This window comes from Lithobates pipiens, unplaced genomic scaffold (genome assembly GCF_037356315.1).
Source record: "Lithobates pipiens isolate NorthernLeopardFrog02 unplaced genomic scaffold, aLitPip1_a1.2 Scaffold_27, whole genome shotgun sequence".
Taxonomy (NCBI): Eukaryota; Metazoa; Chordata; class Amphibia; order Anura; family Ranidae; genus Lithobates; species Lithobates pipiens.
Genome location: NW_027507788.1, coordinates 39,131,508 through 39,257,316, shown reverse-complemented (window position 1 = coordinate 39,257,316; position 125,809 = coordinate 39,131,508). Strand labels below are relative to the sequence as shown.

The 125,809-nt window shown below is 45.4% G+C and overlaps 1 protein-coding gene and 1 pseudogene across 1 annotated transcript; both read left to right on the top strand.

Moving 5' to 3' along the window:
- Positions 1-4,886: 4,886 nt before the first annotated feature.
- DDX6 (DEAD-box helicase 6) lies at positions 4,887-80,451 on the top strand. The gene is made up of 14 exons (XM_077456852.1): positions 4,887-5,082; positions 15,788-16,257; positions 32,470-32,533; positions 39,953-40,057; positions 40,138-40,267; positions 40,368-40,514; positions 47,819-47,913; positions 52,666-52,788; positions 58,069-58,197; positions 61,016-61,132; positions 70,991-71,054; positions 72,102-72,203; positions 75,682-75,862; positions 76,899-80,451. Exons 2-13 carry the CDS (start codon positions 16,061-16,063, stop codon positions 75,852-75,854), a joined length of 1,446 nt encoding a protein of 481 aa, XP_077312978.1. The 5' UTR covers positions 4,887-5,082; positions 15,788-16,060; the 3' UTR covers positions 75,855-75,862; positions 76,899-80,451.
- On the top strand, positions 28,399-28,514 carry LOC143934738 (5S ribosomal RNA; annotated as a pseudogene).
- Positions 80,452-125,809: the final 45,358 nt, after the last annotated feature.

Here is a 125,809-nt window from a genome sequence, read left to right as displayed (position 1 = left end):
CAGAGTTCTGTGAATGAATGAACTACAAGTACCGATGATTTGTTGGCTTGTAGTTCTCAATGAACTACCATGGCGCTAAGGAGCACTGCGGTAGTTCATTGATTCTTCCTGTCACCGTGAAACTGTCTGCCCATATGATGTATGGTCAGACAGCTCACACTGACAGTCTGCAGGAGACCTGCTTGGCACCAGGGATCTGCTGATCGCTGGTGCAATGCTTTTCATGCTCCTAAAAAAAATAAAAAAAATAATAGTAAATGCACATTTTTTTACCTGCAAAAATTTTTTGCATGTATTCTTTTTTTTTTTTAAGGGGGAACGTATCCTTTAAGCTTTGCTCAACTTCCTTGTTAGTGTATCTGAATCTGCTAGTACATCTAACACTCCCCTCTGCCCAGACTAACAATGCTTGTAGGCTGGTGCCTTCTGTACTCTCCACTTTTGGTGGTGCTCCACCAAAGCAGCAAGGCGGAAGTGGAAGTAAGTCATGAGAAACCTGGTTCATCCATGATTTCCTGTGGTCATCTGGGGAACAGATGTCTGAATGCCCCTCGTGACCAATGCCGCCATCTTGGGTGAGAGCAGAGCCTTTTTTGAAGCCCTGGCTCCCTGATTTAGCACACATTGTGCAAGTGGCTAGTGTGAGGAAAGGCTCTTTGTCTACAGTGCATAGCAGCATGAAGGTGTTCCATAGGAATGAGGAAAGTACTGGGACTATGCTATCTCTTCGCAAGAAGCCTCCCGTTTGGGTGTGGACCAACCAGGCTGCATTCCAGCTCCTTGCTGCAGAAGCTGTCAGTATCATTGCAAGATAGCGTTCCTCTACTGTTTGTAAGTGGCTCTGGTTGGCTGTGCCTACCTACTGAGCTTAATTTTGACTTTCTCAATACATTTTTTCCATTCACCTCAGCCACTGTGTATTCTCTGCCGCTGGCACACCACTCTGCACCCTGCCCACATGGTGTTGTCCAAAGGTGCCCCTGTGCTCCTTAATCCAGAGTGGGGGCACTCTAATACAAGGGGGTGTGTTACTGGCCAGATCACCAGGTGAAAGTAGAAGAAAAAAAGTAAAAGTGATTGGATGCTGTTGTATATTACATTTTTGGTTTTGAGATTGCAACTGCTTTAAAGAGGAAGTAAACCCTGATGAGTTTACTTCCTCTTTGATTCCCTGCAAAGGTAAAGCATAATGGACTACTGTGCATCGCATAATAGTCCATCATGTGTCACTTACCTGACACAGGAGCCAGTGAAGTCACCGCTGTCCCCTGTAGTCCGGAGCATCCATCTTCTCGGTGGGTCTCGCAGCTCCGCCGCTGTCATTCGGCGAAGCCACGATGACGTCACTCCCATGCATGGGGAGCCGACACTCGCGGCATATCGCCGTTGACAGCGGCGTGCTCAGTGCACCTGCGCACCGTTGTCTACGGCGCATGCGCTGTAGACAGCGGTGCCTGTCTTTCGGCAAATATCTCCTAAACCTTGTAGGTTTAGGAGATATTTCTTGGACCTACAGGTAAGCCTTAATCTAGGCTTACCTGTAGGTCAAAGTTGGTTGTAAGGGTTTACAACCACTTTAAAATGTATGTAAACCTAAAAAAAAGCTTTTTTCAAAATAATTTAAATGTGCATGTTGACCTACATAATTAATTTTCTATATTACAGTGCCTTGAAAAAGTATTCATACCCCGTGACATTTTCCACATTTTGTCATGTTACAACCAAAAACGTAAATGTATTTTGTTGGGATTTTTTATGTGATGGACCAACACAAAGTGGCACAAAATTGTGAAGTGGAAGGACCGTTGTCCTGCTGGAAGGTGAACCCCCCCGCCTCAGTCTCAAGCCATTTGCAGACTCTAAGGCTGCTTTCACACTGCAGCGGGAGCGGCGTCGGCGGTAAAGTGCCGCTATTTTTAGCGGCGCTTTACCGTCGTTTTAGGGGCGGTGTGTGGGCGCTAGCGGGGTGGTTTTAACCCCCGCTAGCGGCCGAAAAGGGGTTAAACCCGCCCGCAAAGCGCCGCTGCAGCGGCGCTTTGCCGGCGGTATTGCCGCGGTGTCCCATTGATTTCAATGGGTAGGAGCGGTTTAGGAGCGGTGAATACACCGCTCCTTCACCGCTGCAAAGATGCAGCTGGCAGGACTTTTTTCACCGTCCTGCCAGCGCATCGCTCCAGTGTGAAAGCCCTCCGGCTTTCACACTGGAGTTAAAGGGGCCGTTTTTTTTCAGGCGTTACACAGGCGCTATTTTTAGCGCTGTAACGCCTGAATACCGCCCCAGTGTGAAAGCAGCCTAACAGGTTTTCTTCTAAGAATGCCCTGTATTTGCCTCCATCCATCTTCCCATCAACTCTGACCAGCTTCCCTGTCCCTGCTGAAGAAAAGTATCCCCATAACAAGATGCTGCCACCACCAGATTTCACAATGGGGATGGTGTTTTCAGGGTGATGTGCAGTGTTAGTTTTCTACCACACATAGAGGGTTATTTACTAAAGGAAAATCCACTTTGCATTGCAAGTGCACTTGGAAGTAAAGTCGCTTCAGATCCGAGGGGGACATGCAAGGAAAATAAAAAACAGCATTTTAGCTTGCATATGATTGGATGATAAAATCAGCAGAGCTTCCACTTATTTCAGATCTACCCCTTAGATTTAGAGTGACTGCACTTCCAAGTGCACATGCAGTGCAAAGTGGATTTGCCTTTCGTAAATAACCCCCATTGTGTTTTGCTTTTAGGCCAAAAAGTTACATTTTGGTCTCATCTGACCAGAGCACCTTCTTCCACATGTTTCCTGTGTCCCCCACATGGCTTCTCGCAAACGGGACTTCTTTTAGCAATGGCTTTCTTCTTGCCACTCTTCCAGTTCCCATGGGCCTCTTGGCTGCTTCTCTGAAGAATGCTCTCCTTGTCCGGCCTGTCAGTTTAGGTGGACGGCCATGTCTTGGTAGGTTTGCAGTTGTGTATTCTTCTTCCATTTTTGGAAGATGGATTGAACAGGGCTATGTGAGATGTTCAAAGATTGGTAATTTTTTTTTATAACCTAACCATGCTTTAAACTTCTCTACAACTTTATCCCTGACCTGTCTGGTGTGTTCCTTGGCCTTCATGATGCTTTTTGTTCACTAAAGTTATCTAACAAACCTCCGAGGGCTTCACAGAACAGCTGTATTTATACTGAAATTAAATTGTACACAGGTGGACTCCATTTACTAATTTTGTGACTTCTGCAGGCACTTGGTTCCGATAAATTTTAGTTAGGGGTATCAGAGATAGGGTCCTTTCATGTGGGCGGTCCACCCGGTGGACTCTGCTTTGCTCAGCGGGGGATCGATCCACTGATCCCTGCTGAGCAGGTGATGACATGTACGTGTTCACTTACTGTGCAGAGATGGACCTGTCAGAGCCCTGCTCTCCTCTATGGGGTGATCAGATAAAAATGGACTGCCTGTCTGTTTTTTTTTCCGATGCTGCCCGATCCGTGATGTGTACACGTCACATCACAAACACAGCCGACCCCCCCCACCCTGTACGAACCTGGGGCCCCCCATATAAGACATACTGTGTACCCCGCTGAGGCCTACCTGCCCCACCCTCCGCCACTTGAGAGCTCCCTCTGCCGGGCTCACCCCTCCCCATAATCACACGCACCCTAAACATTCGGACTTCAAACCGTCACCGTATTCTGCTCTTCCTCCGTGTCTGTAATGCCGTGTTTCTCTTCGTATTCTCGCAATTCGGTATCAGTAATGTCTATTTTCGGGCCTCGTGTTTTTTCTTTAGTCGAAGGTCCAAAATGGCTTCCTTCCTCCTTTCTCAGAGTTCTCAGTGTTCCCCCTTAAAGAGGAGCTTCACCTTTAAGAAAAATATTAAAAGCCAGCAGCTACAAATATTGCAGTTGCTGACTTTTAATAAATGGACACTTACCTGTCCCAGGGTCCAGCGATGTCGGCGGCAGATGACAAGCAATCGCTCGTCTCTCTGCTGCCCCCGCCGCCATCCTGTCAGGGAATCGGGAAGTGAAGCATTGCGGCTTCACTGCCTGGTTCCCTACTGCGCATGCGCGAGTCGCACTGCGCATCTCCACTGGTCCCCGCTGTGTCCTGGGAACTGTGTGTTTCCCAGAACACAACGGGGGGGGGGGGGGGGGGGGCATCTGCGGCTAGCTTGTCCCGGAAGTGGGTGCAGATACCTGGATTATCCAGGTAACTGCACCCCCTCCCCCCTGAAAGGTGCCGATTGTGGCACCGGAGGGGGGGAGGGATCAGATGAGCGGAATTTCCACTTCAGGGTGGAGAACCGCTTTAAATCAGAGTTCCAAGAGCATTCCTTATGTCAGAGTCCCCCCTTACAGTGTAAGAGAACTCTACTGATTCAGATATAAAGGGGGAACTCTGTGGACTCTGTTGTAAAGGGGAGCTCTTGTGATTAACTTTATATGATTAGAAATGTTATTTAATCACAAAATATATGTATTGTTTACACTGTAAAAAAAAAACTGCAGTGCTCCGCTAAAGTGTTTCGGAGTTGACGTGACGAAAATGTGGCAACCAAGCGATAATCGCATATCCTGGTCCTTCCAGCCACAAGGGCGCACCGATTCTTGTCACAGGACTCTGGAGGCTGCATGTTATTAGCTGTGTGAGAGAGCCCTCCCTCTATCCCACTGTATACTGATAGAGACTGCAGCAGAGCTCTGCCTTTATTATATGTAGAAGAGGCGGCCTCCTGCGCTCTCCATGACGTCACACGTCTCCCCTCCCCGGGACTATCCCGTGTTGTAAACAAACACACATCTCCGCACAGCGGAAGTGTCTGAGGCCGCATATAGTCCGCGGAGTGATCCGCCCCCTCCCCCTCATACACACACACAGCCCCATTCCCCGGCGGAGGGATTCACACGCGCGGCGTAGGGAGGGTTTAAAGGAGGAAGGAAGCCATTTTGCACCTTCGACTAAAGAAAACGCGAGGCTTGAAAATAGACATTACTGATACCGAATAGCGAGAATACGAAGAGAAACACGGCATTACAGACACGGAAGAAGAGCAGAATACGGCGACGATTTGAAGTCCGAACCTTTAGGGTGCGTGTGGTGATGGGGGAGGGGTGAGCCCGGCGGAGGGAGCTCTCCGGTGGCGGAGGGGGGAGGCGGGTAGGCCTCGGCGGGGTACGCAGTATGTCTTGTGTGGGGGGCCCCGGGTTCGTACAGGGTGGGGGGTCGGCTGTGTTTGTGATGTGACGTGTACTGGGGTCACGGCTACCATTGTGAGGCCTGCTACGTCACGGAGCAATGGAGGCCTCCCGGGGAGGACGGAGGCCTCACACTTCCTAATAGTCCTTAGTATTCTATGGGGAATATCGTACAGGGCCCATGTTGTCGTCTAAGGGTCACCACATGCTGTACAATCTGATCGTACGACTAGCCTTGGAACTGTCCAATCTATAATATGGGGACCAGGATATGTGATCAGACAGGCCCTTCTACTGCATAGTTGGAAGATCCAAAGGAGATTGTACGATCGGATTGTAGTGTGTGTGTGTGTGTGTGTGTGTGGTGAGAATAATGTGCTCTGACACTGTACAACCTCCCCTCCCGGGCTGTACTTTCCTCTGGAGCTGTCGGCACCCCAACAGCTGGTCCAGGGATTTGAGATCTACATTCTTCTGTGTGCAGCGATTCTGGGACAGATCAGAGCAATTGTGATTGGTCAGCAAAGATCGTCACAGTGATCAGTCCTGGAAGTGCTGCAGAGTTATTGTCCCCGCCGTCTGGGTACAGACAGCTCACCATCTCCCCCCTTTGAGGTAAGTACAGTGGGCTCAGTTCACATTGGTGTGATGCAAGAACCCCGAAAATCCATTGCGGGTTCCCGCATCGCGCCTGAATCGCACTGCCCTCTGTAAACCGCTCCGTTTGTCAACTCAAAGATGACATCACCGGGTCACATATCGCAGTGGGAATGGTCAGTTTGGACATGAATTGGATCCCACGGGTCTGGATTCTGGTGCAGACTAAAGAAAGGATCCTTTACGACTTTCCTCCAAATGCTATGCAAAATCAGCCATAAAATGTATATGGCTGAGTTGGCATCACAGACATCGTGTTTGATTTGCAGTGTGACTCACATGTGATCTCATACAGTGCACCTGTGTGAAACGGGCCATAAAGTGGAGTTTCACCAAAAACAGCAGCTGCAGATTTTTAATACATTAGGACACTTACCTGTCCAGGGATCCCGTAATGTCCTCACCCGAAGCTGTTCTGTCCCTCGGCTCCCGAGTGCAGGCGCCGTCATCTTGTGGCTTCACAGCCTGGTTCCCTACTGCGCATGCGTGAGTCGCACTGCGAGTCCTCACTGGTCCCTGCTGTCTTCTGGGGCCTGTCTACCAGAAGACAGTGGGGAGGCTGGAGGAGGGGCTTGACACGCCTGAGATCGCTGCTTAATCTGGCGATTTACCAGAAGTGGGAGCAAATACCTGTATTAGATGGGTATCTGCCACCCCCCCCGAATGGTGCGAAATGTGACACGGGGGGGGGGGGGGGGGATAGACTGGTAAAGCAGAAGATCCATTTTTGGGTGGAACTCTTTTTAATACCATTAGTAAATGTCATTTGTTTACATTTCTTTTACTTCCAAGTTTACAGGCCTAGGCGAATGACGTCATACATCCCAGGAGTCTTCAGTAGGGGAGGAGGGGCGTTCTCAGCTAAGAACACCCTCTCTTGCTTGCCTGGCCTAAGAGTGGTTACATTTCAGTAAGTAAATGCCACATGAATCATCCGCCCTTACTGAAGATGACCTCTGCCAGAAATTGAGTGTTTTTTCAAAGTGATTGCTTTTTAAAAAAAAAAGCATGGGGACATGGATGGGGGAGTTTGCTTTGAAATGCTGCACAGAGAAGACGGGGGGGGGGGGGGGGGGGGGAGAGAATTCCAACTTCCTACACCATCTGCAGGGGGTATACACAGCTTAGTCCTCCGCAGGTAAGTACAGCAGATGTGCAAGGTTTACCATTTCATTTTTTTTCTGAATGTGATTGTAGCCGTATTAGTGCAATTGTGACAGAGAAAATTGAGTACCGTCAGTGATACTTTTTTTATTTGCACTAACATACAATTTTTCAGGACAAGCTTTCGGGTATGTCCCCTTCTTCAAGGTCCAAGCAGTACTGATTTACAAATTTTTAAGCAGAATGTAAAAACAAAACAAAAAAAAAAACACCTCTGAGGGAAAGAAGAGAAAAAAAGACAAAAACAAAAAATCTCACTAACTCTTTTATCTTTATTGCCATTGATTTGTATGTGTTTTTTTTGTTTTTTTCTCTTTCCCTCAGAGGTGTTTTTTAAGCAGAATGTAAAAAAAAAAAAAAAAAAAAAATTTGTAAATCAGTACTGCTTGGACCTTGAAGAAGGGGACATACCCGAAAGCTTGTCCTGAAAAATTGTATGTTAGTGCAAATAAAAAAAGTATCACGGACAGTACTCTATTTTTTTTCTGAAAATACAAACCCACATTTTAAAGTGGAAATTCCCCCTTTTCATCAATATTGACAATTTTTTTTCCCCCATGCTGCTAGCATTAGTAAATAACATTTACGTGTTAAACTTTTTTACAGTTCTTTAGTTACTTTCTGGCCTAGACAAATGCCATACATGGCAGGTGTCTTCAGTAGGGGAGGAGGGGCTTTCTTAGCTAAGCTCACCCTCTTCTGCTTGCATGCTTGAGCTAAGGGTTGGCAGATTTCAGGAAGTAAAGGCAATGCTACATGAATCTGCCCTTACTCAAGATGGCAGAAATGTTAGGGGGAGTTCAAAGTTATTTCTCAAAAAAATAATGCATGGAGACATTGATGGATGTGGGAGTTTGCTTTGAATATTAAAAATTTATGAAATGGTTGTTTTTTTGTTTTTGTTTTTTTGTGCTCAGATGAAGTGTAGTTCTGCTTTAAGTGTTGAAAAACTCTTTAAGACTTTCCACCTGCAAGCCAATATCCTAATGTGCTAGTATACACCACACATACTAGCACATAATGAAAGCATTACTTGAAAGTGATGCCCTCCAGCAGCACTGTCGCTGCTGCAGTGACTCGCATCTTTGCCTGGTCTTCTTGTTTCGGGCACTCAGAGTATCTGATTTGCCAGGCCGTGATGTCAAAGCCACAACACACAGGTATGCCGTTCCTTAAGAGCGCATGCACCAGTGACATCACTGGCTGCTGCTCACAAAAAGATCTAAGAAATGGTGCACGTTTAGGAGCTATTTTACATACAGGTGAGCTATGTTGGCTTACCTGTAGGTAAAAATAAAATTGTCAATTTTACTGATACTTTAAGCATTTGGAGACCAGGCCTTCTGATGCTTTTTGGTTAAAAATCTAATTTTTTTTTTCTAAGAAAATTACTTGGAACCCCCAAACATTTTATATATATTTTAGCAGAGACCCTTGAGAATAAAATAACGGTTGTTGCAGTTTTTTGCAACACTGTTTGCATGGCTTTTTTTTTTTCAAAGAAAACATATGCATGTGCATGTTTATATATGCATGTGCAGCCTACATATGCGTTTCCCTCTGCACGAGGGGATCGGGCGCTTTAAAAACATTTCCATTTTATTTTTTACACAATCCCTATACAATTTTTATCACAAATGTAAACCTCCCTTGTGATGACTTAAAAAAAATTTGTGATAAAGCATAACAGGTCCCCCTTTTATGGTCTATAAGATCCCAGCTGTAAAAAAAAGTTAAAAAAAAAAAATTGCACTTTACATCTGCCCTAAACCAGAAGTGACATTGCTCCTGGCCTCCTAGATCAGAGGTGAGACTATCTGGTCTCTCCTCACCTCTGGCCAGCTGCATGAACTGCTGGATCATTTCCCAGGCTTGCTGGTGAGAATGGTAAGCCCAAACAAACGCCGGTGGGAGTGGCAGTACGACCCCCTCCTGCTTCTAAAAGGCTAATTGGCTTTTAATTAAAGCGGAGGTCCACCCTAAAATCGACCTCCGCTCATCGGAATCCCCCCCCCCCCCTCCGGCGCCACAACCGGCACCTTTCAGGGGGGAGGGGGGTGCAGTTACCTGGATAATCCAGGTAACTGCACCCACTTCCGGGCTAGCTCTCTGCGGAACGGGGCGTATGTTCCGCAGCGCCCGCCCCCTTCAGCAAGTGCCCCGCTGCCTGCTGGGAAACACACAGCTCCCAGAGGCAGCGGGGACCGTCCGGATTGCGCCGCGCGGCTCGCGCATGCGCAGTAGGGAACCGGGAAATGAAGCCGAAAGGCTCCATTTCCTGATTCCCATACCCAAGATGGCGGCGGGACCCGGCAGCCGAGCGAGCGATCGGCTTCGGGTGCTGACATCGCGGGCGCGCTGGACAGGTAAGTGTCACTATTTAAAAGTCAGCAGCTGCAGTATTTGTAGCTGCTGGCTTTTTAAAAAAAAAAAAAACGCGGAGTCCCGGTGGACTCCCGCTTTAAGCAAATCGTCAGCTGAAAATATTAATACTGGGTTTATGGCTGACAGCTGCAGCCATAGCCCTAGTAAACGGATTCAAACCCATAATGTAACTGTAAGGGGATCTTGAAGCGGTTAAAGTGGTTGTAAAGGCACAAGGTTTTTTATGCATGAAGTTAAAAACAACCTGTGTGCAGCAGCCCCTCCAATGCTTACCTGAGCACCCCCTCAATCCAGCAATGCTGGGGACTCGCACTCCTGATTGACATTGGCTCCCGCTGCTGCCAAAAGGCAATCGAGACGTAGGGGTTGAGGACAAGCTGTGGCTCCATGTGAGTTGGGAGTGTGCCTGCTGGGGTGTCCCCACTATGCTGTGGGGGCACCCAACAGGAGGGACAAGCCAGGAGCACTGGTGTGGGACCCGAGTATCCGGGCTGCTCTGTGCAAAAACCACTGTACAGAATTTGTAAGAGTGTGTGTATCTATATCTTATTTTCACGCATTTTTCTTTTTCTAACACCCTAGAGAATAAAATGCAATACTTTGTTACACTGTATTTGCGCAGCGGTCTTGCAAGCGCACTTTTTTTTGGGGGGGGGGGGAAATCCTTTAACTGCTTACTAAACGCCACACGAAGATGTACGTCCCTTTTTTGAAGAGGGATATCTCGGTAATGGCAGCAGCTGCTGCCACAACCGAGGTATCCATCTCTTCAGGCGGTTGTTCAGTAAACGATAATGGTGGTCTGAGGCGGATTCGCTGTGAGATCACCGCTATTGGCAGTGGGAGAGGTGCTCCCGTGCCCTGAGCCATCGGCAGCAGAGGAGGTGATCGGTTCCTGTCCGTGGCTGGGTATGGAGACGAGTGAGGCTATGATGGCCCCCAACAGCCTCCATACCATAGGGTGGAAGCGACGTCAAAATGTCACTTCCTTCCATATGTCTTAAAGGGAATGAGTGGCCTCATCTAGTAGTATTGAATATATAGACATGTATAAACTGTACCATTATCCAAATTTACTTAGAATAAATATATTGCGAGTCTGGACCCCACTCCAGATTCACCAAGGAAGAACAGGCAGATGGACTATCTAAGTACAGGTAGAAGATAAACATCATGAATACAAAACAAATGTAAAATATACAAAATGTATTAATACAAAAACAGGAAGTGATAAAAAATATACACAGATGAATTGGTATTTCAACTAGTTTTGTGGGTTTGCCGCTTCATCAGGAAATACATCTACAAAAATAAGAATACAATAATGCATAGAAATTTCACACAAGAAAATTTTAGAATGTGATACAAAGGGGAAGGGGGGAAGTTTGTACTGGACAGTGATCAGTAACTCAATCACCCAAAAATTGTAGTCTGAGTCTTGAATCAATCTCTAGCTTCAAAGGTGGAAATCAGATGGAGAGATAAAATGAGAGAGATACCGTAAGTTGGATACAAGTACCATAGGGAAATGTATCATACAGGCTTGAAGTGCTAGAACCAGCCATCATGGAGAGTAGCGCCTATCCACACCAAACGTGATCACATAAAGATTAAAAGCAAAATAAGCTTAGCTTACGCTTCTCACATTGCTTTTAATCTTGTGTGATCACATTTTGTCACATCTGTTTTACTTTAAGATGTTAACGTTCTAGATAATTTTTGACCTGCACTATTGGTGTTCTTTGCTTTTTTTTGTTTTTTACACTGTGGGATTGTTCCGAGACATTTTAATGCTCTTGAATTTTTGAACTTTAAGTGTATGCTTTTTTCCTGGTGTTTGGGTTTAGTTTTTTGTATTTTAGTATTTGGCTAGATTAAGGCTTACCTGTAGGTGCCAGAAATATCTCCTAAACCTACAAGGTTTAGGAAATATTTGCAAAAGACAGGCACCGCAGTCTACGGCTCGCATGCCCACTGAGCGTGCTGTTGCTAACAGCAATCATGCCATTAGCAGCGGCTCCCGCACGCATGCGTGGGAGTGACGTCATCATGGCTCCGGCCAAATCGGTCACAATCACGATGCATAGTAGCCCATTATGCTTTACCTTTGCAGGGAAACAAAGGAAGTAAAACCCATCAGGGTTTACTTCCTCTTTAACAAAAAAAGTGTTCACATGGGAAGATAAATGTGCCTCGACTACTAGAACTCCCTCCTCATTGGCTTACCTCTACATACTCCACCCCCTTCAATCCATCATAAATACTGCTGCCAGACTCATCCACATTACCAATTGCTCTGTCTGCTACTGTCAATCCATTCACTGGCCTCTGATCACCCAAAAAATTAAATTCTAAATACTAACTACTTACAAAGCCATCCACAATTTAGCCCCCAGCTATATCGCTGACCTAGTCTCAAAGTACCAACCTAATCATTCTTTGTTCTTCAAGACCTCCTGCTCTCTAGCTCCCTCATCGCCTCCTCTAATGCCAGGACTTTTCCAGAGCCTCTCCAATCCTAGGGAACTCCTTACCCCATCTGTCCTATTATCTTACTCTATTGGCTTTTAGACAATCCCTGAAAACATTCCTTTTCAGAAAAGCCTAGCCTACACACAACTTTATGTTCATTTTCTCCATCTGATCATCCCCCACATCTGTTGCATTTTGTTCCCTTTGACCCTCCCTTCTAGACTGTAAGCTCTAATGAGCAGGACCCGCTGATCCCTCCTGTATGGAGGAATTTTGGAACTGCCTCAATGTTGTAAAGTGCTGCGCAAACATTTGGCGATATTTAAACCCTGTATAATGTCTTTTTATACCAGGCCTTAGTGCTATAACTAGTACGCCATGGTTTGTTGGGTGCAAAACTGCTTTAACATCTAAGATCTTCGTATGAATGTAGGGAAAGTGGCTTCTAAAAGCCTCCTTTGCTTGAAGCAAAGCAAGTACTCAAGTAGTATGAAGTTGGCCATAGGCATGAGTCTTGGCTCTATGCACTGGGCAGGCAGCTCAGCTTCATCTCAGGGAAAAAGTAATGATCTGCAAGTAAAACATAAGATTCCTCACTGAACAGTTGATGGACATGGTTTACAATGGTCTCAATTCTCTGCGCTTTAACACAGGGATGAGGATCCGTAAGCCATGTGCCTGTATTTTTTTAACTTATTGGAATCCACTGGATAGAACTTTTCCTTTTAAGAATAAGGATCGTTCTGGTGTGTTGGCTTTGAACGGAACCTGGGGGAAAAAAATGCTGTATTTGAACGTGGCACATATTTTGAGTTTTTATTGTAGTATTTAGCTAGATCCAAGCCAGACCAATAAAATCTGATCTAATGTGCCGTTTACATTTTTTTTTGTAAATATTTATCGCTTGCACCCAAGCAATGTTCCCTCACTGGAGCTTAGACTTGCTTTTGGTCTTTTGTTACTCTGTTCAGCCAACAGGGTGGGAGAAAAGGACGTATATGTATTTACATACATGAAAGCTAAGGGAACACATGGGCAAAGAAAAGGTTAAGCAAATGTAAACCCTTAACACACAGGCATTCTAAATGGGTGGTGGTTTGGTCACGTTTTACCACTTCCACATAGTTTGGTTCACCATTATATTGGTTTAAGGATTTTGTTTGCATCTTTCTCACCATGTAGACGTTTTATCATATCCTGCATGAAAGCACTTTATTTGGAATATTGTATATATTTTAGCACGTTATCACTTTATTGCTGTTGTATAGCACATTTTTTCCTTTCACTATTTGGATTTTAAGTTTGAAAGCGCAGCGTACATCGAAAATTACCCAATGCGGTGTTTTCAGGCTTTGCTGCTTCTGAAAACGCTCCCATTGGAGTCTATGTGAACCTTTTTAGTATACTTTTCACGTGTTCATTCTTTGTTACATGTCAGTGCTGCTAATCTCTGCAGCCACATGAAATGGTTTAGACAAACCATTTACCACTGAGTACCTACAATGATCAACTTTTTTTATTCCTCTACTACAGTGTGAGCTAGAGTAGGCTTTAATCTTTTAGTGTCTGCTAGTATGGCTAACACTCCCCTCCAGACTGACAATCCCAGACACTGACTGGCCAGATTACCAGGTAAAAGCCTAAAAATGAATGCAGCCACATCTAAGGATTGGTAAGCCTTAAAGGGGAGTTTCCCCTTAAAAAAAAATTAAGTCAGTAGCTAAAAATACTGCAGCTGCTGACTTTTTTAATAATCGGACACTTACCTGCCCCAGGGTCCAGCGATGCGGCGGCATGAAGCCCTGCTTGTCCCCCCCAACCCCCTCCCCGTGTCACTGGCATTGCAACTGCTGTGATTGGCCGCGCAGTCATCCAGGACCTGTCATGTGTCCCAGATGACTGATGGGGGGGGGGGGGGGGAGGAGCTGAACCCTTCCTGCGCCGAGGGGAAGTGGCGTAAGGAGGCAGACTGAGGGACCCCTAGCAACAGGCATTTAGAGGTGAGTTAAAATGCAAAACACTTTTTTTTTTTTTTTTCACCACTTTAATGTACATCGGATGTTTTGGAACCTCTCATGAGCGATTTAACTTGACAGATAGTAACTTTTCAAAATGTCCCTTTTGCCCCATTTACATGCTGCATTTGTGTTTAGGAGTTTGTTTGAAAAAAAGTCAAAGTATTTCCATTAACCACTTGCCGATGGCTGGCCGTCTAACATCCTCAGATTTGTGTGGGGAAATATGAACGACGCCTGCAGCTACAGGCATCATTCAAATATCTGCTTTTTTTTTAGCCTGCGATTCCCTACGCCATAAGAATGATTTCCTGCGCTTTGCTGTAAAAAAAACGAAAAGCTTATAAAATGCTTTCCATTAAAATCCATAAATGTTTTCACACTGGGGCAGTGTGGTGAAAATCCGGCATGCAGCATCTTTGGGGCATGTTTGGAGAGCTAAAAGTACCTCAAACGTTCCTCCATTAAAATCAATGGCAAGTGCTGGAATAGTGCTTTGAAGTCCTCAAAATAGTTTTTGGAGCAGTTTTCACATGTGATTTTATTTTTAAGCACACTGTAAATGCCTTCAATGCACTGCAAAAGTGGATAGTTTTATGGCATTTTTTTTTTACTAGTAATGGCGGCGATCAGCTTTTTTTTTTTTTTGACATGGCAGACACATCAGACATTTTTGGGACCGCTGTCATTTATACAGCAATCTTTGCCATACAAATTCCTGTGTAAATTACACTGGCAGTGAAGGGGTTAACCAGGGGGTGGCAGTGTAGGTTAAGTGTGACCTAGGGGCGTGTTAGTAACTGTGGGGAGCTGGGCTGTGTTAGCGAACACTGATCTGCTCCAATCACAGGGAGCAGAGATCATTGTCACTTGTTGCTAGGTAGAATGGGGAGATGCTGTTTACATTGGTATCTCCCCGTTCAGCCTCCCCGTGAGAACATCACAGGTATCCCCGCAGCTATCGAGTCCGTGGAACCCGCGACCGGACTCATGGGGGTCTTGACCGGCGTGCGCCGCCAGCGGCAATTTCAAATGGACGTACCTGTATGCCAATTTGCCTGCTCGTGCCATTCTGCTGACGTACATAATCATGCACCGGTCAGGAAGTGGTTAATGACCCCTAGAGTCTCCCCTGTTGTCCTAATGAATTGAATGCCATGCAGATCATACAGCATTAGATTCTTCCCCAGTCAATACAGGCTTTGGGAATTGACATGTAGACCCAGAAGTGGCATTTAACACACTGCTTTTGCGTTATCAAGGAGGCGAGCGCACATTTGCTCAGAAAAGTTTGACTTCATATTAAATGGTTGTGTTAAATCTGATTGAAAATTGTATCGTGCATGGCCAGCTTAAGTGTACCCCCAAAAATTTGGTATGTATCCCATTGTAAGATCTGTATAGCACTGCTGCCTCCTGATGGCTAGTCTATCAAACTCATGAACAGGCTCCTCCTACACTTGTCTTGGGCTGTGTTGTAACTGTACAGTCTCCTTTTATTTTGTACAATGCTGCACAAACGGCTCTATAAAAATCCTCTTATAATAATCACATCACTGCTTTGCTGCACATTGTTCTTGCTGGGGGCACTGGCATTAAGAAGGGAAACGGCTTCTTCCAAGGAAGGTGGCTGCTTTCACACACAGAATAAGGTTTGGTAAGTCCGCCATGGGGGGAGAATCGGCTACAGGGAGAACACTGGCAATACTAGTTCCTAGTACTTTGCTCTAGGACTTTTGTTTGACTTCAGGAGTTCAGTCCCTCTGAGCTGGAAAATGTGAAGGGTACAGAGCACTTGTTGGCTGCAAAGGGAAAATACAAAAAAATTAATGTTCAAATTTTTATTTTTTTTTGTTTAGCTGCTTAGTTTTTTTCTGTTTAACAATTTTTTTTTTTTTCTTTTAGGTTGCAATCGTTGAATAAAAGTGAATTTCATCAATGTCCGAGGGCTTTTTTTTTATAAAGTTGAATTTGTGCATCAGAACAAGTGATTTCATAGTTCAAAGACTTTAAGAAGAACAAGCACTTGTTTTAAGTTGCATTTAAGGACTCATTTACTGAGCAAGACATTATCTCTTCATTTGAAGAGTCCTATAAACTATTAGTCTCTGTACTGACTTTCAGAACTTGTGAAGCTGAAAGAAACTTACAAAGGGACACTTAAAAAACAAAAACAAAATGAGCACCACGAGAACAGAGAACCCTGTTTTAATGGGTCTGTCCAGTCAGAATGGGCAGTTGAGGGGCCCAGTGAAACAAAGCCAAGGGCCTGGAAATGGGGGAACACAGACACAGCAAATAAACCAGCTGAAAAATGCCAGCACAATCAATAACGGAAGTCAGCAGCAAGCACAGAGTATGGGCAGTGGTATTAAGTAAGTATGTTGGGTTTTTTCTCCCCTGTGTAGTGGATGTTTAAGTATATATCTATACTGTTCTCAGTGGATATGTCAATTTGCCCACTTCAATTTTTTTTTTTTTTTTTTTTTCCTGTGCCATATTAGCTTTCTTAGTCATTTGTGCCTTATTACTCTTTATTAGCCCACCAGCAGCAGCAGCACATGAACATGCCCCTTGCTTCAAAATGTGGATCAGGTATGGACTCTGCTGCAGATTAGCTGGATCGGCTGATTCCTGGTGCCTTTCAGACTTGGGTCTGGACACAACTAAGCTCATCTGCAGTTATCAATACTGTAGGTCTCCTGTATGGCAACATACAGGTCTAAGACACCCAAGTGTACCTTAGGGGTGTTTCCAAATTGTCTAGGTTTTAATTTGGTGTCTATCATGGTGACCTAACCACCTTGTGATATTCCCCTGCCATCTACCCTTCTACAGAATGACATTTTTCAAATACATTTTAGAATGTCTAATTAAATGAGGGCTTGACAAATTTGCTTGTAATCCAGGAGCCAGCTAAAATTAGGAGTCAACAAGGAGACAAAACACCACCCCCCCCCCCTCCCGCTATGTTCTGCACTTTACCGCTTACTGTGGCAGTCGGTAACGGCAGAGGTGATGCGGACCTGACTTCTCCAAGTCATTGCAGGGCGGAAGTGACGTCAAATCATCACTTCTGCCCATAGCTCTTAAAAGGGAGATTTTATTTTTAGAGTTTTCAAATGCCAATTTTTTTTTTTTTTTATGCGTTTTAGATCTGAGGTCTTTTTGACCCCAGATCTCATATTTAAGGAGGGCCTGTCATGCTTTTTTCTACTACAAGGGATTTTTACATTCCTTGTAATGGGAATAAAAGTGACACAATTCTTTATTATTTTTTCTTAAAAGAACAATGAAAAAAATAAGGAAAAAAATACTTTCTAAACGTGCCCTGTCCCGCCGAGCTCATGTGCAGAAGTGACTGCATACGTGAGTAGTGCCCACATATGAAAGCAGTGTTCAAACCACACATGTGAGGTAGTGCCATGATCAGTAGGGCGAGATCAATAATTCTACCCCTAGACTTCCTCTAACTCAAAACATGCAACCTGTAGAATTTTTTTTAACCGTCACCTATGGAGATTTTAAAGGTTAAGTTTGTTGCCATTCCACAAGCAGACGCAATTTTGAAGCGTGACATGTTGGGTATCAATTTACTCGGCGTAACATTATTTTTCACAATATAAAAAAATTGGTCTAACTTTACGGTCTTATTTTTTTTCATTTAAAGTGTTTTTTCCCCAAAAAAGTGAGCTTGTAAGTCCGCTGCACAAATGCAGTGTAACAAAGTATTGCAGAGACTGCCCTTTTATTCTCTAGGGTGTTAGAATAAAAAAATGTATATGTATGTTTTGGGGGTTCTAAGTAAAGGGAAGGAGATGGGCAGGCAGGGGAAGCATTGGTGGTTGTCTTGTCATACCAACAGCCACCACAAGAGGGTATTTGAGGAGGAACCATAGGACTGCAGAAGGCTGCAAAGCCGCGGCCTCAATTACGACGCAATCGTGCTGGGGGGGGGGGGGGGTCGCACAGGGAATACTGATTGGTGCAGCTCAAACAAGAATAGTAGTCTGGTCATATTGCTGCTGTACAGGATGCAGTAATGTGGTTCTATACTACGCGGTGTGTTCTCTTGGATCTGTGGATTGCAGTTGGCTTTATTTTTGTTCCTCCTGGCTGGGTACCATTAAAGTGAGTGGGATCAGGGTACCAATATATGCTGTGGTGTGCTGCATTCCTAGTGCCCTTCTACACAAGCACCATTGATATCACTTTAGAAATCAGTCACTATAATTCACTTTCTTGTTCATATTTAGGCATGAACTCTTAATGCCTCTTACTTGTATGATCCATGTATGAAATGTTTCATGTTTATTTTGTGATATTTGAATTGTGCACAGTCGCGTTGGGTAGGAGCAGTTTTCTTTTTCCATATAAAAGGTCCCAAAACCATAAACTTGGTGGGAAAAACTCCACAGTGGAAATAGTCACATAAAGGTCCTAAAACGCATGAGAACTTTTCCAGTGGCCTGTGAGATGAACCCCCCCCCCCCCCCCCCCCTAGACATCGGACCACCTCAAAACATCATAAATTGACCATGGGGAGAGGGAAAGGACAGACCCATAGTGCAATACTGTCATACAGCTTTAGTATAAAAGGCACCAATAAGTACTCGCATGAGGAAGAACAAAGTACAGCATGTATTGGCTAAATGCTGTCCGCCCACAAGTACAATGACATGAGCCACTCAAGGTTTGCAAAATATTTAGTTGCAAGAGTAAAGCTGGCAATACACTTTTCTTAAGTTGCCTTTAATCATGTCGTGCAAGAGCCTTGCCCAATTGCATACAAATTGAAGGTGTTTAGGTTTGACCTCAAATATGTGGCTTTGGTAAATCTAATGGAAAATTGGACATTGTATAATGTAGAGCTGCACGATTAATCGTTATCGTGATTTTTTTTTTTCATTTTTCCCCTTGCAATCTTGAAAATTTCCCAATTCTTTCTATGCAGAGAATTCTGTCTGCTCGGCTAAAGCCAACAGCCTTCAAATAGGGGAAAAAAGGGCAGTCTGACAAGAATCTCAACATTCTTTAGCAGTGAAACTTAGTGGTGTTCCACCCCCCCAAAAAACCCCCCCACAAATGTGGCAAAAAAATGGCTGTTACTAGAGGGTCCCTCGTAGGCTGCCTCCTTCAGTGCCTGGGCTCTTGACGTCACTTCCTCTCAGCGCAGGAAGGGCTCAGCTCTGCCCCTCCCTCTTGTCAATCATCTGAGACATCTGACAGGTCCCAGTAGTTTGCGCAATCGCCCCGCTTTAAGTAAAAACATTGTAGCAATTTGTCCTTTAGATCAAAGGAATACAATTTTCTGTGAAATGGAGGGAAGTTAAGCACTTAAACGTTAAACGTTTTTCTGACATTTGTTGGTTTCAACTTCAAGTTAAAATCCTTTTTTGCTAGGAAATTACTTAAAACCCCCATGCATTGTATATATGTTTAGTAAAGACCATAGAGCATAAAATGGTGGCTGCACTTTTGTCACACTGTATTTGTGCAGCAGTTGTTCAAATGCAATATTTTGGGAAAAAATTACTTTTAGTGAATTAAAATGTAAAGTTAGCCCAACTTCTTTTTTTTTGTGTGTGTAATGTAAAATTTTACGCTGCGAGAATCATGATCGAATCGTGATCTTTTCTAAGCAAAAAAATCATGATTCTCATTTTGCCAAGAATTGTGCAGCTCTAGTATTTATGTATGGCCAGCCTAAGTCTTCGTTACCAGCGCTTCTAATATCTCTGGTAAGAGGCTGTTTGGAGCACATTGATCGTGTGATAACTATTCAGCACTTTCTCACCTGTGGATGAACTTTCCACTGAAGTTTTTATTTGTAAGTAATTGTGGTTTTGGGACATTTTATGAATGCATTATATTTTTGATGTCCTGTATTGGGCTATGGTTTTGTGCTTGTGCAATAGATGTGTTTAGTGAAGATAAATGCTGGTCTTTCTGCACATAGTATGAATGAACATTCCATTTTTATTGACCGGTAACTGCTAATTTGCTCTCCTGTAGAAATCAAGTTGCTGTAATGTTCTGACATCAGTGCTATCAAAGATCTGTCTATTAATCCAACAGAATGTGGTGGCTTCATTCCTAGTCTGTGTGGGTTTTTTTTGTTTTTTGTTTTTTTACACACAGATCCATGTCCTGTCAGGGGAGAGTGTTTGTGGGTCCCTAGTATATAGGAACACTGATCGGTCCCCCCCCAAGTTAGAATCACTCCCTATGTAACACATTTAACCCATTGATCACCCCTAGTATTAACTCTTTCCCTGTCAGTGACATTTTATACAGTAATCAATGGCTGTTTATAACAATGATTGCTGTACAAGTGTCCGATCTGTCCGCCACAATGTTGGAGTATGGATAAAAATTGCAGATCACAATCATTGCTAGTAGTAAAAAAAAGCCATAAATCAATAACGCTATAGCTTTTGCGGAAACCAATCAATGTGTGCTGCTTGTGATTTTTTTTTTTCTCCCCCAAAAGTAGAATACATATAGGCCTAAAGTGAGGAATAACTTTTTATTTTTTTTTGTTTATAGTGCAAAAAATAAAAACCGCTGAAGTAATCAAATACCACCAAAAGAGCTGTGTGAAAATGATCAAATTTGGGTACAGTGTTGCATGACTGCAATTGTCATTCAAAATGTTACAGCTCTGAAAATTGGCCTGGGCAGGAAAGGGGTGAAAATGCCTGTTATTAAAGTGGTTAACCGCTTGCCGACTGTCTCATACAGGCAAACTTACCTGTACATTGCCCTTTAAGAGGCGGCGGACTGCAGGTACGCTGCCGGCGGCACGTGTGCGCGGCATGCTCCATGAGTCGGGAGGTGAGGCCCGTGGACTCTATCGCCGCGGGGATACCCCGCAATCGTCTAACGGGAAATGCTAATGTAAACAAGCAGCTCCCTGTTCTGCCTAGTGACAGTCACTGATCTCTGCTCCCTGTGATGGGGAGCAGAGATCAGTGACGTGTTACACGTAGCCACGCCCCCACAGTTGGCAACACTCCAAGAACACACTTAACTGCCCCCTAGTGATTAACCCCTTCACTGCCAGTGTTATTTACACAGGAATCAGTGCATTTGTATAGCACTGATTGCTGTATAAATGACAATGGTCCCAAAAAATGTCCGATGTGTCCGCCATAATGTCGTAGTCGCAATAAAAATCACTGATCGCCAACATTACTAGTAAAAATTTTTTTTATAAGAACGCCATAACTATCCCCTATTTTGTAAGCGCTATAACTTTTATAGTGATGCAGTGCCGAAACACAAAGTGCTCTGGTCAGAAAGGGGCTAAATTCTTCCGGGGCTGACGTGGTTAAGGGTGACTCCACTTTGAAGGGGGGGGGGGGGGGGGAATATAGCACATATAATTGAGACACAAATTTTGTAATTGAATGTTAAAAATTACCTTTTTTGCTTTTCAATCTGCAGCCACTGTAAATTTCTGAGAATGCATTGTAATATGGCTCCCCAGAATAATAATTTCCTGCTTGATTGGCTCCCCAGTTTTCTCAGAGGTCTGCCTAAGGAGTCATATTTCGGGCATCCCCTGCAACAAAAGTGCAATTTTTTGAGAGATTTCAATAGGAACATGTCTAAAGGGATGCAGGACCAGCAGATTTCTTAACCACTTTCAGACTGGACCATTTTGCTGGCTTAAGACCAGACCACTTTTTGCGATTCGGCATTGCGCCACTTTGACAATTGCGCTGTCATGCGAAGTGGCTCCAAAACAAAATTGACGTCCTTTTTTCCCACCAATAGAGCTTTCTTTTGGTGGTATTTGATCACCCCTGCGGTTTTATTTTTTGCGCTATAATCAAAAATAGAGCGACCATTTTGAGAAAAATGCATTTTTTTATTTTTTTTGTTATAATATCCCTCGAAAATATATAAAACATTTTTTCCCTCAGTTTAGGCCGATGCGTATTCTACATATTTTTGGTAAAAATCACAATAAGCGACTACTTGGTTTGGGCAAAAGTTCTAGCGTTTACAAAATAGTGGTTAGTTTTATGGCTTTTATTTTTTTTTTTTTTCTAGTAATGGTGGCAATCAGCGATTTTTTATTTTTTTTTTTTAATTGTGACTGCGACATTATGGCAGACACATCGGACATTTTTGGGACCATTGTCATTTATACAGCAATCGCTGCTATATAAATGCACTGATTCCTGTGTAAATGACCCTGGCAGTGAAGGGGTTAACCAGTGGGGGGCAGTGTAGGGGTTAGTGTTCCTAGGGGTGTTACTAACTGTTGGGGGTTGGGCTTTCATTTAGTGAACACTGATCTCTGCTCAAATTACATGGAGCAGAGATCAGTGTCACTAGTTGCTAGGCAGAGCGGGGCGATGCTATTTACAATGGCATTTCTCTGTTCAGCCGCCCCACGGGTATGCCCACGGCGATCGAATCCGCGGGACGCGCTACTGAACTCGTGGGGGTCCCGACTGGCATGGCAGGGTGCCATTAAAGATTGGACATACCTGTATGCCAATATGCCTGCCCATGCCATTCTGCCAACCTACATCGGTGTGCGCTGGTCGGGAACTGGTTATATGTTCTGCCTAGTCCTCTCCTGAAGGTGGCACGATGACCCTAAGGTATAGAATTAAAGGAGCTCTGTCCGTAAATGTACTTCAGAGAAGGATTTTACATTGAGTCCAAAAAATTTTTCTTTTTTATTTTTTTTTTTTTCTCAGCCATGATGGGTTTTTACAAAAATAATTTGGCAACTTTAATTGCATCCCAGTGTGGGTCAAAATGTGACAGGTTCTCTTCCATTTCCCAGGACCCTCAAACTGAGGAACCTAGGGGTAGGAGAAGACAAATTCCCTCAGGGGACCGTGGTGAGGCTGATCACATCTCTAATGAGGTGTCAAATGTGGGGGAATCGGCTGCTTCAATCTTAAAGTGGATGTAAACCGGACAATTTTTTTGTCATAATGTAGAGTATAAGATTTCCTATCATTTGAGCCCAGTCTTGCCACAGAGTTAATCCAGCTCTGAGCAATCCTTTTATTCAGTGAGAAATCTTGATAGAGAAACTGTCAAATCCTCCCCCTTCCTGTGATGAACAGGTGATTTACATTTCGTGCTCTAGCCCAAGCGACTCTAATTATTCCCTCCCACTCTTTTTTTTTTTTTTTTTTTTTTCTTCTGCTGCTCTGCAAGGATTGGCTGTTTCACACCTCAGCATGATTTGGCATGCTGAAGTCATGTGGGGACTTCTCTGGGTTTTGACTGGATGTTAGTGATCATAGCAGAAGTTCAGTGTAAGAAATACACTGGAGGAAATGCATGTTGGTAGGGGGAGTGTAGAGGTGGGTGGGGAGTCTGCTGACATCACCCACCGAGCCCTGGAAAACAGACCCACCCGCAATCTGCAGTTTTTTGTCTGAGACCCCTTTCACACCAGGGTGTTTTTCAAGCGCTTTAGCGTTAAAAAAGCGCCTGTAAAGCGCTTGAAAGAAGCCTCATCTGCAATCCCAATGTGAAAGCCCAAGTGCTTTAAGAGCCCTTTCACAATGTCAGCGCCTGAAAAACGCTTGTAAAGCGCAGCTTAAACTAGCAGCGCTTTACCAGCGTTTTTCGAGCGCTATTGGGACGCTTTTAACCCCTGCTAGTGGCCAAATAAAGGGTTAAAAGCGCCCACAAAACGCTGCTGCCAATGGTGCTTTTTGGGCGTTTTACAGGCGCTTCCCATTGATTTCAATGGGAAGGGGTGCTTTAGGAGCCTTGTATTCACCACTCCAAAAGCGCTGCAAAGAAGCTGCTTGCAGGACTTTTTTTGACGCCCTGCCAGCGCAGCGCCTCGGTGTGAAAGCACTCGGGCTTTTACATTGGGATTCCAGTTGCAGCTTCTTTCAGGCGCTTTTACAAGTGCTTTTTTTTTTTTTTGACTCTAAAGGGCTTGAAAAACACCCCAGTGTGAAAGGGGTCTCATAGCAGACAGAGGGGAGACATTTGACAGATAAGTATACATGCATGAGGCATGTATATCCCTCTAGATAACCAATATTGCAGTAGTTTAGAAAGGATGAGTGGGTTTCCATCCACTTTAAGATTGGTGCAATTTCTTGCTGAATGCTCCACATTTATGTCCCCTTAACCGAGTGGGTTTGCTAAAGCCTCCAAGCTGTGCATGCCTTTTCCTGTCCATTCGTTGTTTGGAAAAGCTTTGTTTTTTTGGGGTTTTTTGTATGTGCTGCCGAAGCGAGCACTGGAAAAGCTTTTTTGTATCTGGGAGGATCACCCAGATGAGCATTATTTTGATTCCTAAAGTTTTCACACTTTATCCTATGCTGGAGGAAATTCACCAAGTAGGGTGTACCAGCAATTTAATGCTGCTATATCCCCTATGAATAAGACAGAGTTTGACTTGCCCGCTTGACAATGCTCAAATGCTTAGGAATCCAACGGATGGAATTCCTATTTAAAAACTTTTTTTTTTCTCTGCACGATTGTCTCAGCCTGCGCTGACAGTAATTGCTTAATCGTTGAGACCACTTGCCGTCTGTTGTATGATGGCCAGGTGGGGAGGGCGTCATGACATCTCTCCCTTTAAACGGGGAATGCACGTGATTGTGTACACGCATCCCTGTTTACCACGTGATCGGCCACGATGAAGTTGCCGCTGATCACGTGGTTCCGCCCCACTGTACACTGCTCATGCGGGCGTGCTGTGGCGGTGTTTCCCAGAAACACTGCTCGTCACCGACTCTGGTAAACTGCCGTTGGGCGGTGGCTGTTTACTATGTGATAGGCTGTGATCCTTTCACAGCCGATCACTAAATGAACAAACTGCAGTAACAAAATGGTACCGGTTTGCCTCCTCACACCGATCGTGTGAGGAGATTTCGGTAACATATTACCGCCTGCAGTGTACACAACACACATTGCGCCCCCCACCCAAGAAAGGACCTGTCATCACCTGTCAAAGTACCTGCACAGTTCATATGAGTACCTGTCACCAGGCCATCAGTACCCATTTGCAGGCTATGCCTCCTAGAATATAAGTTTGGGTGTTGCTTTCCAAAATGGGGTCATTTTGTAGGTAATTCAACTGTCCTGGTGCTCCTAGACTTTCAAAAATGTGGTGGATAGGAATGATGAGATGTATAAAAAAATGCTCCTAGAACGCCTGAAGGTTCTACTTCAATGTTAGGCCTCTGTATGTGGCCAGGCTGAGAGTCTCATGTGGTATTGCCATACTCGGGAAGAGTAGCAGAATGTATTTTGGGGTGTAGTTTTTGCTTATATACATGCTATGTGTTAGAAATATCTTTTAAATAAACAACTTTGTGTAAAGTTTTTTTTCCAAAAACTTCTGGAAAAAATTGAACCATTCAAAAGACTCATTAGGACTCATAAATTATACGTTGGTGTTTTCTTTCCAAAATGGGGTCATTTTGTGGGCAATTCTATTGTCCTGGTATTCCAGGGACTACAAAATTGTAATAAGTGGTTGAGAAATGAGATGTCATTTATGCTTGTAGATAGGGCTGCAACTAACTATTATTTTCATAATCGATTAGTTGGCCGATTATTGTTTCGATTAATAACCTTTAAAAAAAAAAGTAATTTTGCTGCAATTTGCATTTTTACATATTTTTTTTGGCCAATTTGTTGGGCAGATTAAAAAACACAAATTGTGTTATTACATTTCTGCAGCTTCTCCATTGAAGTCTATTGAACCAAAAAAACAAAATAGCACCATCTTGCGTTAAAAAAAAAGTCCTTGTCTTTTCCAAATACGCAGCAGCTGAAAAAAATCATGGGTGTGAACATGTCCCATAGGAAACCATGTAAATGAACTGTGTTTCTGCAAAAAGCAACAAACACGGAGGTGTGACCCAGGCCTAACATAATGGGGTTTAAAAAAAAAAAAAAAAATTTGTACAAAAAGAGCAAACAACCGCAACTGTAATGCTGCGTACACACGATCGGAATTCCGGCCAGAAAGACTGATGAGAGCTTTTCATTGGAAAATGTGACCGTGTACGCTCCATCAGAATTTAGCTGTCCGAATTTCTGCCAGCCAAAAATGTATAGCATGTTCTCAATTTCCCCGACGGAAAAACTTTCTATCGGTAATTCCGATCGCGTGTAATGCAATTCCGACACGCCAAAAATCATGCATGCTCAGATTCAACTACGAGACAGAAGCTATTGGCTACTGGCTATTGAACTTCCTTTTTCTAGTCCCGTCGTACGTGTTGTACGTCACCGCGTTATAAACTATCGGAATTTGATGTGACCGTGTGTAGGCAAGACCGCTTGAGCCGAATTCCGTTGGAATTCCATCGGGAAAACCATCAGAGCTTTTTCCGACGAGAATTCTGATCGTGTGTACGCGGCATAAGGGGTTAATTTTTTACTATGGGACAGTGAAAGTAATATTTACAGTAGCGATTTGCTCTTTTTGTACTATAAAGGGCCAATTTTAGTTTTTTTTTTAACCCCATTATGTTAGTGGCCGATTACTCGATTATGAAAATAGTAATCGATTATTTTCATAATCAATTAGTTGTCGATTAATCGATTAGTAGTTTCGGCCCTACTTGTAGAACACCTGAAGGTGCTACTTCAATGTTGGTCCTCTGTATGTGGCCAGGCTGTGTAAAAGTCTCACACAGTGGTATCGCCATACTCGAAGTACAGCAGAATGTATTTTGGGGTGTAACTTGTATGCTTATGCTGTGAGAAATAACCTGATGTGACAATTTTGTTAAAAAATAAATGTCTTTTTCCCACAATTCTTTGCAAAATGAAAACTTAAAAAAAAAAAAATCACCATTCTACTTAATACCTTGGAATGTCTACTTTCTAAAAAGGGTCATTTGTGGGGTATTTGTACTTTTCTGACTTGTTAGTGTCTCAAGAAATGAGATGCACCCGATGTACTGAAGGCCTGATCAGATGTGACTCTAACTTTCACAAAGGCCAAATAATACTTGTTTGGGTTTTTACCAAAGATATGTAGCAGTATAAATTTTAATTATAAAATAAACTAATTGGCCAAATTTTATGACCAACATAGGCATTTTTTCACAATGTAACTTTTTTTTCATAGCACTTAAAATGGTTAAGTACCACCAAATGAGAGCTCTATTTGTGTGAAAAAAATGCAGATTTCACATTGGTACAGTGTTGCATGACTGAGTAATTGTTCAAGCTGTGAGAGCACAGAAAGCTGAAAACTTGGTCTGGGCAGGTGTTCAAGTTAATCCTGCTCAGCAGGCCCAGGATCTGGCAGCTATGTTTGCAATAGTTGCTATGAGAGATTCTATCCTTCAGGCCTTGGGCCCTTCGCTAAGCACCATGCAGAAGGTCCTGGCTCGTCTTCCGTTTTGCAGTGAAACAGCCGTTTGGGGATGTTTTGGATAATGCATCTGCCATCAGGTTCAAAAGGTAATCCTCAGGGTTAACCCCAGGGACAAAGGTCTTGGGGGGGGGGGGGGGGGAACATACAAGATACTGAAGCCTCCTTTATGAGGAGGTGCCCCCACTCGCTCAATAGGGGGAATTCTGCAGTTCTCAAGGATCTGCCAGGAAGAGTGTCAAGATGAATGGGGGACTTCCTCAATAGCTCCAAGGTACAAACAAACTGGTGTTCCAAAAGTTCCTGTTTTCTTGGATAAAATGTTCCTAAGGATCCAGAGAAAAGTCTCTCAAGCATTGGACCATCTTTTGGCAAAAATTGGTCATGGTGGCCCCATGTAAGAGCAGAGGCTGGGGTTTGGTAAATCCAAATGGACATTCTGGATCTCAAAAATCTAAATTCAATTCCTGAATATAACCACTTTTTTTTTTTTATTTTTTTTTTTTTTTGCCATGGAGTCAATCCAATCAGTTATCTCCATCCTACAAGAACTTCTGGCATCAATCAAAATCCAAGATCCATACCTCCCCCCCTATGCCTATTTCCTCGCTCACTAGTAATATCTACTTTTCAAGGTGGAAAAATCTTAATTTTCAGTGTGTAGCTCTGCTTTCCTGTCTAGCTACTGCACCTTGAGTGTTTACAAAGGTTCTGGCCCCTCTTCTAGCCAGATTAAGGGCTCAAGGTATAACTAATATGGTTTACCTGGACGATCTGTTCTTGATGGTCCAGTCAGTAGCCCGCTTAGACCAAAGTATGGTCACCACATGCAACTACCTGGAATGTCATCTAGGTCGGATTCTCAGCCTAGGAGAAATCTTCTTTAAAACCACGAAAAGCGTGAAGATACTTGGGACTGATCATAGATGCACCCAGAAAAGGGTATTTTTGCTCCAGGCAAAGATCGGCGCCATAGAAGGAAGTGATTCAGGTGGTTGAAGCAAGATGAATACTTCTTCTTTTCAACTTTGCATGAGGTTGTTGGGAAAGACGTTGGCTTCAATCAAGGCTGTTCTTTATGCTCAGTTTCATTCGAGACTGCTGCAAAACCTTATCCTATCGGCTTGGAACAAAGGGTTCAAGCTCTAGATTCCCAATGTGTAGGACCCCCAAAGCCTACAGCCGTAGCATCCTGAAAGTGCCTGATCTCGTCCGATCTTGGAGGCTAAGCGGGGTCGGGCCTGTTTAGTACCCAGATGGACCACCTGGAAATACCAGGTACTGTAGGCTGGGTACACCGGAACCTCAGTTTATGGTTAATATCCAAAAATCTGCAAAGAGGAAAATCCTTCAGTTACCACGGAAGTGGCCCAGATCAGAAGTGACTTTGCCCATTCTAGAAATTCAGGCAGAGCACTTGGTTCTGAGGGCCTGACCATTCAGTTTACAGTATTGTCCTGCCAGGATTTAATCTGACTATGCCACAGCAATGGCCTATATTTATCACTAAGGGGGGCACAAGAAGTTGTGCACCCTGAGAAAAGTGAATCGTATCCTATCTTGGGCAGAAAAGAATGTACTTTGCCAATCAGTGGTCTTCATTCTAGGAATAGAAAATTTGCAGGCAGGCTACTTGAGTCGCCGGCAGTTGTTACCGGGTGAATGGTTCCTTCACCCCAATATCTTCATGTTAAAGATGGGGCATCCCAGACATCTGTTTGTCTAGGTTCAACAAAGAAATTGACAACTTTGTGTCAAAAACAAAGGATCTGCTAGCATGTGGAACAGATGCCTTGCTATTCCTATGGAATTGGTTCTCGCTGATTTATGCATTGCCTTCTATTCTGCCTGCATCCATGACTTCTTTGCAGGAAGGGAAGTCGTGATTCTTGCCTCCAGTGGGGCCCAGGAAATCTTGGTATGCAGGGATCGTAAAGATGACAATAGGGGACCCATGGACCCTACTACCTTGGCCAGACCTTTCGCAAGGTCTGGTATGCCATCCTACTTTACAAGCACTAAGTTTAACGGTTTGGCTATTGAGACCCACACTGAAGTAATGTGGGCTATTGGGTTCAGTGGTTTCTATCTTGGTTAATGCAAGGGAGCCGGCCTCCATAATTATATATTTATGGAGTCTGGGAAGCGTATGTCTCCTGGTGTGAAAGCAGGAGTTGCACGCCAGGAAATAGGTCAAAGGTGGAATCCTTGACTTTCTGCAGATGGTGAGAAAGCTGGCCCTGAGTGCTTTTTAAGGACAGGTCTCCGCCTTATTGGTATTTCAACGACCACTTGCTTTGTTTTGTTTTCTTTGGCTCGTAACTTCATTCAGGGGGTAACATGGCTTAATCCCTGGTTAGGTCACCCCTGAACCCTTGGGACTTTAGTTTTTGGCAGCATTACAAAACAGCCTTTTTTTGGATCGATATGACATATTCCCTTGGTCCCTTTTTTATTTTTTTATTTTTTTTACAAGGAAATGTTTTCAGTTAAGCATATCTGCTGCAAGAAGAGTATCAGAATTGCCTGCTTTTTCTTGTAAAGAGCCATATTCACAAGAATAAGGTAGTATTGCGCCCTGATCCTAATGTTTTACCGAAGGTAGTATCAGGTTTTTATCTAAACCAGGATCTATTTTTTTTTTTTCCCCCTCCCATAGAACTTTGTTCTATGGAAGAAAAATCACTGTTCTCAATGTGTTGAGCATTCTACTTAACCACTTAAGCCCCTGACCAATTTGCAGCCAAAGGACCAGGCCCCTTTTTGCGATTCGGCACTGCATCGCTTAAACTGACAATTGCGTGGTCGTGCGATGTGGCTCCCAAACAAAATTGGTGTCCTTTTTCCCACAATAGATCTTTCTTTTGGTATTTGATCACCTCTGCGGCTTTTATTTTTTGCACTATAAACAAAAGGTGAAAATTTTAGAATTCTTTACTTTTTGCTATAATATCCCCAAAAATATATGCACTTTTTTTCCCTCAGTTTAGGCTGATACGTATTTTTACATATTTTTGGTATAAAAAAAATCACAATTAGCGATTGGTTTGCACAAATGTTATAGCGTTTACAAAATGGAGGATAGTTTTTTTATAGCATTTTTATAAAAAAAAGTTTTACTAGTAATGGTGGAGATCAGTGTCTGATGTCACTGATAGTCTTTCCCTATAGCGGTGAACAGATGATCAGTGACAGGCTCAGTAGGAAGCATGGGGAGAAGTTTGTTTACACAAACGTTCTTCAGCTCTGTGACCTGATCGGTCCGCTGGTCCCGTGGTCTCGGAGCTCAGCACTGGGTCGTGCGCTCCCGACCCACGGCTTGGCACTTCAAGAGCAACATATAGGTACGTACTTGTGCCCAGCTGTGCCATTTTTGTTTGTATTGCCTGAAGGGCCTAAGAGGAGAGGCAGCATGGAAATCTACTAATCTAAATGGATTCCACAAGTAATCATTCTAGCTTATGGTTTAAAGAGGTAGTTTTTACCCGCTCAAATCAAAAACACTCTCCTAGGGCTGTTAGTGCTTCGTAGACAGTGCCTCACCAAGCCACTATGGCTCAAATCTACAAGGCCGCAACTTGGTCATCCATACATTTATCAGATTCTATCAGGTGGATGTAAAGACATGAGAATATTACCTTTGAGCACCGTGTACTGCAGGCAGCAGTACAAGTCCTCTGATCTCATGGTGCCCTACTTTTGTCTCCCTCACCTCTGTTGGCATTGCTCTGGGGCATCCCACATAGTAATTACTAGGACTGTGTCCTGTGATGTACGATTGAAGAAAATAGGCCTTTTATAACAGCTTGTCTGTAAAATCCTTTTAAGTAAATGATGGGACACAGATCCCTCCCCTCTTTCTAGTATACAAGTTTATTGCTTTGCTACAAAACTGAGATGCTTCCGGTATGGCGGGTTTTATAGGGAGGCATCTTCCTGTTTAGTGTCAGTGTCCAGCACCTGAAGGTGTACTATAACCCACATAGTAATTACTATGGCTCTGTGTCCCATGATGTACTTCAAAAGAAAAGGGTTTTACAGGTAAGCTGTTATAAAAATCCTATATTTTTTATTTTTTTTTCTCACCCTTTTTTTCCTAATGTGTTCATTTGGAATTTGATTGCTTGATATACAAAATTAATTTTCTAACTATAAAATCCATCTAATCTATTGTACACCAGGGGTGCCCAACCGATGGGCCACATTTGGGATGGGGGGGTCAAAGTCCAGATCATAAGTTGTCCAGATCATCCGTGTTGTGGATCGAGCCGTTGGTAGACGAAGCAAGTGGCTGTGGAGGTAGCTGAAGCTGCATGCATCCTCTATAGAGCCAGTCTAGCAACACTTTCTACAGTCTGTTCCCTACAGATGCAGAAAGCGAGGGGAGGTCAGTTGATGAAAATCAGTTTGAGCAATAATCAATCAGCGCAGATCGGCTCTCCTCTACTCGCGTCTGACAGACGTGATTGAGGAAAAGCCGATCAATGGCTTTCTGTTTACACTGTGATTGGACACAGCTGATCACGTGCTAGTCTTCCTCTGACTCTACCTAGATTGGTGTTGCTGTGTCAGATTGACATACCGTAACAACAATCGCCGCGATGCGTGCCCCCGGGGAAGTGTAGCGGCTTGATATCCTGTTGTCATGACTTCCAAACAGGATATCGAAACCACTTTGCTGTTATTTTTGCTATATGGTGGGCGGCAAGTGGTTAAAGATTCATGATCCTTTCATGCACCCGAGGTAAAGGCGCTTTTCCCCTCTCCTTTTTCACCTTCTTTCTCTCTCCATACCCATTTCTTCTGTTTATCATTTACCTTTGTTTCCCCAATGGGAAACCCTTAGTTCCCATCATATATAGATATCAGATTTCCTTTCCATCCTTCGATTATGCTTTTATCTACTGGGAAACCTAAGAACTGGTTGTATGGCGCTACCCCTCGTTTTAAGCTTGTTACTTTAGTCAGCACTATTCTATTAAACCTGTTTGCTCCTTTTGTGCTCCTTTGACGTGTTAGTATCTTGTTTGGTCTTAGTGGATGTCCCTGTACAACCCAAAACTTAGACTTCAAGGGCTGAAGTGGTTGAGGGTATTTTCTGTCATAATTCAAATGTGTTTACATTATACATTGAGCAAAAGATGGTCGTTCTTCTCTAGGTCTGTGTAGTAGTGTTGACTTTTAGTTACTGCATTCAGTGTTAAAAAACATTTTTTTTTTTTTTTTTTTTTTTTCTTGCTTGTAGACCTGGTGACGACTGGAAGAAGACGTTAAAACTCCCTCCAAAAGATCTTCGAATCAAGACTTCGGTGAGACTTTACTTTATATTCAGGATTAGAAAGATCTGGTCACTTTAGTGGGTGGAAAGGCTTTGGCTACCCTGGAAGTTGCTGCCAAGTGTAAACATTGCTTTTATTTTTAGCCTAAATCTGCACTGCAGCTGTGGACAAACAAGTGGTACATTTTACTATCACAAGCTGGCCTTGAGTGGACAGGTCTCTAGCTTATCAGTGTTGTGTCAATGACCACTTCATATTCTTTGGTCGATAAATTTATTCAGGGGTTAACACGGCTTAATCTTCAGTTAAGTAACCCTTGGGACTTGAATTTAGTTTTGTCGGCAGTACAAAACAGCCTTTTTGGAAGATACAACGTATTCCCTTGGTCTATTTTTGACAAGGAAATTATATTTTTTTCGTTCATTGATGGACACAGCTCCAGTAATTTTGACCATAGGGTTATTACGCCACTTTCAGGAGAGGACTAGGCAGAACATGTAATATGAAAACAGAACTTTACAGTTCCGCCCAGGGGGCGGTCCCTCTGGTAATAACCCCTCAGCCTGCTTCCTGCAGCTCAGTTTTTTTCTGCCTAGTGAAGGACCTAGGCTCCCTGCGGCACCTTTGGTCCTGGTATTTTTTTTCCTGGATTTTGCCTTATGCGCAAGATTTTAAGACCCTGTGGTCTGCCATCAACAGCCGGCTGGGTGACAGGCTGGATAATATACATCCTCGTAGTCTCCCCAGCCTGGCCATCAAGTATGTGCAGACCTTGGCTATGCACTGGGTTGCCCACAACATACCCCTCAGGCTCCAGGGGTGGCCGGCGAGCGCAGCACTCCAGGGCACACATGACTGGACTACCAATGTCTGTCAGTGTGCCGTGGCCGGCAGTCACCCCATACTGCTCGGGTGTGGGTCTGTGATGGGATGTCCCCAGCTCATCCAGATGGTAAGTGCAGCTCTCCTTGCCTCGGCAGGATTGAGCAGCTGGACATTACCTGGGAGGTCGATTAGGGGGTCCCTCTTCTTTCCCTGCTGTCCCCATCCCCCCCCCCCCCCCAGGGAATGCTGCATGGCTGGGCTACTGAGCAGTATATACCTGCACCCAGGGGTCCTCCGGGGACTCTGATCGTGAATTGGGGGCTGCGCTGGTTGTCTGAGTGGTCTGTGGGCTCTGCGTGTGCTGCCGCCATTATCTCTGTTCATTGACTGTACAGTTATTTGTCGGCCATTTTCTGAGTCTCTGTGGAAAGCATGGTCTGTGGGCATTTTCCCGGTGATTGTCCTCTACAGGGTGCTCGGCAGCCATTTTGTTGTAGCCTCAGCGCAGTTTTTCTCCAGCGCTGGTCCCTGTACCTCAGAACAGCAGTTTTTTTTTTTTTTTTTTTTTTTTTTCTTCTTCCTTCCTTCCTTCTCTGGACACCTGGGAGCTGACACAGGCACCTGTAACAGCACAGCGCAGCACTCGGTCAGGGTGGTGAGTCCTGCCGTGGGGACCCCTCAGTCTGCAGCAACTAGGATGGTGGGATTGAGCACCTGTCCTAAGTCCCCAAGGGTGGCAGACAGGGTGGGTCAGCATTGCTTCAGAAACTGGTTTCTTCCCAAGAACTCCCTGCAATTGCAACAGGCTCGTCTGCAAGCAGTGCCTTTGGATGCTCTGTCACCGGTCCTTGAAATGTTTGTTGCCAGGGTGGAGGCGGTGTGCTGGGGCTAAACGCTCACCCCTCGTCCTCCAGGGAGAGTTCTGACTCAGGCCCCGCAGTGACTGGAAACCCCTGCTCTGTCAGAGGACGCTGATCATTGAGGATGATTCCCTGTCCGGGTCCGCACGACGAAGCACTAGTTGGCGCACTTATCACAGCTGTGCGTGATACCCTGAAAATTAAGGATATAGCAGGATTCTCTGCTGAAGTAGCGGTCCCTTTGGGTCCCACAAGCCAGCCCGTACACCTAAGGTGTTTCTGTATCTGACTTATAAGTTCATATACAAGGAATGGGGAGGCCTGCAATGGACCTTTTCGGTCCCAAGAAGAATGGTGGGGCGTTACCCCAGTAAAGAGCCTTCTTAAAAAAAAAAAAAAAAATGGTCGGCTCCGCCGTTCGTGGACCCCCCCCCCCCCCCCCCCAGTATCCAGGTTGAAGTAACCATGATCCCGGAATCCTGAGGGGGTTCCTGCATTTAGGGACCCTACCGACAGGAAGGTGGAGGCAGTGGCCTGTTCCTTTTACGGTAGTGGAGTCAGCGATACGACCAGTACTGACCACAGCCTTAGTGTAGCAGACACTGAGTGGGCAAAATTATTGCACAGTGAGTTGGAGAAGCAGCAGGCCTCTCCTGTCTGCATGGAACTGGCAGACCAGTGGGTGCACGGCCTTAAGTACGTCTGACGCAGCCCTGGATACGCTTCCCTTGAGCTCCAGGGCATCAGTGTCAGCAGTGGTGCTGCAGCGCCTGATTTGGCTGAAATGCTGGTCTGCGGACCAGGCATCTAAGAAATCCTTGACTGATCTACCCTTCCTTGGTGAGTGGCTATTTGGAGCCTTGTTGGATGACATTAAGAATGTCACAGGTGGGAAGATTACCTTGTTCCCACAGTCCAGGAAGAGTAAAGAGCCACGTTGCAGGCAAGGGCTCTCATTTTCTGCTCAAGAGGCCTTTTTGTCTGCCTGGGACTTCAGCAAAATGCTCAAAGTCCAACGGGTCGACTACCGAGGGACAGAATCGTCCCTGGATTCGCAAGCCAGCGAGCAAAAGTGCTTCCGCATGAAGGTTTGCCCCACCCGTCACTTGGGTGGGGTCGCCTTTGGGAGTTTGTGGCCCGGTGGGCCTCTCGGCTGCCCGACCAATGGGTTTGCGATCTGATTTCATCAGGCTACAAGAGTTCCTCTTGGCCACCAAACAGATTCTTTTGTTGGGGGCAGTAAAGGACCTGCTAACCCGCGTGGTGATAGTCCCTGTTCCGGAAAACAGAAAGGGTTCAGGGGTTCTACTTCAATCTGTAGTCCCCAAAAAGGAAGGGGGTACGTCCAATCTTGGACCTGAAAGCCCTCAATTCCTTTGTGAAAGTACAGAGGTTCAGAATGGAATCAGTTCACTCAGTAGTTGCTGCACTTCATCAGGGAGACTCCCTGGTGTCTTTGGACATCCAGAACGTGTACTTGCACATATCCATATGCCTCAGGCATCAGGTTTCTTCAATTTGCAGTATGGAAAGACCACTACCAGTTTGTGGCTCTCCCCTTTTTTGGCTTGGCTTCAGCACCCCGAGTCTTCACCAAGGTATTGACTCCAATTTTGGCGTTGTTGCAACAACGCAGGATTGCAATTGTGGGTTACATAGATGATCTCCTCCTGAGAGCAGCTTCCTCCTCAGAATTGGAGGATGTGGCCAGCACCATGCAAACCCTGCAGGAATTTGGGTGGCTGTTGAACCTCAGTCGGTGCTTGTGCTGTCTCAGCGCCTGGAGTACCTATGCTTACTGCTGGACTCTGTGGAAGGGAATTTTTCTCCCTTCAGACAAACTGCAGACTCTCAGCCGCGGTGAAGCTGTTGATGAACCGCAGGTGGTCATCGCTGTGCTTCTACATGCGAGCTCTGGGGCTCATGGTCGCCTCCAAGGCAGTACCGTATGCCAAATTTCACACCAGAGTCTTGCAGAAGGAGATATTGACAAAATGGGACAAATCTTTATCACTGGTTTGACAGTCGGGTGAGCTAGTCAGGGATTCCCTTCTCTGGTGGCACTTCAGTCCGGGAAGTCGTTCCTACCTCTGCATTGGAGAGTGATCACAATGGACGCCAGCCTGACCGGTTGGGGTGGAGTACTGGGAGTACAGTCAACCCAGGGCCTCTGGTCAAGGGAGGAATATAAGTTGCCTATCTGTGCTCGAGCTTCAATCGATCAGGCTATGCCTCTCCACATGGTCAGTGAGACTAAGAGGGTGTCCCATCAGGATCCAGTCAGTCAACACCACTGCAGTGGCATGTTAATCGCCAAGGAGGAACAAGAAGCACGAGGGGTTGCTCACATCCTTCGGTTCGCAGAGCGGCATGTACGGCCCTGTCGTCCATATACATCCCGGGAGTAGAAAACTGGCAGGCGGACTAAGTTGCCAGATGCTGGACCCAGCAGAGTGGTCGTTGCATCCAGCGGTGTTCAGGCTTCTGATCCTGCGGTGGGGCACACCAGATGTAGATCTGGCCTCTCGGCTCAATCGAAAGGAGCAGAGGTTTGTATCCAGGACAAGAGATCCTTTGGGCGGATGGGTCAGATGCGCTGGTGGCTCCATGGGATCAGTACCGACTGATTTATATGCCTTTCCTCTGTGAAAGCTGTTACCACGTCTGCTTCAGAGTGGAGGCTGAGGGGATCTCAGTTATACTGATTGCCCCAGATTGGCCTTGGCGTCTTTGGTACGCCGACCTAGTATGCCTGGTGGCGTACGCTCCCTGGCGGTTACTGATGAGAGGACTTCTCTCTCAAGGTCCAATTCTCGGTCCTGTTTTACCTTACCATCGCTGGCTTTAACGGCATGGCTATTGAAAGCCAGGTGTTAAGGAACCGAGGTCTGTCGGACTCTGTAATCTCCACTACATTGAGGGCACAAATCTTCTCAGAAGATATACCATTGTATGTGGAAGGCTTATATCTCCATGTGTGAGGAGATGGGGTGGCGTCTGCACCTATTCAGTATTCAGGATCCTTCTGTTCCTACAGCGAGGAGTAGACCAGAAACTGGCTTTAAGCACCATCAAGGGACAGATCAGCCTTGGCTGTTTTTTTTCCAATGACCCCTGGCGTCTCACTCTCTGAGCCCTTTTATACAAGGGATCCAGTATGTAGTCCCTCCGGTGGGTCCACCCTTGCCTCCCATGGAATTTGAACCTTGGCGCTTCAGAAACTGCTGTTTGCGAATATCAGAGAAATTCCCTTGTTGACTTTCTCAGAAAGTGGTCTTCCTAGTGGCTATTACATCGGCCATAAGGGTTTCTGAACTGGCGGCCTTGTCTTGCAAGTCGCCCTTTCGGATTATCCACTAGGATAAGGTGGTGTTGCGTCCACAACTTTTTCTACCAAAGGTGGTTTTGGCTTTTCACCTCAATGGAGACATTGTGTTAATATGTGTCCTAAACTGACACATCCTAAGAGGTGGCCCTCTATTCCCTGTACATGGTCCGTGCTTTAAGGGTTTATCTGTCTGCCACAGCTCCCTTCCGGAAGTCAGACTATTCGTTTCGGTAGCTGGTCCAAAAAAAAGATTGGGGGACTCGTCGCCCACCATTTCCAGGTGGATCAGACAGATTGTGGTCCAGGCTTAAGCCTTAAAGGGCCAGGTGCCCCCCTTTCCTTTTTTTATTTTTTACCACAGCCAGTTATTTTTGACTTTCAGCCATTTTCTAGTAGTTTTGCCATTTTTTTTTCAGCACCCTCAGATATTTTTGCTGAGGCTGCCAGGCATTTTCTAGTAGCCTCTGGTTTGCCTCTGGTACTGGGTGCTTATTTCCTTCTAGAACAGCACACTTTATATATATACACACACACACACACACACACACACACACACACACACACACACACACACACACACACACACACACACACACACACACACCTCGTGGATGACACAGGGGAGACCGGACAGCAGCAACACAGCGCAGTACCTGGGGTCCATGGTGGTGAGTCCTGTGGGGGGCCCCTGTCTGTGGCAGCTAGGAGGGTGGATTTTTTGTGACTTGCTTTAGGTCCCCAAGTGGTGACAGGCAAGTGTGGGTCAGCATGGTGTCAGAAGCTGGCACTTCTTCCCCAGACATCCCTGTTATTGCAACTGGTTCCCCTGCACAAACGCCACCCCCCCCCCCCCCCCCCCCCCCAACCATCTTCTGGGGAAAGCTGATTCAGACTCGGGCCCCGCTGTGACAGACGGCCCCTGTTCTGATGTATGAGGATGCAGACCAGGACATTTTGGACAATGAGGATGACTCCGTGTCTGGGTCAGCGCAGGAAAAGGCACTTGTAGGAGCACTTATCACAGCGGTGCAGGATACCCTAAAAATTTAGGATACGGCGGGGGGCATCTACAGAGGTCAGTCTTTTTGGGTCCCACAAGCCGACCCGCATGGCTAAGGAGTTTTCCTTTCCCAACTTTTTTTGGTAAGTTTATGTACAAGGACGGCACAGTGGTGTAGTGGTTAGCACACTCACCTAGCAGTAACAAGGGTCGCTGGTTCAAATCCCAGCCAAGACATGCTTGGAGTTTGCATGTTCTCCCTGTGCCTGCGTGGGTTTCTTCCGGGTACTCTGGTTTCCTCCCACAATCCAAAGACATGCAGGTAGGTTAATTGGCTTCTGTCCAAAACTGACCCTAGTATATGAATGGGGACCTTGGATTGTGGGCTCCTTGAGGGTAGGGACCAATGTGAGTGCAATGTACAGGGATAGGGACAATTGTAGACACTAACTCGGGTAAAGTTAAGTGTAGCTGCTGACTTAAAAAAAAAATAATAAAAAAATAAAAAAATCTTAGCTGGAATGCCCCTTTAAGCTTTGTAAATGGTTTCTGTGCTGCATTTCTGGTTAGGAATGTGTTACGTGGCACTTGCAATTCATTTTGTATACTGTTCAGTGGTCTACTCTGAACATTGCGCCAAGTGCAATCATTTGGCACATATGGGTACCAGATAAATGCAAAAAAATAAATAGAAAATATACTAAATTCATTTTTACTTGTCACTGCTACATCAGAAAAAAATGCCAGTTCGATTGCCTGCTTTTACTGAAGACAAATCTGTTTATCCATGTGGTTTTCTTTTTCATCTCGGTTCTAAACATGCGGCTTCTGGGCAACTGTTTGGCAACAGAACTGCTCTGCATTGAGCCAATAATCTGTCTCCGCTTGTCTATTCTGAAATGGGAATATTTTTTAGACAGGAAACGTTTCTGGGGACAAATCTCTGCTAAAGGTAACCTATTATAGTAGCTTTTTGAGAGGCTGTTGTGGGAAGTACTGATTTAATTTTGTGGTTGGTGCTACTAGGGCATCTACCGCCTTAAAGTGGAGGGCCACCCCCGAAAAAAAGCTTTAATATTTAAAAAAAAAAAAATTTCACTTACCTGAAACGCTGTTGCTAGGCAGTCTTCTTAATCTGCCTATTCCACGGTGCTTACTGGTCAATGAGTGGCCCCGTTGCCTTCTGGGACACATGTCCCAGAAAACGTCAGGGCCATTTATAAAAAGCCGCGCGACCGGAAACGGGCATTGAAGCCGCAAGGCTCCACTGCCTGTTTCCCTTCGTTAGGATGGAGGTGCTGGCAGCCGATCCGATGGACAAATCAAACTAGGCAAATTAGTATTTTTAAACCTCTAAGTGTTGTTCAAAATTGACTGTTTTTCTAGACCTTGAAACCTATTTAGTTAGTAAATTGACTTTCTTTAATCCATTTCAGGATGTCACCTCCACAAAAGGCAATGAGTTTGAAGATTATTGTTTAAAAAGAGAGCTGCTCATGGGGATTTTTGAAATGGGATGGGAAAAACCATCTCCAATACAGGTTGGTAAAGCTAAAATCTGAGCTTGGTCTCCATGCATTAGACCTTGACACACATGACTGTTTGTTTTTATTTTTTTTAGGAGGAGAGCATTCCTATTGCTTTGTCTGGTAGGGATATCCTGGCTAGAGCTAAGAATGGAACTGGCAAGAGTGGAGCCTACCTCATTCCCTTACTTGAACGGCTGGACCTAAAGAAGGACGTCATACAAGGTGGGTACAAATGCATCAAGTCAATTCAGTCATCAGTTAATTTCTGTTCAACATGCATTTTAGAAGGAGTTTAATTTTTTTTTTTTTAATTTTTTTTCAGCAATGGTGATTGTACCGACACGAGAACTTGCGCTTCAGGTCAGTCAGATCTGTATCCAAGTTAGCAAGCACCTTGGAGGGGTAAAGGTCATGGCAACAACTGGAGGCACCAACCTAAGAGATGATATAATGAGACTGGATGACACAGGTAGGCAATATCTTCACAACAGGTCAGAATGTATTAAAGCGGTAGTAAACTACGGCTGGAGGGTGAATCCCCTGCAGTGGCAGCATTTGCTAGTATGCAACGCATACTAGCACATTATGAAATGCCTTAGAACAAAGGGCTTCAAGCTTCACCTGGTCTTCCTTCCGGGTTCCAGCTGTGATTGGCTGAAGCCGTGATGACGTCACTCCCTCACATACACACGAGCTGTCTGCTGTGGCACAGATCGCTGACTGTCCAGTATGCTGGACCTTCAGAGTGACATCACCGGCTCCATCCATTGGTACTGTCGCCTAAACACCGAAAGTTAGATATTCAATCTACAGGTACGCCTTAAGTCCAAAAGACTCCACTTTAAGTTTCTTATGCAAATCTGACCCTTTATATGTGAATGCCAGAAGCCTAAAATGCTCTAAATAGTGCAGTTTGGCAAAAAGGTGGTTACTTCCATTTAATTTTTAATGGCTTATTTTAATTTTCATTTAAGAGCTTGGACTTCACCTTGCCCATAAAAGCAAATGGCAGAAAAGCTAGGAAAATGCTTGTCTCAAGCTTTAAGTATTCAGTCAGATCGCTGATGTGAGCCAGTTGATATAAGCACTTAGAACAATGAAGTAGTTTGTGTTGTGTGTTTTATTTTTTGTCTAGTTTATCGCAGTATTTCACAAGATATAAAATTGAAGCACAAGCACATGACCTTTTTGTTTAAAGCTGATGTTCATATCACTTTAAATAGTTTGGATCAAAGTGGTTCAAACAAATGATTTGCTTAGTGCTGTCTGAGATACTTCCCGTCTCACACTCGGAATAAAACGGTCTGTAGAGGAGTAAGGAGGTGGGACTTTATATAATGCACGTGGTTGCAAAACAGTAAGTTGGTGAACATATTGGAATTTTTATTGATTGCCCAAAGATATAACTGAGCATAACAGATGCATACATATAACAATACTATCATAAAAATACAAATACAGTAATATGGTACATCAGATCATAAATGAGTAATAGCACATGCTATGGCAAGCAAGAAACCTTCCAAAGTTCACCGGAACGTATATTGGGTTTGAGCAGTAGCATCCAGTAATACTTGCAAAACCTATGAGCTGCTTGGTCCCATGGTAATAAAATATTGCAGGGGAGCTTGGTATTCAATTAATATGGGTTGAAAGTATAATATATGGCAGCTCTACGCCTTTCGTGGCTGAGAGGCCACTCGTCAAGCACAAGGTGTATCTGTTGGTAAAAGTTAAGCTTAAATAATGATATAGACATACACTATCTCTATATAGAGAGAGATAAGAAACCCAATCCAAATACCTGTTGACTACTCCATAGTTCATGTGGTGATGGTGTGGTATCAGGTACAAAATCTATCCATATGAAAGCACCCCACAGTGGGAGCCAGGACAGGCACAGAAACCCCAGACAATCTAAATATAAGTTGAATAAAACGGTGAACTCAAGTAAAAATGCTTAAAAGGAAAAATGTGATGGAGTGGAAGGACCAATCCAAGGTGAGATGAAGATGGGGACTAGAACCGATAGCCCAAGGCTGAATTGGGAAGTGAAGTAAGGAATAAGAAAATGGGACCACCAGTGAGGAGTAGAAAAGTGATAGTGCAGACCAACCTGGAGTGATATGTGAATGACTGATGATCCGAGGCATACAAGTGGTGTATGGCTGGAACAAAGATTGCTGGACTAGCATGCAAACACGTGTGAAGAGGAGCCTGGAGTGTCGGAGCACGCATGGGAGCCGCTCATGTAGGTGCCCCAGCGATGACGTCACGCCAGTGCGGCAGATGGAAGGGAGGAGACAAAGGGCGAGAGGTCAGGCATGGCCTGCCCGATCCTCTGCCGCTGGAGCTCCCCAAATCTGCCCGCGAGCATGGGAACCACACACGGGCACAACGCTGCCCAATAGCACACTCAATGTCCAACGGGGGTGCGTGACGTTGACTCGTCATGGCGGCGCCCCCGCCCGCCAGGCGCATAAAGGGCAGTGGGTGGGGTGAGGGCCGCCAGGCATGTCACAGCTCCCAGAAGAGGAGAGCAAACTGGACGGCATGATAACCTAGCTGAACCACACCTACACCAAGCCAGAACCTGGGTGGGATTAGTTAATTATAATATGCCATTAAAAATTGATAATAATTAGAATGATAAAAAATCATGAAAAGTGAACAGAAAAAAAGGGGGGAATGATAAAGTATGAAGGGATCAAGAGATAATTCTCATAAGAACTAAAATTGCAAGAAACCTAATACAATTGATCAATATGAGAGCATATCCATGTGCTTCCATCCCTATTTGGTATTAAGGAAACAGATTTGGAATGACCTCCAATCATTCTAGGGACTTTATATGAACGTATGGCTCAGTAAGGCTAATTGTTCCATCCCTGGGACTTTAAATGAAACTGTGGCCTGGTAAGGTCACATTTCCATCCCTTGTCATATCAAGGGGGGGGGGGGGGGGTTAGGGAAGGAGGTGGGACATTTGGGACTTTATATGAAGCACGTGGTTGCAAAAACAAGTTGGTGAACATATTGGAATTTTTGATTGCCCAAAGATATAACCGAGCATAACAGTTGAATACATATAATACTATACTATATAATACAGATCATAAATGAGTAATGGCACATGCTATGGCATCAAGAAGAAAACTATTTAAAGTGACCTGAAACATGGAAGTCAGCTTTAGGCAAAAACAGGAGCAGTCAATCTTGTAGCCAGTTATCTTCTAGAGACTCTAGGTCTCTGGAAATGAAAAATAGAAGCTGATTGGCTGCCATGCACACTGCTCTAGATTCTGTTGCTCCAGTAGATAAAGTCCCCTGCTTGTGTGTAAAGTTGCCCACGTTACTTATATTGGGGGCTGTCCCAAATGGCTATTGAAACGGCTGACTCAAGTCCCATGTTAAGTTATGGTGCTGGTACTTGGTGTTTTAGCAAATCGTGCAACTTCATCTGAAATCTTGTTGTTTCAAAGCCGCATCTCAGTGTGACTTTGAAGACATCTGTGCAGCTTCCTGCACAGATGTCTAAGTTGCACCCAAAATCGCCTAAGTTGATATGTACAACTTTTTCAAATCGGTGCACTGCAGAGTCAACGCACTGATTTGAATGGTGTGATTGCTGGAAATAGGATGGGACTTTTCATGTGATTTGACCTGTCAAATTCCATGTCAAATCACTCCAATGTAAACAAGGGCGAAGAAGAAAAATTCTATCCCATTAATGCAAGGTGATACTTTTTGTGCATGCTGTATCATGCTTTCTTTCATTGTGTAGTTTCCCTTTGAAGGACTGTTAAAATTGATCTATGCAAGCTTTGGTGTTCTCTGTATTCAGTGTTTACTAAATTAACCTGGAATTGTGTGCATGGTTGGCTCCAGATCTGTGCCAGTCAGTGACCTGCAAAATAGTAAAGCTGTATAAGCCTGCTCTCCATCTTCAGGTACAGCGAGGGGGGGGAGATATTTCATCCCCTGCTGATTTTGTGCCTTTGCCCACTGACAAAGATATGATCAGTCTTTAATTTTAATGGTAGGTTTATTTACAAAGACAGAATAAGAGAAATATCCAGAAAAACATCAATTTGCATTTTAAGTAGTGAAATAAGTATTTGATCCCCTCAAGCAGCAAGATTTCTCGCTCCCAGGTGTTTTCTATACAGGTAGGTAGCTGACATTAGGAGCTCCTTAAAGGGAGTGCTCCTAATTTCAGCTTGCCTGTATACAAGACACCTGTCCATAGAAGCAATCGGATTCTAGTCTTTCAATGGGCAAGTCCAAAGCTGTGCAAGGATGTCGGGGACAAGATTGTAGACCTACACAACGCTGGAATGGGCTACAAGACCATTGCAAAGCAGCTTGGTGAGGGGGTGACAAGTTAATGTAATTATTAAATGGGGAAAACCCAAAACTGCCAGTCTCCCTTGGTCTGGAGCTCCACGCATGATCTCAACACATGGAGTTTCAATGCTCATGAGAACGGTAAGGAATCAAACCAGAACTACACAGGAAAATCTTGTCAATGGACTCAAAGCGCTAGTTGTAGCACTTGGAACAGCTGTGCGTGATAACCTAAAGATTCAGGTGCCAGCGTATCCCTCTGCTGATGTACCAGTCCCTTTTTGGGTTCCGCAAGCCAGCAAGTTCATCTAGGTGTTCCCATATCATTTACAAGGAATGGAGTCGCCTGCAACGGACCTTTTCTGTCCCCAAATACATGGCGGCAGGTTACCCCTTTGAGGAAAGCATTCTCAAAAAATGGTTGGCGCCTCTGGTCGTGGACCCCCCAGTATCCAGGTTAAACAAAGTAACCACGATCCCGATGGGGGGACTCATGCATTCAAGGATCCCACAGACAGGAAGGCTGAGGCGGTGGCTCGTTCCTTGTTTATGGTTGTGGGGTCAGCTATGCGACCTGTACTGGCATCTGCACTGGTGTTGCAGACACTGACTGAGTGGGCAAAACTTGCACTGCGAATTAGGAGAGCAACAGGCCTCCCCTGTCTGCGTGGAACTAGCAGACCAACTAGTGTAAGGCCTTAAGTAAGTTTGTGACATGGCCCTGGATACTCTTCCGCTGTTATCCAGGGCTTAAGTGTCACCTGTGGTGCTGATGCTCCTGATTAGGCTAAAATGCTGGAATGCTGGCCAGGCATCCAAGAAAGCCCTGACGGATCTTCCCTTCCTTGGCGACCGGCTCTTTGGAGCCTCGTTGGATGACATTATTAAAAATGCCACTGGTGGTAAGAGTACTCTACTCCCACAGCCCAGGAAGGCTAAGGAGCTATGCCGTAGGCAAGCGCCCTCCTTTTTCTGCTCACAAGCGTCTGTCATCTGCCCCATGCTTCGACAAAGTGTCCCCAGACCGACAGGACGCCCACGGGTGGTCAAAAGCGTCCCTGAAACTGCAAGCCTAATAAGCCTGCAAACAAAAGTGCTACCACATGAAGGTTTGCCCCCACCCATGTGGGGGGGGGGGGGTCGCCTTTCGGAGTTTGCAGCCCGGTGGGCTTCCCAGTTATCCGACCAATGGGTCTGCGATCTGATTTCCACAGGCTACAAGAGTTTCTCTCTTGGCTGCCAAACAGATTCTTCCCCTCCAGCGTACCCGTATCCCTGGTTCGCTGGGAGGCCCTGTTGGGGGCGGTAAGGGATTTGCTGAATAAGTGGGTGATTGTACGAGTTCCGGAATGCTTCCAGGGATTCTACTCAAATCTGTTTGTGGTTCCCAAGAAGGAAGGGGTACGTCCGATCTTGGACTTGAAAGCCCTCATCACTTTATAAAAGTGCAGAGGTTCAGAATGGAATCGGTTTGCTCAGTAGTCGCTGCACTCAATCAAGGGGACTCCCTGGCATCCTTAGACATCCAGGTTGCATACCTGCACATACCCATATGCCTTCGGCATCAAAAATTTCTCAGTTTGGCAGTCGGAAGCCCATTACCAATTTGTGGCTCTTTCTCTTGGCTTGACATCAGCTCCCCGAGTCTTTACCAAAGTACTGGCTCCAGTATTGCCGTTGCTGTGACAACACAGGATCGGAATCGTGGGCTACCTGGACGATCTCCTATGAGCATCTTCCGCCTCAGAATTGGAGGAGGATGTGGCGATCACCATGCAGACCCTGCAAGAATTTGGGTGGCTGTTGAACCTAAAGAAGTCGGTGAGAATTTTTCTCCCTTCAGACAAATTGCAGACTCTCAGATCTGCGGTCAAACTACTGTTGTACCGCAAGTGGTGGTCGCTCTGCTTTTGCATGCGAGTACTGAGACTCATGGTAGCCTCCTTCAAGGCAGTACCTTATGCCCAGTTCCCCACTAGAGTCTAGAGTACTGCAGAAGGAGATCTTGTTGAAATGGGACAGATCTTCGTTGTCCCTGGATCAACAGATCCAGGTGAGCCAACCAGTCAGGGACTCTCTGATCTGGTGGTTGAGGTCCCCAGTGATTCAGTCCGGAAAATCGTTCCTTCCTCAAATGGACGGTGATCACTACAGACGCCAGTCTGTCCGCCTGGGGTGGAGTGATGGGGATTCGGTCAGCTCAGGGCCTCTGGTCGACAGAAGAATCAGAGTTGCCGATTAATCTGCTCGAATTGAGTGGGATCAGGCTGTGCCTCCACACATGATCGTTGCGTCTTCAAGGGTGTCCGATGAGGAAATGGTGGTCTCGTCGGCCACCATTTCCAGGTGGATCATATAGATTGTAGTACAAGCCTACGCCTTGAAGGGGCAGGTGCCATCCTTTCCAGTCACGGCCCACACTACAAAGGCAATCGGAACATCTTGGGCTTTCCGACACCAAGCGTCGGTCGCTCAGGTATGTAAGGCGGTGACCTGGTCGTCTGTCCATACGTTTACCAAGTTCTACAAGGTAGACGTCAGTGAATCGGCTGATGCCTGTTTTGGTCGCAGAGTTTTGCAGGTGGCTGTGTAGCTGCAATTATGCAATCTTTATTTTCCTGGTTTTTCGATAAAAATGCAGTACTGTTATGTTGATGCCCTGTTGCATTTCTTCTGCAAAAGGTTGCGGTCTTGGATCACTCCTGTTGAGGATACCCGGTTATGTGGTGGTGTCTTTCCACACAGTTTTGTGGGTTTAGTTTCACTAGTTCCCACTTGCCATGGTGGATGAAGTTTTTATGCTGTTTTTCCCACCCCTCGTTTGGCACTGCTTGGGGATGTCCCATTTTTTGTTAGAGGAGCTGTCGGTCTGTGAATTTAGTAGAAAATAGGATTTTTGTACTCACCGTAAAATCCTTTTCTCTGTAATTCACCGACCGACACAGCACCCGCCCCTCCTTTTTTTGCTTTACGTTATACTGCTTGACGTGCTGAGTTCTGCCTGAGCAGGCTGTGGGGTTGTAGCCTATGGACCCTCCCATGGGCAGAACTAAAAGTTCTGAAGTATTGTATTACAACATGCCTAGTATCTCCAGTGATGGGGCTGACGACCCATTTTGTATGAGGAGCTTTGTCAGTTGGTGAATTGGAGAAAATTATTTTACGGTGAGTACAAAAAATCCAATTTTTCTGGGTTTGGGGTGTCTCACTGTTGAAATAAACCTACCATTAAAATTTATAGACTTTGTAATATCTTTGTCAGTGGGCAAACGTACAAAATGGCAGCCTATCAAATACTCTTCCCCTCACTGTACATTTAGTTCCCAAATCCCACGTCCTGTACGGTTTCCAAGAAACTCTAGGTATTTCTACTGTAAGTTAAGATCCACTTTGTAAATGTTTAACATGATTTTCTTTATTTTGTAGTTCATGTGGTAATAGCAACTCCAGGAAGGATTTTGGATCTCATCAAAAAAGGTGTAGCTAAAGTTGACCATATTCAAATGATAGTTTTAGATGAGGTAAGCATATTGCCTATGTGTAAGGTGTTCCCAGTTGTATTTGGTATATAATTTGAAATATAGGGGATTGGTGCACATTTGATCGCCATTTGTGTTTGGTTATGCTTGTGCACACTGGGTGTTTAATTTCACCACAAATGTATTTAAAATAGAACTTAGGTTTTCTGCAGTTGGGGGGCCCTTGCTGAGCACCTTTTTGGGATTTACAAGTGCCATCAGTAGTATTCCAAATGTGATATTGCCTGCACTTTTTGAGTTTATATACCAGTTTCATTAGTATTTTAATTTGAGGGGGGCCTCTTAGGAGTTAATGCTGGGTTCACACTAATGCAATGTTGGACATTGCATGCGATGTCTGCGATCCAAATTCAGTCATTGGCTGAATTTGTACCACGTTTGCCCCAAAATGGTGGATGACCATATATTATACTATATTCTCCAATCTGTCCAAGCAGTAAATATAATGCTGCCCTTCCACAATAGTAACGTAAACAATATAAAAGAAACCCAAAAACCAATAGTGCAAGACTAAAGTCCAAGTATAAATACCCATGTGCTTTAGCACCATGCAGCAGTAATCTTCATGTGCAAGGCCATTACTGACAAGTGTCATACCAGAGTAAAATACTCACATGGACGTACAGTATCTCACAAATGAGTACACCCCTCACATTTTTGTAAATATTTTATTTTTTTCATGTGACAACGCTGAAGAAATTACTTTGCTAAAATGTAAAGCAGTGATTGTACAGCTTGTATAACGGTGTAAATTTGCTGTCCTCTCAAAATAACTCGGCACACAGCCATTAATGTCTAAATTGCTGGCAACAAAGGAGTACACCCCTAAGTGAAAATATCCAAATTGGGAACAATTAGTCGTTTTCCCTCCCTGGTGTCATGTGACTTGTTAGTGTTACAAGGTCTCAGGTGTGAATGGGGAGCAGGAGTGTTAAATTTGGTATCGCTCTCACACTCTTACTGGTCACTGGAAGTTCAACATGGCACCTCATGGCAAAGAACTGAGAATCTGGAGAAATTGTGCTACATAAAGATGGCCTGGGCTATAAGAAGGTTGCCAAGATGCTGAAACTGAACTGCAGCATAGTGGCCAAGACCATACTGTGGTTTAACAGGACAGGTTACACTCAGACCAGGCCTTGCCATGGTCGACCAAAGAAGTTGAGTGCACGTGCTCAGCGTTATATCCAGAGGTTGTCTTTGGGAAAGGGACATGAGAGTGCTGCCAACATTGCTGCAGAGGTTGGGGGGGGGGGGGGGGCCCTGTCAGTTCTCAGACAATACACTGCATCAAATTGGTCTGCATGGCTCTCCCAAAGAATCCGCTTCTAAAGATGATGCTCAAAGCCTGCAAACAATTTGCTGAAGAGAAGCAGACTAAGGACATGGCTTACTGAAACCATGTCCTGTGGTCTGAGACCAAGATGAACTTATTTGGTTCAGAGGTCAAGTGTGTGGTGTCAACCAGGGGAGGAGTACAAAGTGCCAAGTGTGTCTTGCCTACAGTCAAGCATAGTGGTGGGAGTGTTATGGTCTGGGGCTGCATGAGTGCTGTCAGCACTGGGGAGCTACAGTTCATTGAGGGAACCATGAATGTCAACATGTACTGTGACATACGAAGGCTGAGCATGATGCCCTCTCTTCGGAGACTGGGCCACAGGGCAATATTCCAACATGACCCCAAACACAGCTCCAGGACAACCACTGCCTTGCTAAAGAAGCTGAGGGTAAAGGGGATGACCAAGCATATTCCAGACCTAAACCCTATTTAGTATCTGTGGGACATCCTCAAACGTAAGGTGGAGGAGTGCAATGTCTCCAACATCCACCAGCTCCGTGATGTTGTAATGGAGAAGACTCCAGTGGCAACCTGAGAAGCTCAGGTGAACTCCATGCCCAAGAGGGTTAAGGCAGTGCTGGAAATGGTGGGCGCACAAAATATTGACACATTGGGCCAAATTTGGACGTTTTCACTTAGGGGTGTACTCGTTGCCAGCAGTTTAGACAATAATGCCTGTGTAAGATAATTAACGGCCTCACATCAGGAAGGAAAAAAAAATATATCCAATTAACATATCCAGTATCTAAGTGCACCCTCATCCCAATTTAACTGGAAAATTGGAGACCAGAGATTTCGAACTTTTCCAATAATGTCTGTGTGTTATTTTAAGGGGACAGCAAGTTTACACTGTTATACAAGCTGGACAATCACTACTTTGTAGCAAAGTGTCATTTCTTTAGTGTTGTCACATGAAAAGTTATAATAAAATATTCACAAAAATGTGATGGGTGTACTTGGGGGTGGTGCTGTATGTTGAACTCGGCATGTATTAGTCTGGAAATGCATCAGGGTACCTCTTTACTTAAAGGGAGTCCCATGAAATTTAAGTTGGCTACAAATAATGCAGCTGCTGACTGTTAAAATGAGGACACTCACCTGTCCCAGGGTCCAGTGATGTCTGCACCCGAGGCAGAACTATCCCTCAGTCCTCTGATGCTGCTGTTGCCATCTTTGGTATGGGAATCAGGAAATTAAGCCTTGCGGCTTCACCTCCCAGTTCCCTACTGCGTGAGTCGTGCAGCGCAATAAGTGGTCCGCGCTGTCTTTGGGACCCGTGCGTGTCCCAGCTGACAGCGTGTCGGGACAGGAAGAGGCATAGACTCCTGTGGGAGTCTATGCCCATAAGTGGGGCAAATGCCTGTCTTGGACAGGTATCTGTACCCCATCCCCCCGAAAGGTGCCAAATGGGACACCAGAGGTGGGGTAGGGGGAGGATCTGAAAAGCGGAGGTTCAATTTGTGTGAACCTCCACTTAAAGCAGTGAATCCGATTTTTTTTTTTTTTTTTTTTTTTTTTTTTTTTTTTTTTTTTTTTTTCCCTTCTGTGGAGCTTGCGGTTTAAGCTTTAGTTTTCTGAATGATTAGTGTTGCCAGGCTGTGCAATATATGGCACCAGCCTGACGTTTGCTTTATGAAAAAAAAAAAAACACACAACGCTGTTCATTTGCAATGGCTGTGACTTGTAAAAGCAGCCACAACGCTGAGTGAGCAGTCACTATAATGAAAAGTCTGCATGGTCTTGTTCAATTACTAGCAAAAAAATCACTGAGCTGCAGTGCTGTTTTCTGCCAGCAGCTGCTTTTACACACCAAGCACCAGCATATAGTTTACACAAAGCCACAGCTCTTGAATTATAATTTACTATTATGAATGAACAAGTGATGGTGCTGATTGCTCATAAGTGATGGGTAAAACAGCTTGGAGGGTGGGGGTTTCTGTGCTGGCTGTTCCTCCCCCACAATAACTTCCATAATTTTGGTTTTCAAAATGGGATGGTGCTACAGCCAGCATATAGAGGTGCATTGAGTGAAAAACGAGGATTCCAATCAGGACAGGACCAATTGCCAAATGTGCTTGGTCCCCTGGGAAAGTTAAATGTGTGGGGTGTGTTTTTTTTTTTTTTTTTTTTTTTTTTTTTTCCTCTATTGCATTTGTGGTTAAGCACTATGGACCTTCCCAGACCTCTCCAGTTCTTGCCTACCTGTGCCTGTTTCACCAGCCCTTTTTTGCTGTGTGGTTTGTTCTGCACAGCCTCTTCAGAGTTCTCCCAGCTTGGCTCTACTGTACTGCCCTCTAGTCTTCATTCTTATGGAAAAGCTGTATGCCAGCACAAATGTTGTACAGCCTTCCCATAGAAATGGAGATTACAGCGCACATGTATGGAATTGTAGCAGAGCCTAGCTGAAAGTATTTTAAAGGCTGTTGATCAGCTCTTGGCAGAATGGGGACTTCCTACTGTAAGCTATGGAAGGACTTCTTGGCAGGAGGGCATAGGGAGCATGCGAGTACAGTAGTCAAATTCTGACCAACACTGCATGCATTAGTTATCTCTGCAAATGTTTGACAATTTTTTGGGATCCGTATAGTATTAAGGTAAACTATAGAAAAGTTTTATGCAAGATTTTTGCACATTGTGTTTATAGTTTGTGACTGTTGTACACAATTGTGGTAACTTGTTCACCAGTATTTTTATAAGCTTCAAAAAATTAATGATTTGGTTTGTTTTCATAAACCTTCAAGTCTGTAATGTGCATAAAATTAGACTCTCAGTAAATGTAATTTTATAAATCCTCCTTGGCTCTGCACTCTGCAAAGAAATATCCCCACTCGCTTTGTGGTAAAGCTACTGAATTAGATTTTGCAGAAATGTTCTTGTGAAAATTGTCAACGATTGGGCCCCTTGCATATATGGTACAGCCTAGGAGCATTACATCCTTTACAGTGCTTTAATGCACCAGGAGGGACAGGTACAGCCTCCAGCTCTGCTGCAGGCAGCCTGTCAAGTCTATGGCACGCTGTGGCTGAACACTGTACTTGCACAATTTCAATCCCGCATGTTTGTGCAGCTTTCTGCACAGATGCCAATGTAAATCGCAGGCCGATATTGCAAAAGTAGTACAGAAACAACTTTTTGAAATCAGTGCAGCGCTGCAGATTTGACATGTCAAAACGCTCCAGTGTGAACCAGGGCTGAGGGCTTTGTGCATTTAAGGGTGAAGGTCTCCCACAGGGCTGCATGCAGCAGGCAGAGCTGGTCACTGCACCTAGATGGCCTTGTATACAAGGCGCCTTTAAAATGTGTAGCTTTGCAAGAAAATAATTATCTCCAAAAAGTTTATTTTTGATTTATGGATTTGTTTTACAGTTACAAATTAAAACCATCTCTGTCTTTAGGCTGATAAACTGCTTTCTCAAGATTTTGTACAGATAATGGAGGATATTATTTCTACGCTACCTAAAAACAGACAGATTCTTCTTTATTCAGCCACTTTTCCTCTCAGTGTACAGAAATTCATGGTAAGCTGCTTTATTTTACTTCTGCTGTACTAGTGTTAGGCTGGCCATACATTGTACAATTTTTTTTTTTTTTTTTTTTTTTTTTTCGATTTTTCAAAACCATACGAGGTCAAACCTAAACACTTTCAATGTGTATACAATCTGGCAGGCCCTTGCACTACATATTTGAAGGTAAATCTAAAGAAAATAGTATTGTGTATGGCCAGCCTTTGATTTATCTACTTTAATGATCCAATGATTGAATCACATGAGAACATGAGTATGGGGGTAGTGTGAGGTGATAACTGTTTTACTAGCCTCCTAATAAGTGCATTAGAGAATGTTGAGTTTCCTGATTTCATATTGCTGTCGGCACTCATCTTGTGGTTGCAAAGGCAGTTTTTTTATGCATTAAGATGAAAAGCCTTCTGTGTTGCAGCCCCCCTATTGATTACCTGATCTCTCCCTCTGAGTTCCTCAGCCGTCAGTCTCTCCTGATTGGCTGAGACACAGCAGCACCATTGGTTCCTGTGGCTCTTGCAGAACAGAGGGCTCAGATGCCCCCATAGCAAGCTGCTTGCTGGGGGGGGTATGCCACAGGCAGGGGCCAGGAGCACCAAAGAGGGACCCAAGAAAAGGGGATCCAGGCTGCTCTGTAGCCAAACCCCCTCCTTTGCAAAGCATGATTTGGTTATTGCATAGCTTCATAAAAGTTGGTGGATGTAAACCCACTCATCCTTTCTAAACTACTGCAATATTTGTTATCTAGAAGGATATACATGCATGTATACTTATCTGTCAAATGTCTCCCCTCTGTCTGCTTTGAGACCTGAGAAACTGCAGATTTTGTGGGTGGGCCTGTTTTCCAGGGCTCAGTGGGTGGAGTCGTGATACCAGTAGACTCCCCGCCCACCTGTACACGCCCCTTAACACGCATTTTCTCCTGTGCATTTCTTGCACTGAACTGCTATGATCACTAACATCCAGTCAAAACCCAGAAAAGTCCCCACATGACTTCAGCATGCCAAATCATGCTGAGGTGTGGAACAGCCAATTCTTACAGAGCAGTGGAAGAAAGGAGTGGGAGGGAATTTAAAAAAATAATGCATGTCTCTTAGGCCAGTGCATGAGATATGTAAATCACCTGTCACTCACAGCAAGGGGAGGATTTGACAGTTTTTCTGTCAAGATTTCTCACTGAACAAGAGGATTGCTCAGAGCTGGATTAACTTTGGGCATTAACTTTTCTGCCAGCAATCGGAGGGCTTGGCCTTTGGGCATCTCCCACTTGTCTGGACTTGGCAGTCATCTAGTTTTTAAGCCTCTGCTTGTATATGGTTTGGACTTCAGAAGGTACTTGCTGATATCCCTATTGTGGGTGTGGGGTTGTGGTTATATATTTTTTTTTTTTTTTTTTTGCCCCCCTGGGACAAACTATCACAGACCTCCCAGTTGTAGGACTACCTTCTTCCTCTAGTTTGGCGGTACAGGGCTCTTCCCCTTAGGATGGACTCAAGTCTTTCACCACAATGGGGCCAGCCTCCACTTGGCAAACCCCCGCCTGTTCTCCTTGGATTGAGGTGAGGTCTTTGGCTACTGACTAGCTTCTGCATATGGGGGGGGGGGGTGGAGGAGGAGTTTCCCTAGTACTGTTCTCCATAAAGTACAGGGGCTTATGTTTTTGTGCCCTTGAAGATTGTCAGGTCATTGATGTGCTTTTTTGGGAGCTTCATTACATCTAGGAGTTTCTTGCCTCTACATAAAGGACTCTTTTCTCTCTCTCTGTCCCTCTTTGTACATCAATATTCCCTTGTTCTGCAATGGGAGATTGGCCTTCAAATTCCTAGCTCTTTGGACTGGCATTGTAAAGAGCCTAAACCAAAGGCTTGGTTTACTCGTGGTGCCACTCTGGCGGGGTATCCCTTGTTGGGATATGTGGGTGTCTTCCTCCTGTAAGCTTGGCTTCCTTAGTACTTGGAAAGCGAGCTGTCCATCATTCAGGTCTCTGGCGCAGAGTGAAGTCTTCCAATTGGTCCTGCTTTCCCCTCCCCTTGGGAGTACTGGGTCTCACTCTGGAAACTTTTGTGGTTGGTTTTCCTTCCTAAAACTTATCTTCATGTCTTTCACTTCTCTGTGGGCTGCTTCCATCCTTCCTACATAAGGATGCCCGGCCTCAAGTGGGCTGCTTCACAGATGTCATTTACACTCAACCCTCTGCCAGATCTTTTTATAGAGATTATGCTGGGTTCGCTGGGTCAGCCCATCCACTTTCCTCTCCCTTTGCTTTGTTGTCTTAGTATTCTGGACACCGGTTCAATTGGTCAGGTCGACCGATTTAACATACAAAGTTACCCGTAAAGGAAGACCCATAGACATGGTCTACCTGTATTTTGCAAAAGCATTTGACACTGTTCCCCATAAACTTTTACTGTACAAAGGTCTGTTAGCATGGCCCATAGGGTGAGTACAGGGATAGAAAAATTGCTACAAGGGCGAGTTCAGAGGGTGATGATAAATGGGGAGTACTTGGAATGGTCAGGGGTGGGGTCTCCCAGGGTTCTGTGCTGGGACCAATCCTATTTGTTCATAAACGACCTGGAGGATGGGGTAAACGGTTCAATCCCTGTATTTGCAGTAACCAAGCTAAGAAGGGCAATAACTTCTCCGCAGGATGTAGATAATGTATATTCCCCAGTAAACTGTTAAAAATCCTACCCCAGGACTTGCAGTTTACTTAGTTGCATAATGGGGGATGTTGAGAAAAGACAAGTCCATCAAGTACAACCTATGTGTGTGATTATGTCCCTGTATGTTGTGGTCGTTCAGGTGCTTACCTAATTGTTTTTCTAAACAAACGATGCCCCCGTGCTGAGACTGCCTGTGGAAGGGAATTCCACATCCTTGCCGCTCTTGCAGTAAAGAACCCTCTACGTAGTTTAAGGTTAAACCTTTTTCTTTTAATGCGTGGCCATGTGTCTTTAACTCCCTTCTGCAAAAAAGTTTTATTCCTATTGTGGGGTCACCAGTATGATATTTGTAAATTGAAATCATATCCCATTGCACGCATCTTTTCAGAGGGAATAAGTTCAGTGCTCGCAAAACACTTTCCTCATAACTGCCCTCCAGACCCTTTTAGCTTTGTCCTTGTACTCGCTCCATTTCCAGTTCATCCTTCCTGAGAACTGGACAGCTTACTCCAGGTGCAGCCATGCCAGAGTCTGCAGTGGAGTTAATCCGTTTTTTTTAATGCATGCCAATATTCGGTTTTCTTAGGCTCAGCAACGGCATGCAATACCAAGCTGCTGCCCCCCAGTGTATAGATTGCATTCATATTTTTGCCACCCAAATGCATTATTTTACATTTTTCTACTTTAAACCTCATTTGCCTTGTAGTTGCCCATCCCATTAATTTGTTCAGATCTTCTTGCAAGGTTTCCACATCCTGCTGAGAAGTTATCGCCTTGCTTAGCTTAGTATTGTCTGCAGATACTGAGATTAAACACTTTACCCTATCCTCCAGGTCGTTTAGGAACAAATTGGATTGGTCCTAGCACAGAACCCTGGGGGACCCCACTACCCACCCCTGACCATTCCGAGTATTCCCCATTTATCACCACCCTCTGATCTCTCCCTTGCAGCCATTTTTCAATCCATGTGCTCTATGGTACATGTTAACAGACCTTATTTTGTACAGTAAATGTTTGAGGGATTCGCAAATGCTTTTGCAAAATCCAGATACACCACATCTACAGGCCTTCCTTTATCCAGATGGCAGCTCACCTCCTCATAAAAGGTTAATTGGTTTGGCAAGAACGATTCTTCATTAATCCATGCTTATTACTAATGGTGTTTGTTACTAAAATCTTGTATATAGTCTCCCTATCATCCCATCCAAGAGATTGATGTTGGGTTTACTGATCACTAGTTCCCAGGGATGTATTTTGCGCCATTTTTTATTTATTTTTTTATATATTGGGGCTATATTGGCTTTTCTCCAATCCACTGCTATCATTTCAGGCAGATTGTCAGTAAAAATTAGGAACAATAGTCTGGCAATTGACTGCCGGGTATGTTTCTTCTCTGTGCTGACAGTTGCTTCCCTAGATTCAGAACCTGGACTTTCAGTGAAGCTATGTGGTTACATTTTGCACAGCAAATTATCGTATTTCCCCCTCGATCAGATAATCAAGGGATGCATACATGCCACAAGATGTACACTGAGTCGCATCGTACCTACAGTTTGGATTATACCCTGTCCAAATTGCCTAACTAGCTTCCTGACATTACTTCAACTTTCAGTGTTGCTGGGTTCTGCTCTTTGCTGCTTGCCTTAACTTTCCTGTGAAGACTCAAAACTAACAGTGGATAGTGCATTCTCCAGCCAGTCTGAACTTTTAGAGAAGGAAGGAAAAAGTGCTTTGCTATCCTAGGCACAACATTGGTCCCTGCATGTGAGGGTGGCTCCATAACATGTTGCAAGAGGAGCCATCCTGAAATAGGAAGCCCCGGGCAGTGGTCATGGAACCAGCTTAAACTGGAACATAAACAAAGATTAACCCTTTGTTGACAAAGGTAAGGCTATGGGGTAAGTCTTAAAGCAGAGTTCCACCCAAAAATTGAACTTCTGCTTTTCCTGTTCCTCCTTCCCTCCCTCCCGTGTCACATTTGGCACCTTTCAGGGGGAGCAGATACCCCCTCGCTGTCTTCTTGCAGAGACAAAGGTCCCAGGAGTCAGTAGGAGACCAGTGACGACGTGCAGCCTGACTCGTGCATGCGCAGTAGGGAACCAGGCTGTGAAGCTGCAAGGCTTCACTTCCTGATTCCCTTACCAAAGATGCTGGCACCTGGGAGCTGAGGGACAGATTGGCTTTGGGTGAGGACATAGTGGGAGCCCTGGACAGGTGAGTGTCCTAATAAGTCAGCAGCTGCAATATTTGTAGCTGTTGACTTAAGAAAAAATAAATACATTTCGGCAGAACTCTGCTTGGTATCAAAACAAGCTCATGGCTAATGCAGCCAACTTTTGGCTTTCAGTTAAGTGGTTTTGGGTGGCTCTAGAGCCGTCCAGTTGCTTTTATGGGGCACAGTAATTTCCAGCAAAATCTAGACTTTTTTTTTCTTTACGTGTTGAAAAATAAAAATTGTTCTGATGTGGCTGCTGAAAAAGCTTAAAATTTCTATCACTTCAATGGAGACTGTTCTGATGAGTCACATAAGCATGTGTTATAAGTTTGTGTGTTTTTTTTTTTTTTTCCCCCAATCTTAATTTGTGATTTTTCTTTTTTACTAATGTGCATCTAGTCCTCCCACTTGCAAAAACCATATGAGATCAACCTGATGGAAGAGCTTACGTTGAAAGGAGTTACACAGTACTATGCCTATGTTACAGAAAGGCAAAAGGTTCACTGCCTTAACACACTTTTTTCAAGGGTAAGCATCACAATTGTGTGTTTTTTACCTTTTTTAATTGTCATGTTTTTCTCCCTCTTTAAGTAGTGATTCGCTTGACCGTTTATTGCATACTGGTTTGTATTGGGTATTATATGAAGTATAGCTAAGCCCACACTTTATCTCGGGTACAGTGTGTTTGACCACGTGGACCGGAAGGTTTTACCCTGTTTAATGACCGGGTCTTTTTTTTTTTTGCGATCTGGAACTGTTACCTTAACTGACAATTACGCAGTCTTGAGACACTGTACCTAAATAAAATGCCCCCCCTCTCTTGGTGGTATTTGATTACCCCTGCGTTTTCTAAATTTTGCGCTAGAAACAAAAGACCAATCATGAAGACAAAATGTTTACTTTCTGTTATGCTATCCAATAAAAAACGGATTTCAATTTAGGTCAATATGTATTCTGCTACATTTTTGGTAAATTATAGTATATTGGGTTGCGCAAAAGTTATTGCAAACTAGGGGATTTATGGACTTTTTAAAAAAAAATGTTAACTAGTAGAGGCCGTGATCATTGATTTTAAGCTGAACTGCGACATTGCGGCGGACAGTTTAAGCACTTAACTGACACTTATTTGGAAGTAGTAATCAGTGCTAAAAATATGCACTGTTGCTGTAGTAATGCCACTGGCATGGAAGGGGTTAACACCAGGGGTGATTTAAGGGCTAAGTGTCCCTAGGAGGTGCTTGCTTACACTGTGGTGGATGGATTCACTGGAGGGACACAGGACATGTTCCTGATTAGCAGGAACATAACATCTGTGGCTTCTTCTGTCAGAATGGTGATCTGCCTTTACATAGTCAGATCACTTTATGCCTTCTCTGTGGCAGGATCGGTGTAACCCACTCATTGGCTCCCTCTGTGGCCATTCAGGGAGCACCCCTCAAAAGCTAGTGCACGAAGCTGCATACACGTATGTGTTTTGCGCAGCAGTGCCACCTTGCCACAGTACATCTGCGGCTGGTGGTCGACAAGTAGTTAAACCCCATTTGGAAATGAGGGCATAACTCCTAAAATGTGAAAAATACCTTTTTTAATGTTTCCTATTGGAAGGTTCTCTCTTTAGTCTTGTAACCGTTCAACATTTTGGACATAACCTGTCGTCACTCCACTCATATTTTCTGTACTGGCCACTCAAGACAAAGCCTCTTCAAAATTCTTCCAGCTAGGATCATCTTTACGTGAATTGTATTCCTTTTTGTATTGAAATAATTTGACCCTTTTGTGGACAGCTTTTCATATAAAAGGAGGATTGTGGCACACTTGCATGGGAGCGGAGCTTGGCTGGAAATTTTTTTGAAGAGTCCTAGAGTTGCACAGCAAAGGTCTCGGTCCATGTGACAGTGTAGCGACAATTATACTAGTAATTAGTATTGCGCAAGGATGCCAGAGCCTATAGAGGTTAACTTTTTGTTAAAAAAAAAAAAATGTAACCAATTACCACTTCATATTTTAATTGTACAGGACATGAGCAAAGTATTACTACCTTCAGGTGATTTGACATTGGCAAAGCTTTCAAGAACATGCCCTCTGGGTGTGGGGCTGAGCCCTGGTTGGAGCCCAGGCTGAGAGATGGTCATACACTACATTACAGGGTTTTGCTGTGATGTGCAACTTTTAGGCATTCCTATCCCTGCTAGATGTTTTATGCTGCTGGGATAAGCTGTCATGGTCTGCACTCCTAGCTGTTTGCAAGAGGACCTGGTGGTGGCGCCCCCTCCCCCCTCCCCGCAGGTCACAATTGCTCAAACTACTAAGTCTGAATACAGCCATTTTTGACCAGGCTACAAGACTCCATTTTCACTCACGTTGGATCTCTATACTCCTGCCCTAAATGAGGCAGGCATAGAAGGGAATGAGGATAAAGAAGCAGCATTAGAGGCTGCAGAAGATTGTGTTCTCATCACACCTTTACATCTAAGGGGGAGATTTAAGTGTTACTAAACCCAGGACCCTGCATTTGCTATATCTGGTCCCCCACAGTACATAGAATGTGGAAATGCAGTTATTTTAGTAAATATAAACTGCCAAATAGCTTTTCTCACCAGCAGTCTTGTGGCTTTTTAGTGTCTGGTTAAAGCTTGTAGCTTGTTTTCATTCCTCTGACTGTCCTATGAGGCTGCAAGACCCCCGACCCTCTGTATGGGCAGTGCAGATTGGCCCTGTGCAAGATTTGCAAGGCTGCCAGCTAGTGTCGAAGTTCTAGCAAGTGGATGTTGTGGCCTCATCTGAACACTACTCTGAGCAAAAGATCCTTCAGGTGGCTTTGAGCTGCAAGCGGTCCCTATTTTGTTTACCTGTTAACCTTTGCTGTGTTGTCCACTATCAGTTGGACTGCATTGGTGAAGGACTTTTTTTTTTTTTTTTTTTTTTTTAGGATGAGAAGAAATCTATTTTTGCATCCTTTTGAGGAGATGAACTAGGGTTTTTGTACTCTCCATAAAATCAACAAGGGGTGGGACCTTTCGCCAACAATGGACTACAAGAATACTTTACAGGGAGTGCAAAAATCCTATATTTTTTTTTTTTTTCCTCCACTTCAGGATTACTGCTTTACAACTATAGGCCCAGAAGAAACCTTACCATTTCAGAAGTTTTTGTGACAAATGTGTTTGCTATGTAAGGAATGCGATATGTGGTGATGTAGTAAATTTTCAAGACCATAATGGTCAAATGTTTTGTGCTGTTTTAGTTTTAAGAAAAACTTGGATTACTTCGATGTACCCTGAGAGCTGTAGGTTGTCTTCCCAGAAAAGGACACCACTAACCAGTGCTTTTGATGGTTTGTTTACAGCTTCAGATTAACCAGTCAATAATTTTCTGCAACTCATCTCAGCGGGTAGAGCTGTTGGCCAAGAAAATATCTCAGCTGGGCTATTCGTGCTTCTATATACATGCAAAGATGAGACAGGTTTGTAACACTGCATGCTTTTTTTTTTAAAAGGGGTTTTAAGGGTTTTTAAATACAAATTTAAATTTCCATCTACTTTGTGGTCCCGAACACTACCTTTTTTTTAAATTGGATTGTATAGCATTTTACAACACAGGCAAAACAGTGAAAATGACTTTCTTTTCAAGGGGCTCAGTTTCCCTAATGCTCTGCAGCATGTAAACCTAATTTTTTGCATGTGTGATCTGGGTCTGACTTGGCTAATAAGGCGGCTTGTCCCATTCAGCCAACTGCATGCAAAAGTCTGTCAGCTGACATCCCTTAGCTGGTTGAGGCTCTGGAGAGATCTTGGCAGCTGGCTCAGCCTCAGTGTGCCACTGAGAGCCTGAACTAGCTGCTCCCGCCCCTTGCACAGCCCAGCGCTTCAAAGACCAAACTGAGCGATAAGGCTGATCACGCAGGTCTCGGTCTTCGAGACAACACAGGATCATTGAACTTTTATTTTTATTATTTTTTTTTGTCCATTAGTTTAACCACTTGCTTACTGGGCACTTAAACACCCCTCCCATCCAGACCAATTTTCAGCTTCAGCGCTGTCGCACTTTGCACGGTCATACAACACTGTACCCAAATTAAATGTATTTTTTTTCCCCCCAAAGAGCTTGCTTTTGGTGGTATTTGGTCACCTGTGCTATTTATAACGGGTGGCACTGATGGGCTGCACTGGGCATCTATAGGTGGCACTTGTGGGCATTGTTGGTTGGTATAAATGAGGCATAATTGCCTCCCTGTTAGGGACTGATGTCCCTTTAAGATAAGCCGGTGATCTGCTTTTTCCCAAGGCGTCTTTCAGGACAGCACCTGAGATAGCGACTCCACCCTCCTCGTTAGGAAACACCTTCTTCCTCCAGACTTTAAAGGGAGGCGCCTCCCTACCACACATCAGTTTTTGTGTTTCCTCCGGCCCGGAGGGAACACCTTTTGGGAAGGAGTCTGTTTCTCTTAGGTGTTCCTGAGGGACTAGGCTTCTTTCCCTTTTTTTCCTCCTTTAGAGACCCGCTGTCCTCCCGACCTACCCACGCCTCGTCAGCGGTAGCAAGCGGGCTCCTCTTCCCCTCTTGTGCTCGGAGAGAGCCGAAGATTCGGTGGCCCGCACGTTCGTAGGCGCGGCGGCGCGCGTGTGCCGCCGCCATGTTTGTTTTCGGCGGTCGCGCCGGAAGTGACAGAGCGGGTCATCGGGTCAGCTGAAACGTCGTTTCCGGCGTGGACGCAGGGGGGAGGAGGGAGGACAGGTGCTGGTGCCTATTTCCGCTTCCGGTCCGGTGCAGCTGCACGGCGTGACTCCGGAGGCGGCGTTTAGCCACAAGTGGATCTCTGCACAGCTGATTATGGAAGATTCAGCGTCTGCAGCGGTGGGGACAGGCACAGGCACCAGCAAGGCCCAGGTAAGAGGCAGCAGTTAAAGTCTGCCTTTCTTTTTCTATTTCCTGGCGTTTGGTCTCGCTCTCTCCTTTCTTTTTTCCCCCCTGGTGGCAAGGGGCCTGTCTGGGCACTAGAAGCTGACTGGTTTCTTCTTAGTGCACCTGTGTGGTGATCCCTATCAAAGCTGAGACTGGGTCTCACTAAGGGTTCCCTGGTTTTTTTCCCTTTTTTGTCTTTTTCTTCATAGGCTAAGAGCTCTGACCCAAAGAAAAGATGTCCTTCTTGCAGGGCCAAGCTGGGAGAAAATTGGAAGAAAACCTTATGCAGTCCCTGCATTACTTCTTTAGTTAAAGAGGAATCTGCCTCTGTATGTGAGGATCTGGTGGCCTCTGTAAAGAAGGAGCTGTACGCCACGATCCAGAATTTTCGTGACTCACTAGCAAACCCGGCTGCTAGTCAGCCTTCCACTTCAGAGTCTTCCCAGGGGTCTCTCTCAATCCCGGTGTTAGAATCTCTGCCTGAAGACCCTTCAGATAGGGAAAAGCAGTCCACTGCTCTTTCCGTTAAAGATTCGGAAGAGGAGTTGGAGGATTCTGAGGTAGCCCCCTCCTAAATTCAAACTGTCCCTTGAAGAGGTCGATGGGCTCCTTAAAGCCATTCATGCTACGCTTGGTTTAAGTGAGGAGAAAAAGGAATTATCACTCCATGACCGCATGTATGCTGGGTTGGATGAGCCTAAGGGCCGAACATTCCCAGTTCATCCGGTCATCTCTGAGGCCATTAGGAAAGAATGGCAGGATCCAGAGAAAAAGCCCTTTTTCTCCAAAGCCCACGAAAGGCGTTTTCCTTTCGAGGAGGACCCTGCAGCAGTATGGAACAAGGTGCCCAGACTGGATGCCGCCTTTTCCCAGGTTTCAAGGTCCACAGATCTGTCCTTTGAGGATATGGGAGTTTTGAAAGATCCGATGGATCCGATGGCAATCAGTTATGAGCAATTTAAAACCAGCAATGGCCACAACGTGTGTAGCCAGAAATTTAGAATACTGGATTAACCAGTTAAAGTCACATATAGCTGCAGATTCCCCTAAACAGGAAATCTTAGATTCTTTTCCTACCCTGATTACGGCAGTAGCCTATGTTGCAGGATCAGGACAGCAAGTTGCAAGGGAGAAGGAAAAGTTGGTCCGCCCCGAAGCCGAAGGGTAGAGGCGGAATTCTCTTCCGTCCTCCTACACAGGCCGAAAAATCGCAATGACTCGTCTCTGCGGGTGGGCGGAAGACTACAAGAATTTCTTCCGCAGTGGTCAGGGATAACTTCAAATCAGTTTATCCTGACCACTCTCGCGCAGGGTTACTCACTCGAGTTTGTCAACGACCCCCCAAAAAGGTTCCTGATTACCAACACCCCGCGGGATCCAGTAAGGGCCCTGGCCATGAAGTCCTCTCTAGAGGAACTGATGCAACAGTGCGTAGTAGTACAGGTACCCCTGCAAGAACAGCAGGAGGGGTTTTATTCCCATGTTTTCCTAGTAAAGAAACCGACAGGGAAGTTTCGGTTGATTCTCAACCTAAAACCTTTAAACGAGTCCATAAGGTACAGGAAGTTCAAAATGGACTCAATTTTTTCGGTCAGAAACCTGTTGACGCCAGGATGTTTTATGGCGTCAGTAGATTTAAAAGACGCATACCTACATGTTCCGATCTCTCCCCAGTCTCAGAAGTTTCTCAGGCTGGCGGTGAGGTTGGGGGGTATGGTTCATCATCTCCAGTTCAGGGCCCTACCCTTCGGCCTGTCATCATCTCCCCGAATTTTTACCAAAATAATGGCAGAAGCTTTAGCGCCACTGCGTCTTCAGGGAATCGCAGTTATTCCTTATTTAGACGATCTGCTGTTTTTCGCCCCATCCAGCGAGGAATTGCAGACCAATCTAGGCAAAGCTCGCAGCCATCTGGAGGCGTTGGGTTGGATTTTGAACCTCCAAAAGTCGTCCCTAAACCCATCTCAGGAGATTCGGTTTTTAGGGTTTCTAATAAATTCGGTGGAGCAAAAAATCTTCCTTCCCTTAGACAAAAGGACAGGATTTCCGGTGCAGTGTCTTTATTACAGACCAGCCAAAATCTGACAGTAAGACAGGTTATGTCAGCTTTGGGAGTTCTGACTTCAGCAATGCCAGCAGTCCAGTGGGCAAGAATGCATTTCAGGTGTCTGCAGGCTTTCCTTCTAAAATCTTGGGATCACACAGTGGCATCCCTAGAGGCAGAGGTGAGAATGTCAACCCAGGTAAAAAGGTCCCTATGGTGGTGGAAAAGACAGGAGGTCTTATCGGAAGGGTTAGTCTGGGCTTTTCCAGTCGGGAAAAGACTAACAACCGACGCCAGTTCCTGGGGGTGGGGAGCCCATCTAGGAACACGTTTCACTCAGGGGTCCTGGGCCAAAGAGGAGACAATAAGGTCCTCAAACTGGAGGGAACTCAAGGCGATTGCCTTAGCTCTGGAGTTGTTTGTTCAGGAACTGCAGTCCCATCACGTCCAGGTCCTAACAGACAATGCCACGGCAGTGGCTTATTTAAACAGACAGGGGGGTACAAGAAGCAGGTCGCTTCAGGTACTGGCCATGGAGATTCTTCGGTGGGCGGAAAAACATTTGTTATCCCTATCAGCAGTCCACCTAAAAGGGGATCTAAACAGGGTAGCGGACTTCCTAAGCAGAAACGCTATTCGGGAAGCAGAATGGTCTCTAAACCCGGAGGTATTCACAATGATTGCCGGAAAATGGGGTTTACCAGAAGTAGACCTGTTCGCCTCAAGGGTGAACGCCCAGTTTCCCCAGTTCTTTTCCCTGGACAGTCGCGATGGCTCGCTGGGCACAGATGCGCTAGCTTATCCATGGGAATTTCGTCTTTGCTATCCTTTCCCCCCATTTCAGTTAATCCCGTTAATTTTAAGAAAAATTCAGAGGGAGAAGGTACCAGTTATTCTAATCACGCCCTTTTGGCCAAAAAGGGCTTGGTTTTCGACAGTTCTAGGTCTGGCAATCAAGCCTTGTTGGCATCTGCCCCTCAGACACGATCTGTTGTTGCAGGGCCCAGTGAACCATCCAGGAGTGGCCAGCCTGGCTCTCACGGCCTGGTTTCTGAAAGGCAGCTCCTTAGGAGCAAGGGGTTTTCCAACCGTTTGATCTCGACCCTTTTAGCAAGTAGGAAAAGGGTTACGAGGGCCATTTATTCTAAGGTCTGGAAGCGTTATAAAACTTGGTGTTTGTCAGCCGCCCAGGTGCCAGGGAGCCTTGTCTCCATCTTGGAGTTTTTACAGGATGGAGCAGACAAGGGACTGGCAGTTAGTACCCTGAAGGTGCAGGTAGCAGCCCTGACGGTGTTCTTAGAAAAATCTGTGGCCTCAGATCCGCTGGTGATCAGGTTCTTTAGAGCTCTTAAAAGATCTAGGCCAGCTCCTGTTAAGGTTTTTCCTAGATGGGATTTGTCGGTAGTCCTACAGTCTCTAACAAAAGGGCCTTTTGAGCCTCTTGTGGAGGCTTCCCTTAGGTTTCTCACATTAAAAACTGTGTTTCTGATTGCCATTGTCACGCAGGATCAGTGAGCTAAATGCTCTGTCAATTAAAGAACCATATCTTTCCATTTTTCCTGACAGAGTTATTCTTAGAACAGATGCAAAATTCTTACCGAAGGTAGCTTCAGTGCAGAACCGTATACAGGACATAGTACTGCCAACGTTTTGTGTTAACCCCAAAGGAAATAAGGAGACTTCTTTCCATACTTTGGACGTCAGAAGGACTCTGCTGAGTTATTTAGAAAGGACGGAGTCCTTCAGACGTTCAGATTCACTGTTTGTACTTTTCTCAGGAAGAAAAAAGGGTTTTCAGGCTTCTAAAGTTACTTTAGCTAGATGGCTGAAATTAGCTATCTCGGAGGCATATTCCCAGGCAGGGTTATCTCCTCCAGCGGAAATTTGTGCACACTCAACCAGGGCTCTGGCGTCTACGTGGGCAGAGAGCGCTGGTGCCACCCCTGAGCAGATCTGCAAGGCGGCGACGTGGTCGAGTTTTCACACATTTGTGAAACCTTATAGACTGGACCTCACTTCTGCCAGCGATCAGGCGTTTGGCAGAAAGGTCCTGCAAGCTGTTGTCCCGCCCTAAGGGGTAAGTCTCTGTTATCCTCTCAGGTGCTGTCCTGAAAGACGCCTTGGGAAAGACCAAGTTAGACTTACCGGTAACTTGTTTTCCAGAAGTCTTTCAGGACAGCAAGCATCCCGCCCTATGGTATTATATTATGCTACGCTGTGACTAACGTATGTGTTTATGTGTTCCAGCCGGGGCCGGAGGTTCTCTTCTACAACTGATGTGTGGTAGGGAGGCGCCTCCCTTTAAAGTCTGGAGGAAGAAGGTGTTTCCTAACGAGGAGGGTGGAGTCGCTATCTCAGGTGCTGTCCTGAAAGACTTCTGGAAAACAAGTTACCGGTAAGTCTAACTTGGTCTTTTTTTTTTTTCTGTCAGCGCGAGGAGAAAAAAAGATCACTGAGCTTTTGTTTACATCATGTGATCAACTGTCATTGGCTGACAGCTGATCAAATGGTAAGGGGCCAGGACCAGCCCCTTATATTGGTGATCACCTGAGTTTCGGTGACTCTGTGATCAGTGCACTCCCTGTGTGCCCTGTAGGGCATGCACAGGGGACGCAGTCATGATGGCCTCCCAGGAATTCACATCCGCACTGTGGCCGTCATTCGGCCAAAGCACGGATGTCGGGTGGTTAAAACCAGGGAGAGAAACTAGCATTTTAGGATTGGCAAGCACTTCCCCAATTTTATTTTTATTTTTTTAACACACCACTTATAAGCAATCAACTATGTAGAGATACTTTTTTAAATGGTGTGCTGCAAGGTTTTTTTAGGTCACATTGTAGAGTGCAGCAGGGCCAAAAGTAAAATTGTGGCAATGTATTAAATGCTGGCAAATTGTAATGCATTGCTATAACAATGCAGAGCTAAGGAAGTCACTTTTTTAAAGCAGTAGTAGTCATATTTAACTTTTTACCTAAAGGTAAGGCTTATCTTTAGATAAAAATATCTCCTAAAACCTTTACGGTTTAGGAGATATTCCCCTCGCAATGAGCTGCTGACTTGCGCATGCGCTCAGTGGATTCTCTGCTGAAAGTCTGACAGACGCTGCACCTTGCCGGAAAGTCTCCTGCGCACATGCACGGTAGTGACATCGTTGCTCCTGCTGCTCACAGCGCCGGACCTGTGATACCCAGGAAAACTCGGAGGGAAAATGTCAGCTCCTTTGGCGTGGATCGGGTGAGATACTGATACCAGCGCCTCGTTCTAAGGTATTTCATAATGAGCTAGTATGCAGTGCATACTAGCTCATTATGCCTTTTCCCTTTCAGGTGTAGAAAGTCAGTGGGTTTACTACCTCTTTAACACTTGGCACCTGTGTAGGCATTCATGAGCATTTTGAAACAAGCGTGTGGTTTTTAGCTCACTTCTATCGGCAGTAATTAAAATTCTGCTTAAAGCAATTGTCCCAGCAGTGTTTACAATGCCTGGCTATTGAATGTTGGAACTGTATGCTGTTGATAGGTTCTAAGCTTAAAGTGGATGTTAACCCCATTCATGAAATCTGACCTGGGCATATATCTGTAGTGTTTACTCATCATACACTATGTGGCTGAGGAGATCTCTGCTGCGCTAATGTATTCCAACGGGGGGGAAATGCCACTGTCATGCACGATTCAGCTCTACTTGCATAGCCACACCGCACATTTACAAACGAATGACCTACAGGTCTTGTTTTCCACCACAGTAGAAGGCGTGTAGTTTTCAATGGACTGTGAGGGTGCTGTTGCGCATCTCTAATCTATTCACTCTTCCTGCAGCTCTGAACCTGACGGCACAGAGCTGTCTGTTGCAAGAGCATGCAGGAGCTTCAGATTGCACCTGCAATCCACTGATTGCAGGTGTCTTGTACTGCAGACACTGGAGAAAAAATTCACTTATTTCTTTCATTGATGGACACAGCATCTTCATCTTGACCCTAATGTTATATCGCCCCTTTAGGAGAGGACTAGGCAGAGTGTTAAAAACAGACACTTGCATAATACCGCCCAGGGGCGGTCCTACTGGCTTCAACCCCTCATACTGCATCTAGCAGTGGACTTTTTTTCTGCCTAGTATTGAACGACCAGTGTCTGTGGACTGGTTTCATCAGGCTACAAGAGTTTCTTGTTCCGCCAAGCTGATTTTTTTTTTTTTTTCCCCTTCATCTTCTTCCGGCTCGTCGGGAGGCCTTGTTTGGGTCAGCGCAGGACCTGCTGCTGTGCGGGTTGATGGTACCTGTACCGCAGCCGGAAAGGTTTCAGGGATTCTACTCCAAACTGTAGTCCCAAAGAAGGTAAGGCTATGTCCAGTCCAGGACATCAAGGCCTTCAACAGCTTTGTGAAGGTACAAAGGTTCAGAATGGGATCAGTTTGGTCAGTGGTTGCTGCACTCTATCAGGGTGATTTTCTGGCATCCCTGGACATCAAGGACATACTTGCATGTCCCCATATGCTTCAAGCATCAGAGGTTTCTGAGGTTTGTGGTCGGACGAGTGCTAAAAATTTGTAGCTCTCCCTTTTTGGACAAGGTGCTAGCCCCAAATTGGGCTTTGCTAAGGCAGCGGGGGATTGCAATCGTGGGTTACCTGGATGGCCTCCTTCTGAGAGCAGCTTCCGCCTCAGAATTAAGGGAGGATATGGCAATCGCTAGGCAAACTCTTCAGGAATTTGGTTGGGTGCTGAACCTACCTGGTGGGTTGGGATGTACAGTCAGCCCAGGGTCCCAATGTGCTGGAACTTCAGACAGTCAGGCGGCAACTCTCCACATGGTCATAGAGGCTGCAGTGGCATCCGGTCAGGATCCATTCAGACGCCACAGTTTTGGCGTTTGTCAACCATCGAGGAACAAGGAGCTTGGCTGCAGCACGAAAACTGGCAAGCAGACTACTAAGTCAGATGCTGCGCCAAGGGGAATGGTCGCTACATCCAGATGTATTTCGGCTCCTTTGTCTAAGTTGGGGCACGCCAGATGTGGATCTCCTGGCTTCTTGACTCAATCGGAAGGTACAGAGGTTTGTGGCCATGGCAGATGCGTTGGTGGCTCCATGGGGGCATGATCGGCTGGTTTATGCTTTTCCCCCACTCCAACTTCTACCACGTCTGCTTCAGAGTGGCGGCCGAGGGGATTCCGGTAATTGGCCCAGATTGGCCTTGGTGTCCGTGGTACGCCGACATAGTACGAATGGTGGCAGATGTTCCTTGGTGACTGCCGGTGCGAGAGGACCATCGGTCGCAAGGTCCAATACTTCATGCTGCTTTACAGTCACTGGCTTTAACGACATGGCTGTTAAAAGCCAGGTGCTAAGGGACCGAGGTCTGTCAGATTCGGTAATATCCTCTGAGGGCATGGAAGTCATCTTATCGTACGTGGAAGGCCTGCATCTCCGTGTGAGGAGATGGGGTGGCTTCTGCGCACGTACTGTTTCCAGGATCCTGCTGTTTTTTTGCAGCGAGGAATGGATCATAAACTTGCCTTAAGCACCATCAAGAGGCAGATATCTGCTTTTGGCTGTGTTTTTTTTTTTTTTTTTTTTTTGTCAGCGACCCTTGGCGACTCATTATGTATGTTCAGGGGGTTGATGTGAGTGCATCTTCAGATGCTTGCTTCGGCTGGAAGGTTTGCAGGCAGCTGTTTAAGGTTGCAACTCCTCTGAGGAGCTCTGGTGGTTTTGGGTGGAGTTATTTTCTTGCTGTTCCCACCCCTCGTTTCTTTGACACTGCTTGGGGATGTCCCTAAGGTCAAGATGAAGATGCTGTGTCCATCAATGAATGAAAGAAAATAGGATTTTTGTACTCCGTAAAATCCTTTTCTCTGAAGTTCGATGGACACAGCACTCACCCCTCCTATTTGTACTGCTTTTGATTAACTGAGCTGTGTGATTCAGTGTGAGGGGTTATAGCCAGTAGGACCGCCCGCCAAGTGTTGCTGTTTTAACACTTTCTGCCTGGTCCTCTCCTAAAGGGGCGATATAACCCTAAGGTCAAGATGAAGATGCTGTGTCCGAGCTTCAGAGGAGGATTTTACAGTGAGTACAAAAATCGTTTTTTTTTTTTTTTTTTTTTTGAAGCAAGTGGTTTTTGTTTGGGTTTTTTGTGACCGTAGCCTTAATGTTTCCATCAATGAAGGTTATAAGAGTTGCTAAAATAGACTCCCAATTACCTTGTAAATCATCTGTCTCTAAAGTTTGATTTACAATGTCTGATCTTCCTTCAAGTCAAATTTTGCAAATGGCTTACAAAAGTTGTTGCTCGCTAAATACATTTTGAACAAGCATAAACAAGTGTAAATTTATTTTTGTTCTGAGAAATGCAATATAACTTTTGTAATTGTCTTTTTAGGAGCACAGGAATAGAGTTTTCCACGATTTCAGAAATGGCTTATGCCGAAACCTTGTTTGCACTGGTAAGATTTAAAAAAATCTATTGTGATCCTTTATGTAATAAAGGTCTTGATGTGTTAACACCTGGCTTATGGATTTTGTTAGCACGAAAAGCTAGATAACGCTGGCCTAGATCTTGCTGGCCTGCCTTCAGGTCTTGAACACAACCTGATTTTCTGAAACGTAGAGGTCAACTCCATATTTCTGTCCACTTTGCACCTTGATGCCCATATTTAGTGTATTATGAAGGACTGGTCAGTCTGCCGTCTACCGCCTACCTCTTCCCTACGCAAACTTCGGGGAGTGGGGGGTTAGAGCGCCTTTGTTGGAGCAATTTCCCTGTCAATTTGAAATTTATGTGGCTGCTCTTGTCAACCACATCATTCATTCTCAGGAAGTGGTGAATGACAAACGAGTCCTCTGCCAGCAGAGGGACTATTTCAATGGAACACTGCATTTGTGGTCCTTACACTTCTTCTGGCCCTGTAACTGAAGTTTCATACCTCCTGTACAGACAAGCAGTTGCAGGAACCTGCGCACTTACAGATTGTGGTGCAATGCTTTCCAGGCTCAGACATAAATAACACTTTAATGTATGGGTGCTTCCCGCCCCAAAAACAGGTTTAGTCTTTGAAGTAACTTTTCCCCAGTAAAGAACTCCACAGCACCCCAATGCTTGAATCCTTGCACTAAACCTTTTAAAGAACCTGTAAAAAGCCACATGTAGGCTGGTTGCCATTGCTCATTATTCCTGATCATGCCAGACTGATGCTTTAACTTCAGCATTTCAGTATGAATGACCACAGACAAGAATAAATGCTTAATTCCGACCATTTGCATGTTTTTTTTTTGGTTGGGGACTCATACTATTGCCAAAAAGGCACAGTTTGCACCTTCAGGAAGCGTGCAAAAGCAGCCCACAAAGGCAACATTTCCTATAGAGAACGGCTGCACTGTTTTACCCTTTTTGCATTTCTATCTTGAAGTGAGCATGGTTTTCTAATTTTACTGTGATTGGTCTTCCCGAAAATAAGTAATGTAACCAAATCCACTTTATATTTTTTTTAAAGATTTGTTTACCCGTGGTATTGATATTCAAGCTGTGAATGTGGTGATAAACTTTGACTTTCCAAAGTTGGCGGAGACCTATCTACATCGCATAGGCAGATCAGGTAAGAATTTTCATGTGAATTGTCTTGGAACAAGTTCTGAAGTTTTTCTTGCCTGCAGTGACTTCCAAAAACAGAATGCACATAGGACAGGTTTACAATGCCTTAAAGTATTCATACCCTTTGAAATGTTCCACATTTTGTCATGTTCCAACCAAAATGGTAAATAGACCAACACAAAAGTGGCTCATAATTGTGAAGTGGAAGCAACTTTTATGGTGTTCAATTTTTTATTTTTTTTTACAAATTTGAAAAGTGTGGTGTGCAATTGTATTCAGCCCCCCTGAGTCAATACTTTGTAGAACCACCTTTCGCTGCATTTACAGCTGCAAGTCCTTTTGGGGATGTCTCTACCAGCTTTGCACTTCTAGAGTGACATTTTTGCCAATTCTTTGCAAAATAGCTCAAGCGCTGCCAGATTGGATGGAGAGCGTCTGAACATCGGGTCTTTCCTAGGAAACAATGATGGTATAATGTACCTTGACTGCATTGCAGGCAGTAAACAATGGGTGACTGGCTCTAAACACTCCAACAGGTAAACGTACCAATGTGGGGAATCTATCCACTGGAAAGGTCCGCTATACTCCCAATGGGGTCAGATCAAAATTTTAGATCATAGGAAATTAAGAAAAAAGCCTCCTCATCCAGGTTAAAAAGGTATTTTTGGTTTATTAAATATATACAATCATGCTGGATAAAGTGATCACATAAATATATGGTGTTGTAGCAAAAGCACAATGAGCTAACAATGCTAGCTCATTGTGCTTTCAATACCACGCCATGTATTTTTATGTGATTACTTTATACATCCATCATGATTGTATATTTTTATTCAATTTTTAATAAACCAAAAATACCTTTTTCACCTGGATTCATGCACTGTGGAGGCTTTTTTTTTTTTTCCTCTATGATCTAAAATTTTGATCTGACGCCGTTGGGAGTATAGCGGACCTTTCCAGTTGATCAATTCCCCACATTGGTGTGTTTACCTGTTGGAGTGTTTGGAGCCAGTCACCCATAGTTTACTGCCTGCAATGCAGTCTCAAGGTACATCATTATACAATCGTGGTTTCCTAGGAAAGACCCGCTGGATTGGATGGTATAAATGCTCCTTTGACTCACCACTACATTGCGTGTGCCTACCATTTGTGGTAAACGTACCCAATCTTGCCATTTATACACGGTTGCAAATGGTGTATGGAGTAATCTATCTATCTTTCTTTACTACCAACTTTGAAGAAACATCACTCCTATTTTCTATTCAAAGGACATTATAGATTATTCAAGAGGGGATCTTTTCATCTTTGTTTTTTTTATAAACTATTTTGGTCTGAAGAATTTTCTCACTTGGTTACATTATAGTATACTGTATATTGATGTGCTTTGTTTTATTTATTTTTTAATTGGCCTGCATAACGCATCCCTGGGGGCTGTTCCAGAGATTTTTCATAGAAGCACTTGTATGTTGCACAGTTGATACAATTTCTGTTTGCACATTTGTATGCTGTTGGTTTTTTGTTGAATCAACAGCCATTGGTTTCATTTTTTTGGGGAGTTCGCATTTTCCTTTTCAAGTGCTGCATTTTTTTCATTTATTACACAGTTCACTACATTGTTGATGCTAGCTGCTGACCTATTCCACCATATTTACTAGTAGCACAACTTTTTTACACATTGGTTTTCTTTCAACAATGGCTTTTTTTTTCTTGCCACTCTTCCATAAACAGATTTGCACCACTAAGACCCCTTTCTCACTGGGGCTGTTTTCAAGTGCTTTAGCGCTGGAAATTGCCTCTAAGCGCCTGAAAACTGCCTCCCATTTGTTAAAGTATGACTTTCCACACTGGGGAGGTGTGCTTGCAGGGTGTTCCGAAAAGTCCTGCAAGCAGCATATTAGGGGCGGTTTGGTAGAGCTGTCTTTAACTCTCTAAAAATGCCCTGCCTATTTGACTAAACGGGCAGTGCGTCAGAAGCCCGTGAAAGCAATTCGGAAGCGTTGCAACACAGGAGTTTTTAACTCCTTCTTTGTGGTTAAAATTGCTGCGTAAACGGCAATAAACAAGCAGTGTTTTAGCGCCAACGCGTCCCCAGTGTGAAAGGGGTCTAATTGTCCTGTGGACAGATTCTCCCACCTGAGCTGTGGATCTCTGCAGCTCCTCCTGAGTTACCATGGGCCTCTTGGCTGCTTCTCTGATTAACTATCTTCTTGCCCGGCCTGTCAGTTTAGATGGACGGCCATGTCTTGGTAGGTTTGCAGTTGTGCCATACACTTTCTATTTTTGGACGATGGCATGAACAGTGCTTCGTGAGATGTTCAAAGCTTGGGATATTTTTATAACCTAGCCCTGCTTTAAACTTCTCCAATTGTATCCCTGACCTGTCTGGTGTTCCTTGGCCTTCATGATGCTATTTGTTCACTAAGGTTCTCCCAACAAACCTCCTGAGGGCTTCACAGAACAGCTGATTTTATACTGAGATTAAATCACACATAGGTGGACTCTACTAATTAACTTTTGAAGGTTATTTGATACCTCTAACTAAAATCTAGTGGAATGAAGTAAAGGGGGCTGAATACAAATGCACACCACTTTTCAGATATTTCATTGTAAAACATTTAATTTTCCTTCCACTTCACAATTATAGTCCAACACAAAGTGACATATCACATAAATGTATTTTTAGTGGGATTTTAAGTTTTTGGTTGTAATATGACAAAGTGGAAAATTTCAAGGAGTATGAATACTTTTTCAAGGCACTGTATTGAACTCCAGCCAAAGTATTCTAGTTTTGGATATAATGGGACGTTGAAATCTGTATCAGGTTTTCGTTCATATCTGTATCTGCTTGTCAGATTCATCCCCCATTATTGCTGATCACAATCACTGAGCTCAAATTCAGCTCACACAAAGATAGCTGCAAATGTAGAACTGTGGAGGAATTGGTATTGGGGCCAGTTCACACCATAAAATGCAATCCAGATGCTCTGCATGTGCATTTTTTATGCAGTCCAGTGCATCCCCTTTTTTTTCTTAACCTTTTAAATAAGAACTTGTTCCAGTGTGTTTTTTTTATGCATTTTACAGCATTCCAATGCAGCTTATGTTTCTAAGCTGTTAGAAACTGAAAATTACTTCAAAAACGAAAGACCAGTTTTAAAGGTCATAGCAAAGAACGTGGCTGGGGAGGCCAGATTTGGCTGTGTGTTTTTAGAAGTGTAGTAAAGAGTACGCAGGTGCTTTTGGATAATACTTAAGATTCACTTAATCTGACTGGACACCTGGATTGGGGAGCATTCATATGTCCTAGTTTTATAAGTTCTTGGCCTGCCTTTTTTAAAATGTTTCTTCATAACATCTTTTAATAAAGTATAATTTTGTCTGACAAATATTTGGATATTTCCTCCATTTTATAATCTTGAAGAGAGTACCGGGTTCAATTTCAAAGACAAGTTTTTTTGTTTTTTTACGTTTTTGTTTACTAGGTCGTTTTGGCCACCTTGGGCTTGCCATCAACCTGATCACCTACGATGACAGATTTAACCTTAAAAGTATTGAAGAGCAGTTGGGAACAGAGATCAAGCCCATACCCAGCAGTATCGACAAAAGCCTCTATGTGGCAGAGTATCACAGCGAGTCTGGAGAGGAAAAACGTTAAATCTGCAAGTCAGTGCTTATGTTTGTGGCTTATTTTGTATTAAACTCTGTGCAAGATTTTTATTGTATGCCAACTTTGTTGGGGTCACTTTGCTCTTTTTAACAAAAGGTTGCAGTCCACTTGTTAGGATGCAGGTTTCCATTGAAATCAGTGGAGGCTCTTGCAAAGTTGTGTAAAGTAAAAGAACCACAATGCATTCCTGTTCAGTTCACACGCGCTTCAATGTGGTTGGACTCCATTTTGAATGGGTCCAAATCGCATTGCAACAAGGGTGCAGGCACCTTTTTTTTTTTAACCACCCTGCATCCGGACCACATGGTGGTTTTGTACAATACTGCATTTTGATAACTTTGACTCCTGCAGCATGTCGCAAGGGCAGTGTCGGTTGCATGTGTAGTAGGAAACGAGCACGGATCAAGGCATTTCCAGAACAGCAGAAGTGTGCACCTAGCCCAAGGGAGTAGGGTTTTGAGATTTAAAGCTGCTCATTTTTAAAAGGATTACTTTGTACAGCTTATATTATCCTTTACGATTTAAGAAGTCATGTCTGTAGCAAAGTCCATGATTGTCTAGAAATGGATAAGAATGACGTTCCACCCCCGAAATACTGTACAAGCTGGCGACTGCGGATTACATTTACTTTAAAGTATGCACTTAGTTCTGCACTCCTGTGACACCCAGATTCAGCTGACAATGGGCTAAAGCCTGCTGTCAGCTGATGTCTCTGAGCCTGTCCAGTCTCTGCAGGGACCCCTGACAATGTTAACTAGATTGTCTTGAAGCTGGCTCAGCCTCTGTGTGCCACTGAGCAAGATGTCCCAATTGCCTCCACAGCCTGGCGCTCCAGTGAGCAGAGAACTGGTTAGTCACCACTCTGGTCAGCGAAGACCAAGAAATTTGCAGTAGTGAACACTCGCTTCTTGGTCTTGGCGCTGCTGCAGCCATGTAGGTTAGCATAAATATTTTTTTTCAATCGTGCACATCCTTTAAATGTAATCAATGTGGCTTGCTTAACAGTTTTTTTTATTTATTTTTTTATTTTAGGCATGGTCTGGCCCCGAGAAGATGAGGATCCCAACATGCATAATTTTCTTGATGAGGGCTTCTTCCCCCTTTCATGGCTTTATTTCCTCCTGCCTTCTAGAACACTTACCAGCAGTTTTGAGCCTATAATTTTTTGGTTTACCCCTCCTCAGACATTTTTAATTAATGATCCCATTGTTTGCACTGTGTGCTCATAAGATTAATGTAGTTGCACTTATTTGTTTTCTCATTCTGTTCCGTTGGGAGAGGAAGTGCATAATGGAAAAACCTTCTGGCCACTTTTCTGCTTGAGGACCCTTGCACTATTATATGCTTATAATGGTTTTTGTTTTCACCTGGGTCAGCAATGCAATACTTGGTTTAGGAAGTCCCTTCAGTTGGAAAGTTGCATACAGTTGAAAACTGGCTTGTCATTATTCCTGTACATTTTCTTGTGGCAGTTTAGAGTTCATGTTTTAACGATATTCCATAAGCAAACTATTTTACTTGTGCAAAGTGCCTTATGTATAAGACCTTTCATGCAGCCCTTATAAGACAGACACAATCTTAATTTCTTTGAATTTTTTTTTTCTCTTAACCCTATGTGGAATTTGCAAATCATGAACTACTTAGCTGTAAAACTGTTCATGCATACTTTCATCTGAAAAATCAAAAGCTTGCTTCAGGGGTCCCAATGATTTGTAAATATGTACACCTGTAATTACACAAGCAAAAGAGCCTAAGTCAGAAAACAATTTAGGGGGTAAAAACATTTTTCAATCCTCTCCACCTTTATTGCAGTTGCTGTTTGATTTTTGTTCTTATTTTGAACACTAAATGTGTAATTTTTATTAACCTGCAAGCAACATTTGTGTTCAGATATAATACAAATCCATACCCCTCTCCTTAAAGATGTCCATTGCATGAGGGTAAAATTCTGTTGGATTTGATGTGTATACTTTGTACAAAACTGTAAATATATATATACATTTTTTTTATGGGGGAGGTATAAATTTTAGTTTTGTCTTTGATGGTTTACTGAAGGTTTCTTTGTGAATTAAGACCATCTAAATTCTAGAGTGAAGTAGGAGATCATTGGAACTTCAGCTGGTTTGATCGACATATCCCATGAAGCACTGTAAAGACTGACAGTCACAGGCATGTCTCCAGAGGCAGAGACATTAAGGGATTTGTAGCTTCACCACAACTGGAGTTCTGAGAGTTGCCTACCTGTTTTAGAGGTTAATTCTTGCAACATTTTATAGAAATTGCTGATGGAATGTTAAGTTTCCTAAGTTGCATAACTTTTTTGGGTTATCTGGAAATGGGCATTTCCTCTCCAATTCTCAAAATGGATTGGTTTTGCTCCATCCTTCAAATTCGGAAGTATTACCCAATGAAATGTTTTTTTTTTTGTTTTCTAAGTATCAGGAGTAACCATCACTGAAGTTTTTGCCCCTTCCCACTCCACCTGGATTGTGCAGCCATAATATGTCCCAATTTACTTTAAGGTTAATGCTAGAATTTGTTCTACAATTCAATTTAGTATTGCACATCCAGGTGCCCCTTGGAAGCACAGGAATTGGCAACTGCTGTGTATTCATATTTACAAAAACAGGTTGTAAGCAGAAATATTTGGCAAAAAGTCATTAATGGGGATAGTTTAACTTGAGACTTGCAGTTCTGCTACTGAAATCTTTCCTGTGCGTTTATTTCATTTATTGGGATCATGGTGCAATAAATGACTTCCTTTGCCCAGTTATTCTGTTGAAGCTGCACCTGTCATCGTGCAGTGTTTTACTGCAACTTCAAGTGGCAGTAGTGCTGGTGCTAAAGCTATGATCCACCCATGAATCTTTTCCCCACCACTAAATTTTCAAACCTTCTATATACAGGAGGTTTTGTGCTCGGTTTCTATATTGCACAAGGAGTTTACACACTGAGCACCCTAGGAATATTATGGCAGCAATTTTCAAGTTGCCTCTGCTAAGGTGCTGTCTAGGTATTCTATATTGAGGAACATAATTGAAGGCAAAGAAAAAGATGCTCTACAATAACGTTTTTATCCCTCTTCATATACAATTCAATACATGAAATTGGTTCTTAAGTTGCAGTCTTCCAAAGATTGACAGGTTGTTTTGTATACAAATGAGCATTACTTTAAGTTTTAGTAATGACTGCAATGGATGTCTGGCAGCAAATAAAGTTAGTCTAAGAGCTGCTAGTGGAGCTTTTAAAAAGACTCTAAAGGAGCTTCACTTGTACCCTTAAATTTTGGAAAATGGCTTCTCCATTCTAAACATAATTGACGAGGAAATATTTTTCATTTTATTTTTTTTTTATTTTTTTTTCCAGAATGAGATGGGAGCATCTTTCTCTTTGCCCAACCTTTTTACTAAACTGGCTTCACAGAACAGTATGGTAAAAGCAGCTTTGTTCAGTTAAATAACTCTGTTCTAGATGGATTATGCATCTCATTCTGGCTTTTTTTTTTTGGGGGGGGGGGGGGGGGGTGGTAAGGTCTGAAGAGCAGTTCATCATATTGGGATACATTTCAGAAGTGGTGACCCACTTGGTGTATTTTTGTTTGAAATCTGCTTTCTAAGATAAGTGAACGAAACTATATGCAGGATTACGGATTTTTTTTATTTATTGAAGAGAATCTCCTACTTTAGTGATGGGAGCCTTTTCCTTAAGGTTGGTTCTGGATAAGTTATTGAAATGTTTCCCAATATGTCTGCTAGATATGGGCCAAAGGGTATGAAATTGTTGCCCTTAATGGGGTGGGTGGGTGGGCGGGTGGTAATAACCACTTGTCTGTCAGTAGATGACTGCAGTAGAGCTGTTATCTGCTGGTAGGCAATTGGGCAAACATACCCTGATCTTAAGACAGGCCTGTGGGGCTATAACAAATGTTTTCCCCTGTCCATACTGTTTTAATATAAATATAACCATAAAAGTGCTGAAATACTGTTGTGAAAACTGGTGCGCTGGGCTTTATCTGATGTTGGCCATATGACCAAATGCTGACCTCTTGGTTTTATAATCTCTAGCCAGCCAGTGACTGGATTGTCATTGGACTCGGTTGTGCTCCCCTTCCACAGAGAATGTGACTGACATCAGATAGTTTCAATCACCAGGTTTTGTAGGCAGTGTCAGCTTTTAATTGGTTTATGTATTAAAAGGGCAGGATGGCCAGGTTGGATCAAGAATTGTTACTTTGGTATATAGGTCTGCTTTCACCTTTTTTAATTGTTGCCTTTTCTAATCAGGACCACAACAATAAAAGGTAAAATGCCATTTTCTAATGTTCCTGCATAGATGGCTTAGTTGCAGCCACCAAAGATTGCAAAGTTTAAGTGAGTACCAGAGCAATGGTGGTGCAGTTAAGCTGTTGGAATTTGACTGAATATAAATTTCAAGAAAATGGCCTAGTGGGAACTTTTTTTTTTTTTTTTTTTTTTTTCTTTCTCAATTTGTAGTTGGTGGTTATTACCAGTAAGTATGGGAGATAAATGGTAAAATCTTGATGTTTTGATTTATTTTTTTGTTAATAAATTCCCACTGCAGACTGTGTTTGTGTATTCTTCACGGCTACTGCTAAAAATGTTATTTTACGAGTTGAAGTAATATGCGTTGCTATTGCATTCTTAAAGCCATTCACACTTTTGTAGTGCAAAGCACATTGTTAAAGTGGTAAACTTGTACCTACAGGCAAGTTTATAAAATCTTGCTTGTAGGTACAGTGAATGTCAGCTTGCATGGTTTAGGAGATAGTCACCTTTGGGTCCAGCTGATGTCACTTGGCATTCACTGCATAAGGATTGTTCCCTGTTTTCCGAGTGCTGTGCCATGACATTGCCTCTTGTATGCAGGCACAGAACTGACATTACAGCCTGGCCATTCAAACAGCTGGTTTGTGTGAACCTGTATGGAAGGCTAGGTGGATGCACCAGCGGCTGAGGGTTCAGTTTCAAAGGAAAGTCTGCCCTAATGTTGGTATGCAGTGCAACTGTTCTTAAACAGTTACCCCCTATCTCATTTCAAAACTGAAGCAGTGAGGGACTGGGGGAACTCAAGCAATCTGCATTAACTACTTTTTTTTTTTTGAAGCACATGGTCTTGAGGGAAAGACAAACATGACCCAAGTGAAGCAGATTCCAGGGTTCTTTTGTACCTGGAACACACTAGAGACACTTTTTTTTTTTTTTTTTTTCTTCTGAGGCTTTAGATCTGCTTTAAGACAGGTTTATTGTAAAGTGTATATACCAAGTTCATCTGGGAGACCTAAACATTGCCCTATGTTTTAGCCCTTTAAACATGCTGCAAGTTTGTTCATGTTATAACATGGTATCTTTAATCGGATGTCAGTGCTTCACACTTTGTTTCTGATGGAGATGAGTAGAGGGGCTGTATCTCTTAATAATCCATGTTTCCTCCTTTTTGTGCAGAAGAGATCACAAATTTATTGGTAAAAATAAGGTACTAGTGCGCACAACCCCCTAAAACGAATAATAAAACATTTCTAACAAGTGCCTACTTCGTAACAAAGGAAGCTCTCAACACTATCTAAACAATTGCATATAAAAGTATGTGGTGCTACCTTTTTAAATAGATAACAAAATACATGAAATAAAAAGCAAACTATGATCAAAATAAATGTGCAAATATCAAAACACTGTGCTTACATACACAACACAATTGTGTATAATGACTTAAAAGTGCAAAATCACCTATAACAAAGTGATACATAAAAATCAGTGTGCAAAAAAATCGCATAACATGTGCAAAAATCGCAAAATTAAGTGTGACAAAATCACAACAAAAATCTAAAAAAAAGAAGAAAAAGTGTCCATAAAATGTTCAAACTAATGTTCCAGTGCTTGTTCAATAGACTCAATATCCAAGCGTGCTGATGAAAACGTGCTTCACAAACATGTGGAACAATCCACCTTCAGTCCTCAATCAGTGCACCCCCCGTTTCCCCCAGCCTCTCATCTCAATGATAGACCCCGCAGGGTCAAATACACATGTAGGGGAAATAGATGATATGGCTCCTTCTCAATAATTCCACCTCACAAAGTATTCCAATGCCAGCGCTCATAAGGGAAGAAAGGGGACTCTCGTGTAAAAACGCATCATTTATTGAAAATAACATAAATATACACTCACATGTAATTTCGCGTTTGTAAACAAAGGAACTTCCGTCTTGGCCGGAAGTGACTATCGTAACACCTGGCTCCACTGACGCATTGCGTCACGGATACGTGACTTTTTCAAAGGCTCCAAAAATGTATTATTATATAATTATATTAATATTTATTGGTAGACTGTATTTGGCTATTAAACTTTCCATGTTTTTTTTTTCCTGCTAAATATGAAAGGTTTGTTTAGGCCTCACAAAGATGTTAAAGATAATTGTATCAGAATTTTTGGAGGCTGGCAAAGGTGGGCCATCTCTATAGTGCCCAGACCATGAAGACCTCTCCTTTGTGGTAGTGTGTCTCCCCACTGTGATTGACAAAGCCTGGACTCCTTGCTGGTCCAGTAACATGGACAAGTTTTTCCCTGAAAATTAGACCATCCTTATCTGTAGGCAACCTGTAGTGCTCAGCACAAAAGAAACTCTGTGTGTGTGTTATAGCTTAGTTGTAGCTGCCAAGTTGCATAGTTAATCTGGTTGAGAAAAGAGACTCGTGCAGTTTGAACCAAGAGGTGGGACCTCCATATACACTATCCACAGTAGCTCCAGAGGTAGGGGGAACAAACCAAAGCATGATCCCATTACCTCCAGCAGAGCAAAAAAATATTCAATGTTATTAAAAATAACAATTCAATGTATTAAACAGTCTGAAATTCCCTGGATTTACTTAAATATAAATGGATAACATTTATAGGTAATGTACATTTAGTAAAGAATCCAGGCCTTTCTTAAAACAATCTGCCATGTTGGCCAGACCTAGTTGTTGTATTTTTGCCTGGAGTGCCACTTAAGGCTGGGTTCACACCTAAGCGAATTGGATGTGGATTTTCCTTGCATCCATTTCTCATAGCAGGAGAATATGACCGGCTCCCACTGCACAAATGCTATGCATATTTACCTCTGTTTTCAGGGCTGAATTCAGACAAAGGTTTGTCTCTGATTTGTGCCTCAACCAGAGAATGGGGGATGCACAGTGTTTCTGTGCGATCGGCAGCTGCTTCTAGTGTGAACCAAGCCTTAAGGTGAATAAGTACATCAAGGTAAATTTATGGACCACTTGTGTATTTATACATGTTGCTCGTATGCCCATTTCATCTCCTCTTAAGGGAGAACAAATGCAGTTTCTCTAATCCAGGGGTGCCCAACCAGTGGCCTGCAAAAAATACTGTGATACACTGGTGCAGAGCAGGTTACCTGCACTGAGCTATAGACTTCTATTATTACTTGTGAGCTTTGTGAATGTGCACCAAACCTGCAGAATATAATAGTCTATTGCAAACTGCAGAAAAGCCAAAGGTACACTGTGTTGCAGGTAAACAGCGCATCAGTCTGAACGCAGCCTTGGACCCCTTTCACAGTCAGTGTGGCTCATTGGACCCGCCATTCACCTCTAAGTAGTGGCAGACGTAAGCCAACTTGTGGTTTTCTTCAATACTATCTGCTAAAGTGTTGTGGGCTGTGTCTGCTCTGTATATGCACACAGACATGCCATCCACTTGCTTGGCTCATTGTGGCCCGCAGCCGGTTAACAAGTCGCCCTTGCTCTTCAAAAGGTTGGGTACCCCTGCTCTAATATTTCCTCATAGCTGAGCTCCTCCATGCCTCTTATCAGTTTAGTTGCACTTCCCCAATCTCCTTTTGATGAACTGGTGCCCAAAACTGAACTACGTATTCCTGCATCTGAGGGGAGGGGGCAAAACGATATCTCTAGTCTGTACTACTGTAAATACAAGAAAGGACTTTGCTTGCTTTGGAAACAGTGTGACATTGCATGCTGTTAAGTTTGACCTACCAGAATACCCAGATCCTTCACAATCATGGTTTTCCCCAGTTGTAGTCCCCCCTAGTATGTATTACACAGGCCTAGTTTAGTTTTTAGCTCCTAAGTTCATAACATTACATTTATTGCTACCCCCCCCCCATAGCAGATATACAGCTACAGGGTGGCCATTCGGTGCAGAAATGTGTCCACTTTCTGATTTCGATTTGTCACACTTAAATGACTCATCAAGCAAATTTTGTTACACAGATTACCAGAGTAAATTCAAAACTTAGTTTCTTTATTGTACATCATAGGACACAAGTATTGGTGGGTTATAGCTACCTTCAGGTGTTGACACAGGCACACCCAATACAGGAAGTTTACTCCCCTATATAACCCCTCCTTCAAGGAGTACCTCAGTTTTTTCGCCAGTGTCTAAAGGTGTTTGCATGAGTGAAGATGTGCTCTGCGGAGCTCCAGGAGAGATCCATCCTGCCACTGCAGCTCCAGGATGGTACCCAGAAGAACAAGGTTTCTCTTTTGTTCATTGATGGACACAGCTCCATAAAATCTTGACCTTGGTGTTATGCCACCTTCAGGAGAGGACGAGGCAGAACATGTAATGCATGTGAAAAACAGTACTGTAGAGTTCCGCCCAGGGGGCAGTCCCTCTGGCTATGACCCCCTCAGCCTGCTTCCTGCAGCTCAGTTTTCCTGCCTATTGAAGAAGGACCTAGGCTCCCTGGTGGGACCATCGGTCCTGGGGATTTTTTTTCCTGGATTTTTCCCTTTTGTGCAAGATATTGATCCTGCTGTTCTATCAACAGCCAGCTGGGTGACAGGCTGGATAATATAGATCCTTGTAGTCTCCCCAGCCTGACCATCAAGCGTGTGCAGGCCCTAGCTATGCGCTGGGTCAGTCACGACTTGCCCCTTGGCCTCCAGGGGCAGCTGGTGAGCTACATGCTTCGGGGCACACACATGCCCGGACTACTGATGTCTTTGCCTACCTTGACGACCTCCTGAGAGCAGCTTCTGCCTCAGAATTAAGGGAGGATGTGGTGATTACCATATAAACTCTGCAGGAGTTTGGGTGGGCGCTGAACCTCAAAAAGTCGCTGCTAGTGCCAACTGCACCTGGAGTACCTAGGCTTACTGCTGGACTCCCCTGGAAGCGAGGGTGTTTCTCCCTTCGATTTGGGTGAGCCAGTTGGGGACTCTCTTCTCTGGTGGCAGAGATCTTCTGTCCAGGAAATTGTTCCACTTACCTCTTCAGTTGACGGTGGTCACAACGGAGGCCAGCCTGACCAGCTGGGGTGGAGTGCTGGGGGTACAGTCAACCCAGGGCTTCTGGTCATGGGAGGCATCCCAGTTACCGATCAATGAGCTCAAGCGATCAGGCTATGTCTCTCCACATTGTCAATGAGGCTACGAGGGTGTCCAATCAGGATCCACTCAGACAATGCCACGGCGGTGGCATATGTCAAACAAGGAGCTCGGCTACAGCACTCGAGGTCGCTCACATCCTCCGGTGGGCAGAGCAACATGTACAGGCCCTGTTGGCCGTACACATCCTGGGTGTAGAAAACTGGCAGGCAGATTACTTAAGTTGCCGGATGCTGAACCCAGGAGAATGGTCGTTTGCATCCAGAGGTGTTCAGGCTTCTTTGCTTGCGGTGGGACACACCAGATGTGGATCTCCTGGCCTCTCGGCTCAATCGAAAGGTGCGGAGGTTTGTGTCCTTGGGCGTATGCGTTGGGGGCCTCTGTGGGAGCTGTACCGGCTGATTTACGCTTTCCCTCCGCTCAAACTGTTGCTTCGTGGGGTGGAGGCCGAGGGGCTTCCAGTGATATTGATAGTCCCAGATTGGCCCCGGCGTCCTTGGAACGCCGACCTTGTGCGCCTGGTGGTGGATGCCGATGCGAGAAGACCTTCTATCACAAGGTATGATACTCCATCCTGCTTTACCATCGCTGGTTTTAACATGGCTGTTGAAAGCCAGGTGTTAAAGAACTGGGGTCTATCCGACTCGGTAATCGCCACTATGCTGAGAGCATGAAAATCTTCTCGGAAGATATACCATCGTATGTGGAAGGCTTCCATCTCCATGTGTGAGGAGATGGGGTGACGTCCGCACCTATTTTGTTTCCAGTATCCTACTGTTCTTACAATGAGGAGTGGACCAGAAATTGGTCTTAAGCACCATGAAGGGACATATCAGCCCTGGCATCTCACTCATTGGTAAGCACCCTTGTGCAAGGGGTTTGGCATGTAGTCCCTCTGGTGCAACCACTCCTACCGCTGAGGGATCTGAACCTGGTGCTATCGGTGTTTCAGAAACTGCCGTTTGAGAACAATAGGGAAATTCCCTATTACATTCGATGAGGGTTTCTGAATTGGCGGCTTTGTCTTGCAAGTCGCCCTATCTGGATTTCCACAAGGATAAGGTGGTGCTGTGTCTCCAATCTTCCTTTTCTTCCAAAGGTGGTTTTGGCCTTCCATCGCAATGATGACATTGTGTTGCCTTCTGTGTCCTAAGCCGACACCCTAAGGAGGTGGTCCTCCATTCCCTGGCCGTGCTCTGGGCCCTAAGGGTATAGCTGTCTGCCACGGCTCCCTTAAGGAAGTCAGATTCTCTCTCTGTTTCAGGGGCTAGTCTGAAAAAAAAGGGGCTTGCGGTCTTGTCGACCACCATCTCATGGTAGATCAGACAGATCGTGGTCCAGGCTTACTCCTTTAATGGGGGCAGGTGCCCCCCTTTCCTGTCATGGCCCATTCCACCAGGGCAGTTGGGACCTTCTGGGCTTTCCGATATGAAGTGTCTGTCTCCCAGCTGTGTAAGGTGGCAACTTAGTCGGCCGTCCAGGTGGCTGTGCAATTTACACTTTCTTGTTAGAGCAAGTTACATTTTGGTTGTCAATGCATTCTGATGCATATGTTGGCTGCAAGTTCTGATGTGGTCGGTTCAGAGGGCGACTCATCCGTTGAGTGCTTCTGGCTGTGGGTGAATTTGTTAGCTGTTTCCACCCCTCGTTCTGACACTGCTTGGGGACGTCCCTACCGTTAAGATTTAATGGAGCTGTGCCCGTCAATGAACGAAAGAGAAAATAGGATTTTTGTACTCGCTGTAAAATCCTTTTCTCTAAAGTTCATTGCTGGACACAGCACCCTCCCTTCCTATTTTATGTTATACTGCTTAATGTACTGAGCTGCAGGAAGCAGCCTGAGGGCTTATAGCCAGCGGGACCGCCCCCTGGGCAGAACTGTACCGTTCCTGCATGTGGCGTGATAACCCTACGGTCAAGTTTTAATGGAGCTGTGTCTGTCAATGAACTTCAGAGAAAAGGATTTTACAGTGAGTACAAAAATCCTCTTTGTAATGCTCCTCTTTGAGGGCAGGACCCTAGGAACTTGCTGTATTACCTAAAGTTGTCCTGAAGGGTGCTATACATGGTTCAAAGCAGCAGACTCCCTATTAAAAGGGCCACGGTCTTTGAATATATAACCACGCTGCCTGCTGTGATGGGTGAAGTTTGGATCTGTCTGTTTACAGCAGTATCCTGCAGCAAGGAAAAGGTAAGAGGAAAGCATAGGAACTGCAAAGTCCACCTATGACTTTTCTTTCAATTATATTGTAAAATGCCTTAAAAACTCCTCTAGAGGGAGTAATAGCACAGAATTAAACAGAGTCTAGACACTAATACTGTGTGTGTCGTTTTTTCGTGTTTTCCCCCCTAAATGGGGAAACTGAGTGGAGCAGATCTCACTCTCACACTCACACACATACTGTGCCTGGTTTTATTGAGGCTGGCAACCCTGATGGGGCCCCTTAGTGGCATGGGGCCGTTGGGCAGTGTCTGTGTGCCCAAATGTTCAGTCTGCCCCTGCAGACATGCCTCCACATTGTCATCCTCTCAGGTGATACCTGACATGGCAAGCAGGGGTGAGTCATTGGAAGCAATTGGTGGTGCAACTGCTTCTCACACTTCAGCCTCTGTATACGAGTGAAGATGCATTTTCCTCTGTCCTGCAGGGCTTAGAAGGAAGATTTGAAGGGGGGTGTGGCGGTACCTATGTGTCAAATAGTGCTCTACCAAATCACGCTGTAGTGACTGAGTGTTAGAAGACAGTGTTATTGTGGAATAAATTATAACAAAACAGTTACCATAAAAGGTGATAGTGTAATAGTTAGCACACCCCACCTACCCCAGTAGGCGAGTACTAAACCCTCTAGGTGTGGACACCACTCCTACACAGGAGAAGTTATCGCCAAAGATGTAATGGCTTACAAATTGGTGTATATAACATCCAGACATGAATATAGTGATCTTCTGCTTGTAACCGTGCGTATAGTGTCCAAACCCAAAATACAGCATGTGAGTTGGCCGATTCACCAAAAGCATTGTTTTGCCATAGATGCTATAAAGCAGGGATATGCAATTGGCAGACCTCCAGCTGTTGCAAAACTACAAGTCCCATCATGCCTCTGACTTTGGGTGTCATGCTTGTGGCTGCCAGAGTCTTGTTATGCCTTATGGGACTTATAGTTCTGCAACAGCTGGAGGTCCGCTAATTGCATATTCCTGCTATAAAGGCTTCTATTCACCAGCCACCTCGCCTTGCACTTGTGCTAGTACACATGCGTAGGACTCTTTGGCTAAAGGGTTGGTCTGCCGAAGAACCCTGCAAAAACCTACTGTCTAGTTTCCCATTTCATGGGGAGCGACTATTTGGTGATGATTTGGATAAATACATCCAGACAATTTCCAGTGGAAAAAAAATGGAAAATTTATATCAAATACTTACCGTAATTTTCCTTTCCTGATGGGCTCCGTGGCAGCATACGTGTGGGTTAGCCTCGCCTCCATAATTACCCAATAGGACCTCTACTCCCATAAATCTTTGCTCCAAGCTGCTATCCGTGTTCCGTAACTAGCCTACTCCAACATTTGGGAGGGAACTCCTGCTGCCATGGAGCCCATCAGGAAAGGAAAATTACGGTAAGTATTTGATATAAATTTTCCTGACAGGCTCCATGGCAGCATACGTGTGGGAAATAACTCGCCAAACACACCCGGGTGGGCTAAAAATGTTGAGCAAAGAAACTAGAATTTTATTTTTCATTGTCCACTGACAATACTTGTAAACCAAAAATTAACAGAAGAAAGCGCAGCTGGCTCCACACAATAATGGGAAACAAAAGTATTAATTGAAGACCAGGAAGCTACTCTACAGATAACTTCTGGTGCGACATGTCGAACTGCTGCCCAAGAGGTCGAGATGCCCCGAGTTGAATGAGCCGTCACTGCCTCAGGAGGAACCATGCCCTTTGCCTTGTATGCCCTTTGAATCGTTTGAACCACCCAAGATGAGATTGATCTTACTGATGCTCGCATTCCTTTATTTTTGCCATGGAGAAGGACAAAAAGAAAGTCTTCGTCTGAAAGATGCTGTAGCGTCCAAATATTGCTTCAAGGTGCGACCAACATCCAAGGGGTGAATCTCTTGGTTGTCTGACATTCTAAACGTAGGTAGCACGCTCTCCTGATTTTCATGAAATATTGATGTAACTTTTGGATTTGACCCAAGCATAGGGATCAGGACCACTCTGTCTGGAAAGAAGGTTAGAAATGGTTCCACAGACCCAAGATTCCTAATTTCCGACACTCTTTTGGCTGAAGTTATTGCCACCAAAAACACCGTCTTGATAGTGAGATCTCCTAAAGACAGGGGAGTGTCCAAGCCTTTTCCAAGATCAGAAAGAAAGTCCAGTACTAATGGAAGGTCCCATTTGGGAAACCTGGGCCTTTTTTGAGGCCTAAGCCTGATGGCTCCTTTAAAGAATTGTTGTATTAAGGTATGATTCGCCCACGAAACTCCTGTAAAGGCTGAAATGGCTGAAACTTGTACTCTAATGCCCCGTACACACGACCAGACTTTTCAACATCAAAAGTCTGACGGAATGATTCCGGGAGACTATTCGAACGTGTGTGGGCTGCAGCGGACTTTTGATTTGCAAAAGTCTGACAGACTTTAGAAATGGAACATGTTTCAAATTTTTCCGACAGAACTCTGCCGGACCCAGAAATCCGCTCGTGTGTGTGCTAGTCTGACGAACTAAAACCGACGCTAGGGCAGCTATTGGCTACTGGCTATGAACTTCCTTATTCTTGTCCAGTTATACGTCATCACGTTCGAATCCATCGGACTTTGGTGTGATTGTGTGTGGCCAAGTCCGTTCATTCGGAAAGTCCGTCAGAACTCTGTCAGAACTCTGTCAGAACTCTGTCAGAACTCCGTCAGAACTCCGTCAGAACTCCGTCGAAAGTCTGCCGGACTTAAGTCCTGTCGTGTGTACGCGGCATTAGAGAACTATCTGCCAGAGACAAGTCTAACCCTGACTGAAGGAAAGACAAGCTATCTTGAACTGCCGGAGAATTATATGAATTTGACCTAGAAGACATGTGGACCATAAACCTGGCCCATATACGTTCGTATACTTTATTGGTACTCTTCCGTCTGGCACTAAGAAGGGTTGGAATCGCTTCTTCTGGGCAAGCCAGAGCTTCTAGCCTTCCCCTCTCAAGAACCATGCCCTGAGGTGTAGACAGGATGGGCACGGGTGTAATAGTGTGCCCTGGGACAGTAGATCTGGCCTGAGAGGCAGGGGAACTGGATCTTGATAGCTGAGGACTAACAGCAGAGGAAACCAAGGCCTGTTGGGCCAGAATGGTATTATTGCAATGATCTCCACCTTCTCCCCTCTGAGCCTCCGAAGAAACTGTAGGATTACAGGAACTGGAGGGAAGGCATAGGCTCTCTGGAACTTCCAACAATCCGTGAGAGCATCTGTCCCGAACGCCTGAGGATCCCTGAACCTCGAGTAGTATCTGTGCATCTTGCGATTGTACGGCGAAGAGAACAGATCAACCTCTGGAGATACTCCCAGAGTCCGAAGCCACTCGAAGACATCCCTGTGGAGGGACCACTCGTTGTTGTCTATTCTGACCCGTGACAGAAAATCTGCTTGAACATTCTGGACCCCTGGGATGTATACAGCAGAAATGTTGACCACATTCTTCTGAGCCCAGCTCATTATCGGTTCTACTTCTCGTAATAGAGACCAACTGCGAGTCCCTCCTTGTTTCTTTATATAGGTCACCGCAGTTGTGTTGTGCAATCTTAACATTACTGACGACCCTGCCACCAGATGGCGAAATGCTATGAGCGCTTGAAAGGCTGCTCTCAACTCCAGGTTGGAGACCACACACAGCGACGGGAATGACCACCTTCCTTGAGCTACTTCCGTAAGGCAATGAGCGCCCCAACCTTTGTTGCTGGCATCTGAAGTTACTATTACCCAGGAAATGGGGACTATCGAATGATGGTTGTGTAGATTCTTCCCTTGAAGCCACCAGAGGAGAGACATCCTCATCGCTGGTGTAAGGAGTATGCGTTGTGTTTGACTGGACGAGTCCCACTGTTTCAGAAACCCTTTCTGGAAGGGACGAGTGTGCCACTGGGCCCACTTCACCATAGGGATGGTGGCTGTCATTGTGCCAATCACCTTCAAACATTGTAGAGCCGAAAGATGAGATGATTCCCAAGCCTTGTGAATCCTGTCTCGGATCACACTGATTTTCTCCTCCGGTAGGGAGATAGTGCCTTTTAATGTGTCGAACTGAGCCCCTAGAAACACGATAACTTGAGTTGGAACCAGATGGCTCTTCTCCAGGTTCAGGAGCCAACCAAACGTCTGCAGAGTGGAGATGACTAAACTCTTGTGTGCCAGAATTTGATCTCTGTCCTGAGATAATAGGAGCAAATCGTCCAGATAATGATGGAGACGAACTCCTTTGACTCGTAAAATAGCTACTATCGCTAGTAGTACCTTGGGGAAGACCCGAGGAGATGTTGTCAACCCGAATGGGAGACAGGTAAACTGTAGGTGTTGCTCGCCAACTGCGAAACGGAGAAACTGCGGGAAATCCCTTGCTACTGGCACGTGAAAGTATGCGTCCTTCAGATCGATTGAGATTAACCAATCCCCCGGATGCACCGACTGTTGGATCGTAAGAAGGGATTCCATCTTGAACTTTTCCTTGCGAATGAAGGAATTGAGGTGGGTCAAATCTATCACCGGCCTCCATGCGCCGTTTCTTTTCTGAACCATAAACAGAGGGGAATACATGCCTTCGCCACGTTCGTTTTCCGGCACGGGCACGGCTGCGCCTTGATCCAGTAAACAACTTACGTAGGTCAATAGGACCTGTTTCTTTTCCTCTGAGCCTGGAATTGTTGTGGGAACGAACCTTAACCTCGGAGTGTTGATGAAAGTCCACTTGTGACCCGAGGAAACCGTCTTAACGGTCCAATAATCTTGAATTGAGGCCGCCCAAACATGTCGGTAGTGAAGAAGGCGAGCCCCCACCTGACATGTTTGAGCGGGCCCAATTTCAAAAAGATTTAGTAGAATCTTGGTTACCTGCGGAACCCCCCTTTGAGGTTTTCTTAAGGGAGGATTGTCTGGACCTCCAAGATCTAGAAAACTCCCTGCCGGGTCTATAACTGCACGCTTCTCTAGCGCGATCCGAGGTCTGCCTTCTTGGAAAAATAAGTTTTTGGTTTTGAAGACGTCTGTCTTGAGGGCGGAACCCAGACCTCCCACCCGTGGCCCAGGATATGGCGCTATCTAGTTTATTACCAAATAAGGAGGTTCCCTCAAATGGTATACGACACCATGCCTGCTTAGATGTTGGATCCGCCAACCAGGGACGGAGCCACAAAGCACGGCGTGCCGAGACTGCTGCCAACATAGCCCGAGACAGAAGGCGGGTAATGTCAATAGATGCACCCCCCCAAAAAGGCTGATGCCATTCTGATCTCCTGAATGGGAGAGTCTTTAGCCGTATTCACCGAGACACCTCTCAAGAACTCCTCAACATTGTCGGCCCATGTTTCAATAGCCTTTGAGACTGCGGCTAAAGCCAAAGTTGGTTTACAGGCCATCCCTGAAGTTAGATAAATTCTTTTCAGATCTGAGTCAATTCTTCTCTCTAACGGATCTTTGAAAGATACCGTGTCTTCCAAAGGGAGAGTCACGTATTTGACTAAACGCATAAGTGCTGCGTCTACCAGAGGAGCTGATTCAAGGTGCTTCACATCATCCTCCTTAAAGGGGTACAGTTTAGACACTTTTGATTGCATGGAGCTCTTCCTACCAATCTTGCTCCACTCTTCAGTAATAATTTCTCCCAATTCAGATAGGAAAGGAAAATATTGCCGTTCCTTTTTGAGTTGTTTGAAAAACTTTCTTTGTTTGGGGAGGGGGGAAGTAGTGGGTTCTTCCCATTTTAAAGCTTCTTTCACTGCCTTGACTAGAGCAGGTACTAAAGCGTAATCAAATCCTACTCCTGGATCCGAATCACTGTCAGACAAGAGAACAGAGTGGTGGCTTGGTTGAAAAGATTCCCCAGTCTCTTGTAAGAGCCCTTCACTTCCTGAAGGACATAATGGGTCTGAAGGGGATTCCATAGAGTGATGAGCTTCCCTCTGCTGCAGGGATTCCTTTACCACCCTTCTCACCATAGATTCCAAGCGTTGATCCGCACCATCTCTTTCATCTGCGACTTTAGAAAAGCAATGATCACAGCGCGATTTGTCTGATGGGATGGGCATCTTACAGCCCCAACATGAATTATCTGGTCCTCTGCTTGAGTGCGAGTGACCACTGCGTTGTTCAGATCTGGAAGACCTATGGTAACCAGACTTTGACGATGATTTACGGTGGTGCGATTTTTGACGATGCACTGCGACTATGCGCACTGTAATGCGGTTCGGACCTAGAAGGGCTATAAGGAAATATACAAAAGAGAGAGAGAGAGACACAGACCAGGCTGGTATCAAATGCTAAGGAATACTCCACATATACACAGCAATCCAGCCATGTACATACCTGTTACAAGCGGGCAGGTCACTAGTAGGCAGTGAGGCATCCATGACTAAAGATCGCTGACTGTAACAACAATAGACCCTCATAAGCAGCCATACAAAACACAGGAGCAACAATACATCAGAGCAGATCATAACCTACCTTACACCAACCAGAGAATGGCCCCGGGAAGTCGCTGAATTTCCTGCAATCATTCCCAAATTCTGACATCTCTCATTGTGTTTTAAATATGCCGCTCATGACGTCATCAGCGGCGTCAGACGCGAGATGCCCGCGCGCATGCGCGGGAACCAAGCCTCGCATTGGATTGGGTCCGCGCATGCGCAGAATGCAGCGATGGACCCGGAAAACAGGAGGAGAAAGGCTGCTGGAACGCGGAAGCGTCAGCGCCTATGCACAAGAACCAGCTGGCATATGAAAAGGACACAGGTAGAAAAAACACATAAACACTGCTGCCATGAAAAACAGAATTTTTACAGCTCACCACTCCACCAACGATCATCTGGCCGAACAGGTTCAAGCACACACCACCGATCCACCGGGCAGATAATGGCCACCTTACACAGCAGGTAATAAGCCGTGCACACTTATCTTCGGACAAACCAAGCCTTCAGCGCTACTCTGCCATACACTCCATACCCATGCTTAACAGACAGGGCCTATCGGAGGAAAATAGCTTGATAGTCGGCCGACTTGATCGTAGTGAAGATCTCTTCAGATAGGAAACACCTGTGCTATGGAGGAGGACAAAAAAGGAACACGGATATCAGCTTGGAGCAAAGATTTATGGGAGTAGAGGTCCTATTGGGTAATTATGGAGACGGGGCTAACCCACACGTATGCTGCCATGGAGCCTGTCAGAAAATACTCTTTTGTCAGTCAAAAGAAAGTATAAACGTCCTTCATTTAAACTGACTTTCTCTCCTGTGACAAGCGCATCTGCCTCTAAGCAGTAGCGACGGCTTCCACTATCAGATTCCAGAGGAAAATCGAAAGGTCAGGCCCAGGCTCAAAGGAAGACTTGGAGCTGCAAGACTACAAAGCAGAATACTAAGACCTCTTCATGAAGAGGTGTCTCCCCTCACCAAGGTGGGGGAAAGACGTCTGCATTTTGCAGAAGTCTGGCACAGGGAAACTCAGGACAGATGGGCTCTCTCCACAGTGACTCTAGGATACAAACTATAGTTTCAGGAGTTTCTACCATCTCACTTTCTGGGATGAAACGTTCCCAAGGATCCAGGGAAAAGACAATCCCTGTTTCAAGCTTTAGACTGATTATTGGCTCAAGGGGTAATCATACAGATCCCCACAGAAGAAAAAGGTTTAGGTTTCTATTCAAATCTGTTTACGGTACCAAAACTGAATGGAGATCTCGGGCCCATTCAGGATCTAAAAAATCTAAATTGGTTCCTAAAAATTCACTCGTTTCAAATCGAGTCGATCAGGTCAGTGGCCTCCATCCTACAAGGCGGAGAACTTCTGGCATCCATATTTCCCACTCGCCAAAGGTTTCTGCGATTTGAAGTGGAACAACGGCACTTTCAGTTCGTAGCCTTGCCCTTTGGGGTAGCCACAGCACCACGGGTATTCACAAAAATACTGGCCCTACCTCTAGCCAGATTGAGGGCATAACAGTGTTGGCGTACCGAGACTGTTGCTAATAGACCAGTCAGTGACTCACTTAAGGCAAAGCGTATGCATTACAACCAGTTACCTGGAAAGTCTTGGTTGGATCCTCAATCTTGAGAAGTCTTACTTTAAAACCAGAAAGAAAGCTGGCTTACTTAGGCCTGATCATAGATACAGCCCAGAAAAGGGTGTTCTTGCCTCCAGCAAAGATCAGTTCCATACAAGAGCTGGTACGGATGCTCAGGTTAAAAGCAAATCCTTCAATTCGCCTTTGCATGAGGTTGTTAGGAAAGATGGTAGCTTCATTTGAAGCAGTCCCCTATGCCCAGTTCCAAAACTGTTGCAAAACAGAATTCTCTGCTTGGAACAAGACGATCCAAGCTTTGGACTTGCCAATGCGGCTGTCCCTAAGTGTCTCAAAGCTTTAGTTAGTGGTTATGAAGCCAGAATTTGCAGAAGGGGAAATCCTTCAGACTAATCTGGAAAGTAGTAATGACAGATGTCAGCCTCTCAGGCTGGGGAGTGGTACTAGAGGAGACGGCTGTCCAGGGACAGTGGTCAAAACTCGAAAGAGCCCTGCCCATCAACATCCTAGAGATTCGGGCAGTGTATCTGGCTCTAAAAACCTGGACCTCCAGGTTAAAGAATTGTCCAGTCTGGTTTCAATCCGACAAGGCCACAGCTGTGGCCTATGTCAAGCACCAAGGGGGCACCGAGAGTGTCTCAGCTCAGAGGGAGGTGAACCATATCCTAACTTGGGCAGAAAGGAATGTCCCATCCCTATCGGCAGTTCATTCTGGGAGTAGAAAATTGTCAGGCAGACTATCTAAGTCGCCAGCAGTTTTTCCCAAGGGAATGGTCTCTTCACCCCGAAGTGTTTCGGGCTGTTTGCCAAAGATGGGGGACTCTGTACATAGATCTTCTAGCGTCCAGATTCAACATGAAGTTGGTCAACTTTGCATATGGAACAGATGAGCTGGTAACCCCGTGGAATCAGTTTTCACTGATCTACAGTCCCCCCCGATTCAGTTGCTGTCTCGACGACTTTGCAGGATTAAGCTGAAAAGAAAGTTGGTAATTCTGGTATGCCCAGCATACCTCACAAGGTCATGGAACGCAGAGATCATAAAAATGGCAGTGGAGGGTCCTTGGCCTCTCACACTAAGGCCAGACCTGCTATCGCACAGGCCGATATTCCACCCTACTTTATTTAACGGCTTGGCTATTGAAACCCACATTCTGAAGAAGCGTGGGCTTTCCAGGTCTGTTATCTCAACTTTAATCAATGCAAGGAAACCAGTTTCCAGAGCTGTATATTATAGCGTTTGGAAAGCTTACGTTTCCTGGTGTGAATCCAAGGGTTGGCACCCTTGGAGATGTAGAAAGGCAAGGATTCTGCCTATAATATAATTGGGCGTAGAGATGAAGTTGGCCCTAAGTACTATTAAGGGCCAGGTCTCAGCCTTATCGGTTTTATTTCAAAGAACACTTGCAACACATTCTTTAGTCCAGGGTTTTAGGCAAGGCATGATGTGGATTAATCCGCCAGTTAAATCACCTTCAACCCCTTGGGACTTGAATTTAGTTTTGTCAGTGTTACAAAAACCGCCATTTGAACCATTACAGCATGTTCCCTTAGTCCTTCTGACTAGGAAGCTGATATTTTTGGTTGCTATATCCTCAGCAAGAAGGGTTTCAGAATTGGCCGCTCTTTCTTGTAAAGAGCCATATTTGATTATTCATGAGGACAGAGTGGTGTTATGCCCTTGTCCAGGCTTTTTGCCAAAAGTGGTTTCAGGCTTTCATCTGAATTAAGATATTGTCCAGCCATCGTTTTTCCCGAAACAATGTTCCAGGGCAGAAAAATCACTACATTGTCTTGATGTAGTGAGGGCAGTGAAAATCTATTTAAAGAAAACTGCTCGGATTCGTAAGACTGATGTCTTATTTATTCTGCCAGGAGGTCCTAAAACAGGACAGGCAGTGTCAAAATCCACTGTTGCTAAGTGGATTCGGCAAGTTCTAATTCAAACTTATGATTAAAGGGGTAAGATTCCCCTTATTCAAGTTAAGGCACACTCTAGCAGAGCGGTTAGTTTGTTACCAGGCCTCCTTTGCTCAGATCTGCAAGGCTGCAACTTGGACTTCGGTCCATGCATTCAAAATTTTTTACCAAGTGAATGTAAGAAGGAATGAGGATATCGCCTTCGGGCGCAGTATGCTGCAGGCAGCATTATAAGTCCTCAATGGTCTGGGGGTGCCCTACAGGTTGTCTCCTTCCCCTCAAGTAGCATTGCTATGGAAGGTCCCACTAAGTAAATAATTAAGGCTCTGTGTACTGTGAGGGGTTAGCTCGGCAGCGGGTGTGTGTGACCCCCTGGATGGGTTCACAACACAAAGTCAGGCACAGCAGACAGCGGTGTAGGTTAAAAAAACAAAAGATCCGGTTTATTTATGCTACATGCAGTGATACATATAACAGCCAAACAAAATAAAACAAGAAAATAAATCCTGGTCAGCTTGACCTCTAACTACACACGTAGACTCCCTGTCTAACAACTGGGTGCAGCCTTGTGCTGTACCAGTCCCTGCCTTTGTTGTAAAGGTTTTGCCACACAGGCGTTAACTCACCGCACAGTACAGGTGACACACTCCCCAGTCTATACAACACAAAACTGGTTCCAGGATGGAGCATCTCCCTATGCATGCTGGGGTTTTTTGTAGAGGTCTTAATGAGCCCACTTACTACAGCTGGGCTCATTAACTCTTCCCCTCTAATTGTAAAAGTCTGCATAAAGCCTGAATCTAGGACACACATATTTACCATCCTGGATACAACCAGGTGACTTTACCTGCCTGCTGCCACATACCCCCCCCCCCTCTTGTTTCAACCTTGGGGTTGTAACACCAGCATTCAGACACGCATGTATCCGAGACAAAGCATCCACATTCCCCATTTTAACACCAGAGCGATGCTTAACTGTAAAGTTAAATTCCTGTAGGGCCAGGAACCACCTATTTACCCTTCTATTGGTCTCCTTGTTCTGAGCCATCCACTTTAAAGGAGCGTGATCAGTCACCAGGTCAAAGTGCCTACCTAGCAGATAGTACCGAAGGGAATCTAGAGCCCACTTCACTGCTAAACATTCCTTCTCAATCGTGGAGTAATTTACCTCATGGGACTTTAACTTCCTGCTGAGGTAAATGACTGGGTGCTCTTCCCCGTTCCAGACCTGGGATAACACTGCTCCTAACCCAACGTCTGATGCATCAGTTTGTACAACAAAGTCCTTAGAGAAGTCTGGTGAGTACAACGCTGGCTACATAAGGCTGTTTTTAAGGACTGAAATGCTTCTTCAGCCTCTGGGGACCATTTAACCATGACCGACTCTTTCCCTTTCGTCAGGTTGGTGAGGGGCACAGCCTGAGAAGCAAAATGGGGAATGAATCGTCGATAATAGCCAGCGATTCCCAGAAAGGCTCGTACCTGTTTCTTGCTGTTGGGACGTGGCCAACTCTGTATGGCCTCGACTTTATTGACTTGGGGTTTTATCACCCCCCTCCCAATAGTGTACCCAAGATATTTGGCCTCCTCCTGTCCAATGGTACACTTCTTTGGATTGGCCGTAAACCCAGCTTCCCGGATAGAGTCTAGGACTGCTTGTACTTTTGGTAAATGTGAGACCCAGTCTGTGCTATGAATAATCACATCATCCAGGTAAGCTGCAGCCTATTTCTGATGGGGCCTCAGAATCTTATCCATTTTCCGCTGGAATGTTGCCGGTGCATTCTGTAACCCAAACGGCATTCTCTTATATTGGAATGCCCCATCTGGGGTTACAAACGCAGTTTTCTCCTTGGCCGACTCGGCCAGGGGAATTTGCCAATACCCTTTGGTGAGATCAAGAGTTGTCATATATCGGGCTGTTCCCAGCCGGTCAATCAACTCATCTATACGCGGCATGGGGTAGGTGTCAAATTTTGTAACTTTATTTAATTGTCGAAAATCGTTACAAAACCGCCAGCTCCCATCAGGTTTGGGCACTAGTACGATAGGACTGGATCAGTCACTCTGGGACTCCTCTATCACACCCAATTCCAGCATCCTTTGAACCTCCCCACGTATTGCCTCCCGTCGGGCCTCTTGTATTCTATAAGGTTTTAGTTTTACCCTTTCTCCTGGCGGGGTGATAATGTCATGCTCTACGCCAGATGTTTGTCCCGGCAGCTCAGAGAAAATCTCTTTGTTACGAAGTACAAACTCTTTAACCTCCTGTTGTTGGGCTTTCGATAAGGTGTCTGCTATTCCAACCTCAGGAACTAAGCAATCAGGCTGTACTTGTGACAAAGTCTCTGCGACTAGGGATTCCCTATCCCTCCAGGCTTTCAGCAGATTGACATGATAGATCTGCTCCGGCTTTCGCCTTCCTGGCTGTCTAACCCTGTAGTTCACCTCACTAATTTTTTCAATTACTTCATATGGACCTTGCCATTTGGCCAGAAATTTGCTTTCAACCGTAGGGACTAGCACCAAGACCCTATCCCCCGGGGAAAAAGTACGTGTCTTGGCCCCACGGTTGTACACTCTCTGCTGTGCTAACTGCGCTTGGGTTAAATGTTCCTTTACAATTGGCATTACCTATGCAATTCTATCTTGCATCAGGGCGACATGCTCAATCACACTCCTGTGAGGAGAACTCTCATTTTCCCAAGTTTCCTTGGCGATATCCAGCAGCCCTCTTGGGTGTCTCCCATAGAGCAACTCGAAGGGTGAGAAACCCGTAGAGGATTGGGGTACCTCCCTAATGGCAAACATCAGATAGGGTATTAGACAATCCCAATTCTTTCCATCTCTATCCACCACCCTCTTTAACATTTGTTTTAGGGTTTTGTTGAATCTTTCAACCAACCCATCTGTTTGGGGGTGATACACAGATGTACGCAATTGCTTCACTTTGTACAACTTGCATAATTCTTTCATAACCCGGGACATAAAGGGTGTACCTTGGTCCGTAAGCAGTTCCTTACAAATATCCACGCGGCTAAAAACAAGAGATAGCTCTTTGGCTATGGTTTTGGCCGAGGTATTTCGAAGAGGAATTGCTTCCGGATAACGGGTGGCATAGTCCAATATAACCAAAATGTACTGATGCCCCCTAGCGGACTTCATTATCGGACCTACCAAATCCATTGCGATCCTTTCAAAGGGGACCTCAATGATAGGAAGAGGTACCAGCGGGTTACGGAAATGTGGCATAGGTGCCGACTTCTGACACACAGGGCAGGAGGAACAATAATTTTCTGTTTCCTTCATGACCCCAGGCCAATAGAATCTCTGCAGTACCCTCTCTCTGTTTTTTTCGGTCCCCAGATGACCTCCCAGAATGTGCCCATGGGCCAATTCTAACACCAACTTCCTGTAAGGTTTGGGCACCACAAGTTGCTCAATGGTTTCTTCTGCCCTTTGAGCCACTCGATACAGCTGGTCCCTTTCCACAGTGAAGTACGGGTAAGTGCAAGTCTTATCTGGGTTCACTAACTCGCCATCTATTTTCACCACATTTTCCCGTGCCTTTATTAGGGTGGGGTCTTTTAACTGTTCTGTGGCAAAATTTTCCCTGTGAACCTCAAGGTCCGAAAACTCCACAGACGGCATGTTTTCAACTGAGGATGTTGGCTCCTCCCCAGTTTCTCGAGTTTCCCCCGCCAATACCGACAAGGGAAATTCAGGAGAGTCCTCACCACTCCCAGAGGAATTCTGGTCATCTTCCTGGTCTATAGGGGCACCAGTGGGGGCCTCAGGACAATCCCAGAGTTCCCAGAATTTTGGAAAATCCCTTCCCACAATAGCATCATGTGGTAAGTGAGACACTAACCCCACCTGATGAGAGAGGTTACCTTTGGGGGTCTCAAAAAACACTGAAGTTACAGGATACTCTCGGGTGTCCCCATGCACACAAATAACAGCCACCCTGTTCTTCCCAGAGACCTCTGTAGTAACTAATTCAGCTTTTATCAATGTTACCAGGCTACCTGAATCTAGCAACACATCAACATGCCTACCAGTAATACACATTTTACATAAATGTCTCTCAGGTCCCCGAATGGCAGTGCATGCAACTGTCGCAAACAGCGACTGACGTCTCTCCCTTATAAAGTCACATTGCATAGGCTCATCCACAACTGGGCAATTGGCTGCAATATGTCCCTCTTGCCGGCAGCGGTAGCAAATAATCTTTTTCGCTGCCTCTTGCAGCATGGGCTTCCTGGGCTGCTCCCGCCAGACCTTAGGTAGAACTTCCACCCTCTCACTCTCTCCACCCTCACCCCTTGGAGTCATCTTACCCGTCACTGGGGATGATCTGGTCTTAGGGGGGAAAGTCCGTGAGTCCCTGGAAGAGGTGGTCAGGTTCTCTGTAGCCAAGTACCTCTCAACCAGATCCACAAGTTTATCTGCATTTTCTGGGTCTCCATGGCTTACCCATTTTTGGATGGCAGTAGGAAGAGCTCTTAGGAAACGATCCATAACCACACGTTCCACAATGTTTGGTGCAGTCAAAGTCTCTGGCTGCAGCCACTTCCTGCTCAGGTGAATGAGATCATACATTTGAGACCTGGGAGGTTTTCCAACCTGAAAAGTCCAGTTATGCACACGCTGAGCCCAGACGGCCAGGGTGACACCCAGCCGTGCCAATATTTCTGCTTTTAGCACCACATAGTCTTTTGCTTGGTCAGGCTCTAGGTCATAATAAGCTTTCTGCGATTCCCCAGTTAACAGAGGGGCCACCAGTCCAGCCCATTGCTCCTTAGGCCACTTTTCCCTTTCAGCAGTCCTTTCAAATGTGGTCAAAAACACCTCCGGATCATCCTCTCCAGTCATTTTTGTCAGTAAACGGCTCACACCAAAGGATGCGGTATTATTGTAACCACTTGCTTCATTGGTCTGCGGACGTTGCTGTATTAATGTCTCTATTTTCTGTTGAAAATTCTGCTCTTGCTTCTGCAACAGGTCTATGAAGCGGGCTTCAGATCGCTGCTGGGCTTGTTGCTGAGCTTCCAAACTCTGCTGGTGAGCCTTCTGCTGATTTTCCAAACTCTGCTGCAAAGTTGCATTTATCTGCTGCTGGGCTGCAAGGCTCTTTTGTAAACCTGCATTTGTTTGCTGCTGATTTGCATTTGCTTGTTGCTGGTTTGCATTTGCTAGAGCCAGCTGTCTCACTATCTCCTCCATGCTGGCCTTAACAAAAAAAAAAAAGTGCCAAAATTCTCCACCAACTGTGAGGGGTTAGCTCGGCAGCGGGTGAGTGTGACCCCCTGGATGGGTTCACAACACAAAGTCAGGCACAGCAGACAGCGGTGTAGGTTAAAAAAACAAAAGATCCGGTTTATTTATGCTACATGCAGTGATACATATAACAGCCAAACAAAATAAAACAAGAAAATAAATCCTGGTCAGCTTGACCTCTAACTACACACGTAGACTCCCTGTCTAACAACTGGGTGCAGCCTTGTGCTGTACCAGTCCCTGCCTTTGTTGTAAAGGTTTTGCCACACAGGCGTTAACTCACCGCACAGTACAGGTGACACACTCCCCAGTCTATACAACACAAAACTGGTTCCAGGATGGAGCATCTCCCTATGCATGCTGGGGTTTTTTGTAGAGGTCTTAATGAGCCCACTTACTACAGCTGGGCTCATTAACTCTTCCCCTCTAATTGTAAAAGTCTGCATAAAGCCTGAATCTAGGACACACATATTTACCATCCTGGATACAACCAGGTGACTTTACCTGCCTGCTGCCACAGTACTATGATGTACGATAAAGAAAATAGGATTTTTATAATGGCTTACCTGTAGATTCCTCTTCTTGGAGTACATCATAGGACACAAAGGTCCTGCCCCTCTTCTTTTATGGTGTTTAACCACCTCCCGCCCGCCCGCCCTATAGCCGAATGACGGCCGTAGAGCAGGCGGGTTCCTTCGCCTGGTCGTCCCTGGACGTCCTTGTGTTTACTTCCGCAATGCGCGCCGCGGGGGGCGCGCATCGCGGAAGTTTTGTATTCGCCGTTTCTCCCAGAGACAGGCAAACACAGATCGCCGTGAACGGCCAATCAAAGCGGCCGTTCACAGCGAGATCGCAGCTGCCAATGGGAGATGATCTCAAATGTAAACATATGAGATCATCTCCCATTGCCGTGTCTCTCCCTCCTCACACAGAGACAGCGTGTGAGGAGAGAGAGGATCTGTGAGTCAGCCCCAGTGCCAGTGCCATCTGTCAGCCCAGCGCCAGTGCCACCTGCCAGCGCCAGTGCCTGCCGTCAGCCCCAGTACCGCCAGTGCCACCTGCCAACACCAGTGCCACCTGCCAGTGCCATCCGTCAGCCCCAGTGCCACCTGCCAGCGCCAGTGCCATCCGCCAGTGCCACCTGCCAGTGCCATCCGTCAGCCCCAGTGCCACCTGCCAGCACCAGTGCCATCCGTCAGCCCCAGTGCCACCTGCCAGTGCCATCTGCCAGCCACAGTGCCATCTGCCAGCCCCATTTGCCAGAGCAATTAGCCAGAGCAAATAGCCAGCACCATCTGCCAGTGCCAGCCCCAGTGCCATCTGTCAGCGACATCTGCCAGCGACATCTGTCAGCCCCATCTGCCTCCAGTGCCACGTGTCATCAGTGCCACGTGTCGTCAGTGCCACGTGGGGTCACTTTGTGGGCATTTCCATTGTCCTGGTGCTCCAGGGTCTTCAAAACTGTAATAGGTGGTTGAGAAATAAGATGTGTAATTTATGCTCCTAGAACGCCTGATGGTGCTATTTCAATATTGGGCCTCTGTATGTGACCAGGCTGTGTAAAAGTCTCACACATTTGGTATCGTTATACTCAGGAGGAGTAGTAGAACGTATTTTGGGGTGTCATTTTTGCTATGTACATGCTATGTGTTGGAAATATCTTATAAATGGACAACTTTGCGTAAAAAAAAATGCGTTTTCATTTTTTTTCCACATTTTCCCAAAACTTCTGGAAAAAAAATGAACCATTCAAACGACTCTTTATGCCTCATAGATTATACGTTGGGGTGTTAGCTTTCTAAAATGGGGTCACTTTGTGGGCATTTCCATTGTCCTGGTGCTCCAGGGCCTTCAAAAATGTAATAGGTGGTTGAGAAATGAAATGTGTAATTTATGCTCCTAGAACGCCTGATGGTGCTATTTCAATATTGGGCCTCTGTATGTGGCCAGGCTGTGTAAAAGTCTCACACATTTGGTATCGTAATACTCAGAAGGAGTAGCAGAACGTATTTTGGGGTGTCATTTGTGGTATACACATGCCATGTGAGAGAAATAACCTATTACATTGAAAATTTTGTGAGAAAAAAAAATCTTCATTTTGCAAAGAATTGTGGGAAAAAGATGACAACATCAAAAACCTCACCATGCATCTTAGTAAATACCTTGGAATGTCTACTTTCAAAAAAGGGGTCATTTGGGGGGTATTTGTACTTTCCTGACTTGTTCGGGTCGCAAGAAATGAGATAGGCCTCCAGTACATCAGGTGTGATCAATTTTGTGCGATTCGCACCACAGCTTGTAGACTCTCTAACTTTCACAAAGACCAAATAATATCCACTAATTTGGGTTATTTTTACGGTCTTTTTTCATTTATAGCGCAAAAAATAAAAACCCCAGAGGTGATCAAATACCACCAAAAGAAAGCTCTGAAAGCTTGAAAATTGGTCTGGTCAGGAAGGGTGTTTAAGTGCCCAGTAAGCAAGTGGTTAAGTATATTACTTGGCTACAAAAACTGAAGTACTCCTGGAAGGAGGAGGGGTTATATAGGGGAGTCAACTTCCTGTATTGGGTGTGCCAGTGTCAACACCTAAAGGTAGCTATAAGTAAATACTTAAGGCTCTGTGTCCTATGATGTACTCAAAGAAAATGATTTTACATGTAAGCTGTTATAAAAATCCTTTTTATTTTTTATTTTATTTATTTATTTATTTTTTTTTAAATGATGATTTCATTTATTAAGGTAACAAAGCTGTCCAAACGTTTGTGGCAATGGCACCAACCTCCTCTCCGCCCTCCGACAGGGACACTTGACCCATGTTCCCTGTTTGGCTCACGTCCTTAATTTGGTGGTGCAGCAGTTCTTGTGCAGGTACCTGGGCTTACAGAATCTCCTGATGCAGGCCAGGAAAGTCTGTGGGCATTTTCGCTGGTCATATAATGCCAGTGCTCGGCTGGCTGTCCTTCAAAAGGAATGCAACCTGCCCAAGAACCGCTTCATTTGTGACATGCACACCAGGGGAAATTAATGTTGGCAATGCTGCAGCGGCTGCACATGCAGCAGAGGGCCATCACCGAGTACCTTTGTGAGTTTGGCACCAGGACAGAGTCATGGGAGCTTGGCTTTTTTTCGCCATGCCAGTGGATACTGATCAAGGATGCAAGCACTGTCCTGTCACCATTTGAGGAGGCCACGAGGATGGTGACAGTGCATGCATCAGTGATACTGTCCCTCTTGTCTTCCTGTTGGAGCACACGCTTTGTGGAATAATGGACAGGGCACTTGAGGCAGAACAGAGGGAGGAAGAGGAGGAATTCCTTACCTCTCAAGGCCCCCTTTATGCAGACAGTATTCCTGCGGGCCCACCGATCACACAGGAAGAGGAGGAGGATGAGGCTAGTGTCAGCATGGAGGTGGAGCCTAGCACTCAGCAGCAGTCTTCAAGGGATTGTTTTCAGTCCCCTGAAACCCATGGACTTGTATCTGGCTAGGAGGAGGTGGCTGTGGATCATGTCATCCTTAGTGACTCAGAGGACTCCGGATCGAATGCCTCAGCAAACCTTCGCTGCTGTAATGTCTGATCCATCCACTGGGGGCTCCGACATCTATCCTGTAATGCAGGGGTCATCAACCCCCGGGCCGCGGCCCACTGCCGGGCCGTGGCCTGCTTGCAGCCGGGCCACGAAGGCTGCACTGTCTCTGATGAGCGGCGGCGGAGCAGGCAGAGAGATGACATCATCTCTCACCGCCCGCCCGCATCACCGCTGTTCCGTGCTCACAGCGGGGCCACTATACGGAGGCCAGAGAGATGAGATCATCTCCAACCACCCAGCGCCAGTGCCTGCCAGCGCCAGTGCCTGCCGTCAGCCCCAGTACCGCCAGTGCCACCTGCCAACACCAGTGCCACCTGCCAGTGCCATCCATCAGCCCCAGTGCCACCTGCCAGCGCCAGTGCCATCCGCCAGTGCCACCTGCCAGTGCCATCCGTCAGCCCCAGTGCCACCTGCCAGCACCAGTGCCACCTGCCAGCACCAGTGCCATCCGTCAGCCCCAGTGCCACCTGCCAGTGCCATCTGCCAGCCACAGTGCCATCTGCCAGCCCCATTTGCCAGAGCAATTAGCCAGAGCAAATAGCCAGCACCATCTGCCAGTGCCAGCCCCAGTGCCATCTGTCAGCGACATCTGCCAGCGACATCTGTCAGCCCCATCTGTCAGCCCCATCTGCCTCCAGTGCCACGTGTCATCAGTGCCACGTGTCGTCAGTGCCACGTGGGGTCACTTTGTGGGCATTTCCATTGTCCTGGTGCTCCAGGGTCTTCAAAACTGTAATAGGTGGTTGAGAAATAAGATGTGTAATTTATGCTCCTAGAACGCCTGATGGTGCTATTTCAATATTGGGCCTCTGTATGTGACCAGGCTGTGTAAAAGTCTCACACATTTGGTATCGTTATACTCAGGAGGAGTAGTAGAACGTATTTTGGGGTGTCATTTTTGCTATGTACATGCTATGTGTTGGAAATATCTTATAAATGGACAACTTTGCGTAAAAAAAAATGCGTTTTCATTTTTTTTCCACATTTCCACATTCCACATCCCAAAACTTCTGGAAAAAAAATGAACCATTCAAACGACTCATTATGCCTCATAGATTATACGTTGGGGTGTTAGCTTTCTAAAATGGGGTCACTTTGTGGGCATTTCCATTGTCCTGGTGCTCCAGGGCCTTCAAAAATGTAATAGGTGGTTGAGAAATGAAATGTGTAATTTATGCTCCTAGAACGCCTGATGGTGCTATTTCAATATTGGGCCTCTGTATGTGGCCAGGCTGTGTAAAAGTCTCACACATTTGGTATCGTAAAACTCAGAAGGAGTAGCAGAACGTATTTTGGGGTGTCATTTGTGGTATACACATGCCATGTGAGAGAAATAACCTATTACATTGAAAATTTTGTGAGAAAAAAAAAAAAAAAAAAATCTTCATTTTGCAAAGAATTGTGGGAAAAAGATGACAACATCAAAAACCTCACCATGCATCTTAGTAAATACCTTGGAATGTCTACTTTCAAAAAAGGGGTCATTTGGGGGGTATTTGTACTTTCCTGACTTGTTCGGGTCGCAAGAAATGAGATAGGCCTCCAGTACATCAGGTGTGATCAATTTTGTGCGATTCGCACCACAGCTTGTAGACTCTCTAACTTTCACAAAGACCAAATAATATCCACTAATTTGGGTTATTTTTACCAAAGATATGTAGCAGTATAAATTGTGGCCAAAATTTATGAAAAAAAAATTATAATTTGCAAAATTTTATCACAGAAACAAAGAAATATGCATTTTTTTTCCAAATTTTCGGTCTTTTTTCATTTATAGCGCAAAAAATAAAAACCCCAGAGGTGATCAAATACCACCAAAAGAAAGCTCTGAAAGCTTGAAAATTGGTCTGGTCAGGAAGGGTGTTTAAGTGCCCAGTAAGCAAGTGGTTAAGTATATTACTTGGCTACAAAAACTGAAGTACTCCTGGAAGAAGGAGGGGTTATATAGGGGAGTCAACTTCCTGTATTGGGTGTGCCAGTGTCAACACCTAAAGGTAGCTATAAGTAAATACTTAAGGCTCTGTGTCCTATGATGTACTCAAAGAAAATGATTTTACATGTAAGCTGTTATAAAAATCCTTTTTATTTTTTATTTTATTTTTTTATTTTTTATTTTTTAAATGATGATTTCATTTATTAAGGTAACAAAGCTGTCCAAACGTTTGTGGCAATGGCACCAACCTCCTCTCCGCCCTCCGACAGGGACACTTGACCCATGTTCCCTGTTTGGCTCACGTCCTTAATTTGGTGGTGCAGCAGTTCTTGTGCAGGTACCTGGGCTTACAGAATCTCCTGAGGCAGGCCAGGAAAGTCTGTGGGCATTTTCGCTGGTCATATAATGCCAGTGCTCGGCTGGCTGTCCTTCAAAAGGAATGCAACCTGCCCAAGAACCGCTTCATTTGTGACATGCACACCAGGGGAAATTAATGTTGGCAATGCTGCAGCGGCTGCACATGCAGCAGAGGGCCATCACCGAGTACCTTTGTGAGTATGGCACCAGGACAGAGTCATGGGAGCTTGGCTTTTTTTCGCCATGCCAGTGGATACTGATCAAGGATGCAAGCACTGTCCTGTCACCATTTGAGGAGGCCACGAGGATGGTGACAGTGCATGCATCAGTGATACTGTCCCTCTTGTCTTCCTGTTGGAGCACACGCTTTGTGGAATAATGGACAGGGCACTTGAGGCAGAACAGAGGGAGGAAGAGGAGGAATTCCTTACCTCTCAAGGCCCCCTTTATGCAGACAGTATTCCTGCGGGCCCACCGATCACACAGGAAGAGGAGGAGGATGAGGCTAGTGTCAGCATGGAGGTGGAGCCTAGCACTCAGCAGCAGTCTTCAAGGGATTGTTTTCAGTCCCCTGAAACCCATGGACTTGTATCTGGCTGGGAGGAGGTGGCTGTGGATCATGTCATCCTTAGTGACTCAGAGGACTCCGGATCGAATGCCTCAGCAAACCTTCGCTGCTGTAATGTCTGATCCATCCACTGGGGGCTCCGACATCTATCCTGTAATGCAGGGGTCATCAACCCCCGGGCCGCGGCCCACTGCCGGGCCGTGGCCTGCTTGCAGCCGGGCCGCGAAGGCTGCACTGTCTCTGATGAGCGGCGGCGGAGCAGGCAGAGAGATGACATCATCTCTCACCGCCCGCCCGCATCACCGCTGTTCCGTGCTCACAGCGGGGCCACTATACGGAGGCCAGAGAGATGAGATCATCTCCAACCACCCGCCTGCATCGCCACTCTTCCACGCTCACAGCGGGGATGCTATAATGCTGGAGCTGAGGCGGGGGAACAGAGAGATGAGATCATCTCTCACTGCCCGCCCACTTTACTGCACCTCTGCCGACACAGTGCGGCAGAACACTGATACACTGTCATCGATCATCTCTCACTACCGCCCCCCCGTTACCGCTGTTCTTCCTTACTACCCACTAGTCCAGGCTTGCCTCTGAACTAATGTGCACACCTGTGCTGCCACCACTGCAGTGACAACCGTCATGTGGTGGCAGGTGACAATCCACATTTGGTGGCAGTCGACGTGGCAAATGACAAGATGCATCTAATGGCAGGGGACGTGGCAAGTGACAATCCAAATCTGGTGGCAGGTGACGTGGCAAGGGACAAAATGCATCTGGTGGCAGATGACGTGGCAAGTGACAAGCTGCATATGAAGGCAGGCGACATGGCAAGTGACAATCTGCATCTGGTGGTAGGTGACGTGGCAAGGGACAAATTGCATCTGGTGGCAGGTGACATGGCAAGGGACAAAATAGCATCTGGTGGCAGACGACATGGCAAGGGACAAAATGCTTCTGGTGACAAGCGACGTGGCAAGTGACAAGCTGCATCTGAAGGCAGGCGACGTGGAAAGTGACAATCTGCATCTGGTGACAGGCGACGTGGCAAGTGACACTCTGGCACATTCTGCGTTAGGGTGAGTTGAACTATTTCATTATATATTACAATGTAATAATAGAAATAATGCACTTCAATCATCCTAACATCATATCAATGATGGTGCTGAGATGATTGAAGCGCCAACGCCAGCCATCGCCCCGATAAATTGCCCGTGAAAAGCCGCATACACCCCCCTGGGCCTTGGCACAATTTTCTTCAACTGCGCCGGTCCCCGGTGCCAAAAAGGTTGGGGACCACTGCTGTAATGTGTTATCTATCCACTTGGAGCTCAGACATCTCCACTATCTCCGTAGCACATTGACGACATCACAGCCCCATCACCTGGCTCCTCCTCATGTTCCTATTTAAACAGGGGTCGCCATTTGCTTAACGTTCACGCTAGGAACCTGTTACCAGATCATGATCTGTACGCTGCCGACTGCACCCTCTATTGGGCCAGACAGAGCCCCCACTTACTCCTCCTCGTTGGGCCGGTCAGAGCCTCCACTTCCTTCTCTTCATTTGGGCCGGTCAGCGCCCGGCTTACCACTACACTTTTGGGCCGGACAGAGCGCAGTTTGGCACCCGCGTTTGGGCTGGTCAGTGCCCCATTTATCACCATGCTTTTGGGCCAGGAAGAGCCCCGGTTGCCACCTGGCTTTTGGGACAGTCAGAGCCCCATCCTCACCTCACTTTTGGGCCAGACAGAGCCCCTCCAACTCCCAGTTGTTGGGCCGGACAGAGCCCCCTTCCTCACTGGGAGTCACTGGCTCTCCTCTGTCCCATGCTGAGTCATCCCACTCTGCTGACAGAACATCTTGCATGTTTCTCTTCACAAAGAATACCAGTTCATCACTGCAGAAGCCCCTGCGTATCCCCATGACCAGAAATCTACTCACTGCAAGTATACCTGTTCCATATAAACGTTATACCTGTGAACTGCTTCTTCCTTACAGATTCTCCTGATACTCCTCGTTATGGCTGTATATAACCACTCTAAATAAAAAACAATTATATCTCACAATGTAACTGTGTCCCCTACCTGATATCTGCCAAAATAGCGTAACCAATTACCAACATGGTATCCATTTATGTCCGAAGCTGTGATCCACGCCAATCACCAATAATTCACCGCCTGAAGCATTACAGTTGCATGGCCTCCCTGATCCTGCAAAGCCTGTGAAAGGACCCTTGGATTCATGGTGTCAAAGAGAGGGATCATTACTGGCTGCCAACCCTTCTTGATCCAGGTTACAAGGGTAAGGTTGCGGAACTTATCCATCCTTTGCAGAGGGAGCAGAGGATGAAACATCTTTGGGAGGCCTTGCAGAAAGGTTTGTGCAATGTGTTTCCAGAGCCTGGGAGGTTACAATTTCCTGGTCCTCCTGGACAACGTGTTGCTGAGGCTTTGGTCAGTCACAGAAGGAGCAGTTGAGAAGGTGGCCGTCTAACCGAAGCGTCCAGACAATTCTTTAGTCTGCAGCCCTAAGGTCTGATCGGTTCCAGCAACCTTCGCCAGCATCTGATTTACATGGTGCAGGAATACCTAGGGGCAAGATCAGACTTGGAGACCTTTCCAACCGAAAATCCACTGGGTTATTGGGTGTTGAGGATGGATCACTAGAGAGAGCTTGCACATTATGCAATTGAGCTACTGGCCTGTTATGCATCCAGTGTTCTTTCTGAATGCACATTCAGTGCTGCTTGAGGCTTTGTAACCGATCACAGAGTGCACCTGTCCACAGACTCAGTTGATCGGCTCACCTTCATAAAAATGAATCAGTCTTGGATCACCAGCTAACAAGCACCTGACGCTGATGTAACCGATTCATTTTTCTATAAATGTGAGATCCCTTGAAGACTGCCTATGCTGAGTGACTATCCTATTCCTCCTCAATGTTCATGTTGATAGCTTCTAAGAACATTTTTGTTTCAGGGCACCACCACCAGTGCCTAAAGCCCATTTTTCTGCCCCTGTTTAACAGGGGCATATAATCATAATTTTTTCTGTAATATTTCACAGCAGGGCTCGTTCTTGCTCTCAACTAGAGTATCTGTGAGTGGTTGCAGTGTTGTGGCACTCCCACCAGTGCCTAAGGCCCAATTTTTCTGCTCCTGTTTAACAGGGGTGTGTAATTACAATTTTTGCTGTAATATTTCGCAGCAGGGCTTGTTCTTGCTCTCAACTAGAGCATCTGTGAGTGGTTGCAGTGTTGTGGCACCACCACCAGTGCCTAAGGCCCAATTTTTCTGCCCCTGTTTAACAGGGGTGTGTAATTACAATTTTTGATCTAATATTTCACAGTAGGGCCCGATCCTGCGACCACCAAGAGTAACTGTGAGGGATTACAGTGTTGTGGCACCACCACCACCAAAGGTCCAATTTTTCTGTGAATCTGTGAGGGGTTACAGTGTTGTGGCACTACCACCACTGCCTAAGGCCGCGTACACACGGGCGGACTGTTCGCCCAACTTTGTCCGCTGAACAGTGTTTCAGCGGACAGTCCGCTCGTGTGTGGGCTGTTTCAGCGGACAGTCTGACGAACAAAGTTTTTCGGAATTTCCGTAAGACTGTCCGCTGAAACTTGGTTTGAGCGGACAGTCCGCTCGTGTGTAGGCTTGTTCGTCAAACTAAGTTCCGCGCATGCTCAGAAAGGATTTACACGCCGAAGGTTGCATTGCAGTGTATAGGACGTCGTTTTTCGAGTCCCGTCGTACGTGCCGTTCACGTCATCGCGCAAGTTTTCAGCGGACTTTTCGTTCGTCGTGTGTGGTCAAGTCCGTTCATGCTAATTTTGAACGGACTGTTTGTCAAACTGTTTGACGAACCTAGTTGGGCGGACAGTCCGCCCGTGTGTACGCGGCCTAAGACCCAGTTTTTCTGCCCCTGTTCAACAGGGGCATGTAATTACAATTCTTGATATAATATTTTACAGCAGGGCCTGTTCCAGCGCCCACCAAGAGTAACTGTGAGGGCTTACAGTGTTATGGTACCACCAACACTGAAGGCCCAATTTTCTGCAGATTATATAGGGCAGGCAATATAGTATATACAGACGGTCGCCTACTTTCAAACATCCGACTTACAAATGACTCCTACTTACAAACGGAGGGAGACAACAGGAAGTGAGAGGAAATCTACCCCTAGGAAGGGAAATTCTCTATGGTAAGATTTAATATGGGAAAAAAGGTGTCTCCACTGATGCTTTATCATCAAACCTTGTTTCCCTAATAACCCCACATTTTCAAAATCCAATTGTCATTGGGACAGGAAGTGAGGTGAAATCTTCTGAACAGGGGATGATAACCCTTCCCTATGTTATCCAAAATGTTTAAAAATAGATTTTTTTTGGCTGGAGCTACCAGCTGTTCCAAATTTACCTGTTCCAAATTACAAACAGATTCAACTTAAGAACAAACCTACAGTCCCTGTCTTGTTTGGACCGCCTGTATACTGCTGTTCAGAGTATATAGGGCCTGTAGGCCCCATGCCTTTTCTTTTTTTTTTATTTGGGTGCGAGGTTTCCCTTAATATCCATACAAGACCCAAAGGTCCTGGGGGGTACCCATGCCGTTTTTCTCAATAATTTTCATCTATATTGCCGGGATCCAACATTATATTACAGCCGCAAGCAGTTTTAAATTACTTTTATTCCTTTAGAAATTTCATTTTGTGCAGGGACTGTTCTAAACATGGGAAACACGTGCCACTTTACAGGCATACTATAGTCACCCCCCCCCCCCCCCGGGGCGATATTTAAAGGGGTGTTCCAGCTGCTATTTTTTTTAAAAGTCAGCAGCTAACACTGTAGCTGCTGACTTTTAATAAGGACACTTACCTGTCCAACGATCCCGCAATGTCGGCTGCCCCTAGACCAATCCGTCCATCGGATCGACTGCCGGCACCTCCATCCTAATGAAGGGAAACAGGCAGTGAAGCCTTGCAGCTTCACCGCCCGTTTCTGCATGCGCGTGTCGCGTGGCGCTTTGTGAATGGCCCCATTGATTTCTGGGACACACACACATGTCCCAGAAGGCAACGGGGCCACTAACCGAAGAGCAGGAAGCGCCACGGAATAAGAAGAGGCAGATTAGGAAGACTGCCTAGCAATAGCGTTTCAGGTAAGTGGAAAAAAAATATATATATTTTTTTATATTTTATTAATGCATTTTTTTTGGGGTGGTCCTCCACTTTAAAGGAATATTTCACTTTTATTTTTTTACTTTAAGCATTATTAAAATCACTGCTCCCAAAAAAACTGCCTTTTTAAAAACTTTTTTTTGCATTGATACATGTTCCCTGGGGCAGGACCTGGGTCCTCAAACACTTTTTAGGACAATAACTTGCATATTAGCCTTTAAAATTTGCACTTTTGGTTTTTCACATTCGGGTCCCATAGACTTTAACGGTGTTCGAATGTTCACGCGAACTTTCCATCCGTTTGCTGCAAACTGAACTGGGGATGTTCGGCTCATCCCTATTTCTGTATATCACCATGGTCACTTGTGCATTTAGGAGGTACATGCAGAGCCCTTGCCCTCTCTGCCTGTCCAGTGTATCACCGCTACCTCACTCCCAGTGATGGGATGGAGTCCCGCAAACCTAGCGCTGACTCCATGTGTGCACTTCACTTAACTCTTTCTGTCACGTACCAGCATACAGGACGAGGGCCCTGGCGGTGCAGATCTGCTCCAGTTGCTATGGGAGACAGAACACTGCTGAAGGAGTGCAGACATATTTTTGCTGCTGAGGCTACCTCACTTGTCACATGTATATGCTTACAACAGGCTGCTAAGGAGACCTTGGTTACCCTTGGTAAACATTGTACCTTCACACTGTATGAACTTCTGTACCATTATCTTCATATCTCAATGTGTTTAGTGACCTGACCCCTAACTACTGTATATACTTACATTACACCCCTTGAGTAACTTTAGAGAGGGTAAAGGCAAAGTTTAAAATGCTTTACTTGAATAAATTAACATGATGACATACAGTATATAGACAACAGTCTATGGGTGACATCGAACTCAGATCTTTGTCTAGTACTGGAAATCCAGACTCCAGCAACAGTTACAAGTAAGCACCCCTTTAGTAAGGCATAACAGACCACCCCAGAGTCAGGCAGAGAGCCCTAGGTTCAAGGCCTCCATCCTTTATAGAGCACATAGGACAAGGGGTTTGGGCCCATGAAAATCCGCCAAGAAAAACACAATTAACTCCAACCTTCCCAACTGGGGCAGCTTTAATCATTACCTTTCTACATACAAATGAAAGCGATTCAACACCATTGTTACCTTCCACAGGAGTGGTTAGTCAACGAACTTCACAGCAAGGGCAGGGTATGTAATTCTCCAGAAGGTCTCAAAGAACGCCAGGCTAACATTTAACAAACTAAAAACTTCTATGGCATTGGTGAATGTCCATGTTCTCCAACAAAAATATATACAGCAGGGATAATGCTCTTATTTTCCAAAAATAATATTGTTGCCTCTCAGCAGTTTGCCTAAGATCATGGAGAAGTCAGTAGGGTGTGGAAGGATAAGACCAAACTATACATTTTTGGTCTGAATAAAGTGTTATGTTTGGTGAAAGACACACTGAATTACAGTATAGGAACCTAAGAACCCAATTCCATCAGTGAAACATAGTGGAGGCAGTAACATGGTTGAACCTGCTTTGTTGTCACCGCAGGGTTACTTTTGCCCAATAGCCCACTTCCCTTTCTGGTTACCTGTTTATTGAAAAGCCACGCATCTCCACTCCCTAGCTGCTGCGAATCATCAACTGTCAGATTATTTGAATACTTTCTTGTAGAAAGGTGCAGCATGGTACTGCAGCAGTAAACACTCAAAGTCCCGGATGCAGTAACAGAACTGTATTGTAAGTGAAGTTCAAACAAGCACACCCACCAGGTGGGAAGTCAACCTGACTGGACGCATTCACAGAATGTTGCAACGGTATAGTGTAACAGCAAGTTTCGGATGCACCGGCATCTGTCTCGAGGGATGCAAAGTAGCCTGGCTGGTCTTTGCCCAAACAGGAAGGCTTCTAGGAAGGATAGCATGTCCCTGCTCTTTTCCTACTCATCTGGAACTTCTCCTTACTGTTAATACTTTCCCTGACAGATGGGTGACCTGTCTCTACACTACTCAATGTCTGCCAATCCTGGGAGCCAGGGTCTTAAATAGATTTTGCCTTAATAAAGATGGCTGTGAGATTTGGCAGCATCCAATTGGATAGCTTCCCCTGTGACCCAGAAAACCATAGAGGAATCACGGTCCTCTTGACTTCCTTTTTCTGCAATGCCGCTGCGGCCGAGTGCCACCTGCAGTAGAGAAAGTAGACTGAACCTGCCTACACTCCCCCCTTCTTCAAAAAATGCGGTCCTCGGCATTGCAACACAGTAAAGAACAACATTAGAACTGTAATGAACATAGTTAAGGCACAACAGGAAAAAACAACATAATGTCACGTCTACCCCAACGCAGGTGGTCAGACACTATAGCTGGCTACTGTGTGCTTCACTTATAGCAACCCTTTCCCATAAGACAAGCAGGACTACCGGTACTCGGTTGCCTCCAGGACTTATACACAATGCTATAGTGCCTGGCCACCACGCCAGAGCAGATGCAAACTTAGCAAAGCAAATAGATACTTTCGGTTAGCAGACAGATAGCGTGGTTCTATGACAGTCCAGGTAAAAGGCAGGCTGAGTTCAGGGAATAGTCCAATAATCCAGTCCAAAGTCATACACAGGGAAATCCAAAACTAGCAGAGCAGGGCAAACAGACAGGGAGCTTCAACAGGAACAACACGCGTATCACTCTCTATCACATGTTCTTTTCAGGGAGCTGCCCACGGTTAGACTGCAAACAGCGGAGCCAACAGTGTCTTCTGTGGAGTTATGTTAGGACTAACCATCTTCTGGTTGTGATTCTGGGCTGCAAGGTGGATGGGAGTCAATTAGGCCATACCCCCTTCACCCAGGCCCGAGATCGATTCCTCAGACAAGTCTGTATAGTCTATTGTGCTTGCTGGGGTTGCTGCAGTGTCCATAGTCACTTTACTGGGGATTCCTGGTTCTGAGTCTGTAGGGGCCGGAGGCTCGAGCAAGAGAGGAGGCAGGTACCGTTCAACAGGAACCTCTTGCATTGGTGGCACATCCACAGGGTCAAGTAATTTTCTGTCTGTGGCTGGTTTAGTCAATCAGTTGCCATTTAGCATGCAGGGTCTCAGCAGATTGCAGTCAAACATCTCTTGATGGGATTGAGTCCCTGTGAGACCACTTCATATACTGGAGTTGGGGGGAAAGGGCTGTTGTTCAACCGGAGAGGGAATACGCTACCACTTGGGCTCCAGTTTACTGTCTCTTTTATTTTTGGTATTTTTTTACCAACATCCGGTCCCCTGGTCGAAATGGTCCACCTCTGCACCCAGGTGCTAGGTGTCCGGGGCTTCAAGTTTTCTAGAGAGTCCAGTAGAAGATTCACTGGTAGCTGGCCATAATGCCCAAACATCAGAAAGAAGGGCGTGTGACCTGTAGCCAAATGAACTGTAATACTGAAGGCCCAAACCACGGGCCCACCTCTTGGTGCCATCTATCTCGGTCCCAGCAGGGTACACTTGAATCATTAACAAGCTCCATTACCCTGCAGGTGATAGGTGGTAGTATGCGATTTCCAGATATCACTGAGGTAGCACAGCTCAGACATAATCACTGACTCAAAGTTCGGGCCCTGGTCCGAAAGTATACTCTTAGGAGTATATGCTCCCAGAACAGTTTAGCTGTGGTTGGGGCTGTCTGGTCCTTAGTGGGGACTACCACCGCAAACTTGGTGCAGTGGTATACAACAACTAGGGCAAAGCAATACCCTGAGCGTGAGCTCGAGATCGTTAAAAAGTCTTTGGTGACCAGCTCAAAGGGCACCTGAGCTGGTGTTGGTCATGTGTGTGGTCTTTTCAGGAGGGGCACTCCCAGCAAGCCTTCTGAACCCAATCTGCCAGCCACAGGCAGAAGAAGTACCTCCTGACCAGGGACTCAGTTCTTTCAGCCCTGAAGTATCCACTCACAGTATTCAGCAAACTTGGTGGATATGTGACTGGAAGACCACAATTTGTAGGATGTCTCACTGTTCGGTAGGAATGCGCACCTGGCATAAAGCACATTGTCCCACATCTTGAGTTGATCCCACTGCCTTAGGATCATTCGGGCTGTGTTGAAAAGGTGAGAGAGGAAGCACTGCACCTGCATAAGATTGGGATCTTCCTGTTGAATCAGCGCCCATTGCTCTTGGTTTTTGATTTTGGCGGGCTCCACCTGGAGGACCACGTCTTGCTCTCAAGAATCTCTTCCTCAACTCTGGGACCATCACGTTTTCTCTGAATAGACCCTCGGGGCGCACCACAATTTGTTCCATGGTGGCCTGATATATCCGGCATTACCATCTCCGCTCAGCGGGTGTCATTCTCTATAAAGAGTTTATAGCCAGCTCTGTGATCAGCTAAGTGGGAGCCTGATACAGGCGTGCAGCATTTTCTAGTCTCTCCTCCTTCAGCCAGAGCAATTCAACTTCGGCACCAGGGCCAGGTCTAATCCTAACAGTGCCATGATGGTTCCTGTTCCTTCTTCTGCACCCGCTGCAAGAAGGGACATGTCCTGCCGACTACACAAGTGTGGGAAGGTGCAGCATGGTGTAGTGGCAGTAAACACTCAGAGTCCAATTGCAGGAAACAGAACTGTATTGTAATTGAAGTTCAAACAAGTGAGACTACCCATTGGGAAGTCAACCTGATTGGGCAAACTCAAAGAATGTTGTAGTGAAAAGTGTAACAGCAGGTTTCGGATGCACCGACAGTGTCTGTCTCAAGGGATGGGATGCAGCCTCTCCAGTCTGTGCCCAAACAGGAAAACTTTTGTTAGCATAGAATGTCCTTGTTCTTTCCCTACTCATCTGGAACCTCTCCCTACCGCTTATACTGTCTCTAGCAGATGGTTAACCTGTCCCTACACTACCCACACCTGAAATGTGCACCAAGCCTTGGAACCAGGGTCTTAAATAGACTTTTCCTGACCCAAAATGGCTGCCAGAGTCACATGGGGAGTCAGTAGCTAATCAAAGCTCCCCCGATGACTCAGGAAACCATAGCGGAACCATGCTCCTTTTGACTTCCTCTTCCTCTACAATGCTGCTGCAGTTGAGTGCCACCTGCAATGGAGAAACAGACTGTCTGCTGTTGTCATTCCTCCTATGCTAGAATGAACGTGTTTAAAGGGGACATTGTGTTTGGTGTCCTGAAGCGCTCAGTCTATATAATACTTAGTGAAAGCACTTGGCTTGGAGATACAAGAGGAAGATTAACCTCCTCAAGTTGCTACTACAAGGCTCAATCCATCATTTACTTGTGCAAGGTCTTGGCTCACAGTTGTAAAGGAGAAAGTTCAGCGTCATCAAACTGTCACTAAGGTTTACTGGAGTTTCCTACAATTTCCCACTACCCATCCAAGTTCTTATTAAAGCATGAAAAAATATACCCCTAGACTGGTTGATGAGTTTGAAGAGTGATTGTGTGCTTGCCTGCAGGGCAATTACTGGGAAAATAATCCTGGGCATCTACTTAGCAGCTCCTACTGGGGCATGGGGTTTTCTCATCTGGGATTTCCCTTAAAAAGAAGGGACGATTAGTGCTTGTTTTGTGTTGTATGGATTGCAGGGAGAAAATCAGGCATGAGAATGGATTGCAGGGAGGCAATCAGTGGATGGATGAGGAAGACTGCTGCCAGTGCAGGAGCATTTCCGAGTGGTAGTGGTGAAAGTGTTAACATGTGACATGGAAGTGAAAGTGCCAGCAAATTCTGCTCGGAGACAGGTGGTGTTACCACCAATGTGCCAGCCAATCAGGGGAAGCTGGTGGGGTTTCCGCCCAGTTTCATCCAACCAGTAAAGTTGGGAGGAGCCAATGTACCATGTCCAGGTATAGAGGAGGGAGACGCACGTGGTGAGTGCACCAAGATGGCGGCACCTACCAGGACATATCAACCGTAGGCTGCTAGTACAAGTCATCCACTGCTGAATGTCTATGAAGAAAATGTGGGGAAGCCATGTGTAGCTTCTAGCAGGGTGAATGCTGTGCAGCAGGAGGGAGCCTGACTAGAATCATGAGGGCTTATGCCTAGAGATTTCGCCTGCAACTGCATCCAGAGGGACGAGACCGCTACTCCCACCAAAGCAGGGGCCATATCTGAAGTTCATCTGAGAGATGCCTTTGAGAGGCCCATTACCCAAGTTGGCCCTTTTGTCTCCAGATGGAAGAAGCCGGTAGCCACAGTTTAAGCAGGTGAGCCCACAAGGGGCAGATTCAGGTTTTCCCGCATTCGAATATGTTGCAGAGTCAGGAAAGACTCACTAATTCAGGGAGAGATGAATATAAAAGTGCTATGTGGAACTTTTTTTTTCAATTAACATTTTTTTATTAGAATATACAACAGCAAAATCAAAAACATTACATGCCAAGGGCACAGCGGCAGGGTGATCATACAAAATAGAACTGTCAAATGTGGAAACCACTGTGCCCAGTTGAAGAGAGAGAATCAGCAATCACTGGAACATTAGGCCCTACCAAAGGAATCGTCAGGGAACACCGAGTACCAACTTGTAGCTCACGGTGGTACCCTGTTTCCCCTAAAATAAGACCTAGCGTGATTGTCAGTGTTGGCTGCAATATAAGCCCTACCACCCAAATAAGCCCTACTCTGTTTCCTCAAAAATAAGCCCTACCCTGAAAAGAAGACCTACAAGGACTTTAACTAGGGCTTATTTGGGGGGTAGGGCTTTTATTGCAGCTATCACCGACAATCACACTAGGTCTTATTTTAGGGGAAACAGGGTAGTAACAGAAAGAAGTAACAAGAGAAGAAGAAGAAAAGAATGGGGAAGTAGAAGAGAGAGAGGAAAGGGGAGGGGAAGAGAACAGAAGGGTAGGTAGATTAGCATCCCGGCCTCCAGGGTAGCTCACCTTGTGTCCTCCCGAAGATGCCAGCGCTCCCAGACCACACCGTGCTCATCCAGTTTGTCCCTCACCCTAGCTTTTCCATCAGTTCAACATCCTTAATTCTGGCGTACAGGTCCTCCTGGGATGGGGGTGTATTCTTTTTCCAATTTAGCGCTATCAGACAGCGGGCAGCTGTGAGTATGTGCCGGAGTAACTTCCTGGACGGCTTGGCCATCTTCGGGTGCGATAAGCCAAGCAGGAAAAATTGTGGCGTAAAGGGTATAGGTGCGTCAAAGAGACGGATCAATAAGTGTCGGACCGAAGTCCAGTAGGAAGCTATTAGGGGGCACGTCCAGTAGATATGGAAGAGAGAGCCCCTGTCGCGCTGGCATCGCCAACACCGGTCGGAGGTGGAGGGGTATATTTTATGGAGGAGGTCCGGGGTCTGATACCAAAAATAGAGGATCTTATTAGAGTTTTCTTTATAGAGAGTGCACATTGAGCTTTTGGCTGCCTGCCTCCAGACTGTCTGCCACGCCTCCATCGGGAGTACCTCCCCCAGCTCTCTCTCCCATCTCAACATGTATGCGTGTTTGCCCTTCGTGTCCATTGGGATTGCATTAAGAAGTTGGTATATGTCAGATATGAGGCCGCTACGGTTACGTCCCTCGAGTATTATCCATTCAAACAAAGTCGGAGGAGAGAATTGCAGGGTAGGGGCTATAGTCTGGGCAAAGTGTCTGATCTGGAGGTAACTAAAGAGGGTTCGGCTTGGTAGGTCAAATTTGGTCTGGAGCTCCGGAAACGGCAGCAGCCTGCGGGTTACAGGATGAACCAAGTGGCCAAAGTGGAACAGATTTCTAGAGGCCCAGGGCCAGGACATCTGGTGAGTGAGGCTGGCTGGGATCTCGGGATTGTAGAGAAACGAGTTCATGACCGAACATTTAGATTGCAGTAGCCCGGAGCTAGATAACCTGCACCAGAGCTGCCGAAGGTGGGACATCGGACCCAATAATCGGTCGGGAGGCACCGTCACGTGCATGTTCCATAAAAGGCTGTTGGGGTGAATTGGGGCCAACCATATTTTCTCAATTTGTGACCATTTATTGTAGGACCGCTGTGGGAACCACGCAAGGATCCCCCGTAATTGGGATGCCTGATAGTATTTCACTAGATTCGGGAATGCCAAGCCCCCATCAGCCCGGGACGCGGTCATAACGGAGCTGGGTATTCTATGTTTCCGATGGTTCCAGACGTAGCTCAACGCGTCCCCTTGAAGTTTCCGTAAGTGGGCATAGGGGACGGGGATGGGTAGAGTTTGAAAGAGATAGAGGAGCTTCAGCAAGATAACCATCTCAGTAGATGCGATCCTGCCCAGAAGAGAGATCCGGTGGGGCCTCCATTTTTGGAGAAGGGCTCTTATCGAACTGTACAGGGGTGGGAAGTTGGCGTGGTATAAAGTACTATAGGAGGGAATAATATAGACCCCCAAGTATTTAATGGAGGCAGCTTCCCATCTGTAAGGGAAGGTGGACTGCAGGTGATCAACCTCCGCTGCCGGAATATTCAGGGGGAGGGCTGCGGATTTTGTTGTTATCTTGTACCCTGATAGTGCTCCATATGCAGCCAACTCTGCGTGAAGGATGGGCAGGGAGATCCTGGGGTGTGTCAATGTCAGAATGACATCGTCCGCAAACAGGGACACCTTAAATTCCTTGCCTCTCACCGACACCCCCCTAATATCCGGGTTGCCCCTAATGGCCACCGCCAACGGCTCCACACACAGTGCAAAAAGCAAAGGAGAGAGGGAGCATCCCTGGCGGGTACCATTAGTCACCCGGAATACAGGTGAAGTAGCAAATGGGGTTTTAACTTGAGATGTAGGAGCAGTATAGAGATTAATTACTGCCTGCAGGAAGGGTCCCGTGAAGCCCAGGTGCCGCAGTGTGGCTATCATAAAGGGCCAGCTCAGGCGATCAAATGCCTTCTTGGCATCGAGACTCAGGAGTACCGATTCCATACATTCCCTATTGGCTACATCGATTAAGTCAATGACTTTCCGAGTATTGTCCCCCGCCTGACGCAAGGGGACAAAACCCACCTGGTCCTTATGAATTAAAGCGGGGAGGAGTGCATTCAATCTATTCGAGAGGATTTTAGTGAATATTTTCAAGTCAGAGTCAAGCAGGGCAATGGGTCTGTAGCTGGCGCATAGCGCCGGGTCTTTGTCCGGTTTTGGCATCAGGGATATAAAGGATCTCTGCATGTCGCTAGGAACCGGAGTTTGGTGGCGAAAGGCGTTGTATAGTTTAGTCATGTGGGGGCTAAGTAGGGGAAGGAAGGCCTTGTAATATGCATACGGTAGTCCGTCCGGACCGGGGGACTTATGGGCGGGCAGGCCTTTCACAGTCTCCTCCAGTTCCTCTGCCGTAATAGAGGCATTAAGACCTAGTAAGTCTTCCGTCCGCAGTCGGGGAAGTTTCACGCGCTCTAGGTAATGAGTAATACGGTCCGTCAGGTCAGGCGACTGGGGATTGTGCGGTATCTCGGCTTTATTATAGAGATCTGTGTAATAGTCAGAGAAGGCATTTACAATTTCCTGGGGATGGGTCAAAAGAACACCTCGCCTGTCCTTAATCTGGTGGGGCGCAGACATATGCGTTCATTCCGCCAGTTTACGGGCCAGGAGTGACTGTGCTTTGTTGCCCTTGTCGTAGTACATCTGTTTTAGGCGGACGAGGGCTTTTTCTACCTGGCCCATGGCTAAGTCCCAAAGGGTCGCCCGTTTACAAACGATCCGTCGGAGGAGTGGGATAGAAGGGGAGTCTTGGAGTTTTGCCTCCAAGGACTTTAGTTTTGTGGTCGCCAGCTGTTCGGCTGTCCTGGCATCCTTCTTCATAGCCGAAGAAAGGGCAATACAGTGGCCCCGGAGGACAGCCTTATGGGCCGACCATAAGGTCTGGAGCGAGATGTCAGGGGTATCGTTTTCCCTAAAGTAGTGTTCCAGTGTGGATTCGGTTTTGGATGGGGGATGCTGTAGAAGAAAGTTATTTAGCCGCCAGTTACATGGCCGTCATATAGGAGTACCGAGGTTCAGCGAGAGAGCGACGGGGGCATGACCTGACCATGAGATGGGGAGAATCTGCGCCGAATCGACAATACGTAGTGCGTTATTGTTTACAAAAAAGTAATCGATACGGGCGTGGGTTTGATGGGGGGCAGAGTAGAAGGTATATCGGCGGTTGGTCGGATGAAGGGCCCTCCGAGCGTCAAAAAGACCTTGTCTCCTAGTCAGCTGGCGGAATAGTTTGGAGTCCCTAAGGACCCGTGCCTATGGGGTTTGAGGGGTCACTGCCAGGCAGTCATGGACAGCAGAGTGGGATAGATTAAAGTCCCCTCCTAGTACAAGAAGGTCTAAGGGCGTGCGGGATAGCTGGGTAAAAACCTTAGCCAGAAAGCTATGTTGGCGCGTGTTTGGAGCGTACAGGGCGCATAGGGTAATGGCCTGAGCTTGCCAGGTGCCTCGAAGAATGATGAAGTATCCAAGCAGGTCGAGATATACGCTGGAGCACGTAAAGGGGGCCCCTTTTTTAAAAAGGATAGCGACCCCCGCTCTCTTTCGCGGGTTAAAAGCCTGGTAGGCTTGTGGGTAGTAACTGGATGCGAATCCAAAAGAATCCCCCTTGTTAAAATGTGTTTCCTGAACCATAATGATATCGCCCCATGACTGCCGGAATTCCCGGAGCGCCAGACGTCTTTTTTTGTTTGAGTTAAGCCCGTGGACATTTAATGATAGTACCTTAGCCATTGTCATATAGGGAGTAATTAGGAAGCATACTTAGCTGAGGCCAATAGTAGCAAAGCGTGATCCGGGAGCGCGGCATCCAGGGGAGGAAGTCAGGCGGCGTGCCAGATAAGGAGGGCCATAGAGCAGGAGGCGGTGGAAGCCTAGGTTAAAGAAAAAGAGTTAGAGTACATACACAATTAAATAATAACACAGTAATTTACAGTCTGGCCTACAGGGATCGAGATGTCCCGGGGGCCAAGTTCCAATTGGGCTCCCCGGCTGGGCTCCCTCCCAAAAAGTAAGGGGGGGGGTAAAAAATCCGGGGAGGTAGGTCCCAGATAGGGAGACCTGGAAAAACAGTAGTCCAAAAAGGAATGAAAAAACAGTTGACAAAAACACCAAAAAAAAACCCCCAAAGGGGATTAACAAAACAAAAAAAAAAGGGGGGGGAAGGGGGAGGCAGGGAACTATCAGGTGGCTAACCACGGGGGGGGGGGGTGGGTAATTCCGAAACCGGCCTGTCCAAAAGGAGTCCAGGGCCAGCCCTGTTCGTGTAACAGGGGTAGGTAGGCTATAAGCCAACGGGGGGCACAAGAGGAAAAACAAAACAAAAAAAAACAAAAAAGGAACGTAGTGGTGTTCGTGGGAGCTCAGGAGGGCAGGGTCGTTGTGGTCGATGTCGGGTTGGGAGGATAAAAAAAAAGCAGTGTTCTGCGTGGCTTCTCCAGAAAGCTCATCCCATTCTGTGTTTGGGGGGTCTGCGCGGGTGCTCAGGACCCCTGGAGCATTTAGTGGAGGGGACCTTCTGCCAGACCACCTGCGGTGGAGG

Coding starts and splice junctions, on each gene's coding strand:
- DDX6 (XM_077456852.1), top strand. CDS start 16,061: ATGAGCACCACGAGAACAGAGAACCCTGTTTTAATGGGTCTGTCCAGT. Junction 40,058..40,137: donor AAAAACCATCTCCAATACAG/GTTGGTAAAGCT, acceptor TATTTTTTTTAG/GAGGAGAGCATTCCTATTGC. Junction 58,198..61,015: donor TTAACACACTTTTTTCAAGG/GTAAGCATCACA, acceptor GTTTGTTTACAG/CTTCAGATTAACCAGTCAAT.